The following is a 144179-nucleotide window of genomic DNA, read 5'->3' on the forward strand; positions in this document are numbered from 1 at the left end:
GTGGTTCTGTTGCCTAAAAGAGGCCACTAGTGTCACACTGGACACCTTAGGGTATCCTGATTACCCCTTAACTGCCTGGAAGACATGGGTCTCAGCTAAGATTTGTTTCATCCGCCAGTCCCACAGGGATGTCACAGCCATCTCAGGGTGTCTAAAATGGTGCTCTGCAGATTTGAATAATCTTTCAGTTGTGCATTGAGCACTAAATGTTTTGAGCACATGTATATTCCCTTTTCCTTGGACTGATTGCAGATGTCAAAGTAACGCAGAGGACCTAGTCTTTAAAAGCGATGCCAGTAGTATTTCATAAAATATATATGATCCGAAAAATAACATCCAAGTATCAGAGCACTTCTCTTTCCAAACCACATTTATACCAGCAGTTTTTCCACCAGATTCCATATGCAGCACTTAAGTCAGTGGGAAGGCTGTTGATCCAGCCTGCTCCAGCCCCAGCTCTGTGCCACAGCACTGACTCTGTCCACATGCAATGTTTGGCTACAGAGAGCTGGATATAGGCTTTGTATTTGAGTTCCTAACACCCCAGCCAGCTAACAGGGCTTGGGAGCTGCAGGGGAGGCTGACCTACATAGCTCACCTGGTCAATCATTGTGGAGGACTGCAAATTATTTCCTTACTATTACTGCCTGCCTTTTATAAACAGCTGATTATGATTTGTGAAAAATATCTCCCCCATACTTGTATTATGAGACATATATGACTATAATTCAGGTCGATGGCCAACTTGGCAGAGCACACACGTATTTTGACACTCTAAATGCAGACAGTCATTCCCTCAGAGTGAAGGATCCCTGTTCCTAAAACTCAAAGCTGAGGCAGGAAGAACATTACTCTGACTTGAGGAAAGGTTTGGAAAGCAGTGGTGGGAGGTCTGAGGTGAAGGGTGGCTTTTCAGAACCTGCTGGATCTCTGCTCCCTAAGCTGGTCTGCCTGTTGTGATGTCCAGTCACAGCACTGGGGATGGTGGGACATGACTCAGACAAAAATCCATGTTATGTCAAGGCAGAAAAGGAAACATAAGCAAGGTGGCGACCAGTTGGTTTAACACATCTCTGGAGGCACATATGAAGCATGGGAAGCATGCATCACAACATGAATTATTTCTTGCCTCTTTTCAGGTCCTGCCTCCTTCAAACTATTTTTCTTGCTTCCCTCTCTGTAGAGTTTACTTGTTTCTTCTGCCCATGCATTCCCTTTTTTCTCCCCCCTTTGGCCAAGAGACAATGGAAGTACAAGGGAGCGTGAAGAGTTGCCATAAGGTCTAGTTTTCTGAGAGCTGAGGAGAATGGCAGAGAAGAGGGAGGGAATAAAGCTGCTCAGAAGGTAAGAGATTCCCTCCTCCTTGTTCTCCTTTAGCTGTGGAGCCTGAACAAGCTGTCAGCAACCACCTCTCCCTAATTGCGGATGGCAGCACTATTTCATCTCCCCCTTTCTTGGCCCGAGGTGTGTGTTGATATGTCAGAGTTGGCAGGCTGCAGCTGCTTTTTGGGCTTTGTGCTAACACACCCTTCATGCCCCCACAAATATCACAGCAGATGAGGACTCATTCTTGGGCATCTACAAAACCTCCAAGATGCAGAGACTCTCCTTGGGCTGAGGGGTGGGCGCTTATTGATTTTTTTTTGCTGGCCCAACACAGGTACATAACCATGTATACACATGTGTACACACACATATACACATTAGATATTACATATACACAAATGTGTATGTGCTATATAGGTTATATGCTCATCTTCAGTTATAGATCACTTAGCCTGAAGCTGGTTTTCATTAGCTTATGATAGTTGTTTGATCACTGGATGAGAAGAAATCAGGTTATAAGCTCAGCTACTGGATATTTAGCAGTGAACAGTATTCTCAGTGAACAGTATTCTCCCTGAACAATATTCTCACTCCAGATTGCTGTGTTTCATCAATAGTGAGGGCAGGCTACAAAAATAAGTCTCTCAGGAGCCTTGCACCTCAAGATAACCTGTTAATAGCCAGACCAGGGTTCGGTTTCAGACTCTAGTCCAAGCAAGCATACTAGATCTTTGCAGGACTAACTCTGGGAACTGAGTCACTGACCACTGAAATAATTCATCAAGACGGGAATCCTTGCTTATGAAGATGCTGAAGTTGGCTGAAAAAAACATTTACTTTGAAATTATAAACTGGTCAAGTTTCTTCAATCTTCTGCACCTTGAAAATAGTTGTATTAAGTAAGCACAACACTTACATTCACATACTGCAAATATTTAGGTAGGGTTACTTATGCCAGTTCCTCACTGATGCCCAAAGCAGGAGAACACTGGTGGCATTTTACAAAAGTGGAAATTGAAGCACAGATGGGTTGAGCGATTAGGCCATTAATATATTGTGTAATCCTGGACTGAGCAGGAAACTAGGGATAGTGTTCAGCCTTCAGAATATCAGTAGAGAATGAAAATGTTTACTGGTTTGATGTGGCACTGCTGTTCTAAAAGAATAGGTTATATTTTACATGGAACACATACTGGATTAGGAACTCTTCTCAAGGATGTTACACTGATTTCACCCCACGCAAAAAGACCCCATCACATTTCAAGGCTATCAGAACTGAAATACTCCCTTAGGCTTATTCGTAAGGGCCAGCCAAGAACATTTTTGTGCACAGTAACATTATAGAGAGATCATTAAAGATATCATAAAGAAAGAAAGAAGTAAAATTATTTTAGCCCTACTGTTTTTCGTGCTTTTTTCTGAACAATATTATTTGCATAATAATGAGAATGCTTCCTTACTTTGTTTCATCACTGTTATAACATTGTTTAAAATTAGTATAATAAATTAATGTTTAATATAAATACAAATGTAAATGATAAACCTATTTTCCCCCTTGACTCCTTTGATTCAACTAAGCAGGCATGCAAAACAAGATTGACAAGACAGTTAAACAGAGTCCTTAAGGTTTTTATGACGATCTGTTGATCATCAAGTGAGTGACCAGTGCCTAAAATGCATTTCCTACTCTAAATTGGAGGTCTTGACGTTTGCCTTTGTGGTAGTGGCTTTTTAAAAAAGATGATCTAATGCCACATTGGTGGGAAGTGGCCCTGGTGATCCATGGTGGTTGGTGGAGACAAAGTTAACTAAGCTGCTCACTGTTGTTACAGATGGCACAAGTCTTCATCCTTTTGACAGACATAAACCTAATCAGCTTCTCCTAACGACAGATTTAAACTCATATAACATATTGCTTTGTCCAGCTGGGTCTACACTATTTATATTCATGTTACCATTCTCCACTAATATAAACAATATCCTGTTTCAGAAGTTCACTCTTCGTTTACAAGTGTGTATTTCCATTGGCATTTCTTCATCGTTAGTGAATGTGTTAATCACAGGATTTACAGTACTTTAATTCAATCTCAATTTTGATTCGGGGAAGGTGCCCTGGAGACCAAGCTCACAAAATAATTGTTGTTATACATAGTTAGGCACTACATTTACATTTTTTAAACAGGCATTCTAACACTGAATAAAAATTTGGGGAAAAAACCTTCAGGAATCATCTGCAAATGACCGCAATATTGGCTTCCTGAGTCTGCAAAGAGCCTGATTTTAAAGATCTGAATTTCCCCTTCCCTCTCAGTAAGATTTTAACATCAAAATGTAATTATATTTTTTGCACATTGGCTATAGTTAATTTGGTTTTGGGCATTAAAACAGAGAGGATTTGACAGATGGGCAGATGAAATTTGATTTTGCAGTTGGTTTCTATTTATCTACTGTCATTGAGCTGCTCTTTTCATCCCTAAGACAATAGCAAAAGGTACTAAAGTAAATGGAAATAAGCAACATTGTCCGAGTTCTCCTCCAGCTGCACTGATGATGTCTATAACCTTAGCATGCAGTGCTATTGTTGCAATCCAGTGACTGGATTCATATTTGGATGTGGACTCAAAAGCAAAAATGGTAACTCACTCGGGTGCAAAATCCCAGTACCTTAAATGATGGCAGAAGACAAGGGCAAAGGGAAAAGTAGCATTCGAGCTTTTCAGCTTGACAGATTTTTTTTTTTGAGATTTCATCCTTCAGATGGAAATATTACATGTTTATGCAAGCCTTATGACTGTCTCTTTTGGATACTAAAGATCCAAGTGCCTCTTTGTACTTGCTGGCAAAGTCCTTGACTTGCTGGCAAAACCCCACTTTTCCTGTTAGAGCAGGAGATAATGTCAAAAAGAATGCCTAGGCTGATGCTATATGCAAGTTCACAGACAGTACTTCTGTCTCCCAGTTACATCAATTGTTTTTAAATCACAAAGCACTTTGAGATATTAGTAAATGGAAAAATATGAAACTTCCACTTTTAAGATGAAACCAAGACAGAATGTAGGGAACTAAATATCAGACACTAGTACCCATAAAGTGGATACTAACCATATTTCAAGTCAATGGAATGAGCACAAAAGAAGGCCTACTAGTGTTTGTCCAGTTTAAAGTTCATGTATGAGTGGAGTATATATAGTTCCACCTGCTGTAATTGAAGGGCTAAAGTGAATCAACATCGGTATCTTCTCGTATCCAGACAATCCTTTTTCTGTTGTATGAGCAAACTCTTAAGGGTTACTTAGCAAAGTCCTTTTCCATACAGAAAGGAATAATATTCTTCTCTGAAAAGTGTGATAGCTTATAGGTTGAGTCAAACCTCTTTAGACTTCAGATGTAAGAACAGAACTTACCTTAGAAAGATACAGTGAGACTGGAGGGTGCATTAGTGCAAGACACTTAAGTACAATTTCCAAAACTCTTGAAATCTTTATACCAACAGAAATGGTTTAATAGTGCCATGGTTTGAATATTGGTTTTGGGCAGGCAAGTCTTCCTGCAGGGACTAAATATTGCATGTATGACAATTAAGAAGTGTTAAGGCTCGTTTATTAGAATGCAAGATTATTTCCATGCTCAATGCTTCTGACACACACCACCTTTTGTCATGAACAATACAACGAGTTAAGATTCTACCAGAGAAACTGAAAAAACACAACTTTATGTAGACCATGAACTTAAACCTCCCTTGCATCATGCAGAGGTTTTCATATGGGTTCAATAAAACTGTGCAATGCTCCAAATTTGTGGGTAAAATCAGCTATTTCTCATAAAAAAAGTGGTTAAGTATAATTTTCAGTTTACAGTTGGAAGTGGCATGGAAACTGTGAGTAACAGTGTAACAAGTAGGCATGCAACTTACTCCAACAGTTAATAAGTATTGCAGTTTCAACTATATCAATATGCTGTGTGTATAATACACAGACATACAGAAATATGAAAACAAAGACTTTAATCAAAAGCTTTTTCGCAAGGATGAAAAATAGGTCAACAGCTCACATTATACTAGGCTAATAGTAACAAAAGTGAAAGACAGCTATGTATAATACATCACACATCCCTCTGAAGTGTTGCAGAATTCACAGTCTACACCATGCTAAAGACAAAATGGAGCAGTTAAAATCTAGCCACCTAAGGTCCAAACCTGCAGATTAAGCTGTGCTGTAAAAATTAGGATTTTAATACTCATTAACTGCATTTTTGTACTGTTTTCCCCTTCCCCTACTGCAGCAATCTTTGTGCTTCTGGCTTCAACTTGGAGTTGCTCACGATGTCGGTGTACGTTAACATCAAAACTTGGTTTTGCTCCAGAGGATCTTGACACATCATCTCTGCCTCTTTTGGAAGGTGAGTGAAAACTGACATTGAACCTTAAGTGCGCAGAAGTGGTGCTGTTCAGCTGACACTTCACAGAATCATAGAAAGTAGGGCTAGGGGACATACTCTTCCTCTATTTCAGTGTATATCTCCCCAAAATAGCTATATTTTTTACAGGTTTGCTGGAGGAAGCACATTCTGGGAATAGGAGAAAATGTTCTGAAATAGTGTTTCCCAAAGAACACCTTTGAAAATACATGTCATTTGGTCTAATTTGACCAATTCTTTAGTCAGATCTATGCTGTGCAAACAGCTATAAGCGTTAGTCCTCTAATAAAGTTTCCCATTTTCTTTCACTGTCTCTAGGGAGATGACCTCATGATCCTGATTTCTTACTCACAATCATACTCATCCTGTTTCCTTCTAAAATATCTGTTGCAAATATGGCAACCATTCATATACCAAAAAATTAACATTATATCTATCACATTATGTTTTGATAGCAGGAAAGTGTTCATGCCACACACCCAGTCAGCTTGCCATGAATCAACAAATCTTTTCTGATTACTTGTATTCAGAAAAGCACACTTGATCTAGGTAACAAAATAAATCGTTCTTACCTTTCATCTATGTCCTATTACAGCACTACAAAATTCCCCACAGCACACTACTGTTTACAGTTGAAGCAAACCAACATACCCTAATCCATTAGCAAGGACTTAGAGCTGGGTTCGACCAAGAATGAAGAGTGCTACCTGTGTCATATGCTTGCTGCAAAACCAGAGAAGTAAATGAGTCTGTCAAGTCCTAACTAGCATTTTATGACAAACTTAATTTGGCAAGAATATGCGGTTCAGTATTTTGTCAAACTTGCTGAGGCTTGTATATTCTGTATATGTATCTTGGCCAACAGATACATTTTCAGAGTATCCTGCATTCAAGAGCTTCTAATGAAAACATACAAAAGTTAAATCAAACTTGGTTTCACCATGCGATTTTTAGAAGCCAGTACTTTAAAAGGATTATGTCAAGAAAAATAAAAGCGATAATCTGCAATGGCTTTACTCTTATACTGGCTGTCAGCAGTGCAACTCTTCAAACCATGAGTTGTTGCAACCGAATGTGGAATCAACTGAATTTAAGTTATTCATTTAGCTTTAAGCTTAGAACATAGACATAGGGTAAAATTTTACTCTTTTCAGACTTGTTATGGACTTAACAGGCTTCTGTAAGCGCTGTTCCACTGGCATCAGAAAACACAAAAGCCAATCTTCCGCAGCCTGAGTAGCGGCTCCCACCTCCCTCAGAAGGAAGGCCCATCTTTCCAGAAAGAGAGGTCAGTAGTCAATATGAAAGCTTAGACTTCCCTCACTGAAAGAAGCAGCGTGGCACTGATTAAGAGCTGCCAAGTGTTATTATAGATCAATGATTGTCTAATACTGCCATTAAAGATGATAGATACAAAAGAATTTTAAAGAAAGCTTCAAGTGATAAGAAGGGAATATCCTTAATATTCTTCAAAAATACCTTCCTCCCACCCAGCTGAACGAAAGTCGCCAGCGAAGACAGGAACCCTACCACAGCCTGCAGATTTCACAGCCTGAACCTTCACAGAGATGTCACCCCCTCAGCGGCTCTCTGCTGCCTACCCTGGAAGCTCTCCAAACTGTTGCTACTATTTCTATACTGCTTGGTTTGTATCAAGCCCTACAAAATAACTACTGAGCAATTTACAATGTAAATTATTTTTTGTGTAAGGGGGAAATGGTCTGTAGGCACACCTGTGAGTATGAAGTGTAAGGGGGGAACTGGGGGCATTGATTTTGTTCCTTTTTGCAGGAGGCTGTTTGACTGGCTTCAAACAGGTTTCCTTTCTAACCAGCCCCACAAACCAGTACCCTTGTGACAATCCAAGCACATCCAGTCACTGACAACTTGCTTTACTGACAAAATAACCAAGCTATAACATAATTTATATCAGCCTAGATTAGCTTTTTGGCTAGACTAGGTTGCTTTCCACGGCTTGCCCTGGGATTGTCAAAATGCTTCATGAAAAATACTAACTAGATAACTCTGGAGCATGTGCAGAGTGATTACTGACCTCCTTAAGCCAGAGTATCCAAACCTGTCATTGTCACAGATCACTGTTTTAAAGATGGAAGAATGCATGGACGGAGATGGTAGGTTACTGAAAACTAAGCCAACAAGGATTAAATCTTCCGTCCATAGGCCCATCTGACTTTTCTGGCCAACTACCAGCCCTTCTACTTTTCTCATTTCCAAAATCCCTTTGAAATAAGATTTATGGATATATGTATTAGCATCTACTTAATCAATTGCTGAAGCCATAATTAACAAGTTCTGACATGAGGGGATGGAGACCTTTTTTTTTCCTTAACTCTTACATGTATAGTAGGGTTCTAACCCACCTTCTGGGCTGTGTAAAAGGAAAAGATCTAGTCCTAGATAATTAGCAGCTTGGTCCCGAACAGCTGAATCATGAGGAACAAAAAAAAAAAAATCAAGCTATAAGCACTCTATTTTTTGGATAAGATTCAATTTTGTAGGAAATACCAACTTTATAATGCAAACAGGAGCATTTCTGCCATTGTCATCCCCTGTCTGTCAATACAATAGTTTCTGCCTGAAGATAAACCTATCTCTATAAAGACAAATTACTTGAAAAATAGTTTCCAAAACATACCAAAACATTGTGACAATATAAAAGTCTTTCATTAAAAAAAATCCAGAAATAATAGAAGTGGCCATGGTCTTACATGCTGACAACATATTTCAATATAACATCATCAACATTCAAAATAATGACATAATCAAATTCTTGTTAATCTCAAACTGGTGAAGTATTACTTTAATCTGATTAGTTCTCCTAGTGGTTAAAGCTAGAATTGGCTTCAACTGTCTGAAGATCTATAAAAGGTTTGGGTCATCAGAGGCAATATTCTACCTACAGATGCTCAGTGTTGTGTTCTACAACCTGGAGCAAACATCATGCATGAAAGGACAAAACATCATAGTCAATTCTCACTCAAGAACATGGTCAAACATCACATAGTCAATCTTTCTATCGACTAGCCAGCTAATTTTATCTCTGAAATTCTGCGTGAGAAACACACCCTTGCTGTTACATGGCAACTTTAAATCAACAAGCGATCCTTTCTGAAGCGAGTCCTTAGAACTATTTCTCACAAAAAGAACAACAGTGGAAGAGAGCCATATTTTAAAACTCCAGTATTTGCAAATAGCTGTTACAGTCTGTAATGTTGTAACGTGTTTTTAAACCAGCTCTTTTAGGACATGCACACCTAATGATCAGTCTCTTGGTCTTAGAAAGGTACTGACTAAATAGACATGATCCTGTAGACTACTTTATAGGTTATGTGGATTGTAAAACAAGTTATACAAGAGATCATGAAACTAGAGAACCTCAAAGGAGCCATTGTTTTTTTTTTCTGGTAAGGAAATAAGTTTTTTACTTCTAAGACTGTCCCTTTGCCTTTTTGTAGCGTCTAAAATATAATGAGTAAACTGTTTTGAGTCTAGACACTTCTAAATTTAAAGAACTAATTAAAAATTACTTACCCAATTTTCCTCTAGACTAAAAATGAAAGTGCACCACTCTGTCCCTGATTTTTATAACCTTCTGCACTCCTTCACTCCTAGCTGGTGTATGGATCCCCTTTCTCGCTGGATCACATGAAAGTGTTCTATTAATGTGAATTGGCTTATGTTTGAGAACACTATGCTGGATAGCTATGAAGTGTAAGGAATCTGACCCAGGGAGCTGCAGGGCTGTGACACATCAATTCTTCACAGGAATTCTCAGTTGCTGGATGAGAATAACACGAGCTAGGTCCTGTACGCTGCGTGCAGGCTGCTGTCATTGTTGTTGTTAGTATATCGTTCGCTTAAGGCAGTGAGACAAGTTCCATGATACATCCATGTAACTGGAATTTTACCCTCTGGCTTTTCACTCCAGGACTGTAACTACTAAATAACAAGCTGTCTCTGTCACCTGACTCACTCAGTAAGCTAAATTCAGGAAAAGGAATCAGTTTGGCACATGACAAATGTGTATATAACAACAGCGTGGCTAAAAGACATAGCTGCCTTAAGAAAACCATTGCAAGCCAGCACTGCTCTGTGTATTTCACAAGGAATGCTTTGCTGGAGCGCAGAATAAACATTCAAAGCCTGGGAATGCCAGCAGATTACCTGGCAGGAGGGAGAGAAGGAAAAAGAAGTCTCCTGCCTCCACTCCATTCTTCATCCCATTGCCTGTGTTCAGTCTCCTCTTACCCACACGGCCAGAAGAGAGGGAAAACAGCTCATCTCTTCTCACGATGGGCAAGATGGAACTTTCAGCCCACTCGTTTGAATGTAGTGGTTGAAGTTAGAGCATTAGATTTGTGAGCCTTTTGGGAAAAAAGCCATGCCACTACAGTATAGAGTTGTCTTAACTGTAAACCCCCAAAGCACGTGTCACTGGAATAGGAAACCCACACCAATCATAGAAATGACTTAAGTAGAGCATGTTTTCAGTTACAGGGTGCTTTGGGAATATTCTCCCTTGGAATAAAAATTATTTCAGAGAGGAAAAAATTATCTCTTTCATAACAGGTTGCGAGTTACAGGCCTTTAAACACATGTAGTAAAAATACATTCACATCAGCACAAGATAGGAAGAAATGATTGCTGTGACAGGATTAAACCTCAGAGAAGTGCTTAAGTCAGTTGTTTGCATGGCATTGGCAACATCTAATAGATGATAAATTCTAGAGATTGCTGTAAAGAAAAGTGAATCGCTATGATTTTCTGGGAATACAGAAATTATCAGCATATTAAAACTTCAGTGTCCCAAAAATGGTCATTCATTTGTGCAAAATAGGGCACTACTCTACAGAGCACTAATTGGCTTTTTCTTTTGCAAGAGTCTGACATTGTTCTGCATTTGCTTTCAATTCCTTCGTTCCTCCATTAGAAAGATGGACCACCAAGGCAGCAGCAGTCTGGCTATTCTGTGCTCCGAGGAATATTTGGTATATGTATATATTTCCTGCTCCTTCTTGCAAGGATTTTTTATTTTCCTAAACTAAGTTGCTGTTTGATCATAAGGAAAAAGTGGAAGGTTTTGAGCATTTTAGTCTCTGCCAGCACAATTTCCACACATTGTCATAGCAACCTTGTGTCAATCTTTCACTTAATGAAACCTTCCAAGTCATTAAAAAAGAGTTCCTGGTGCCAATGAGGGTTTGATCCTGCCAGGGTTTTTTCCCCTGACATCCCACCAGACTGGGCCCCAGCATTTTTTTTTTCTTCCAGAGTTCTATTAATAATTGTTCTTTCATATTCCTCTGAAAATACCATCTTAGACCGGCACACTGTATGCTGTGATTTGATGGGCTGTAACCTAATCCACTCTGCTGAAAGAATATCTGGTGCCAGATTTTTACCTCCCACAGGATTATCTGTAGATATCGAAATAAGAGCTTCTGCAAGAATCAAGTCTATGAATTTACACTTCTGCATTGCTAAAACAATTTTTTGGTGTTAGCTATGCTCACTAGAAGAGATTCTCCTCACCTGTGTTTTCTTGCAGAGCTAGCAGCTGAATGGCAAGTATCTCAGAGGTTTTGTTTCTCATGTTTTCAATTAGCCTAGGCCCCATTTCAGATTACCAGGATTATCTTTGTTGGGAACAGCCATCACTGGGCAACAGGTCCTGTGTTGCCATGTTCGCAGACAATTAGTTTTTTGCTTTATCTCTTCATCCTGAACAATAGCGTTTATTTTGATGTATTCAAGGGAAATGCAAAACGTTTGTTTTAAAATCACAAGCAACACTCCTGGGAAGCAGCTAAATTGTCTCATTTAAAAGCATGTCTTTTTTTCCATCAAGGCCTAGAAACACTTGCTAGCAAGTCAGGGATCTTCACATCAGGAGATCACACTTCCAGAGCTGGACAAATGATTAGATATGATACTAAATCAAACGGTGGTAGATGCACAGTTTATTGGCCCTAGAGGAGAACATCTGCTTGCTGGGCAGCTCCTGAGCTATCAGAGATGCACAGTGACCACCACTGGAAATTGACTTCTCAGCACCTTAAAAAACCCAACCCATTGTTGCTCTGTATTTGATGAAAATGGAGACTGACTATTGCTTGCTGAAATACAGTATCCATATGAGCTGCTGCATATCATGATATATTCAGAGTACACAGAATTAAGAATTAGAGTTCAGTTGGACACCCTCTGCTAAACGCCAGAAGTTCTATGTGCATTTCTGCACTCTGAGAGGAGGCAAAAGAGGGAAAAGCAAAGTCTGCCCACAGAGAATCACTGCTAAATATCTTATTTTAGACCATACCTGGGGCTGAACTGTAATAGTTATTCTATCACCCAATGACCCCTCCCCAGGTGAGAGGGGGATCAGGAAAAGGTCACAGCAAGGACAGATGTAATGAAACAGCAAAACAAAGTTATACTCAGCCTACAATGTCTGGTGCTCATAGTCCTCCAGAGGCACCCTCCCAGGACTCCAGCAGAAACTCCCCCTCCTCAGCAAACCTTCCCCCTTTATAACACCCATGACATTATGGGATGGGCTACCCCAGCAGCTCACTCAGGTCAGCTGCCCTGGCTGACTGGAACTGCTAACGGCCTGCCAGCATGGCTGGGCTGGGATTCTGTCCCAGCCAAACCGGGACTCTAGTAAATTTGAAATATTTATTTTCCGATTCCTCTGTGTGAGTCTTCTCATTTCAATAAGAATAAGTTTTTTCATATATGTATGTATGAGAACTGAATGAGTATCAGATAAAAAAATAGTCTTGGTGAGTTAAAAACAATCTGAAAATCTCACAATCAATGGAACATAGACCATTTTCTTAAGTCACTGTTTTCACTGTTGACAATAACAATTGGCATATATACACAATAACAGTCAGGGAAGTAGAGATCTGATCATCTGCACGAGGAGAACTCTCAAAATAAAAATGCGGGGGAATGTCTAGCAATATTGTAAGCTGTTTAGTAGATTTTAAGCATAGTCAGATGATAATAAAAATTGTAACTCACATATACTCACATTTTTAAGCCTATATTTGCGTCCTGACATCTGGACTCACTGGGAGGAGATAGTCCACATACATTAAGGGCATATATAGTAGTTTCTTAATAATATCCCTCTATATTTCCCTTTTTTTCTGAAGCCACGTGTTGTGAGTCAGTTTACAGAAGGCAACGGCATTAACTGGAAGGTGAGGTCTGGGACACGAAAGGTGATATTGCCTGTGTTGTAAATTAATTTTCAGATAAATAATGTAATTCTTAAACAGAGTTAGTGGCACAGGAGGCAGAATCTGCTGGTTACGTGATGATGCTTCTGGCTCCTAGCTGTTAAACTATGTTTGAAAACTGGCTTACTGTACAGACTGCTCAGGTTTTCCTCAGAATAATTGTCAGTGGGATGCCTTATCACTGTGAATGAGAGAGGAACACTGCTGAGTTCTCTGTGAATAATGCACGATATGCCCTTGCTATAGCTGGGCCTGGTAAGAGTTCCTCACAACCCGTCCTACGGCCTGAAACACTGGGTTTAGCCCTCATTCTTACACTCTTCTGTGCCTTTCACTGTGTGTATTGGGAACCTGCTGCCCACAATACTGCTACAGCACAGGTCAAAAATCATTCACTTGATAAGATAGTTTATGGACAACTGGTACAGCAAGAGCTGGAAATACAGGACCCAGTTACTGCACAATTTAGGCACTTCTTCCCACTGAAATCAACAGGAGTCACGACCCTAAACGTCTTTGTAGATCTAAGGCAGGCCTGCAGAAACACACGTGCCTACCTACAGGCAGGGTAATCCGTGCTGGCACAACGGCTCTGTGTCACCCTCCAGTCCTGAGGCTGCACACCGAGGGCTGTGCTGGCCGACACTTCCACCCCTGCAATCCCGTCCTCCTGCTAAAAGGTGAACTTGTTACACCTTTGCCCTCCGTGCTCCCGGATTCAGTTTCTCCAGATGACCCACGATGACGTGATACTTGGTTATGCCAGTCCGAAACTGCCAGCCTGTTCTCTGCCACAAGAAGATGGAGTAGGAATTAGGAGTCCTGGTAGCATCCACCTTCTGTCTCACACATAGCTTGTGCTGTGACAGACCAGCGTGTGCTGTGACAGACCAGTCCACGTGACGAGCAGCGGGAGGCTTTCCCTCTCATTCCTACCACTCCCAAGTGACATGTGTCGCTTCAGTGAAAGAGAGTTTTGTCGTAAAACTGAAAACCGAATTCAGATTAAACTGAAAACTGAATTCAGAATAAACTTCACTAATCTATGTGGAGTGGTCTTATTTCATATATAAACATAAGCTACTGTAGGAATGTGACAGTGACTGCTGAAATAATTTTATAGTGCATATATAATATCCCCGTTAAAGGCGAATTTATATACTGCATAGTATCTGTTGTACTATTGTGTTTAATACCCAGTTAATTTCGGTTGTCTCTCTGAAAGCAGTTTTTGCTTGTATGTTGTTGTGTATTTAGGACAAAGAGCAGTCTGTGGGATATTTTGTACCCAGTGGGTGAAAGGCCCTGCTTGTCTAAGCCCCGAGAAAGGTCATACACAGATTTCAAGAAAGCAAGCTTCATCTTCAGGAACGCAAGACTGGTGTTTGCATGGGACTGGACACGACAGGATTTCCTCAGCAAGGTATTGAACGTTTCACCTCATACTGAACCTTTTAGTGCTTTGCCTCCCACCCAGCTCGGCCTTTTGCATTTCGTACTGTATTACAAAGTCTTTGGAACAGGGAATATTTCTGACTGCGTGTTTGTGTACTGCGTTGTACAAGGGGCCCAGTCTTGTTTGGATCCTCTCTTGAGATTTTCTGCGTTAGGGTCCAAAAGCATGTTACTCACAATGAATTTGCAATGCAAATCTGACAGTGCTCTACTAGCCACACCAAGTATAAGAATAGAAAATTGTTCAAGAGTCCAAACTTTAATTCAATAATTCGGTAGTGAAAAATGAAGTATTTTAAACCTATGTTTTGAAAGATAGCTACGCACAGTGGCAGTCTGTGTTCCAGCAGAAGTACCGGTTTGGGGAAGGCAAGGTAGACCCATGACTGTATACTGAACCAGTCTGATCTATGAAGATGTTTTAGAACAACCTGCTAAAAATACTCTGCTAAAACACCACAATAATTACAGCAACACGATAGTATTAATCACATAATGAAGTACTAAGTGTTATGTATTCATAATTTGCAGGATTAATTTGAACTTGAAAATTAAGCAGAGAAAGCTGCAGAGAAAGCTGCAAATAAATGCCGAGATTCCTTGCAATGAAGAGGTATGATTTGTAAAAAGTCATTAGGAAAGTTCCTAGAAATCAGCGTTGAACGCACTATGTTGTTATTCTAATCATGTATAATAATAAAACCCTTATATTGATAATTTGGAATGCTATTTAGTGACATCTGCTGCCTTTGAAACAATGTATTTTGTTAAAATCATCCTTCAGGATAGCTTCGTTGGAGTTAATGGATTCACACAAGGAATTCGTTCCGACGGGCAGTATCCCTGCATGGGTCAGAGCTCGTGCAAGCTTCGTATTAATTGTACCAACCTGCGGTAAGTCGTGAATTTAGATTTTGCCTCAAGTTTCACAAGTATATTAAGCTCTCAGGAGAACCCAACGTGCCCCTGGGTTAATGCTCAACTGAGGTATGAACGTGTAAGAAAATCCGGAGTTGACTGACATGCACTATGAAGAAAAGAAGGTTGAGTTTCTGGACTTCAGGGGAAAGGAAATCCTTGCTATTGAATGTGTTCTTGTAAAAACTCTGGGATTCATCAATGCAAGTAGCAATATGTTTCGGTTGTTAATGATCTGCCCTCTTAATAAAATGCCTTTTATTTTCTGTTAAAATTACAGAATACTTCATCCTAATGCCTTTTCTGTAATACAAAGTGTATTTCATCCTGTATCAATAAGATGAACGATTCCCAAATCTGAAAATCTCCTGTGATACTGTGTTCATTACACCTAGAATGCCTTCTTTTTCTAACTTGGTATATGAATATACATTCACAGTGAAAGAAGAGTCAGTTGAAAGACGCAGACTTGCAACTGTGAATCCTGTGTGAGAGAACTTGCTCTAAAACCAATATAAAATCAGACTTAAATTATCTGAATAACAAAGCTACTTCTTTTTGTCTCTCCAGCTGCTTCATCAAATTATTTCCAGCCTACTGAACACCTCAAGAAGTCACTGTGAAGTGGTGAAGGTTCTGAACTCTCGCCTCCTGTTTCACAGTTTACTGGAATTGTAAAAACTCGTAGGCAATCCTGCCCCCATGCTCGAACACTACGTCGTGCACTGAAGCAGAGAGCACGTGCATTACCATAACGTGATGAACTCTGCGATTAAGGGGAGTAGCCAGGAAAGCAGGAATTAAGCCTTGAGCATACATGGCTGGTTTAAATTTCTTACAGATTACAGCAAGCTGATATTATTACCCATTCTTTACATTCTCGTTTCGTCAGAACCTTGCGCAAACTCTATACTCGCAACTGAAACCAGATCGATCGGTGACTTTTATCTGATTGGTGTAACAACGTTATCATTGATATTAATGAAGTGTAAAATGTGATTGAAGCAACCGGGAAGCTTATAAAAGTCCGTTGTATAGTCCCAGTCTTACTTTGGTAAAACAGTAACTAGCCATGATTTAAGGTTAGATTTGGGAACTAGGTACTAGACAATGTGGCTTTGTTGATAAATAGGATATTCTGTCAGAAAGGGTGACGGGTTGTGATTTGGTCAGCAAACCACAAAGAACTGCTTGGGAGTGTCAAGATTAGAGAAGGAGGCGAAAGGTAATTCTGGCAAGGGGAGATCGCAACCACCGACTCATTGACCACCTACCCAAATGACACCAACTACTCAAAAAGGACAGTAGAAGAAGAGGACCGAGACTGTGCACTAATTTGCAGCAGAAGCGAGGAAGAAGAACCAATCACCAAAGGGAATAATTATGAATATGTATGAGTTAAGTGTATAATTATAGAAAACTCTGAGGCCGGGTGTGCCAGACACCCATTAATGAGCATCAGCGAAACAAAATACCTCGACTCTGTGCGTATATTGACGTTTTGCACATGGGGTATCGGACCTCGCTTGTGGGACAACACTGACATAAACTAAAAGCCTACTGCAAGGGACTCAGAAAGCGGGATCATCAGGATGTCAGTGAAATAATCATCCATCACGCTTCCTAAACTACTATTTTTACAACAGTTCTACTACTTATGACGAACTAGGAGGAAATAAGGGTGACGAGGGACATTACTCAGCCCGCTGCTCCAAATTAGAACCCAGACCCACCTGGATTACACCAAACTCAACGTTAATGATAGTGGCACTGGGGAAGGAACAGATAGAGAGGAGAAAATACATATTAAAGAATTCTTTTTAGTCTGTAATTTGAAATGCTCATCATTAAATGACAATTTGAATATTGCTGATTTTCCAGACTTGTAATGCTTTATAACTTAAAAACACTGAAGATGCCAGGAAGAAATGTAAATTAATAATACATATTCTTCCATTTAACTTTGTTGGGGATGGGTTTTTTTGTGTAAACAATGCCACCAGTCATCATCAACTAATTTAGGAATCTATTCCACTTCAAAGTACACATTTGTTACTTTATTTGCCAGATCACAGATCCCTGCTTAGTGATTAATCTACATATATTATGTGGAAATACATGTATTAGAGAAGCGTATCATCCCTTTGCCTCAAATTTTCACCCCTGCTGCTCCTCAGCCGTTAGAGGAGCTTAGAAGTAGATGACAGGTTTGCTACCAGCAGGTTCACCATTACACTTCCACTCCTAAAAGTGAAACTCGGAGGATTTTTCTGCTTTAAAAGCCGAAGAAAGCAGCAAACTCGCTCAATCCGAGAGGCAAACAACCACACCTGGGGCGTGCGGGAGCGGAGCGCCCGGGATTTATCCGAAACAACTGAGGGGGAGTTTATTTAGGAAGGAGCCGAGTGCAACCGCCTGCAAAGGTCGGCCCCGGCCGGGCGGTGGCTCGGCTCGGCTCCTCCCGGCTCGGCTCGGCTCCTCCCGCCCTCAGGGAGCCGAGCCGAAGCAGGAGCCGCCGCTTGCCCATCTCCCGCCTCGGCTCGGCTCGGCTCCTGCCGCCCTCAGGGAGCAGAGCCGAAGCAGGAGCCGCCGCTTGCCCATCTCCCGCCTCGGCTCGGCTCGGCTCCTGCCGCCCTCAGGGAGCAGAGCCGAAGCAGGAGCCGCCGCTTGCCCATCTCCCGCCCCGGCTCGGCTCGGCTCCTCCGGCCCTCAGGGAGCGGAGCCGAAGCAGGAGCTGCCGCTTGCCCATCTCCCGCCTCGGCTCGGCTCCTCCGGCCCTCAGGGAGCGGAGCCGAAGCAGGAGCCGCCGCTTGCCCACCTCCCGCCCCAGCAGCGGCCTCCCGCGGCGGCGATAAGCGTTCCGTCCGCCGCGGGATATGGCGGCCTTGCCCCCGCCCCTCCGCTCCGCCCCGCCCGCGGGTTTGGCCCTCTCGGGCCGCCGTCGCGGCCGGTAGCGACCTCTCGGAGGCGTTTGGCGCCTTCGGCGGCGCCGGGCTGCCCGGGCCGGCGGCCTCCCGTGCCTCTTTCCGCGGCGGGCCCTGAAAGCCCGGGGCGCCGACCAGCGATGTCGGAAGCGGGCGGAAGCGGCGATTCCTTCTTCTCGCGGAGCTCGGGCGCGGAGCGCGGCGGCCTCTCGCTGCTGTCCGCCTCGGGCAATGGCTTCGGGGAGGAGGGAGAGGAGGCCGAGGTGGTGGGCGAGCAGTCGCAGCGGCCGGAGAGCCCCGGGAACGAGAGCAGCAGGAGGATGATCCGGAACCAGTACCGGGAGCTCATCTGCAACGTGCAGCGTAAGCCCGGGGTGCGGCTCCCGCCGGGGCGGCCCAGCCCGCGGTGTGAGGGGACGGGACGGGGCGGCTGCCGGCCTGGGCCCGGCCCCGGCGTTCCGCCGGCGGGGATGGCTCTTTGTCCCGGGGGCTGCGGGTGGGTGCCGGGGCAGTCGTTTGGGTGCCAGCCTGGTGGTCTGTCCTTGTTTAAGGAGCTCTTAGAGCTTTCAGGGGAAACGCGAGTTTCTTGGCCTGCTGAAATTTTGGGCCTGTAGTTTGGTCAAAATTGGTCCCCCTGGAAGCAATTTGCGTGCCCCCGGATAGCAAGGCTGTGAGGGATTTACCCGCACGTTGATGCATGTGACCGCATTGATGCGGGGGAACGATCAGCTTTAGACCTGGAGGTGCAGAGAAAGCCTTTAATTTTGCATTCATGGTGTTTGAGCTTTAATTTGAAACTGCAGGTACCAGTATCTGTCTGGACCAGAAAGTTATTCTGGGGCTTTCCAGAAAGTGCTGTGGCATTTTTAGCATCTCTCCGGAGGAGTGTGTCAGTACTTCTCCCATGTACGTTTGGAGCATGCTGCTTTTCTCATGAAGGCAGAACAGTGGTTGTTGGAGTAAGCACTGCCAAATTCTGCATCCTTGCTGAATCTGTAGGGTTGTTTCACAGGAGAATACAGCACAGCTTCTGGATGCTCCAGTCTGTGTTTGTGCAGAAAAACAAAACAACTGTGGTATGTCAGCACATTGAGTGGGGTGTACATGCTTAAAAGCAGTGCTGTGAGTAGCTGCTCAGGATTGAACATCGGAAAGCTTTATTAAATCCTGTGTGTACTGTTACGTGTGAGTGACTGTGTTTGACATGGTGATCTTCACCATGCTTTTTTGAGGGGTTTTTTTTGATCATGGAAATCCTTAATAACTTATGGTACGGAAAGCTATGGTGTCTGGTAGCTGCTTTGACACGTATAGATATTTTACTGGAACCAAGAGGAATCTGGGATCTGCTAACATAAATTCAACCATATTACTCTTATTCCATTGAAGTAAGTGGAAAATTACTGTTTCAGACTGAGCTAATGCATAAGCATTAATAAAACTGGAGCCTACATAATCTTTCAATTAATATACTATAACTGTATTCTGTTATTTTGGGTGTATGATGGGCTATGAACAGCCGGTTTTGATTAAGGTGCAAGTACGTAGGTCTCAATGCTTGTATGTTTAAGTAATTGAGGATTTCATTTGTGTGTCTTCCCCCCAGAAAATCGTGAGGATATGCTGAGTTCCAGGAGCAACAGACTGACAGAAGCTTTGGAAGAAGCCAATGAACTGTTCAGTGGAGGTAAAACAATTTCTGTGGTCCTTACTAGAGGTGTTTGCTTGACAGTTGGCCAGGTGTGAGGCGGTAACGCCTTATACACAAAAAAGGGCAAGAGAATGAAGTTGAGGTCCTGATTTAATAATCAGAATTATTAAAGTGTTACTTGAAATACACATGTTTAGTTGAAAAGGTGTAATGGGTTTACATGGCAAAGTTTTAGTAGTGGGGGGGCTGCAGGGGCAGCTTCTGTGAGAAGCTGCTAGAACCTTCCCCCATGTCCGATGGAGCCAAGGCCAGTCAGCTCCAGGACGGACCTGCCGCTGGCCAAGGCCGAGCCCATCAGCAACAGTGGTGGCGCCTCTGGGATAACGGATTTAAGGAAGGGGGAAAAGTTATTGCGCAGGAGCAATTGCAGCCAGCGAGAGGAGTGAGAATATGTGAGAGAACCGGCTCTGCAGGCACCAAGGTCAGGGAAGAAGGAGAGGGAGGAGGTGCTCCAGATGCTGGAGGACCCCACGCCAGAGCAGGTGGATGCCCGAAGGAGGCTGTGACCCCCTGGGAAGCCCTCACTGGAGCAGGCTTCTGGCAGGACCTGTGGCCCTGTGGAGACAGAGGAGCCCACGCTGGAGCAGGTTTGCTGGCAGGAGTTGGGACCCTGTGGGGGACCCACCCTGGAGCAGTCTGTTCCTGTGGGACTGCACCCCGTGGAAGGGACCCACGCTGGACCAGTCTGAAGGACTGCAGCCCGTGGGAAGGACTCATGTTGAAGTTCATGGAGAACTGTCTCCTGTGGGAGGGACCCCACACTGGAGCGGGGGAAGAATGTGAGGAGTCCTCCCCCTGAGGAGGAAGGAGCAGCAGAAACAACAGCGTGATGGACTGACCACAGCCCCCATTCCCTGTCCCCATGTGCCGCTCGGGGGGAGGAGATGGAGAAATTGGGAGTGAAGCTGAGCCTGGGAAGAAGGGAGGCGTGGGGGGGATGGTGTTTTAAGATTTGGTTTTATTCCTCATTACCCTTCTCTGATTTGATTGGTGGTAAATTGAGGTAATTTCCCCAAGTAGAGTCTGCTTCGCCCATGACAGTAATTGCTGACTGATCTCTCCCTGTCCTATCTCAACCCACGAGCCTGTCGTATTTTCTCTCCCCTGTCTGGCTGAGGAGGGGAGTGATAGAGTGGCTGGGGTGGGCGCCTCGTGTCCAGCCAGGGTCAACTTACCATGAGAGAAATTGTTTGGATCAGTTGATATGAGAAGATAAATACCATTACTTTGGTGTTTGTTTCTGTTTAGAAATACTCCTTGCTTTACCTTGACTCTGTAGGACAATATATGTGAGCAGTCCATACAAAAGATATCATTGCAGAGGGGTTCATTTCACTTGGAGAGATGGAAAACATGTCAGTGAAATGTGCATTTTATTCTGTAAGATAGTATGTTATTTTTCCATGCTTGCCTTTGTCAGGGTCATCCTCTCCTTTTCTTTCTCTCCCTCTTTTTTTTTTTTAATGCAAATATTATTATAAGGATTATGTAAGTAAGTGTGTTAGAGGTCATTGCAATAAAATGACTTACAAAGCTTTACACGCAGGGTAGTCTGTGTGCTAAATTTTATAGTATATTTTTGACAATTTCATACTATTAACATAAAATCTGTTCTGTAACAGTTTCCTGTGCGCGAGAGGCTGTGCTGGATGCCCAACTTCTTGTCTTAGTGTCGAATCTAGGAAAGGAGAAGGCCAATGAGTTGCACTCTGACATGACAGCGTTTGATTCAGTAGTGTTTGCAGAAGACTTGGTGAGTTCCAGGCTCTGAATTTGCCAACAATTTTGCTAGAGGTTTGCTCTGTTTGTTACAGAATCGTAAAATAAAAGCCTCAGATTGTGAGGCAGTACGTGACAGTTCTGATGGAATTTAACACTCTTCCTATGGATTTCTTGGATTAACTCTCTGGTTAGTGTTCTTCACTGTTTTAAAGTATGTGTTAAGCATTTCCAGAATGCGTACGGGAAAATCTGACTTAAAACAGAGATATCCCCCCCATTGTTGCATTGCTGCTGTTTTATCACAGTTCAGTCAGTTCGTGCTCTTAAGGTCTTGTGCATTTTTTTTTATACCCACCGTTCTGTAGTTTTCCAGTAGCCAAGTCATTTGTTTATCCTGTCTGCTGCTGTGTATGTTTTTGGGTGGAGTTCTCGAAGCCCTGTGGCACTGACATGAAGTGGGACTTTGGGTCCCTTGCTTGCTTTCAGACTTGACGTGTTTGTCCCTTTGTACTGTGACTGGGTGGAAGAGTCAGTTCAGGATAGCTTTGAAGCAGCCTGTTTTTTCTTTTTTTTCCTTTTTTCCTCCCTGAAAATTTCCTCTTATGTTACTGCAGATTAATGAGGAGGCCAAGTCTTTGGTCAAGTCTAGAACTCTGCATATAAAAAACCATCAAGTTCCATTGCTTTATTGAAGTTTTTCCTGGGGAAGTCTGGATTGGTGGATGCAGGGTTGGGCCAAATAAGTTGTTTTAGGGTATTTGAGGAGCTAAGCTTCCTGGAAGGGTGTGGTGGTCAGAAACTCTGAGACATCTTAGCTTTATAGTGCAATTTAAATAATACTTTGCTACCTCGCACATCGTTGAAATTCTATTGGAATATAGGCAGTTCTATTTACTTGTAGCTCTCTTTGTCATTGCTTGCTGAACACAAAACATCTGTATGTGAGTGTTTTTCTGTTCTCACATTATCATCAGGAAAGTCAAGGCTCTTGTGCAGTGATATTAAATATTAATCTAGCTGGACAAACACCATAATACAGTGTTTCACCGTTAACATAGCTACTGATCTTCCTCTGAGTGGACTTTCATTGCAGCTTTTTTCTTTTTTTTCTTTAGTTAACCTTCATGGGTATAAATCGCATAGAGGTAGAAGAAAATGACAGTGATTCTGAGGACGTTTCAGGTGGCTATTTACCTGGTGATGCCTGGCATAAACTGGGAGAAGAAGCAGGAAAGTACTTCAGAAGAGCACCTTCTTTTCACTATATGTAAGTTTGTTTAAGGAAATAGTATATACTGCAGCACAAGCTAATGGCCTTAACTGATTCTTATCTTTAATGCCCTGGGCTTGACAGAGTTTAATCTTGGGTCACAGAGTGTCAACGAGAACTTCTGTGTGATTTCTTGGGCTACAGTGACCTCCTTGTCTCCAAAATTTTTCCCAATATTTCTGTCTTTGATTTTGATTTGCCTTGGCTACAAAATACCATCACTTGTATCTAGTAGAGATAGCAAAGTATTCTTGATTTACCCGTTTCAGACCAAAACCTGTAGAAGTGATTCGCTTTCCTTTAAGAGCTGACTCTTCCCTCATCTTCCTCCCCCTCTACAAGCTGCAGCCAGAATCATGAATAGGGGAAGGATTTTTTTCTATTTTTTTTTGTGTCTCAGGCAGTTATGGAAGGTCAGCCTGCCAGGGTCTGTATCTTTTACCTGATGATTGTCTTATCGTGCAGACACCAACAGTACTTCCTGTACGTCTGTGTTAATGGGTTGTCTTTCAGGATCGTGCTTTCTGGCTCTGCCTTCAGAAGAAACCTCCTGATTTGGCGAGTGGCCGTATGTAGAAACAGCGTCATCCCTCCTTAGAATCATCAAATAGTTTGTGTTGGAAGGGACTTTTAAAGGTCATCTAGTCCAAGCCCCCTGCAGTGAGCAGGGACATCTTGAACTAAATCTGGTTGCTCCTTATGCCTAGGCATTTAGTAGGAGCTTTTTTAGCTGCTGTCAAATGACTCTTGGTCACCTGGCTTGTAGCCGGCGCTCCAATCTAAATCTCTCTAGTCAGCCTACAATGGCAGGATCTTGTCCACTTGAGTTATCAACAGTAGAGCTGATAGAATGTTTTTCAGCTGTCTGTACTTTTGCACTTCTTCCTCCTCCCAGTAAGTATCGCTGTAATTGTTAGGAAGTTGCTGAATCATTTGATCATACAGTGTAGATATGGTGTATATATAATAGGCAGGATATTTAATGTTGGGTAGCTCATTGAGGTATTTCAAACTTCTGTTTACGCTTCCGAGCTGTAAGCTCTAAAAGGTAAGTGTATTTTCCAGTCACTTTTGTGATCTAAGGACGAAACTGGCTGCAGGAAAGGCTTTTCTCATGAGTTGCGTTTTGACATCTTAAGTAACAATGGGCTTCTTTTGATGGAGGATGTGTGAATGTTCTCCAAGTCTTAATTTTCAATCGTAAAGTGTAGTTTTCAGTTTAGGAAAAGAGCTGCTTATTTCTGACTCCATCTATTATCTGAGGCCTGAGGGTTGGTGTATTTTCATAGTCAGTTGGTGACTTGTGAATTTGAGCAGTTGCAACTTGCCTAAGTTAGGGAAAAATACGTGCTGCAGAATTTTTGGGTCCCTGCTGAACTAACTTGAGTTGAGTCTTAATTCACACTCTCTCCTTTAGATGTCTAACTTGGTGGAGATTCAAGGCAACCAAAGTTAGGAGCCTAAGTTCCTTATCTAGTCAATGGAGAGAGGTAAGCACTTGAGGAAAGTGCCTAAATCTAGCACGTATAGTACACTCACGTTGTTTAACGAGAAACTTTGGGTCTCTTCTTAGTGTACTGAATGTTCTATTGATGGACTGTATTTTAAAAATGTGTGGCTCTTTTTTAAAAAGCTGATTGCAAACCTGAACTCACAGAAGCTAAACAACAGGTGAAAGAGATGAATATTGCATGGAGAGAGTTTTCAGGCAGAAAAGTTTGTAATAAATTCAGATTGAGATATTGGAGGGTATGAACCATATACTCTTGTTTCATTTCTTAACTAGTTTTAAGAAACGTGGATTTAAAGTTTTCAGTTAAAAAACCAACAGTCGGAATAACTGCATCAAATTTTACACGTCTGATAATTCTGGTATGAGGCTGCTGACATGTATCAGGAGCAACTTTTGGGGATGATTGTTTGCAGAAATCTCTACATGTGACGAGGCTTTGTTTTTAGATATCAGCTGTTACTTTGTACTTTTAACAGGAGATCAGCTACTCAGTACGTAGATTTCTTAGTGTACAGTGCAAAGCGTATATCCGCATGAGTGTTCTTTTTCTTGCGGTTAGGTTGGGGTCTTTCAAGTCTGATCCTCCTGTACCAAGGCAACGGATTGAAAGGCAGAAGAAGGCGGCAGGAGGAGAAGAAAAACGAGCGATGCCTGCTCAGGTTTGTGAAGTGTTATCTTTAATAACGATTTGTTATGGCGTAGTTGTTACAACATCTGAACCTTTCTGTTCATGTTGGTTTGGGTTTTGTAGTTATGAACTGTGGGATACTAAAGGATTCAGACTTCGTTATTAGGCTTCTTGACTTGCTTTGTGTGGACTGCAGTATTTCACTGAGTGAAAGGAAATAGGATTTACAGGCTGATTTCAAGCTCAGAAATAGGATTGAGAGTGTGATTTTTCAAGTTCAAATTGGCTTATTTGCACTGATGCTCGTTGCTTTGAAAGGAAACAAACTTCTTTACATTAGTGTGTTTTCAACTTCTATTTTTAAAGTGTCTTAACGGTGTGTGGCATTCACACAGAAATGTGGTTAACAACAGCAAATTAATTAGCTCACTTAACCACTATTTTCCCTGCTTCGTTTCCCTATTCTTTCTGTTTTATTCTGGCAGAAAGGCGAAAGTCTGAGAACACTTAAGAGGCTTACATTTGAAACTTTGGAAAAAAAAGCATGTTGTTATGAGGAGCCTCTGGCTGATAGTGCCAGTACATAGTCAAAATGTTGAGTATCTCATTTTAAATACAGCCTACTTCGTGATAATCCACATAGCGATAGAAATTATTCTGATACGGTTTGTACTGGGAGGAAGAGGACCTGGAGAGTTTGAGAGCTGCTTCCAGAAGTGAGTGACTGCTCATTGTGGTTTGCTTAGGTCACCACCGATGATCAGTCAGCAGAAGCATTAATCTGCCTTGGATACGTAGTTGGTGTGAAAGTTTCTGTAACTGGCTTTATTGCACGGTGCTCAGAGGGGAAGTGTTGGCAAACAGGGTACTGAAGACTGTGCTTAAGTGCATTTGGTTCTCTGCTGATTGCAGTAACTGAAGGGTGGTTTGGAGTGCCCTGCTTTACAGATAACGAACACATCTGTAAAATCACAATAATCGTGGCCTTTGACCGTGCCAGACTTCATGCCATGACGTTTCTTACATGTGAACTTAGGTGCCTTTTCTGAAAAAAAAAAAGTTAAAGATCTTAATGAACTGCCCTCTTATGCTTGTAACTAAATTTCTTCAGTGAACTCACAGACTATAAGCACCAGTGGGAGTAACCCAATTCCACAGAACTGTTGGAAAGTAAGCACGGACCTGCAAATAGGCGTTAGTTTAATTTTGATTCCTAAAGCACTGCGTAAGCTGTCTCATGTTCGTGTGTGGCTGGAACTGTGCGTGCGTGGCACAGGGACAAAAATTGTATCTTTTATGTTATGTGTTCAAAAAAGGCCTTTTTCATATTCTTGTCTTACAACAGTGGTTATTTGAGGTGAAACTATGTTTTTTTTTTTTTCCAGTTAAAAAAAATGGAGGAGTCTCATCAGGAAGCTACAGAAAAAGAAGTAGAGAGGATCTTGGGATTATTGCAAACTCATTTTAAAAATGATCGTAAGTATGACTCAATGAAGCTTTTAAAGCTTTAATTTGGGGAAATGAATACCCTTCGTCCGCAGTTAAGAATGGTTAAACTGTAGAAACGGAATTAGGTGGAAGTTGCAAGTAGAAGTCTTTGTTGAAGGATATATACTGTGTGTTTTTATGAATGGTTGTGGTTTGGTTGCAAAGTAAACTGAAATCCACCCGCTTGTTAGAGCGTGAGGTTTTTAGAAGGCAGAGAGTGGCTGCCTACCTATATGCGTGTGGCAAAAGGTGGAAGAAAGTAAGATGATCTGGAAACGTTGTTTCTTTCTGCAGGCAGCTGGGAACTCAGCCTTGTAACTAAACCGACATAAACGTTTGGTTAGCTTTTACCAGGAGTGCTGACCTTCAGTGTGTGGGGACATGTGTTAGCTCTGTGCTTACCACCTGCTCGGTCTGGTTTTTTCTAACAAACCCATTTCTGCATCTCCAGCTGATACACCCATTTCCTTCTTTGATCTTGTGATTGATCCGAACTCTTTTGCACGCACTGTGGAAAACATCTTTCATGTGTCCTTCATTATAAGGGTAAGGCGTGATGTCCTCTTGAAATCTTATTTTAGGTATTGGAATTGTCTAGAAGGATGCATTTGTTGTTTTTGTGGCTTCAGTATTGACAAATTAGGATTTAAATATTAGGAATCCTCATTTGTTTTCTACAAACGGCCTATGATATTTTGGTAACTGAATAAAAAAGAAAACAGAGTGGATGGACTAATTTTTTTTATTAGTTTTTTCTACTACAGTCAATTTACCAACAAAACAGCAGCGAAATATTTGCTGTTAATACTCGCTTCTCTGCCTCACAGTTTAGATCACAGTAGCCATAGTGCATGGAAGAGTTCTTGAGGTTGTAGGAAAATGTGTCAGTGCAGTGTTTTATGTTCTCTTGATTTGCACTTCAAACTGTACGTAGTTTCTCTAATAAAATGAATTTGGGAAAAGAAAACACAAATATATTTTGACTAAATTCAGGTTTATAGTGAATAGTGATGTGATTATGAAGGCTTAACTCAAGTATATTTAATGAATAATAATGATTTTTAATAAAAAAGAAAATTATAATCCAGCAGTTACCAACTGTCCAGTATCAGCTTCAGTCTTTATGACTAAGTGCTGGATTTAAATATTTTTTTCTTACTTGGTATGCCAATTAAGATTCTTTATCAATATATGTGCCTGTTTATGGTTATGTAATGTATGAATTAAAAATATTAAATCCTAGTGCATTATCCTAATCAGCTCTAATTTCTGACACTTTAAATCCTACTGTCTTTTAGGATGGTTTTGCACAAATAAAGCTGGATGACGATAAATTGCCGATAATAGGTAAAATTGAGCTTTAAAAGAGTATAATTGTTTTCTGTTACAACACGGAAAAGTAGCTATCTGTCTTACATGTTCACCAAGTTTTAGGTCTATTTTTAGCTGCAAGAGTAGAGATTCGGTGATATGTGGTGAATGTAGTTGAAGGCATGAAGAGATTTATGAGAGGAACTGAAAGGACTGAGTCTCTTTAAATAGCAAAATATGGAAAAAGGCCATTATGCCGATCTATACAAATAAATTTTATTAATAGAGGTAAAAGGTTATTACCTTTCAAGTGATATTTTCGCTAATAAGCCATTCGACATTGCTGAGAAAAGCTGGTTTTGGGTGCAAGAAGTCTCCTTTGCCTGTCTGAGTTGGAAACCGCTTCAAAACAGTCAAAAAGGAAATGCTGTCCTATGTATGAGGTCTTTGGCTTTCATTCCCACAGGATATCGATGGGATTAAGACGTAGTTGGGGTTTCAGAAAGGATTAAACACTTAGGTCCTTCTAGGACTCTGAGAAATGTTAGTTTCTAAATTTTTAGGAGGTAAGAGTGCAGAAATTTCTTAAGATGTGTATGGTACAGGCTTAGAGACGAGCTTAGCGGAGCTGGTGTAATCGATTTGCTTTTTGTGAAACTTTTGAGTTCTGGAGGAACAAGTGTAAAGACTATGAAAATAACTGTGTTTTGAACAGAGCCTTCAAAAGACAACGAGAGAAAGGAGAATGACAATAGTGCTGGAGCACGGAACCAGGTTGTCATGTCTCTGAACCACCAAGAATGGAAGGTACAATAGGAGCACTTGATCCTTTTGATTCCTCGTTTTTTCTGAAGCGTAAGAATGTATCCGGGAGCTGTGCTGTGACGTACTCCCATGAGGACAGGTGTTCCTGTATACATTATCACTACATTTAATTGTATGGATTCCAGAATAATTACAAATCTGATAAATACTTTTAACCACAAGAAAACTGAGAATTGGGATAGCAGTTTCATCTTTGAAGTCCGGTCAGTTTAAGTGCTTTTAAGCTGTGCAGGGACTTGCCATTACTACTTTATACGAGGACTGCGTAAATACAGAGTCTGTTTCTTCCCTCCTGTACGCTACTTGCTTCTAGAGGGGAAGTTCTCCATACAGTTTCCCCACTGTTTGATGTTTGTAATTAATCTTAGACAAAAAGTAGTTTTTAGCACATACAACTGTTATCCTTTGTCCCTCGTGTAGAATGTACAGAAGAAACACATCAGTAATTTGAAATAGTGCTTTAGTGTGAGAGACTTGGTTACTTACCTGGTGGTACTGCAATTAGGTTGGAATAGTTCACCTCTTGTAACTCTCATTCTCTTGTCTTCTCTAACCAGGACATTGTAGAAACATATGAAATAACAGAACCCATGATTAGCCCTCCTTATGAAATAAATGAAGATGAAATGAAGTCAGCTTAATTATTCAAGTAAGTTCTTTTAACAAACCAAACTAAGTAAGGATAACAGTGCGTGAGTTCCTTATGCATGTGGAAGAACTGCAGGGAAACTGCCAGTGCCATAATTGTAGAAAATCTGGAAGCGTGGTGACTGTATAATGTCTGGAACACTTCTATATCCTTGATGTCTTCATGGAACAAAGTGCCATCGAGTCTTCTACACAGTAATTAAATGGAAAAAAACAAACCAAACCAAACCCCTTTATTTTTACATTTGATGGTCAAGTCAGTTCAGTGATGTATTGAGTTAATTTTGGTGACTTTATACTCGTAGTTGGAGTGCAATGCTCTAAAGAATCACAGCTTAGTTTTTGTACTGTTTTGTTTTCTTTTTTAACCTACTGACAGCTGCTGTTGTTAATAGAGTAGTCTGAAGGAGTTAGGGAAGCAGGAAGGGGAGACAGCCTGGTTCCCTCTAAAATCCTTTAAATGATAGGATTGAATTCTTTTATTGTCAGAATTGTTTGGTAAGTTCCACATCTTAATGCATATTGTCTTATTGTCTTCTCTTTTTTCTTTCCCCCTAGGTGCCTTAAGGGAAGTATTTTAGAATGTTACCTTCAGAAAAGATTTTATATGTATATATTGTAAAATTAAATTTATTTTTATTGGAACATCTCAGCACTTTATACAAGTGGTCTTGTTTATACCTGTCACAGGGTTATTACCATATACTTCTATTTGTTATGGCTTTGTTTACTAATTTATATGAAGTTTACTGACACTTAGAAGCTTTTGTAAAAAGGAAATGCTATCCCCCTTGTTTCATCCCTTGTCTCTCCCCAGTAGCAGCCTGCGAGTGGAATTTACATGGTTAACCATCTCTGCTGTGATAACCTTGTTACCTAGATGGTCTGGGTGCTGCAGGAGAAATCGATACTGTCTTTCTGTCCTTACTTTTCTGGAAATCAAGGTTTGAGCTTGGAAATTTGGTTTGGAATTTACGGCTAAAAATTCCTCCTTCCTTTTCTTCTTCTGTTTGGTCTTGTAACGGAGGCAGGACAGCTCTATCAGGCCATGACTTTTTCTTCAAAATAATAAAGCGTGGCTCCATCTCCAGAAAATGCTCCAAATGCTCCGCTGCCTCCAAAGTTTTTAGGGTTTCCTCCCTCCTTTCACCATGAGGCAGGGTTTGTGATCAAGCAGCTGAGCAGTAGGTACCAAGCGCTGCGGTCAGAGCGCGTTTCTGCGGGGTGATTCAATGTGGCCGGGCCGTGAGGGCAGGCAAAAACGTAGTTTGATCTTCTTTGGTCATTATAACAGAACTGAGAACTCCGTGTATCCAGCAAAGGCGGGGGGGAGGCCTGGCCGGCGCACAGTCCGCACCTCCGAGGGCGGCAGCCTCCACCCCGCTTCGCCCGGGCGGGGCGCTGCGGGGCCGGGAGGCTGCGGCGAGCGGGGCCGCCGGGCGCCATGCCTGCCGCCGTGGTGGAGTACAAGGGCTGGAAGGAAGGTTACCGCTGCGGCTACTGCGCCTCGGAGCGGGGGAAGGTCTCCGCCGGTAAGCGGTGGGACGGGCCCGGGGCTTGCCCGGGCTGCTTTGGCGGGAGCCGGCGGCGGGGAAGCGCGGCCGCCCTCACTAAAGATGGAGTGAGGGGAAGCCGCCGCAGCTGCCCGCGGTAAAGATGGATGGCGGGGCTGCCGCTTCCTGTGGGCGCTGCCCGTGCTTTGCCCGTAGCAAAGATGGCGGCGGCGGCTGTTTCCGGGCGTCCCGGGGTGCCGTGTGGGGAGGCGGGCAGGGTGCTGTCCTGAGCCGGGCGGCGGGGCAGGGCGAGTGGGTCACCGGGGGGAGATGGCGGCCGCCGGCAGCTCTCCGAGCATTGTCGAGTATTTCGGCGGAGAGGACGGCTACCGCTGCGGCTACTGCAAGAACGAGACCGGCAACCTCTCCCACGGTGCGGCCCGGGGGCAGGGCGGGCTGTGAGGGGAGCCGTGAGCGGGCCGGGCCGCGCCGGTGCTGCTGGAGAAGGAGGCGGCCAGGGGCTGAGGGAGGCCTGAAAAGGCGGCGGTTTGGCAGCAGCCCCCGCCCTCCCGGAGCCGCAGCTGCCCTTCCCCCGGGGAATGCCCGGAGCCCCTTACCTTTTTTTTTTGGGGGGGGGGGGGGGGGGGGGGGGGGGTGTTGGCCCGAGCAGCGCGGGCTTCCCGGGGCAGCCTGCGGAGCGAGGCGGGGTCGCTGTGGGGCCACCGAGAAACCTCCTCGCCTCACGGTCTGGTCTTGTAGGGAGCGCTGCTGCCCACAAGGGCAAACCGTCAAAAATAACGGGAAAGCTTCATAAAGCACGAAATGTTTTAATTATGACTCTGGTAATGCGCGCGCCGAGGCGCGGAGGGCGTAGCGGGGATCTCGCCCTCGGTGCTGTCTGGGGTGCAGCCGCCCCGCCTGACCCCCCGGTGACCCTCGGGGTTAATCCGTCGGTAAGAGCCCGTCTGCCCGGGCGGCCCCGGTGGCTCTAAAGCCGCGGTGGCCAAGCGTCGCTCAGCCCCGCTGGGGGGGGGGGGGGGGGGCAGGGGCCTGTGCGGTGTCCCCGTGAGGAGGGGACGGTCCCCAGCGCTGCTCGGCGCGGTTGCCCTCCGAGGGGTCCCTTGGGGGAACGGTCGGTGTCAGCTCCAGCGCCCCTCGGAAGAGTTCTGCTGGCCCGGTGTTTCCGGCTGGTTTTAACAAAATTAAGGAGCGGTTTTATGTTCGTTTTGTTGGTGTTATCACTGGGAAAGGTGGCAGGTGGAGAGGGAAACTTTTTAGTTGTACAGCCAGGGCGATACAGTTAATTGCATCCCAAGATTTATGTTGGTTTTGGGGTTGTTTTTTTACGCTTAATGTAGGTGTTGAAATCAGTAATCGATGAGATTTATGAGTATGCCAAATCCTTGAAAGACATCTGTTTGGAAGTTGCCATTAGCTACTTTGATTTACAGTAATATTTCTGTGGAACTTGTTGTATTTTAAAGCAGAACTGCGGGCAGCCAAGTGTGTTACTGTGTTGTTTTTTTCAGGTATGTGGGCCCATTCAATGACAGTTCAAGATTACCAGGATCTCATAGACAGAGGATGGCGGAGGTAAATTTGAAAAGAAAATATGAAGCTGTGTCGTCAGTTTAGATACAATTTAGAATCCAGATTTAAAATTTGTGTCTGTGAAAACAGTGAAGTAGTTTCCATAAGTAATGGAAATAGAACTATTTGTCCAATACTCTGCGACTTCTTGTTATGTGACACTGTTGAACAGGAAAATATTGTTTTAAAAGGATAGTGTTTTAGTATAGCAGCAAAAAGCTGAAGAACTTGCTTCTTGACTTTTGTTACTCATCGTATAATATTTTATTGTTTTAACAAAAAAGGTTGGTTTTCCACTTACTTTGTAGCGTAAGCAACAAAAAATCAATGCGTGTTTATTATTATTTTTAGAAGTGGCAAATATGTCTACAAACCTATCATGAACCAAACGTGCTGTCCTCAATACACAATAAGGTAAGAAGCTCAAAGTATACTACTGTGATTTGACCTCTTCGAATATGTTCAACCGTTTGGGTTTACCGCTTTAAATACAGAAGACTTGCAAAGTTTATCTACTTTTAACGATACTTTGAATGCTAAATACGTGTGGGTTTGCGCATGGGCGCACCAGTGGCTCTGTGGTGTTTTCCTGCGAGCAGTCTGCTGCCTGTGTAGCCTTCCCTTTTGCTTCTGGGTTGTGATCCGGAGCGAGAGCCCGAGGATTGCGCTCTTGCTCCCCGATTGCAGGTGACCCACACATCTGTATCCCACAAACACTGCTTTAATAGCCCAAATAAGAGAAGCTGCCACTTGAATAGGTATGAATGATTCTCATTCTAATGCTTTTCTGGCATTTGTAGTTACTATCAATGCTGTATCTGTGAGATATAAGTGAAAAATTCCAGTGCATTAGCCTCCTAGGAAAGCTTTTTTTATGCAATGCTTGAGGTCACATTGGCACATTTTAATTATTGTAGCAATACACGTACAAAATGTGCCATAAAGAATGATATTATGCAATACCAGGCAACATAATTTTATTAACTCGAAGCTGTTGATAAAGTGTTTGACCACTTAATGTAAGGAAACTTAAGAAATAGTTAGAAAATACATATGCAGTGTATTTTTGTAAACTGGCTCCTTAACATTTTTTTCCTGAAATAATCTTGCACAAAAGAAATGGTCATATTTTTTTCTTTTTTAAGGTGCCAGGCTTTGCGTTTCCAGACCTCCAAATCTCACAAGAAAGTTCTGAAGAAAATGTTGAAATTTATTTCCAAAGGAGACGTTTCAAAAGTAGCGAGTGAAGGTAAGAAATTCTTAGTATTTGAAAACCAATACTGGTGTTTGAAAGGAGGCTCGAGTACTGCTTGAGTCGCTAATACCCTTTGATTTCTGTGTGCAGACCCCTTTGTAAAGCTCTGGGTAGGTTGTGTCTTTACAGCCTGTTTTGAATCGAGCTCTGTGTAGCCCAGAGACCGAGTTCTGCAGCTGACTCGCTCTGCTGAAGAATACGTTTCCTTACTTTTTTCATCTCTGGGCACGTGCTTACTTTCTAGCTCTGTGCTGTAGAAAGTCAGACCCTGTTTTATGCCTTCTGGCATAAAAATGATCATCTGGAGAGGACGAAGCAGAACAGCGGGTGGCAGAGGAAAGGAGGAGCAAGCAGGGAAAGGAGGGCTTTCCCTTCGGGTGATGGAGCAGTCACCCCCCATTCATCCAACGCCAAAGCCACTTGTTCTCAGTTGTGGTGGAACTTGTGTTCCTTCTGAATCGCTATAATTTGCCGTGTGTGTGTTAGCTGGGTTTTCTGGAACTTGTTTTGTTGTTGTTCGTTTGAAGTTATGGCGTGAGATTAGTTGACTGCCCCGTTTTAGTGGAGAAAGTAAAACTGTTCTCATAAATGAATTGGTGCTGGTAATACGGGGTCACAAAGGAAGCTTTCTCTTCAGTCTGTTGCAAACAGTCACTTTATCTGTTGGAAAACAGTTGTAAAATTGGAAATGAGTTCATGTTAATTGTGCAAAGTGTGAGCTGTGGCTACAGAGAGAGAAATTCACTCCTGCAATTTTTAATGATTTCCAGAAGAGCCTATGGATTCCCATATAGAGGATGTGGTTGCCTGCGATTTCGCATACAGAAGTGAATCTCATGTCAGTCAGTCCGAGCTGACTCCCTTGACTGTGGATCACACAGGGGGGGTGGAGAATGAAGAGAAGGACGCAGGAGAAGCGAAAGGAGAGGTGAACGTGCAGCAGATGGAATCGGGTTCTCTTCAGATATGTGCAGATAAAGACACACCCGCCCCTGGAGAACCATCACGTTCGGCTAAAATTGCTCATGCACCACCTAAACCAGGTAGTCAAATTTCTGGTGGTAAAGGGAATATGCTGTCATGATTTCACATGTGTTCAAAGTCCTTTTTGTCTTGCCTAGCAGATCAATAATTGTTTCTTTTTGTTCCCTGTACTCTTCCCAGTTTGTGGAATTATAGTGTATAAATTGAGAGGTGCTGCGTCTTACTTGTTTTCTTAGTTTTTCCTGAAAGTTGCATTGATTTTTTTCCAATTTTTTTTTTTTTTGGTTTAGTTATTGAGAATATGTATCTACAGCGGATAGATTTCAGTGAGCCGATAGGTCAAGGTGATTGAAACTCATCAGGCATTGGAACCAGTTTCCAGTTTGGGATACTTTTCTGTGCAGAATAGGATGTACATCCAGCTTTTCCCTTCTTCTATAGGATGTGGTGACGCAGGCTTTAGGTGCCTTGAGGTGTGGTTCGTAGAATCGTAGACTATCTCATGTTGAAAGGAACCCTTAAGGATCACCGAGTCCATCAACAACCTGAGTTGGACACCCTGGTTGTGCAAGACGGAGAGCTGGATACAGCTCTGGCTGGAGCTGCGGGAGCCTGGTTACTGAGTTAGGTTAAGGCTCAACCTTGTCTCTTGTGCAGCAGTGGGAAACCGGTTTAAGACCCAAGAAAAACACCCTGGGTATTGTTTTTACATTTCTTCGTTTGTGCAGGTCATCTTGTTGCAAGACAAATGGAGGTGTTTACACCCTGTGAATGCACCCCTGTGAATAACTTGTTTAAGACTGTATTTCTTACGCTTTCATAGACTGTTTGCCATGGATCTAACTGGCCTTGGAAATATGTTCAGTGTATTGTTGTGTTGTTATTTTGTAGGCTTAAAGAAGATTGTGTGAATTTCTGCTGATTTAAAAAACCAAAAGTACAGATTCTTCCCGTCCTCTGTAAAGGATGACATTTTCTAGTTGAGCTTTTTCATCTGTTAGGGAGCTTTCCTTGGTTTAGATTTTGGCTGACTTTAGAAAAGCAGTGTCACTAGAGGATGCGAAATTATGTAGTGATTTCTCCTTCTTGTCTTGCTGTGAACTTAATATCACGTTTCTGTAAGGAAGTGCAGCAAGTATGTACAAGGAGTAGGGTAATCTCCCTCATTTTATTTCTGATGCGTTTATACAATTCTACAGCTCTCATCTGCCAAAAACTGAAGTTAAATGCTTATTCACTTCTACAGGTTTGTGTGAAAGTACATGGAATATTGGTGGCATTTGAAATACAATAATATTAATAATTTTTAGTATAATACAAATTCTAATACTATGGTCACTTGTTTCAATATGGAAGTTTCCCCTCAGTCAAGCTTTTGTATTGTAATTATAAAGATTTCTGAAATGCTGCCTTAGGGCTGAATTCAAACATGAAATCTTTACCCTAAAAAAGGAGAATCTCAGTGTCAGTCACCTGACTGTGATCTTTTTCACGTGATGGCTGCTATGTGGTACCCCTTGCAGCAGTGTGAAGCTTTTCACGTAGCTTGTTGTGACCAGGAAGACCGCAGCTGGTGGGTGATCCTCTGCGTGGTGTGATCATCCCTGTGGCACGTGCAGAGGTGTCCTTGAGGGTCCCCAGGGAAACTGCTGCTACCAGGACATGCCCACAGGGTGCTGCAGGTTGCCTCTCCTGCGGCTTCACTTGTGTCCTGGCTGCGTTCTGGTGGGACACGGGCTGTTTCTGGAAGGAAGATGGTAAGGGGTTGGATGGGTTATTGCCAGAATAATTAATTTGACCAACAGCCTGCACTGGAAAAGGCGGCAGAATTGCTGACGGGCTCTTTGTGGCCCAGATGAGGCAGCCTTGTCTCACAGATCACGTTTCCAGCCTCTCCAATGGCCTGTTCAGAAAAATAAAGGATATTTTCTGAATTGCAGTTAGCCAATACGTGGCGAATAATGTTAGTTAAAATCCTTGTGGATGCTTTAAAGTTTCTGCATGTGTTGGGACGTCATACTATAGGGTGGCTGATTTAAAGTAAAGTAACGTTTTTTCCTTAATGAACACTCATTCCAATTGGATCAGGTTTTCACCAGCTTAACAAGCAATTTTGCATCAAAACAAAAAGGAAAGTTTTCAGAGATGCTTGATCAGAAAACCAGTAGTGCTGCATAGAAGCAGTACTGTTACACGTTGCTGGAAAACTATTCCAGAATTTTTAAGACCGTATTTTGACTTTATAAAATGCAGTCAGAACTTTTAGGGCCTTTATATAGTTCATACAACTTTAATTTGTTCTGCACATTTTCAAAACCTTCTTGTTTTTAAAAGAATTGATGACAAACTTTGGGTTATGTAAACTTCATTTTGGAAACAAACTACGTGGATATCGACAGCAGATGGCAGTCTTGGGTAAATTATGAGTGTAAAGCTGCCGTGGTTTTGAAAAAGGTGAGGTATGCTCAGTTGTGTTAAGAAAACATTGGATAAAACTTGAAACACTGGAAATGCAGATAAAGAAACCCTGAAACATTGCTTGTACTGTTTCAGAAAAGGGGGTTTTACTTTTATAGAGGAGAAACATGCATTAGTGTGCTTCTTTCTTTCTGGAAGCTTTAAATGAAATGTAAAAGTGAATCATAAATGCATCAGAAAGCTTATTTAATTTGTCCTTAATTTTTTTTTTTAAGGGTAGGTGGTGTTACAGGTCAAATTCAGTTTAAAATTTTCCAGATAGAAAGATGTTTAGTTTTCATCCTGGAAAATGTAGACTTACTCTGTAATAAGGTTGTTTAATTGCATTTTTATTCCTTTATAAACAAAACAGTTCATTGTCCTATAGGAATAATGGGCTGTTTCTGCACAGTTTCAGATAGAAAAGGTTTGCTTATGTCTGCATGCACATTCATTGTTTTAAGAAGTTTTTCTTGCTAACTTACAGCTTATAGAAGATATGAGACACGAAACAGATCCCGATGCAGATGAAGTACTCATTCTTCACATGTATCACGGGTAGTTTAAATAAACTCTTCCTCTGACTTGTTTGCCCATGGACAGGTCACACGGTATCTGTGATTTCCTCATGATACTTGTCCTTTTCTGCTAAATAGTTTTAGCTGTATGGATGAAACAAACACTCAAAAACCGTAGCTGAGACCTAAGAACACTCAGTCATAAAATCTACCAGGACAGTTGTACTAGGAGTGAAGAGTGCCGAAGTGGTATTAGCTCCTTTCCGAAGTCCCCGAGGTGAGACTGGGACTCTTCTGGGTGAGCCACGAAGAGCTCACTGCTAACTTGCCTCAGGAGTGCACCTACAAACGCTGTAAATTCTCTATGATACGCACATTAAAAAGAATAGTTTACAGCCTTACTGATGCTTAAAAGTTTATCCCAATATAAAGTATTTTGCTGATTTCTATGATGTGTCCATTGGTAAAGAAAGATGCAGGCATCAACTCTGAGGGCTGCAGTTCTTTGCAGGTGAAGTGACTCTAAACACATCAGTGAGCTTTTAAACTATCAGTGTTCTCACCGTTTCCAGGAGGGTATCGCTGTTCTCGTTGTCCGTGGGAAGTTTTGAAGCAGGTAGAGGACAAGATAGATGTCAGTTTTGGCTAAGAAGTAAGAAGAAGGAAGAGGAAAGAAAGCTCTAACTACATTTTCGTAGGAGTTCTGGAAAAAAACAATTTCCATGTAATTTCCAGGCCTTCAAGAGAGTAAAGTGGAATAAGCCATAGTTAAGTCTGGGTTTGGTTTCTTCGTTACTTCTTGTAAATTTTAACTGAGTTGGGAACGTGTCTTTAATGCTTCCTCACCCTTCAGGGTACTTTCCCATTTGAACAGGTAAGTCTTGCAAAAGTTGCCAGTGTGTCTTTTGCAAATACATGGATTTCAGGAGGAAGCTAATGGCATAAAAGACTTTTTCAGCAGTTTGTCATAATGTTTGTTACAGTTTTGGTTCTGTGCAAGATATGTGACTGTATTTCCTTATGTGGGAGTAGTTTTTTCCACTCTTCCTCGCTTTTCAAAATTTTTAATGTTACTGCTCTCTTTTGGCCTCCAACTCATTTACCACTGCCCTAAAAAGTAATAAAAAAAATAATGCAGAATTAGAGTTACTTTGAATTACATTAGCTGGCTGCTGATGCAATTTCGAATGGAACTTTCCCTCTGTATAGAGCTTGCAACAGCAGCTGCTAAGCTGAGACAGGTATTCCTTGCAAACTGGTTATTTCTTCCGCCACTGTTTCCAGCACAGCTTCTGGAGTGGGCTGTGGTGCTCACTTACTTGGGTGCACTACGTGGAATAGCCAACAGCGACGTACAAATTTTAGGTGGAACTAAGAATGTTAGGGAAGTGTTTCTTGGCTTTGTAGTTTTTACAAAGTTGAATTCATGGATTTACAATCACTATCTAATAAAATCATATTGTCTAGGGAAATTGCTACTTGTAAGTAGGTTATTTGTTTGGTAACCATCCTTTCAGTGTGTTTAATGGGTAGCGTAGGGACTAGCCTTCTTTCTTTCTTTATTTTTTTTTTTAATTGAAGAAAATTCTGTGTAAATTTTTCTAGTACTGGCATTCTCATAGCTTGACTTTTTATCTTACCTTAGTGTCCCAAGTATAAAATTAATCTGGCCTCTCAGTTCTGGAATTTGGACTACTTGAATTTGTATTTGTGCCTGTCTCTGGATTTGTGTTGCTTTAAAACTGAGTTCTTGTAGTGCCACGTATGTTTTTCGTGCTGATCCGTTTGTTCTCTAGGTTTGACTCCTCTTTTAAGTAAATAACATTTCATAAATAGAATGTTATAAATAGTTGATCTGTTAAAGGTAGAAGTAAATCGATGAAAGTGAAAGCAATTTTTATCTGAAACTGTGCAGAAACAGCCCATTATTCCTATAGGACAATGAACTGTTTTGTTTATAAAGAAGTAAATCGATGAAAGAAATTACTAAAACCAGACAATGTGAATATGATTTTAAGCAAAGATTGAGGCTTGCGTGGCCCTTTCTTTTATGTGGTGTTAGCAGCGTTGGCACTAACGGCACTGGAATTGGCAGCATTTCTATATCCTGCAGAAGGATTCCAGGTGACAAAGACTAAATCCTTCTGTGTGGGGGGGTCTTCTACAGGAGTCTGCGGTGTAGCCACCTGCGTTTTTAATGTGGTAGAACAATTCCGTGTGAATTTGGCTGCGATGTTTTGTGGCTGTATTTTTTTCCTTTCAGTATTTCAAGCTGATCCTGTAGCTGTTTGGATGTAGTACGTGCCACACATTAAACAGGAGCTTTTCTGAGAGGGGGATGTGGCAAGATAATGTAAGGACAGACTTAGCAAGAGAGGTCTTTTCATTTTAGTTTTTAAATATATCCTTGGCTCTGGGGTGGAATCGTGGTCAAGGTGTTTCCATATTGAAGTGCTGCTTTAAACAGCTGTAGAGGAAGAATCGTCGCAGCTTAGCTTGGCACGGGGCATGGTGCCGTGCCAATGTGATGTGAATGACCATGTCGTGTTCAGACCACAGTCTGCAATTAATGGTGATTTTTATCTGCTGCTTTTCGGTGATCATGTAAGAACCGCTTGCGTGTTGCAAAATGCGGTGTTCAGTTCTCTGCTTGTGCCCTTGTAGGGAAAGGGGCTGATCTGAGCAAGCCACCGTGTCGAAAAGCAAAGGACATACGGAAAGAAAGAAAGCTGCAGAAACTCCTTCAGAACCAGATGTGCGCACTTGAAGGCTCTCAGCTTCAAGCGGATCAAGTTTTACTCTTGCAAAACTCTAAGTCTAAAACAAACCAACCGAAAACCATTGAAGACTTCGTTTTTGTCTCTTTACCTGATGATGCGCAACACAAATTAGAGGTAACGTCTTGTGCACTGTTGTTGGAGGCAAAAAGGAGTTTTTGAAATGTTTAGGTGTTTAGTCGCTGTGACTTTATGGAATGGTTATAGTTTAAGTCTTGAAAAACATGTGGTACTGCACGGCATCTGTCTGGTGCGGCTGAGCTCCGTGTAACCACAAGAGGGTACTCTTGCACTGGCGCTCAGCCGTAGCAGAGACCGGTACAGTTCCCAAAATAACTTGCAAATTGATTTCAGACAGTGTGACTTGAAAATGAAAGACTTTGCATTAATTGTGTTGAACGATGAGAGAGATTCAGTATTTAGTTCTGCAGTTATAAATACTTAAACTATCTATGCTAATGAGTCTTGACAAGAAAGCAGTAACTGTTGATAAAATTAAACAGATGAGGAGATAGCTGCTCTTTATAAACGTCCTTGGTGTGTGTTGATGTCTTTGGAAGCTGTAAAACTGGTGGTAGAAAATACTGCTTAATATACTAGTTGCCATTAAATCTATTAGTAATATAGAGACAGTCAGCTGGAAGGCTTTTGGACTTTCTAACATTTGTTAACCATAAACCCATTTTTTTTTCTTTTTAATTTTTCTGGAAGCTGGAAAACTATTTGAAAGTGTTTGCCTGTAGTTGCTGATTATCAATGATGATGGTATTGGAAATTAAAATTTTAATATTCTTTTGGTAATTATTCAAAGAGCTATTAATGATGATTTAAAAGATTCCCCCTGAACAACTGACAAGAAGCCATGAAATCGATCCCACTCACTAACTGCTCCAGATTTTCTGATGAGCTATATAACAGGAGCGTGATGGCTTTGTCTGAACATCTTCATTTGGAAGATGCAGGGAGAATTAAAAGGAGGATAGTTCCAGCAGTGTTTTCCCATATTTTCTTTTTGCTCTTTACTATGGCTGTCAAGTCTGGGTTTTTTTTTTTGATGAGAATAAAACCATGCTGAAAATTACATGGGTTTTTTTTGAAATGAACCTGTCGTTAAATGTGCTTGAAAAGAAATGCACTGTTGCTTATGTGACATCATTCTTCTGGTTAGGAAGCAATAATTTTTACTAAGAACAATTTTTAATTTATAGATTTATTTTTTTAAAAAATTACTTTTGTGTATGTGTAAGGATATTGGTGGGGAAGACGGCTAACTTCCTATTTAATTAACCCCTAATTGAATATGGAAACATTGTTTCCTCTTCCTCTTTCAATTTGAAAAATATCTAGAAATCCCCTTGGGATTGTTGCAATAAAAACGTAGTTTTTGGATGAAGAACACAGATAAGAGGCTTCCAAATGCACGGGTCCTTCAGGTATTTTTCAGCATAGTGTGAAACCACAAGAGAAGGTTTTTAAAAGCACAGAAAATCTCTTTAAAATGTTGATCTGCATATCATATTTTGGTATTATTTCCTAAAAACTGTTTGTGTGGTTCTCTTGTAGGCATTTTAGTAATCTTAATTTGTAGTTTGGCGACCTTGTATGTTATTCAGTATAAATGTAAAAGCCTTCAATAACCTAAACCGAGCTGAAGAATTATCTAATATTAATTACATTGTTAGGGCCCTTGTGCAGGAAGTCAACATTTCTTTCTGTTGTGGTGTTTGTGTATGTGTAAATATACGGTTATTGCATGATACTGTAGTAATAAATGTGTTTAACTTCTTCTGAAGGTGAGGGTGGTGAGATCATCTCCACCAAGTTCACAGTTCAAAGCCACATTTCAGGAGTCTTACCAGGTCTATAAACGTTACCAGATGGTTATTCACAAGGACCCACCTGATAAACCAACAATAAATCAGGTCAGAAGGCCAAATGAATTGCATGCAAAGCTCAGCTTCCCCTCGATTTCATGTGTCTTGGTTGTAGGAGAAACAAAGGTGGATTTTATATCCATTGTATATTCAGGAGCACGTAAAATACTGTTTCAAATAAAATCAACGTCCTGAAAGTGCAAACTCTTTTGGCAGCTCTGTGAGTGCCACAAATATTTGGTCTTCGTTGCAGACAGGAAAGTTAGGGAAGTTACACCGGTATGCTGTTGGGTAAGAGATGGAGAGGATGAGGCTTTTGGAGATAGATGTTGTAGGCCTTATGAATACAAATCTCCTAAGAACTCAAACCATCTGGACGCTTACCCTGATAACTGGTCTCATTGGCTTTGGCTTGAATGCTTCTGTAAGGAGGAACTAGCATGATCAGGGCCAACATGAAATTTATCACCCATACAAATTGTTGGTTTAAGGTTCACAGAAGTTGTATAAACCTTTTCAGTTTCCATTTAAGCCCTTCAAGACCTAATCTGTGCACTCCATCTAAATTACACATTGTCACTGCTTCTTGTTATGACCAGGTGGTGTGTAATAGTTAACTGTCAGACATATTCCCTCTCTCACACTATGAATAAAAAAATTAGGAGTTTGGAGGAAAAAGTAGATGTAGGAAGAACATGCAATTGCTAAACCGGGGCAATGAGTGATGTGCCATCAAAAATAATGCAGTCCAATGAAAACAAAATTTGTGGTTGATCTGTTAAATAACTCTGTCAAAAACTAGGTTGTTTAAACTGGTGCTTTGGAGCGTTGGAGTGTTGCACACAAGTTTTTATTTTTTAATGGAAGGATCAACAGTCAGTTTGAGCTCAGTGTTGGTTGTCAGGCTTTCCCCTGCAGGAGGATTTTTCTTGTTACGAAGTTTAAAGTAGAAAACTGACTTCAGAGGCTTTGAAGTGGATAGGAGGAGATCTTTCACTAGCCTTACCTTCAGAAGCATATTACCTGGTTATATGCACTCAAAATAGTATGCTTGTATTTTCCTTGCTCTGAAGGTGAGGTTAGTACCTGTCTCCTTTGAGGACCCCCAGTTCAAATCATCCTTCAACCAGTCAGCCACTTTATTTGCCAAGTATCAGATGGCTATACACAAGGATACACCTTCTGACTGTGGCGAAAATGAGGTACAGTTCACTGCATGCACCTTTATGAGAACTTTTTTTTTTTTAATGTTAAATTATGGGAAATGGTGTCTCTTAGAGTGATTCTAAATATTAAAATATTGGACTTTCCATTTGGGAGGGAAAGCATTGTGGTTTTTAGCAAGCTTCTGTTGCAGGCTTCAGCCCAGGGGAACCTGAGCTGAAGAGGGAGGGGTTATGCACCTTCATAATTAAAAAAACAATGAGTTAAGTAGAGCTGCTGTTTGTTCATGATCTGTAAAGAGGTCTGGGACTGAGATTTCCACTGGAAATGGGATGATGATATGGAAGTGCTTTTTTTAGTGGCAAAAGCATCTTCTGCTTTAAAGCTGTTTGGTACCTTTTCCGCATTTCTTCTTTATTTTTTGTGATCTTGCTTAATTTAACAGGTGAAGGTTTAAAAAAAAATCTTGGGTTTATTCACATTTCGTTGCAAAGCATATGGCTCAACTAGAACTCACCTTTGCCCTAGAAAGTGTGCAAAACTATTCCCACTGGCTGGTTGTCTGAGATTCAGTGAGAGTACAGAGCATATGAATAAAGCCTGCTTTTAACATGGTGTTTACAGGATCCTGATCCTAATCTAATACATTTAAAGGGAAAAAAAAAAAGTACTTGTGGTGTTCTAAACAAGCAGCAATTCTCCATTTCTCTGGCAGGTGGCACAACACTTTCATTAGCAGAATTAATAAAGCTGTGCCTCAGGTCTGTCATTTCTGTCTGCTGCGAATGTACGACTTCGGTATTGATCAGCTATCCAGGCAGACTTTGCTGCTCTTGAGAGCAGTGCTTGCAGAAGTGATACCTAGCAAGCTCTGGCTGCTTTCCAGGTAGAATAATGAAACCACGTAATAATTTTTTGGCTTCAGTTCAAAAGAGTGCAAGGAGAGCGTTTTTGTGAGATCTCTGTGATGCTACTGTGGAAAGCCATAAAATTTATTTCACTTTGTTTTGTGAAATAATAGGACTCATAACAATAAGTAGTAGTCTCTGCCATTTTTATAATTACTGACGTAAATTGGGTTAATTATAATAATGTAAAAATTGGGAACATGCCAAGGAAGATTGAGCTATTTACTAGATTTGTACCAGGCATTACCTGGTGTGATTAGGGACTTGGTTTGTCTGCTGTGGTGAAGGTACTTCAACCCTAATGCTTAGATATAGCATATATGCCACCATGCTTCTGCTCTGAAAGTCTTGTTGCTGCAGAGAGGGTTCCAACAACTTCATATTCTTATTTATTCTTTGTTTAGAATTATGGATTTAGTTTTTTTTAAATACAGTCATGAAGAATCAAGGGCAAAATCACGATGGCTGCTTGTGGTTCAGTTCTGAATAGCAGTTACCTCTCAGTTCCTCTCATCTCTGGGTTGGAGTGTGTGGTTGGGTTTAATCGCCCCTGGAACTTTTTTAGTCTAGGGGAAGAGGGTTATAAAGATGTGTTAAAGGTAGTTCAGGTGTCGACCACCTTGAGGTGTAGTGTCTGTCGTGAGAGTTGCTGTTGAATAGGAAGGAGATGGATTTCTGTTTATTGCTAGTGGATTTGTAGCCTCTTTTTCCTTGCCATAGGTATTTCCCTACTTTATCTTCTCTCTCTGGCGTCATGTTTGTGCAGGCTTAGTATAATATTCCCGGGGAGACATAAGCCCTTCTGTGAGGCTTCTAGTAAATGTAAAACTTGTGTCTGATGCTGATGGGTTTTAATTTAGGTCTTTCTTTAGCACTAGTAAATCACGTTGTGTGTTCACGTGACTATCTTGCTGAGAAGGTCTCCCTACTCGCAGTTGTGAGGCACTAAAGCTCTGGCAGTTCAATCGCAAGCATTTTGTATTTGATCCCTTCAGGAAGTAAACTGAAGAGTACTTTACACAAAATGTATTTTGATGTAGTTTAGTAAGTTTGGGTTTGTTTTTTTTTTTTTTTCTTTAACGCTGAATCTGTGTGGGAGGAGAACTATTTGAGTCGCTTTTAAGAACAGAAGATACCAAGTAGGGTAAAACTGATCCAAGTTATTGAAAGGAAGGGTGGAAAAATGCTATTTGAAAGACCTCAGACTTTTTCTTCTTCCTCTCTTTCAGACTCTTTAATATATCATACAGACATTATGGAGCCAAGCAGTTTTTTAAGTAATGCTAGAATGAAATTCTCTTCTGTACACAGGGCTTTTTATCAGGCTAGTAACAAGTCTGCTTTGGGCTTTAAACTGGCAAACATCCACGTTTTTGGGGGTTTTTTTTGCATCTAAAAATTAAATTTAGCTTTTAATCTGTGTAAAGTAGTATGTGTATGGTAGATGAACCTCCTTTTCAAGGACAGGGCTGCACACTTTTGTGTTTGGAAAGTTTCTGGTTTAGGAAAAGTATTTAATTTTATATTTGGCGGAATGCTTCATATTCAGAAACTTGCTTATATTTAAATTTGGAATCCAACAAAAATCGTTATGGGACGTATTAACAACTACTTTTTGGAATATATTGTTAGATGGTTGGCATTACAATATACTGTCTGCCTATATTGGCTGCTAGGCTAGTTTAATATTAACCTTATTACATTAAAAGGCAGTTTTAGGAATAGATTTAGAGTTTTGGTGGTTATTTGAAAATGACACTAATGTGTAAAGTTATAAAACAGTTCACAGTATTAACCAAAGGTATATGAACCACGAAGCAGAGTAGTGCTCAATGAGCATGAAAGGCGGCCCTCTTTTTGCACCTATGCAATGTCTGTACGTCTTTTCATCAAGATTTTATGTGAGAAAGGGGAATGGATAATTTCCAGGACTGAGAATCCGTTGAATACTTGGTACCAAAGATTTCTTTGAACTTCTGGGCACTCTGCTTGGTGCCACTTGGACACTTGTGATAGCCGATGTTTCAGCGCCCTTCAGGACAGTGAGTCTTTTGAATTTTGCTTTTTCCTCTTTACTTTCTCCTCTCTTTCTCCTGTATCTCTGAGGGAGGCTGCAGTAGCTAGACGCTAATGATAGTGTGTGTTCATTAAAAAGAATTTAATTTCAGATTTTGCTGGGGGGAGTCCTGCCATGTGATGCAGTACTGATTCCTGGCTGAGGCAATGACTTCTGTTTGTTCTAATGAAAAGCAAGGTAGAAATTTCATAGTGGAATGAACTTTTTCCAGGTCGGTGGTGGAACTTGCCTTCTCTATTGAAGCATCGTCACAATCTTCAGCGGTGCTGTCATTGCCGAGTAGAGGATTTGGTGAGGGAGAAGTATATTTTTTCTATCTGCCAGATAAATTAATATTCTAGGAACAGGTTTGAGTATCTCCTTGCTCCTGGAATTAAAACCAGTTTAGCTTGAAAGTGAAAACTTTTCACATCTGTTTTGATCTTGACATAAAAGCTACAACTAATTTCTGCATAGGCTTTTAAACTATTGATTATCTGCTTTTCTCTTAGTTCATCTGGGGTGAATTGAACTTCCCTTGGAAATCTTCTCAACCCTCTCAAAACCCTTTGGTCAGTTGCTACAGGATTTCAGCTTCAAAACTGACCGGCTTGTCTCCGTGCTTCGGAGTGCAGTCAAGTACTGGTGTTACGCAAAGTTGTTGGCACCTAAGAGTATTTACGTCAGCATGTTTTTATTGAGTTGTGTCCCGAGGAAAAACATAGCAAATGATTTTCTAATTAAAGGTTGCTTCATAATACTTGCTCTTAAATAGCGCTGTGGAAGAACCGATTTTTCAGTTTTTCTCTGTGGGAACACAAAATGTTATTAAGGTGCTATGTAAATGCGAGGTCATCTGCTGTTTTAGTAATATACGTGCTCTTTTCTTCAAAAGAGCTGTTGGAAAAAATCAGAAGAATTAGGGGGAACCTCAACAGATTATTAAGTGGTAAAGTATAAATCGCGTCTGAACGAGGTACGAAAATCGGTGTATCGCTGCCTAGTGGAGGAGTTTATCCAAGGCTACTCTTGAATTAGCCAAGTCCCTGAACTGCTCATTTTTGGAAGCTGTGAAAATGTGCGAGGGAAGAATCTGGTTTAGTGTTTGTCACATTCTATGCATTTCTTCTGGCTGCTTATGGGAGTACTGTATATGGACCTTTATCTCAGGTCCAAGATAGTAGTTGCCATGTACTGTTCCCAATATAATAGAGGTATTATTCACTAGCTTCCCACCCCAGCTCCCCAAAGTAGTGGAAGACTGTAATCATGTTTAATATGAGGATCTGTGTCTATAACATGCAAAATGCCACTAATGTAATCAGTCCCAAGGATTTATTCAACATTGCCTACAAGTTAGCTGTTTGGGGTTTTTTTTGCTGCTTGGGTGTTTGTATTTCCTTTGTGAAACAAGTCAAGCTGTAACGACAAAAATTGAAATCACAAAACCTTAGAAAGACTGAAAAAAGGAGATTTCTATGATGAACAGAGAGGAGGTACTGGTTGAGCATCCTTTCATTGAACAGGCATTGTGTCCCTGTATGATCAGTGAAAGATCAGTTGGAGCACAAATTACAGAGCTGATCAGCAGATCAAGAGTACCATAATTATGCAGCGAAATTGTGCGAATGGAGATTTGTCCATATTTTTTTCTTCACTTGTTATAAGAAATCCAATAAATCATAATACAGCTTTGTTGTAGTAATTCGTGCGCAGAGAAATAGATAAGTATGGGTTTGGGGTTTTTTTAGTAACTTTTAATAGCATTTGGTTATATTTCTGGGAGAAAATGTCTAGATTAATGTATGGAAGGATGATCTGAGAGTAAGACAGAAGAGTGAACTTCTAAAGTGTCTTGGTTAATCCCAAGTCGCAGAAATACTTTGATAATTGAATCAAGTGCTGGTGCTAGACAGTGCTAGTGGAGGCAGCTTTCTCTGCAGATATACTGCTGTCTGTTATTCTGGTTTTGCCTCAGAAACCAGACGAGACTATGAGAGTGACCAGGTAGTCTTTTATGCTTTAGCTTTGTAGAATTACAGCACAAAAATCTGAAAACAAGGTAGAAACAGAATAGGAAGAAACAAGATAGTAACTAGATTAGGGGCATAGGCTGGCTCTTCAGATGAGAACATTGGATTTAAGGAAGCTGGGTAATAGATCTGGCTTGTCTTCTGCTTCGCCGAGATCAATCCATACCTGCCAACGTTTTAACTCTTGCTCAACAGCAAAAATGCCCGTGTTTCTGGGTAAGAAATGCAGGGAGGGCTTTGCAGAATACGGATCATCTGGAAGATGCTATGATCCAGCTCTACCCCAGCTTCAGGATGATTAACAAAGTATGTGGAAATGTATATGTAAATGTTTCAGAACTTTTTGCCACCTACTTATCTTTTGTGTTTTATATGAAGTATCAGAATGTATTTCTTGGTATTTAAATGATAGATACAGATGTGGGGCTGTGTAGCTCTGCAGGGAAAGATTTTAAATTAAATGAATGCAGTGAAAACCTTTCTTCTTGGCCCTTTCATCCCAAGAAGGAATTTTTTTGATCCCAGCGATGTAGTCAATGGCTAATTTGGATAGAATAGGGGATATCTCTAGCGGTTGTTCTTAACGAACTACCACCTTGCCAGAGGCATTGCATTTCTGACCCAATGTTGTCTTTTTATGAAATGCTTCTTGAAGTCAGTTATAGAAGCTGTCAGCGTATTTTATAGACACACACATAAGTATCTAAAAGCTCTCAGCTAGTTTAGTTCTTTAGCTGTAATCAACTGTTGTGCTGAAAACATCACTGCCTGTCATTTCAAACTGAGTTTTACATATATTGTCATGTAAAAATTTGAAATTAAACATTTTTTTTCTTCCTGCTTCTTCTGTAGTGAACTTAATGATTGATCTGGATGGTCTAAAACACTGATACCATACACCTAGTCCATTAATGTGATTTTTAGGCTTTAAGTCCTTTTACAGTAGTCTTTGTCGTTAAGGAACACGGCTGAAGTGTAACTGAAACAAGCTATGTGGCAGCCACACAAGTTAGAAAATATTTCCATAAAAGATCATAAAAATTCTACAGTAGTTTCCAGAAAGAGCAAGAGTGAACAGTTTATTGCTGTTTAGACCTTCTGAAGCGTATTTAACTTTTCATGAGTGTTTTATAATGACAAACTTGTAGAAAAATAGTATGGGCCTCCATTCCCCCTGCAAAGCTAGCTGGACACTCTGCTTCGTGCTTAACTAAATATTTGTCTTGGAAGAAAAGAATTTCACAACACACAAAAGATAGACTGTTTGAAAAGGTGCAAAAAATTACTGAAATAGCTATAGTGTGGGGTTTTTTTTTTCTTTCCCAGGTTTTTTTAATTGCCTCCCAAAAATCCACTCGAACTAATATAGAAATCTGAGTGAGTATTCTGGGAAATGCCAAGGAGCAGGTTCTGATCAATTCGAAAGCTGATATCAGCAGCCAGTTGCAAACTTTTGGGTCCTTCTAACTTAGTTTCCTCTTTCTTTTCTTTTTTTTTTTTTTTTTTTTTTTTTAATTTTCTACTGAGAGAATGCTTAAAAAATCAATAGCCTTTGTGGTTATTTTAACCTGTAGCCTGCCCTGGCAGCTGTAGGCTCTTGTAACTCTCTTGAATCAGTCATTGTATCATTTCAGTTAACGGCAGCGCTAAATCTGTTGATCGGCTCTTTTGTGGTCAGTTGCTGCCACGGCAGAACTTCTCACTGCAATGAGCTTCAGTTTCAGATCCCTGATATTCCCAGTTTACAAGACTTACAACTAGTACTTCTGTATCAGCCTGATTCCTTCTGCTTACTTGTGTGGCCCTTGTGATTGTAATGCCATGGATTCATGGGTTTTGTTCTTGAAAAGCCTTCAAGAGCCAAAGAATTCAGGCATCCAGACAATTAAGTAACTTGTCCATAGTCATATCTTTTTCAGTTCAGATTCTTTTTTGCAGTTAACATTGTTTTTCCTGATTTTAACACTGTTTTCTGTGTAAATCCATATAAAATAAAATAAAAAACCCCTCTGCTGTAAGACTGACAAAATTCCATTCTTTTGAGTTAATTCTGAGCAGACAAAGCCACAGTGACTTTTGTTGCTCCATAAGGAAATTGAAATTGTAGTTCTGAAACGTACGTTCTGTTCCATCAGCAATTACTTCTGTTTTATTGGCCTGATTCTTGTCCTGAAAACTACATTTAAGACATGCATTTAAAGTTTAAATCCCTCTTTCCTTATGTACTATGTTTTGAAGGCTCTTTCTTCAACTTCGGGTCTGTGGATATCTCTGAAACTATTCTGTTAGCATTCCTTTATTGTTCTAAGTCACTGTTGAAAAGGCTAAACAGAGCCAGCCCCGGAATAAGTCTTTGATTCCTCTGCTAACTTAGCTCTAGTGTATTGCCTGCTTCAGGAATAGCAAGGATAGCTTGGCACTATCTTTCCTTGTAAACATGCTACTTTTTATCCCATTTTCCCGTTTTTTACAGTAAGTTACGGAATTTTGTTCATTTCCCAGCTTAATTTCAGTCTGTTTTCCTAGATAGTTGAGTGGGGGTTTTTTTGTGGGTTTTTTTTTTTTTTTAGTGGGGTCATTTGACAGCTCCTTCTAGGATTACTGAAAGTTTGACACTTTTTTTTACTGTTTGTTTTTTACTTTTTTCATGCCACAACTTTATGGTTAATACCAATTCTCGTCTGTTTTGGCTAGAGATTATTTCAATTAAAACATGGCAGCGCAATGCACAAAATAAATCCTGACACATTTCCTATGACAAAGTGTGCTTATGGCTATGGACTAAGTTCTTTACAAAGTAAACTCCCTTAGAAACGGTTTTTGTTGATGAACAAGGAAGAGTTAATATTTGAGACCAAAAACCTACCTTGAACCTGTAAGAACTGTCAATGTCTTGAAAGTAATAGAGCTCAAGAAGGGGACGTGGCTCCTGCACACTCATGAAGGGTTTGCGTGAAGCCAAGAGGAGCTGGGTCAAACAGGGAAAGAGTTTGACCTGGAAAGGAGCTTCTAGAGAAGAAAAACCCAATTTTAACTCTTTGTTTCCCTGCATATCTGAAATACATGAAGGTTGTCCTGCTTGAGAAGGAAATCTCTTTATAAAATGAATGTGTAAGGAAGATGCCAGGAGCCGTCAGGAAGGAATGCCATCCTTTTGCGGCTCATTTCTGGTAGTGAGTACGCTCAGTTTTGTTTGGCCACTTCGATTTCCCAAAGTGGGGAAGCATTCATTCTGTTGGCCTTGGAAACTGGGGAGGGAAGAGAGAATAAACTCGCTTGATGCACATGGAGGTTATACATTGGAACTGCAGGTTGCATGACTTGTCTACTGTATGGAAACTCATTGGGGTTTATTATGAGCCTGGCGCCTTTATGAAGAACATACCCAAAAATAAACAGCACCCTTGGTTTATTTAATCCTGTTCAGAGATTAGATTAAAAGAAAAAGAAAAGAGACCTAAATCCCATATCCATGCCTCACCTCTCCTTTACTCAAAGGAAAAGGGCAAATACTCAGGTTTTTTGCGACAGTGAATTGTGAATCTGAGCAAACTCTTACACGGTCAAAAGGAAGATTCTAAACGAATGCCTTTCTGTGATGTCTTCGCACCGAAGGTCTCAGATGGTTTTACAGTTACTGGTGATGATGGCTCAAGGCTGTGTTTTCCTGAGAAGGCTATGATGTCATTGTGTGCCACCAGTAACCCTCGCTTTCAGAAAGTTACTGAACTACCGGGTTGAACCCACTCGGTTTTAGCATCCAAAGCATCTGAATATCTTCCCCCACCTGTAAAAGGAAGCAGGTGTTAACGCTCTAGTTTTATTACAGCTTTTTAAAGCTGTGCACATGCTTTTGGTTGAGCAAGTAGCTCTGAGTTGAACCAAACCTTTTATTTTTCTGCCTTTTTCCCGCCTTTGATTTAATTCTCAGTGACGGGTTCCTCTCTTAGTACTATTAACTATGTTTGAACTTATTTCCCATTGTTCTGTTGGTTCTTCCTGGCAATCGTAATTAGTATGCACTGAAGTAAAAATGTTGGTGTTCACGTATATTATATAGTTTTTAAAAGACTAGAGTTTATGTAATCAGTTTGAAATTAAAATTAGAAAAGCATGACTTTCAGAAAGGAATTTTAACGGTGCTTGTGTGAGAAATTGAGTTGTTTTCATGCAACATCGGCTTTTGACTATACTTCTTTTGTGGTTTCTTGAATCATTTTTGGATTGTATTCGTAATAATCTTGCAGTATTAAATGAGTTTGTTAATTTAGAAACTGAATTGTACGTTTACTTCAGTTTAAATAAGTATGTAGACTAGATATATTCCTAGGTTATGATCAAGGTGCTGTGGATTTGGGGGTGGGAGGGGAGAGTAGGAGTTGAGAAGACGACAACAGAGGTCAGAGGATCTAAAATATTTCTTAAATTCTCCAGCTCTGTGTGTCAATTAAATTCCTCCTTAAAAAAATCCAACACACCCACAACAAAAAAACTGTTGGGGTTTTGGGTAACTGTTTCTTAATTGACTTCTAGAGAAGATCCACAGTCTTCTGAATTTTTCTGGGACATGATTAAGAAATTTGTCTAACCTGAGAACTTTAGCAAGTATCAAAAGTTGAAATAATAAGTAACAAGACTTGCAATGTTGTTTTGTGGTTTGTTTTTTTTTTCCCCTGTAAGACTGTGATACAAATTCAAGTGCAGTTAAGAATGTTTTTTCTAGCCAGCAGTATAGATAGTTGTAATGATATATGCTCCATAGCATGCAGCAGTTATAGTCAGGTACACTTAGAAGTCCCCCCTCACCCCCAAAGCCAAGGGATTGTATAGCAGAGCCTGTAGAATGGATAAAACTATTTGAAAAGTGTCTTTGGCTCAGTTTTCTCACCCATAGGATTTAACTTGCACTATAAAGCTAAAGTTACAGATTAAGAACTATTGGGGGTCTTCTGACATGAAAATTAATAACACATGGTTGATTTTTTCTGAAGCCTGCACTTTCTAAAGTCGCTGGCTGTAAGGACTGATGCACTCGCAGTGTAGGAATTTGTAACTGTTCCTTTTTTATGGGAACATAACTAATAATTCAAATTTTGAATTACTTTTTTTTTTCTCTTTAAGTATTATGTGGGGATTTTTCCCCTTGTTCTCTCTCCCTATCTATGAAATCAGTTAAAATTCTAGCGTTTAATGAAGATATTTCAGTCATTCATTTTTCCAAACTCTTGAGTAATTTAGAGTGGTAGTGTCTAGATCTGAAATGGTTAATTATAGGAAATGCACGGTCCCCTGTCTTCACCAGCACCTTCTAGAAATTCAGTGTTCTTCTGTGAAGTCTGTGTCTGGAGGTTTACTGTTCATCTGTAGATCAGCTACTGCTAAGTGTTTGAGGGGGAAAAGTCTGAAACACGACTTCTGCAAAGTCTTGGTTCTTTTAGCACCAAGAGAGGCAGTTTCTGAGAGACGCAGTCTTAGAGAAGGTTGAGGTTGTGTTTACTTTGAGCTACAAGGAGAATGGCCCAATTAATGTTTGCAGATGGATATATGTATCTACCAGAGGCTGTGGTTTTATTTCTAAAATCTGCTTTATAGCAACTTCTGAAGAAAAGAGAAAGTTTTAATTGCTTAGGCTGTATATGGAACTCCACCCTAAGTCAGCAATTTACAATATTGTCACTTTTTATTGTTCCCTTCCTCTCTTCTTCTTTCCTGGTAAAAATGGGATAACTGACAAGTAACCAACCCATTTTTTGTATTCCTCTTTAAATAGAATAATCTCCTTGAGTTGATCTCAGAAATTCATTGAATTCTGACAACAAAATCTTGACAACAATCAGGTTTTTGTAGGTGTCCAGGTATATTCTTTTTATCAAACTTTTAATTAAAAGATCCTCTTTACCATTACTTTGCAGTTTGGGAACTGCTGACTTATTAAATCATCCGGCTATTACAAGAGGAGGAGTTAAGCCATGTAACATGTAGTAGCTTTTTAACAAAGGAGTGTTTTAGAGTTAAATACATACCGGAGCTTTGTAACGTGTTTAGTGTGGAATCCATCAATAAAGAAGTACTTGCATCAAATAAGTAAATGACAGGAAATAAATAACTATTAGATTTTATTACTCTTAGAATCTTGAACAAGCACCAGGTCATTAAAACTTTGCCTTTGTGGTTGATTACCTGCAGCACATCAGTTTGTATTGAGTCAAGAATTGAGGTTTGACAATATTTGCACTTTCAGGAAGTTGATTTTTTTTTTTCTTTCTCCTTTTCTTCTTAGTTGTCTTTAGACTTCAGATGGGCTTGGTTATGATTTTGCATGTAAATAGATGTAATCGGTTTATGTTAAGAGATACGAGGGCCCTAACCCCCTTGCTTTCACCAAAAAGAATGGGTACCAATGGACTGGTAGGAAAAACTCACTCTTGCAGTCGCAGAGAAGGGTAACATGTAATTTAAAATAAAGGACCCCAGAAACAGACCTGTATTGTAAGGCGATAATTCTCTTAAATCATGTAAAAAAAAATAACCTTATATTTCATAGAAAGGGAGTACTTTGGATAGTTAATTATTATATGTATTAGTACTTCTAAACAAAGTAGAACATGGGGGTTTGTTTATGGAAATTTTATTTTAACTCTTCAAATGCGATGGTGTCTTTCAGATCCATGGTTTTGAAAGAGTATATTTGACCGTTAATATATCCTAAAGTGCTGCTAATATTTTTCTTCTTTTTTTACTTTGCATATTTGGACTGTCTTCTTGGGCACATATTTCTGATGAATCTACCTCCATGCAGTTCACACGATTCCTCTGTGATTCTCCTCTGGAGGTATGTATTTGTTCTAGATGGAAGTTTTGAAATGAATGTATTCCTTCCTCTCCACTCTGTAGACAGCAAACCGTTATGGTATAGGTGGTATAGATGGGTGTCACAGTATTTGTCTCACCACCGACTGGTGAGCACTGTGTTTTCAAAGGAGCCTGAGGACTCCTTGGCTGGGTAACAAGCTGGATAATAAGCTGCCGCTGAATTTCACGTCGCTGCATTAAGAGACAGTAGCAGAAAGTGCTGTGTCTTTTCTGTTCTTGATTTATTTCTGTGAAAGAAAAGAATGTGTTACTAAATAACTTGCTAAACTTGTATTTGACTACAATCTGAGTTAAAAGTTTGGGGGAAATGCTGCTGCTTCATTTCAAGTAAGCAAACTGCTACGGATTTCTCTCACTGTCTGTCTTGTTAGTCTTAAAGAGTTAAGTACCGCGTGACTGTAATGAAATTGTCAGGTTATAGTAATTACGCTGGTAATTTGATATGTCGCAGTTTGAATGGATCCATGTGTGGAGAGTTTGTTGCTTTTCTCCACTGAGTCCACTGGCCTTTACATTCCTGAAAGCTGAAGAGTAATAGAGCTCATTAGACTTTATAGGAAAAGGGCTTTTATCACCTCGTCAACTCAGGCAGCAGACTGCCATTATATTCTTAATTTTGTGTGGCTACGTAGATGTTGATGCACACTTCCCTGCCAGGTTTATACCAGTATTGTTTCTTACAGACACTTTTTATTGACGTTTTGAAGCTTGAATTGAATTTTGTGTGGCACCACTACAGATGTCTTCAATTAGATGAAGTTAAATAAAAGGGGTTGTATATCAGAGGCCAAGGGATTCTTGAAATTCTTTATTCTGAAACAGTTGCCACAAGCAAATCTAGTAGTCTGTAGTCTGTTTACTCTTTTGAACAAAAATAATTTCGAGTAATATTTAAAGCTTACATGATTTCCATTTGTAATTTTTTGAATTTTTAATATTGCTATTAGTTGTAAATAGAATGAAAATTCAAGCTCTTCCTGTCTTTTTTTTATGTCCTCGTTTTATTATTCTGCTTGGTTTCTGTTTTGGCTATGGGTTCTGGCACAAAAAGGAATAGTTGAAAGAAATGATTCAGTATGCAATAGCAGAAAACTAGGCAATTTTCTCGCAGTAAACAGGATAATATAGAGAGAACTGTTTGGGTGGGTTTTTATTCATCCTTTCCTCTTAGAAGCTACATTTAAACAGTGGCCACCTCACATATGCAAATAGTACCTTGTTCGGAGAGGGACGGTTATAATGGTTCAGTTCAGGAGAACGGCGTGCAGGAGTCTCAGCCGAAAACCAGCGTGGCCGGGTGCCCTGTTGTTGCTGAGGTGAGACTGTTTATGGCAGAAGGGCGCTGGGGAAATCTGGGCTGCTCGGGGTGATTCCTAGTTTTTGGTGCTCAGTGAGTTAGGGGGGTGTTCTGGGCCAGTGGTGGTACTGGGGTCACTAATCATCGTCTCTACCTTTGTCCTTCCCGAGTTGTTCCACGTCACCTCGGTACGGCGGTTGGAACGTGCCTCAGCACTCGCGTGCGCCGTGGCGTTACACAGCCGAAGGATGATTTTGTGTTGTTTTGTTTTCAAATCCTTCTCTAATTGCTCTTTAGTCTTTTTCCGTCTGGACTGATGCTAAGCATTAAATTGATGATTTCATAAAACTGCTCTCAAAAGCATCTTTTTGGGAGAATTGCTAATGTATACCCATTGTTTTGCGTGTGCATATAGCGGTATTTTTTCCCTCATGCATTTATGTTCCATGGATTTATGAACTCTTCATGTTTCTTCCACCACTTTAACCACTTGGTACTGTGAGGTCTTTCTGTAGTTGTTTTCACTCAGTTCTTGTTTAACCATCCTGAATACTTTTAAATCATCAACTCAGTTTGCTGCAATGTTGTTCAGTCCTCAGTGATTCACCTGCCTGTAGGGAGAACAGAATAGGTCCAGCACAATGGAGAGTGAGCTGCTTTCCGTTATGTAAATGATTTTTGTTCTCGCTTTGTTTCCTATTATCCATGCTGAGATGCTTTTGAATTCTACAGAACTGATAGATGTTCGTGAGTCTAAATCTTTGGTCTTTGAAAAGCACGTCAGCTTCTGCTCTGCATTATTTTCTTTATTGATATGTGTTAATTTTGGGGAGATCTAATAACGAATGATACCGTTACAGGTCTGTAATTCCCAGGTTCTTCTGTAGAATGTCCTATTTTAGTCACGGTTGATGCACTTCTTGGGACTAAATCAAAACTCATTTCATTTAGAGATCTTGGCAAATTGTGTGGGGTTTTTTTTTTATTATAGTGGTGTAGACGTCACCATGATGTCGATGTGGTGATACTCGAAGTCTCTTGCTGCTGAAGTCTCATGTACCTTCCCAACTTCACTAATCTTTTTAGCATTTTAAGCTTACTATCCCTGTTCTGATTAAACAGTTGACAGCATAGCTCAAATACTGTGTTTTTCCAGTATGGTACAGAAGTTAGCTCTGTAGACAGTGTCTTATGTTTTGATGCAGCGAGTTGATTGACTTTGTTTTGATACGGAATCACAGAATTGGTCAGGTGGGAAGCGACCTCTTGAGATCACCTAGTCCAATCCCCCTGCTCCAGCAGTCCAGGACCGTGGGTCTTGAATATCTCCAAGGATGGAGACCCCACAGGCTCTCTGGCCAGCCTGTCCCATTGTTTGACCACCTTCTCAGATAGAACCTGTTTCCTTCTGTTCAGATGGAATTTCATGTGTTTTTAATTTGCACGTATTGCCCCTTGTCCTGTCAGCGATAACTACTGGGAAGATTCTGGCTCCCTTATCTTCATTCCCTCTGTCTTGGTTTGAAAAGACAGGTGTCTGTGGAGGAAGGCAGGAGCCTCCCTTGAAATGGAAAGTGCAACCCCCTTCCCTCCAAATTATTATAATTTTGAAATTAACAGGCCTTCAGGCAAAGATATGGGGAATAGGAATAACAGTTCTTTACTAACATATATATATATAACACAAGGCAGGGAAAACCAAACAACCCACTGGTTTACACTGACAGAGTCAGAAATACAACCTGACACCCTGTTAGGGTGGCAGTAGCAGTCCGATAAGATGCTGGCTGCAGTCCTCCTGAAGCGATGGATGTAGTTCTGTGGAAGCAGCGATCAGGTAAAAGAGTCTGGTCTTCCTCCGAAGGTCCAGTGGTCGGCAGGTAGCTCTTGTCCTCTGGAACTCCAGTGGGGGGAAAAGCTCCTCTGGGAATCCAGTGGAAGAAGGCTGCTAGGGTGTTCAAAATCTCCGTTTTTATTTGGCATGGACTGCTTGGCTCCTTCCTCCCCCCCTCCCCGGGCGGAGCATCTCACAATGGGATGGGGAGTCGTGAGGCAGTTCCTTGATGGGCCATTAACAGGAGATAGCCCAGGAGCGAGTTACCGATGGGTCAGGCGATAAGGCCTTGTTGTGCCCAGTAACAGGAGATAGTCCAGAGGGGGGAGGCAGGGAGCACCGCCCCACCTGGTCTCAACAGCTCCTGAAGATGGTCATAGAATTTTTTATTTTTTTTTTTTTTCCTTTTGGCACATTTTACACTGTAACCCAGGACACCCTCCCATCAGGTATTTCTACATATTGATAAAACCTCCCCATGTTATCTGTTCTTGAGGCTGAAGAGTCCCAGCTTTCTCAGGCTCATCTGGTACAGCAGATGCTTGAGCCCCTTGACCATCTTTGTGGCCCTTACGGACTTGCCTCAGTAAGTGTGTATTTTTGTTGTACTGGGGAGCCCAGCACCGAACCCAGCACCGCCGATGCAGCCTCAGCCGTGCTGAGCAGAGAGGAAAGCTCACCTCCCTGGCCCTGCTGGCACCGCTCTGCCTGCTGCAGCCCTGGTTGCTGTTGGCCTTTTTTACGGCGAGGGTGCGTTCCTGGCTTTCTTTAATGGGAACATGCAGTGCTACCTGTGCTGACACAGCCTGTATTTGTAGGCTGCTTTCACAGCGACTCCACTAATCCCTAATGAAAGGAGGACGTAGTACTGGAAAGGAAATCTGTTGCTAACCAAGAGATAGAAATCTGCCATATGGTAGGTTGTGCGTGTGTGTGTGCCTTTGGGAAAGGAACTGCTGGAATTAATCACTTCACTTATTCGTCAAATAATTTTCCACTGGAGTGTAGAAGTCAAGGGTTTCCTGGCTTTATTTTTTTTCTTTGTGTAAGGGATAGCATGGATTTCATATCTTCCTCCTCCCTTCATCCACAGCAGAGGGTAAAATGGAAAAGTTCAAAATAGGAAATTTCATGAAACCTTCCAGAGAAAAACAATCCTGCAGTTAGTATGGTCAGGACCCAGTTTTGTGCCTTCTGCAGTTGCTCACTGGTCTGGCATGTGGGTTAACAGGTGCAATTTCCATAATAATAGTAATAATAATAAAGTAGTGAAACATTTCTTAAAAGTAAAGAGAAAGACCAATGTGCTTTGAAGAAAATTGAGCACTCTCACCGTCATTGAAGTTCAATTATAAGCTGTTATTACATTGAGGTGTACTAATTGGGGCAATGTGTAACATCAGTTGCTATTAAATATTTAAATTTTAATAATGCATTATAAAATATAAGCAATCAGATGTGTTCATGGAATCATTAGCTAGCAGAATATGAAGACAGGTGGAATTAACCTGTGATGGAATATATTGTATTTTTCTCTGAATTATAGTCTAAACATTGGAGAGAAAATGATGTTTTAATTTTTGTCCTGGATTTAGTCCTTATGTTTTCGATCGTTTCAGTATAATCAGATTATAATAATTAATTCAATTGAAGTTAAAGTATAAATTGTTAAATTTAAATAAATTGGTCCCTCTGGATTGATTCCGGGCTAAGGTATAGTTTCGGGTAGATAAGGTAAGCCCTTTCTTGTGGGGCTTGCTTACCTGATGTCACTGGTCTATTTTACATCACCTTTGACACACACGGTCCCGGGTGGGCATGCCAGTAGTGTGAAATGGTATAACCTGCTTCAGGAAAATGTTTCATATGCTAGACCTGTTTCATGTCAAAGTGCCTGGATGCTGCATGAGAAATCAAGTTAAAGGAGCCAAGTATTCACTGAGATATTGGAGAAAACGTAACACTGACAAGCGTTACAAAGGATTACATTATATGAAGACTTTTGAAGGAGGCAGAAAATGTTACTCTCTTAAAAAATGTTATTTGCTTAATGTAATGGAGATCCCTGGACATTTTGCCTGAAATCAGTGCTGTGCTTATTATGTTTGTTACAGAACACAGCCTCTTTTATGCTCGTGACGTTTCATTGTAATTGCGTTAGTGAGATAACTGTAGTTCATACTTTACTAGAAGTTCCTAACTGGTGCTGGTTTGCAGAGGTCTGGTGACCGAACCTGTGCGATGCCACTCGGAGGTTTGGGGTCACACACAGACACAGCGTTTGTTTAACCTCAGAGGACTTTGCTTTGAGCGAAAATCTTTTCCATGTTGGCTTAGACTATCTTTTTCAACGTTCATTAAATCCTGTATGATGAGTTTTTGACAAAGAAAGAAAATCTGTTTTAACTGAAACTTATTTAAGCAAGTCTGTGTTACATTACCAATTGCATTTCCCCTTGGCTTGCAGGAGATGATTCGGGTTTTTTCTGTCACTGGCTGCACCTTGGTAGCTGAGAACTTAACCTGTGCCGAGAAATCCTTAGAGAAAATCTCTTACTTGACTGTGTCCCAGCTTAAAAGTTTTACTACTGACCGTGTGATTTCATTTGGCTCTACTGGAAAGCTGAGGCTATTGTATGAAACTGTGACTGTTGAATAAGTAGGCTTTACCTGAATGAGAAGAAACCCAGTTTAATATGCTAGTATCCGAGTCTAGTATCCTTGTATACTGCAGATTGAGCTCTCAAATGTTTGATTGTTTCACTTTTACGGTATCTGTAGCTCCAGGTCTAGTTTTATGCTATGAAACTATATAAAAATGCAAATGTTTTAAGATATGGCCTTTGTTTTGGGACTTAGTGCTTGGGTAAGACAGTTGAAATGATTTTTATTCACGTGATTGATTTCTTTTGACACATCTGGTACCGATTAGAATAACTTCTACTGCCCATCGTCTCTTCAGTCTGCGCTACTGTATCAAAATACTTGATTAAACCCACCTTCTGTTGTTGTAATGCAAAACAGTTGGTAATAGTAGGCAATATTGTCAGATTTATTGAGTGAGAAGCAGCTTTCTGAAGATCTGGCAATGCAGTGAAAAACATGACTAGATGGATAATTAAGTTGAACACAGTGGAATTCAGGATTAAAGTAGACTTGACGTGGGAGAAAATGGCATGCCAAAGTTGGTTGTGTAATACAGTTTAAATTAGGAGATCATTTTCTTCTTTATTTGAAGCATCAGTTTCTGGCTCTAGGTGCTTTACCCTGTCTGGAGACATACTTCACTGCACATCCAAAACCGCAGCGCACAACAATAGCGAGTTCCTTAGTGTTTTTGCAGAAGATACTCTGATGCGGGCTGACAAAGCTGTTCCACAGATTTTGTTGCAACACAGAGTTTCAGGTTCTTAGATAAAAGGTGTTTTGTTGGTCATGAAGAGTAAACCTTATAAAGAGCAAAGCTCACAGAAAAAGTAAGTTGTTCAGTTCTTTTTATAAATGATCTTCTCAAGCGACTGTAGCGGCCACTCTAAGAAGCTGAGTTTCTGTGGCCAGAGTGCTTCCAGGACTTGAGGGCATGGCGGAGAGAAACTGTAGGGTCCTTGCTGTGAGAGGAGGTGTTGGAGGAACCAGGCAGTCACAGCTTTGGGAATTGCCAGCGTCGTGAGATGTCTGCATTTCACCTTTCTGCCTTTGGGCTTCGTCTCTTGTTGAAAAGCAAGTAGGTCAAATTAAAGAGCATCTGCAGAATTTATTTCCATATAATAGTGCATTAATAACTTGATGAATCACGTTGTTTTATCACATCAGTACTGTGAGTGCTAGATGGTAGAGGCTGTTTGCAGATTCGTGTTTGGGATGTGTGGTGTGTAGAGTTTACTGATCATGAGTACAGCAAAGGTCACAAATGATACAGTGGATGAATGTTGTTTTCCCTGCTTCTCAAATTCCTTTTTTTCCTTTTCCTAAACACAGAGAGCAGGAGCCATTTCTCACAGTGTTTACTTTTGTGTTAAAGCTCTTTCTAAAATTGTTTTTATACTGTAAGTCTACCTGTGAGACACTTACATGCCTCGTTTGTTTTTGCTTAGGCAGAGAACGCACCAAATGGACCAGAATGTGGCTATGGTTCTTTCCACCAGCAGTATTGGCTGGATGGGAAGATAATTGCTGTCGGTGTAATTGATATCCTGCCCTACTGCGTGTCCTCTGTCTATCTGTACTATGATCCAGACTATTCTTTCTTATCTTTGGGAGTCTACTCTGCATTACGGTAAGAGGACATTTTTGTTATCTGCTTAGATGTAATGGTAAGAATTGATACCTGTTATTAAACTTGAGCTTTTATTTCCAGTCTAAACATACACTGGTAATACTATCTCTAGCAAAGTATTTGTGGTTTGTTTTTTTTAGTGGTTTTTTTCTTTTCTAATTCTCTACAGTTGGTTGCAATCCAAATAAATTTTTAATTGTCATCCTTAAATAGGGTGTATCTTTCTAGTTAGCTAAATACTTGTAAAGATTAAAAAAACACTCAGAAATGAAATACCTAGTTTTTACTGCCCCTGAAAATAATTTAGTATCGCTTGGTTTCAGCAGGAAAAGCCCATTTTTTGTTTGAATAGAAATAATTTTTCCTTTGACCTTTTTCTTAGCCCAGTCACCAAATGAAATTAATCACTTTTATAGTTCTATGCACATTGAGCTCATAAATAAGAGTACCTAAAAACCTTTGTCTTCTGAATTAGTAGTCTCCTGCTGTACTTCCACTAAGTTTATTTTTCAGGTATGTTAATCTCATTATCTTTGCCTTTAGAAAGCCTGATGGAGAGAGTAATCCTATGAATTTTAAAGCCTTAAATTAACTATCAACCTAGTCTTGCAAAACAGTAGGAATAGTGAGTAATGCTTTTCACTGTGAGTAAGACTTGTGTGCTAAATTGGCAGTTACTGGTTTTCTGCCATAAGCAATTTTATGATTCCATTTTTATTGTAAGGAAAAAAACCCTAAATGAGTGGAAATATTTGTGCATCTCAATTTTTTTTTTTTCTTCACTTTTTTGCTTCTCTGTTTACATGAAGTAAGCTGGTTACAGACGTGGCGTTCCAGGGAGCTTCTCATGAAGCAGCTGGGTTTGAGCCTTGTGCCAGACATGTCCACTTTCAAGTTTCCCTGGGTCTGAGAAGCTCTAGCAAAAGTCTTTAGCTGTTGAGATTTGCACTACTCCCTTTCAGGTGCGAAAGAAGCACTAGAATTGGGAGATGCAGCTTTCTTCTTTCTCCAAGGCATCCTTCTCTATAGATGGAGCTTCTTAGCTGTTGTTTAGTGTCTTCAGTGTTTGTCTCGGAAGTCTAGTCACTAAATAACATAAGTTGTTTAGATTTTGGTTAGGATCTTTTGATTTCCTAAGAATATATATTTTTTTTAATTCTTCATTTGGTTGTATGTGGTAGATTTTGTGATTTCTGAATGATCCTTACACAAGTTGTTCAAATGACCCTTCAAATGTCAAAGGGTTTTTCCCACAGAAGTTCACTGTTAAGTTTCTGACATCAGTCTAACGGTTCATTGTTGCTGAAATGAAGTGCTGCAGTCACTCTGCTCCATCTCTGCGATATCCTGGGCTTCTAGCAACCATATTTTCAGCCAGTTTAATTTACTGAGCAGAAGACTGTTTGCTTTAGCAACCCGGTTAGTGAGCTGAGTTGGCTCAGCGAAGAACCCATTAACACCAGAGCTGGAGCATGAGTTGTGATGGAGCCACAATGTGCAGCTGAGGATGGCTAGGGAGCAAAGAGAGCAGGACCTCGTCCTACTCTGTGGTAAGCTCTTAGATTGGTGAAGTCCTAAAGTGCAGTTTCTCCAAGTATGTCACCTTTAATAAGAGCTGATAACATTGCCTTCGTGTTGGCTCTCCCCACCTTGTCTGGAGTGGTCCTTTACGAAGGAGAGACATAGAATGATAGAATTTAGGTCAGAAGGGACCTCTGGATGTCATCTGGTCCAGTTCCAGCACAAGTCAGGGCTAACTTCAAAGTTGTCGTGAGCATTAATGTCGCTGTTGCTGTGCTGTCTCCAGTGGTCGTCTATATCTAAAAGAGTTTGAATTGCCATTTTTCTGAGGCATTTGGTGGCACTGGCCATTTTATGAAATTAATCAGGATGAACAAATGTAGAAAAAGTTGTTGGAACTCCTGTGAGTTCCCTCTATTGGTGGTCTAGATTTTTTAGAAGTATTTTATTACATATACTAGATACTTGAAATTAGGCTGATTATTATTTCTTTCTGTGCAAAGTGAGCATATAACAAAATACTAAGTCCTCCTCAGAGTTGTGGTTTAGTATTTGTACATACCACATTACGTAATAATAGACTGATATAAACCATGCTTATGAATTCTTGAAATTATTTTAAAATTTTTACGTAATAAATTTAAAACTTTGTCGGCGCAACACGCGTGTGTGGCTCAACTAGTGAAAAAGCAGTTTATAAATTCTGCAGCATTTAAGGCAAAAAAAATGAGTTCCCAACAGTCTTAGAGGGAGCCAACCTTATTCTTCTTTCAAAAAGGGAAAAAAAACAACTTGAGAGTTAGGGAGGATTTAGGAAGTTGCAAAGGAATCTGATACCTTCAAAGCTGTTGCCAATTTTACTCTGAGGAGGTTAAACTGCATTGCAGTGCTGTCACTTCCACTTCATGCTGCTTTGAGAGTTTTTGCTGTTGAGTCGTAGAAAGCATGGGATTTGAAGATCATTTGAAATATGTAGACACGTAAGTAAAGAATAAGGGGTAAAGAAGATACTTGTGAAATGCCAGTTTTACCAAAGGAAAAAAAAGTCATCAGGAAATATTGAGTGATTCTGATTTTCGGGAAAATGTTAAACCTTCCGCCTACTACCTAAAATCATGAATAGTAGACAAGCACAGTATTCATAACCTCTGTGTAGTAGGAGGACAAATACTTGAACTTCTTTTGGAACTGGGTTAGGTAGCACTGAAATACTAAGCCTGAATTTTGTGTTGATGAAATGAATATTTGTCTTCCTCACTAGTTGACTACTCTTGCCAAGCGCCAACAGCCTTATAACTCTTCAGATACGTACCACAATGGAAAGCTTTACAAAAAAGGTAGTTGCAGGTCTGTAGTCCCTCTTCCATAGGGAAGATTTAGGCAGAAAGCCAGCAGGTAGATGTGTGTCATCAGCCGCACGGCGACACCTCATTGCTGCTCCCGCTGTCAAATAGCGGAGGATTTGCTTGTGTCACATCACAGCACACGCTCTTGAAAAGCAGAGAGAAGGATGTTTTAGCGTCCCCCCAATAAAGCTTTGCCTGGAATGGGGTTGGACGAGTAGGTGAATGAAAGGGAGAGCCAGAACTTGAGTTCAGGGTCCTTACCTACGGCGTATCACTGCAGTACGTGCAAAGACACTGGGCAGCAGCTCTAAGCAAGTCAGCTTTGGCGTCACGTACACCAATTCGCTTGCACAAGGCTTTGTTGCCCATGGTAAGACTTGGTCTGTTTGCTTCGCTTTCTGTTCACTTTGAGTCTTTGTGTTTTGTTAGATCAGTTAGTGTTGTCCAGTTGGAAAGAGTGTGTAAGAGATTTCGAAATGCAAAGATAAGGGTTTTTTTCCCTGTAGCGTTCCAGTGTTTTGGGTTGCAGAAAGGTGTTTGTTTAATTAGGTCCAGGATAATCTGCATGAAACCATAAGGTTGTTTAACTTCGTGCCATGCCTTAAAGATTATGTTTATGAAGTGTATGTTTGTACATTTTTGATAGTACATAAGTCTGTTGTATTTGCCTGGATTTTCAGATATGGAGAAACTTATTTCTAGTCATTCTCCTCTTTGAACAGATACATACATACATATATATATATATATATATACACATACACAGAGTTATAATGAACTCATGATGGTCTGAGCAAACTACATGCAACTGAAATGTTAGATTTTGAGTACATTTAAACTTCCTTATTACTAAGTTAACTGATAAAAAACCCCAGTATTTGTACACACTTCCTATATGCACATGCTCCTGTCTTCTTATCCCATCAACGTTGAAAGTGAGAAGCAAGATCCGTGTTGTATCAAATTTCTGGCAAAAGTGAACTGCAAAGTTACAAATGCTGTAAAAATTAGCGTTAGAGTGGAAACACTGGCTGAATCTTTGTAATAACACTGCTTCCCTTGTGCCAGTAAAATAAAAAGCAAACTTATTTTGGAATACATTTGGCACTTTGCTTTCAGAATGAATGAGAAAATCATACAGTCAAATATGGGATGGGTGAAAAATACCTTTTGTTGCATAAAGATGGATGGTTTTACATGTAAATTGCTAAAATGCAAATAATAGAACAAACAAGAGGGTTATCCGTGGAGCTTGTTTTTTAAAAATACTCTGATGTTTTCCTGAGCCACATTAGCCAGTTTGTGTACAAGTAGTTGTGCCAGATTTCTGTAGAATTCCAGTGTGCATGAATATTAACAAGAAACCTGTTAAACGGGGGCTCTTAGTCACTTTTATTTGAATTTCAAGTCAGTCAATTGGCAGGACAAAACACAAAAATGGAAATATTTTTAAGCCTAACACGGTGTTTTGCGTTTTAGTTATTTGTTTGTTTGGGTTTTAAGCATTAATTTTCAGTTTATTATCTTTGGGGTTTTTAAGCAGTAGTTGTGAGTTTATTATCTTCAGTTTTTATTTGATGGAAGTCTAGTGCTTTAAATAGGTCGGGAGCCAGGTAGCTGTAAAATATTTCAATATGAAGAGGTAAAATGAATGTAGGAATTGTATTCAAAAGTAATTAGTCTTTTCTTTCCTTTCACAGGGAAATTGCTTTTACTAGGCAACTTCATGAAAAAGCTCCTGATCTCTGTTTTTATTATATGGGTTTCTACATTCATTCGTGCCCCAAAATGAGATACAAGGTAAAGTGTATTTCTACTTATTTCCTTAGTGTACTATTAGTCAAAGCACTTGACAGTGTTCGTAGTAATATAATATTCTGTAATTGTCATTTTGGATTTTAATATAGATTTTATATGGTTAAATTTGAATATTGGATACTATTTAACTTGGCTTAGGATTTTTTTCTTTTCTTAAATTTAGCTGCATGTGGTATTTATTACAAGTTGGCTTAAAAGCAGTTCACATGGAGAGATTTTCAAGGCTGTCAGATAATAGTTTGTCATTTGGTTACCTGGCTATCTCATGTTTACAGTATATCTTCCAATAGACTAAAATTCTCCCTTTTTTAGGTTTGCATATTTGTGGGACTGTTGCTTGGTGGCTATAGACAGTGATAACATGCCTTCGTGGTCTTGGCTGTACTTGGGGTTTTTCTCTTTGTTTTTTTTTTTTAGCGATGGGGCACTTGCTCTGCCGATGAAACCAGTGAGCAGCTAGGTTAGCAGTGGTATTGAGCCAGGTAGCAGGTTTTTGAGGAAAGGGTCAGGAGAATCCACCGAACGTTTGGAATATCCAATCTGTCACCAAACCTCCTTTGTAATTCCTGTTTGCTTCAACTTTGTTTAGACCTGATTGCTTAAATGTGTCTCTTCTGTGTTTTTTAGATCTCATGGATGTGGTATCTTTTCTTTGCAAATGTGTCGTTGCTTTTTGAGTATTATGACACAATTTCAGAGTACTAAATGTTGACAAAAATTTGCTGAACTTCTACACATAACCAAATGTGTAATGTGGAAAGATACAAGGCTTATGAAATCTAGAGTAAGAGGTGCAGCATTTTTTGTGGTGGTGGTGGTTTGATTTTTTTTTTTTCTCAGTGTGCTAAAAATCTGCAGTGTTTTCCACTAGGTTTTAAGTAGCCAAAACATTGTGAGGCTCATCAAAGTGATGGTTGTGAAGGAAAAACCATTTCAGCTTTATTGTGGCCTACACTACAGGTGACCATGATTCAGACTTCTGAAAATAACAAATAACAAATCCCTCCCCTCCCTTTGCCAACTTGAGTTTATCATCTACATCTGCTGGCCAAACAAAGAGGATACTAAGTTTGAGGAAAGCAAAGGGGTGAGTTGAAAACACTCTGTCATCTAGATCATCTTAGAGGCTATTGCATCACCGGCTTGAACCATAGGTTCTGATTACTTGCTATACTGGAAATAATTATAATTAAATATTTAAAAGTTTAGGATGATTTGTTCATATTGAGACACTGCAATTTAACATCCTGTGTCTGTTCTACAACCTACATAGTTCAAGATTTATGAAAAGAATGCATTAGTTTACTAGGGCAGTTAAGAAAAGAAACAGATCTGACTGTAATCTGAAAGATACCGATGCTAAGAAACTTTGGGTTCAGCTGCTTGTCGTTTTAATAAAAATGGGAACTTTGTATACATGGATTAAAAAATCTTATACGTGAGTCACTGTATTGATGTAGCCAGTAAACTCCTAAAATATGAAGATTAAATGCTGTAAAACTGGGAGCCAACCTCAGTAACCACTACACATTTGTATTATTGATTATAATGTTGTATCTCTTCTGTTGGGCCTGTTACTTGAAAAATGATTGCATCAAGAATATGAGATTCTCACGCTGCTTCTAGTTTCCATTCTCAAATAATGGAAAATGAATAAATAGTAGAGGAAGCAGTATCATTTTTTCTTTTTCCTTTCACAAAAGCTCCTCCTCTTCCCTTCCATAGACTTAATGACTACCTGGTATGACTGTGATTTGGTAGAATATACATTTTAGTCTTCCAGAAACCTATACATGTCGATGTGCTTAGGTAATTGGGTGTGGCCCAGTGTGAGAATTACTGGGGCAGGTGGTGGGAAAGCCTATACATTTAGAACACACACAATAGCATGTAATGCTGTGTTGGAAGATAAATGAATTGCCAGGGTTTTAATTTTATTTTATATTTATTTTCTTGTGTATATTTGTTTTAGAAGAGGCCAAATGTAATGCAAGTGAAAATGAGGTTGACATTAATTCTGTAGTTCCACTCTACCCTCACTGGAATAGTACACCAGGAACACATTTTAAAACTAAGCTCTGAAACGCGTCTGGATAATGCTGCTACTCTTGCGAAGTGATTAGTAGTGGTGAAGTAGGGTGGATAAGTTACGACTTCGCGAATTAAGTAGTTTCGATAATGCCTGGTTGACTTAGAGGCATTACGTGTGGAAGACTTTGCTTTACTACAGTTTAATGGAGATGTCAGACGCTCCCTTCCCTCAGTGATATTAGCGTGGAAGAATGACAGGCTGTAGGTGACTGTTGTTAAACTGATGTCAGGTAAGCAAATTAAATGAAGGAAAGAAAAGGAAGGAGCTGAAAAATGAACCACTGGTTTTTATCCTTTAATTATCTTTGCAAATTATTTGCCCTAGGATGTTTAGCAATGGAGCTAGGCACAGCATCACTCCTTTGTACAAGCAGTGTCTTATGAAGAACAGACGCGTGCTATGCTTATCTGCAGTGAAGTCACAGGATTTTGGAAATCTTTGAAAATTTTCCTTCTAGTCAGAGACTGTGAGCAGTGGAAATGCCAAAGCTGACATTTGTGTTTGATTTTTTGATGGAAAAGCAGTAGTAGACTACTTCTAGCAAAGATGCCTGAGCTTGACCACCGGTTTGTACCAAGCAGCTGTCTCTGTCTTCCTGCTGATCAAAGAGGGATGGCTGGTGAATTGGGATGTGTAAGGAACAGTGACTTTATGATGCTGATTTAAGGAGTGTGTGACAGTGTTCCCCTTTGTATGGAGTAAAACTCAGTCTTCTGTACAAGACATGGTTGAAGTAATTGGGGATCTGTGCAATGGACTGTTGTACTCGTGTTATAATTCAGGACTGATGCGTTAATGCTGTGCAAGTGAGGACGTAGCTGGACAGTTTGGTTTTAAATACACAACTCCTGGATTGAAAGTATAGATATCCAACAGCAAGCGTTAAAGCCTTGTTCTGCGTGGGTACTTTCTTGGAATGCAAATTGTAGGCCTCTCTTCTGGACCCGAACTTCTTTGTGGATGCAAAGTACTAGTCAAACATTGTTTTTTAAAGCATTGGTAATAGGTGACCATATATACCAGTGACTGGGCCAGGTGTGGTAACAGCTCCTCCCCTCTGTGTCAGATCGTCTTGGCTATCTTGTGTGCTCTAAGGGGGTCCAAGGCAGAATATTTTGTTGAAGTATTTATTTTTTCATAAGGCTGCTAATACGCTTATTCTGCTTTTAGGCAGTTCTTACAAAACTGTATCTTCATCCTAGAAAGTTTCTTCGAGCGGTCACCTTCGATACGGCCAGAACATCACACCAGTTGCCGACAGTGCAGCTGTGCCGAGCAGCTGCTGAATACGTTTGGCCATCACTGAGCAGGTCAGGGCTGAATGGGCAGAGAATACGTTCTTGGGGGTCAGTATGTGACCTTTTCATCTGAAGAATTCTGTTTCCATGAATGGTACAATTTTGGGCATGAATAGTTTGTAATCCAATGGAAGACTGGAAGCCTGAATGGCCTGGATTAGGATCCCCAAAACAGGATTCTTGTGGCTCAGTAACAGGGTTGGAGAATTGTGGATTATCAGGCAGGAAGATAAATGGTTAGAGAGTATCATCCACCCCATGGATCAGATGGGATTATAGAAGTTATTTTTTAAAAATAAAGCTCCCTTCAGACTCGCTGTCCCCTTCCCTTTCCTTTTGTTCCCAAACAGCTTGCGTTTGATTGCAATGTGATTTTAAACCAGTAGAGTACTGGTGAAATTACTTAAGATGGGGGAAGGGAGTATGTTGCAATATTAGGCTATTTTTTAGTTCCCAGCTTCTCTTAGATTTGTTCCCGTGTATGGGTTAATATTTATGAACTGGTAAAATAAAATCTGCATTAAATTGAGACAAAAGGATTTCTGTAGTCCTATTAACTAGGTTAATATGGAAAAATCCTATGAAAAACCTTAAGCAATGGCTTTGTTCCATTCTTTCTGGGTAGGTTAGGGTAATACAAGAATAAAATGGCTTTCTGAAGAAATTCATGACCTTGTGGTAAAACTTTTCAGGCTCTGTTAGATGTGGTAGTTCTTATGTTGGAAAATAGTCTGGAAGATTTTCCAGGACTCATAAGATGCGAAGTCTTTTTCCTAATGCGTTTTGGAGTTAGTGATAAAATTTTAAGTATAAGAAAGTATTTTACTTTAGGGTGATGTTGGTCTCAGGCTTGCTTCTCACGTGTGTAAGTACTGTATCAGTACTTGTTAATGCTTTTCAGTTAAAGACATCTGTTTACCAACATATTGATAATTACAGAAATAAAAGAACCACCTTTAGTGAACAGCCACGTCAGAGAGGTGCATGAGTGGCTCTTCGGTTTTTCTCCTGTACCGATATTCTGTTTTATCCTGTATCTTTCGTAGTAAAAAATTTTACTCCGTGGCTCTATGTTACCAAGTTCACATTTTTCAGTCGCTACTGAGCTCTTTGAGACCCTTTCTGTTCCTTCCGTTACAGTTCTTTGCTACTGATTTTGAGTCTTGTGGTGGGTGGCACTGAATAGATTTTGGGTTTGTGCTTCTGGTTTAAATAGTACTTGCTGCTGTGCATTTGCCATTCAGACTGCTTTTGACCTTAAATCAAATTCTCTAAGTTCTCATGTTGGAAAGCATTTGTTGGTCACACTTTCTACGTGAGTTTCCTTAGTTCCGGGTTTATCTGAGGTTTTTTCAGTGTCAATATTTGCATGCAAATACTGCAATTGGAGCACATATTGTTACTTGTTGTGTTCAATGGTCCCCTTTCCCCAAAGCCGCTCAGCTAAGCTTGTAAATAACCATCAGTGCGCTTTGAAGTGCGTAACAGATTTAATGTCTTCTTGCTGTGTTATCTCTGTGTACCGTTTTAAGACTATTCTATGATCTGAAGAGGTGTTTTGACTGAAATCTTTATCCAGACTTGTATGCAGGCCAAAGTAAATGGAATTATTTCAAACAGTCTCCTTCGGTATCAAGGCATGGCCAGACTTCAGATAGATGGAATACTAGAAAGGGTTCTGAAATGTCAGAAAAGAAACAAAAGGCTGATTCAACTGTGATTAATCATTCTTAAACTAAGTACCTCGGACTGACTGTGGTTGTAAGCAGTGCCCCTGGAATTTTATGGCACTCAAGAGCCAGTTTCTTTGGCTGCTTTCAGGAATTTCAGTATCACTCCTCCTGCAGCAGTGAAATGCATCCAGTGGTAGCCTGGACTTCCACGTCCATGGGATCCACAAAGGGCTGGCTCATCCTTGCTTGTCCTGGCTCTTTCACCACTTCTGACTGTGGAATTTAGTTAACCTTTTCAATAAGCTTGGATTTGCTGTGTAAGCTGAAATGTGTGAGGGAAAGGGACTTAATATGACGTGACTTAACATGGTCCTGGATGATTTTGGGGGTATAAGCACACGCCATTACGGTTCTACGACTGAGCAGCAAACGGCTTTGCAAAATATGTCACTAGTTCCACACAAGAAGAGCTGGCATTTTTATGCCTCTGTGTGTGACTTTTTTATTCAGCATGTATTGAAGCTGTTACCAGCTGTCAGCTTGCTTTTCTCACTGATGTTACTATTTACCTTGGTAATGGGAAAAGATGATAAGCTGAGTGTGGTGTGGAGATCTGATGTTGCTCTGCTCAAGTCTGTTAGCCCTTGTACTAGTGGCTTTTCCAGGATTAATTTTATCGCTTTATAGGAAGAAATATGTATTCAAATTAGTACTTTTTGGATTTTTACAAACAGGTCATAAATAGTCAACTGATCTTCTGAAAAGTCAGTACTTGTGGAGTACTAAGTTGTTGTTTGCAGTACCATTTGGTAGTAAAGAACTGAAATATCTGGGTTAAAAAAAAAAATACTATCTACTCTAAGAAAGCAATAAAAGTTTTGGCAACACAGTGTTTTTGCTTTTTTGGCAAGACTGTTGAAAACAAACAGCAAAATAATAAACCAAGACAAAACCATACGATAATAATAATAAAGCCCTGAAAATTCTAAGTTACAGAAGTGGGGGAAAAATCCCTGTTTTTCTGTATGTCTTGTTAACATCACTTTTAACTGCCTCCCTTCTTCCTTCCTTTCATTTCTTCACCAGACTTCCCCAGATACTCCTCTACATTAGCATCAGCAGCTGAAATGGAGCGTTCATTTCTTCAGAGCTCTGAACCTGCCCCATGTGTTCCTTCTAATGGTTTGGGTTAGCGACAGAGAGAAGAAGCCTACTCTGAATTAAATTGGAGTTTTGGCATTAAAACCCAAAGGGATTTTGAGAAGTCTTTTCAAGTGGCTGGCCCAGACTTCCAAAAGTATTTTGGATGATTGACTTGGTGTACGTGTGTTAAGTGCTTCTGAAAATCAAGCTGCTTTAGTATTCCTTCAGCTTTTAACTAGCACAAAAAGTCCTTATCTCTCTACATATATTTTATCAAATGTGTTTTGACTAGAAGGCTGGCTGCCTGTGTTTTGGATCTGATAAGTCACATGCTGTATTCAGTGTCCCTTGCAGCTTGCTGCTTCCCCCTGCCTTTTTTTTTTCAGTTTTTTTCTTTTGTTCCTTTCTCCCAAAGAAGCTTTTTCCTTTCACCTCGCCTCACCTGGAAGACTCTTCCTAACTACTTAGAGCCCACACTGAGTAAATGGAACTAAATGTGTTGGAATAAGCAACTGGGAGAATGTGGAGCAGAATAAAAATACCATGGGTGAAAAATGGTTAGTTCCTTGTGTAGTTCCTTGTGTTAGTTCCTTCTAAATATTTAGAAGTATTTCTTATTTGCTTTGAACAACATCGTACAGAGTGTTTGAGGCTGCTTTCTAGGTTGCTTTTTAAGACATTTCTAGTCAGGTTGTGAAAATTTGTGTCAACTACATTATTAGGAGCATCAAAAAGCAGGAATAAGGAGATGTGCCTTTCTGGATAACAATAGCTGTTACGGAATGCTGACAGTGGATTTCCACTGAAAATATAATTATTAAAAGCAGAATCCCAGTTTCCATGTTGTTTTCATAGCAGATAAAGATAGTGAATGCAATTATTTCTTTATTTGTTTCCTAAGCTGCTCTTTTATACCATGTGTAATTGGTAAATTCTTATAGTTTTTCCTTGGTGCAAGTGTTGAAGCTGTGCTGAAGTTCACTCAGCATTTGCAGGATTAAAACCTCTTGGAATCTCACTTTTCTGCTAGAAACAAACACAGATCCCAGCCATGTCTTTTTTTCTTAACTGTATTTTTCCTTTTAAAATATTTGCAATCAGGACTTATTTGTCAGTTAGAGCTCCCTTGGGAAAAATGTGAACATGTCCCTGGGATTTTATTTCTCTAATTTTGGAAATGTGGATTTCTTTTCAGTTGTTTACTTGAAGTTTGAGATGATTTGAAGTGTAGCAGAACTGAAGTGCAATAATATGTATATTTATACCTGATTGTATTATTTGTAGACTTTTATGAGGGCAGAAAGAAATGTCTGTTGAATAGGTCACAGCTGACCTCTGAAGTGAGCAAGTCCCTTTCTCACTACTGTACTGCCCCCTGAGAATATAAACATGTGTCCGAAAGCAGGAATTTTGGGGGGTATGTTGTACAAGCTTTGGAAGAATTGTATCCAAAAGTAATTTTCAGGGTGAAGCTGTATTTGAGAGACATGGCCTTTCTGCAGTTTCAGCTATATACCCCTGACTTTTGAATGGATGGGTCTTTGATGACAAAACAAATTTCCTCAAATTGAGTAAACTTTTTTTTTTTGGTGTGCTTTACTTCTCTATACTGGAGAAATAAATATTATTAAATAGGAGTAGATACTCTTAAAACTATCCATTTGTTATCTTCTGTATGAGGCTTTTGGACCAGGTTACGTTATTTTCATGCAGTCTTTGAAAAACCGAACACATCACTCACCCAAAACCAACAGAATGAAAAAACCCCAGAAGAACCAGTTCCCATATAGGTTGTTTCAGAGCAATGTTCAAAGTCATACACTGTATCTTTTAAGTGATTCCAAATACGAGGTGATTTAAATATCAGGCTTGAATGTCGATGATTTACTGATTTTGGTGATGATAATTTTGATGCTACTAATGATTTTAATATCTGTCAGTAGAGATTCTTTGTTCTGCATGCAACAGGAATATGTTTGTGCATAAGGAGGTATATATTCAGGATTCACAGTTCAGATGTTCTGAAGAATCAACAGACGTGTGATAAAGTTGCTATTAACTACCTACATATGCACATCAGCAGGGATAACTTGTACACCTTTTACTTGTTGCAGGAAATTTAATTTGGGACAAATTCCCTGTAGTGTTTCTTTAATAAATGTAATTTTGTTAATTTGTGTGAGGCTTAAGTAAACTAAAATCTAACCTCATTTTCATAAAAGCACAAGAATAAGAGGTATGGTTTGTTGAATTGTTGGCCAGTTCTGTACTGGTGGATGTTTTCGGAGTTATTAGAGGTAACTTGCCCATCTCTGTCAAAAGGAGCTGCTAAAAAGATTTATTCAGGATCGCGTTAATAAACCTGAGGCAAACCATCTTCTGAATGATAGTAGCTGGTAGAAATTTATCATGTCTAATTCATGACTCTGCATAGTCATAAATTCACTGTTCATTGCTGACTTGTACTAAATCTTATTCGAAGGCTTATTTGGGGACTCCATAGCAACCATTAGCAATTAAAGTGAGAACTGCAAACTGTGAAAGATATATATATAGAGAGAGAAAAGAGATGTGGGTTTTGTTTGGTTGGGGTTCTTTTTTGGAGAGGAATGATACACTTCACAATTCACGTGTCTAATTTTTCTCCTTCATCTGCGGAATGAGGTCACAATTTCTGTTTCAGAATTTTCCAATTATAGTTCTATAAATCCATTAGTCCTTGCTAGTAAGGGTAAGGATGTATGGAATTGAGTGTATTTTTGACATTTCTAACAAGCAAATGAGTTAATAGAGTGCTGCTTTGTCAGCTTCACTTCATTTTTGTTGATTTAATCATTTTTGGATGGTCCTCAAACACTAGTTCACATTCTTTACTTCTGAATTTTGTCCCTCTACCTGTCCCTTTGTGAGTGTTCCCAAAAGTGGGTGAATTTGCATATGCAGAGATGGACATCTTACAATGCCATGATACAAAAGGTTAAAACATACTTATGGAGATGATGCTTTTCACTTTTGCTAACTTAGTCTCTGCTTGAAGTTGTTCATAGCCATGTCAGTTTTCGAGTGTTGGACAAAATATCAAAGTTCTTGTGTCTTGGAGAAAAAAATCAGCCTTTTAAATCTATCTCTGAAGTGTGAGTCATTGAGATACTGGTTAGGTTTATCTGTGCACCACAGTTAATTGAATCTGGCAACGCTCGGCATATTGGAGCTGTCATTTAAGTTCCAATCTGATTGCTCTTATTGTATTCTTTCTTATTTTTGCTGTATTGCTGATTATATTACCTCTAATTAGGCAATATTGTCAAGTGAAATTTATTTGGTCTGAAAGCCAGGAACTCCTGCTTTTCCTGGCTCTGCCATATTTCACCTTGTGGTCTTTACAGTAGGAGCTGGCTGACAAGTCAGTTAATCTACACGAGAGATGTTTTTTCTCCAATTTTCCAGGAAAGATTTAATGGTAGATACTTTAATGAGGTCTGGCTTTACTAAGACCTCATTAATTTTACAGAGGTATCGCAGTACACTTCTCTGAAGTGTTGCATTTAATCTAGATGACAATTCATTATTTGGAATGATTATTTTCTTTGTCTGAGTTTGCTTAGCTGCTGACCGTACTGAGCCTCCAAGTAAAAGGATATTAATGAGGTTCTATTATTTGTCCTCAATCCTGGTATTAAACACAATACTTTTAACAGTCTGGTCTGCAAAAAGTGCAACATCAGTATTTGAATGGGAGTGAGAGTCCCAGGTTTCTATAGAGGGGAATGAGTTGGAGCTGGGAGGGAAAAGTGAAACCACAGAGAAGTGGACTTGTCAGGGGCCATGGGGGATTATGTAGTCCATCCCCTTACTCCAACGCAGGTTCAACGATGTTTGTGTTAACTTTTAAGACCCGTTGGACATAGGTGTGCCAAGGGCCTCCCTTGACAAACTTCTACACGTCTCCGTGCGTTGGCGGTTATACACTTACATATTTTTGTGCTTTGTTAGTCTTCCTATTGAAATTCTTTGTCTGACCTGAACTTTTCTTCCTAAAGAATACTACATTTTGTGCTACCTACCATGCACATAAAAAGCCATGTAATTTCTTTTTCTTTTCTTTTTTCCCCAACACCCTTCTTTGGAACCTGATGGTTAAACCACGTCTCTCCTTGGGCTTCTCTAATTTTTGCTAAAACAAAAAAACCAAACCCCACCCACCAAAACCCCCCTCAGTTCCTTCTTTTCCCCAAGTCTCATTTTTAAGCTTCTTGTCATTCTTTGTGTAGTCTAGTGGGTTTTTATCAACTGATGCATTTGTGTCCTAGAGAATGATGTCTAAAATTAGGCCTTCTGTCTAAGGCCCTCAGATGGGGAGGTCAGCTTCTACCGTTTGTTTATATAACAAGAGTTACTGCCTTCGCTGTACTGAAGAAGGTAGTAGGCTCTGGAGGCAAGGAGAGAGGGTGGAAAGGAGAAAAAATGGGACTTGTGTGACTACAAAGTTTTCAGAATGGGCTAAATTGTGAGGTGGGCCGAGTTACTTTTAGTGTCAAGGTTTGTAACTAAGTGGCTATGAAAGCACACGCCTTGAATCTCTCTGCTGTTCCTTCTGGTTTAGCTAAGTCTGTGTTTAAAAGTTGCATTTTTCTTTCTTTCAGGTGAAAGAATGAGGTGACGAAACATAGAGGGTTTTATGGTTGTTCCTTACAGTGCCTATGGGAGGTGTTCTGGATGAGTTTTATCTTCCTTAGTATAGTAAATTATTATTTATAGTGCTATAGTAAATGCTGGAAGCGGCAGCTGAAGAAAGTAACAAATTAAGAATAAATAGAACCCAGAGCAAAGACGTGTTAGTTCTGGATTGCAGATGCTGTTAATTGATTGTGTTTTCACATCACCAGCATATCACTGGTAGGGGAGGAGCTTCCTTCGTGTGACCCTGAGGTAGCCGCCAACATTATTCAGATGCAAGTAATTTAAAAAGAGCTCTATACTCTCTTTAAGTGGTATTAGAGGCAGTGGTCGAAATCCCTGGAGCCTGCAGGCTCTTGGATGGTGCTGTGCTTTCACCAAGACTATCGTGAGGGCACTGGAGCTCTGAGAGATTCCACAGAGCGGGGCCCCAAGCCGAAAGGTCAATGGAGAACTGAAATATTTTTGTTACAGCTTCTTTAAAGCTTTTTCTTAATCTAATAAAATCAGTTCCCAAAGGCTTTCAAAGGTTGCCTTATTGGGGAGGCCTCGCGGGACCTGGGAGCATGGCGAAGTGTTGTCTTTTGAGTGAGAAATGAAAAAAAAAAAACCCACCCACAACCAAAAAGCCCTACAAAACCCCCTTACTGATTCCAGACACTACCCTGAGGTTTCTGTTTATCATGTGAGAGAGTTAACCACTGCCAAAAACTTTGTGTTTAGTTGTTTTCAACTGAATAACTGAACTGTTCTAAAAGGAATGACTGAAACTGTTAAGAGTAATTATTTGCTGTGTTAGATGTGTAGGATGACTTTGGGATTCTTTCTAGAAAGGTTTCAAGGGAGTAGATGATCTTTTTTTAAAATAATATAGTATTGTTTGTTTCCTTCCCCTTTCTTGTTCAGAATAAAAATGTTTTCACAAACAACACTGAGTTAGAATGACAAAAAAAGGGTATGAAAATGACCCCATTGTCAACTAATTGAAGAAGAATGGCTTCGTGGAGCAAAAGTACACAGGAACCAAATTCTCTGTTCATCCCAACACAAACCCTCTGTTGTTCTATGAATGGACAGAAGACAAGATGAGCTTTTTGTTCCACTGATCTGTTGATTTTTATTTATTTATTTAAGATATTAAGGGTAGTGTTCTGAAGGGTTACTTAGTGCTAATATGGTCAGTAAGGTTGATCCATGGTTTATTTAATGAATTTCTTTTTTTTTTTTAACATTTTTTCCATTTTAGTCTTTATCACTTGGCAGTGGTGGCTTGCTATTAACTGCTTTTAATTATCTTCCTTTCAGGAGGAAGGGGAGGAAGGTGGAGAGATGTTACAGTATATTGGAGAGGGGGGCTTGCTACTCTTTGCATCCTCCATTTATGTCATAGGGTGGCAGTGAAGGACACCGAGTAAAATGCTGTAGTGCCGGCAGAGGGTCAGAGAGCCCGTCCCCAGTTCTGCCCCTGCTTCTCAGTTTGGGCACTCCGAGAGTGCCGTGCAGGAAGATCAGGTGGGAAGGTCTCCATAGGGAGAAGCTTTGGGGCTGCTCCACTACAATTCCTGCTACGTTAGGTGTGGCACTGAGCACCTGTGCAGCCTAAATTGTTGCAGGGGATGGTATTTTATGTTTCTCATAAGTCCTTGTGTGCTTCTAATAGAGCTCAATTTGTAAGCCCCAACTGAAACTTTATTTTAGAAGATAAATGGGTTTCTTTCTCAGAACTGTATCTGTTTTGCTGTTTGCTGCTGCTGCTGGTTTAATGGATTTATGAGCACAAAATAATTGTCTATAATTGGGCGATGGTAAAGAAACTGTTAAATGTCGTCTTGATGGCATTGATGACTGAATTGTTAGTCCTCAAATGCACGTACTAACAGCCCCACCTTCTGATGAAGTTTTAGATGATAGTACATTTACCTCCTTGACTTGAGATGTGGGAAGAAGTTAGTGTGATGATCCAAGAAAAAAGATGCTAATATTCCTCAAGCCGATACCCGTTAAGTTGGAAAAGTTCGAACCACTGAAATCTCTTGTACGCTACAAGGTAAATCCTGTGTAAGATGTGCTTTCTTTAATGCTCTTGCCTCTGTGGTGGTTGCATGTCTTTAGAGCAACAACAAACAAGAATGACTGTGAACCTTCTCCCCGGAGTCTCTTAAAACTGCAGATACTGTTCCTTCCCTGAGATTTATGAACTCTTTCTGGGTTTACAGCCAAGTCTTTGGCTCCTGGCTGCGTTAGGTTGCTTGGACAGTGCAACACCAACAAAAAACTTCCTAAAGGGGCAGCTGGAGACCTTCTGCAGGGGGTGGTGGTGGTGTTGGAATGTGCCACGCTTCTGCCAAGCCTCATCAGCACAGCAGCCTCCCGGGGCCCGCTGCGAACTGCTGTGCGTTGAAACAGCTTTAGATGCCACCAGGGCTGAATAGGAGACAGAAAAGTTTAGAAACATTTTTGGCCGCTGTCCTTTAGATGTGTAGATCTGGATTAAACTATTGTGTCAGTATTTCTTGGCATATGATGGCAAGTGTTGAAGTATTTATCGTATTTTGCTCTCTGTTTGAGAAATGTGTTAAAAATGCACGGAAGCGCATGAAACTGCTTTTGTGCTTCAGGATATGCATGCACATGAATACAGTTCGGAGCTTTATTGACTTTTAAATGAAGCAAGGTGATTGCTTGGCCAATTTTTAATTATTTTAATGCTGAAAAGCGAGGATTATGAACTGTTAGAATGTCAACAAAGCACTTGATTTTTTTTGTAAGTGCAGTTCTAATTTTAGTGCTCCCCTAATCCTATATTTGGGTGCATATTTAAATATACCCTTGATTACCAGGTTCTGGTATGCTCAGGACTTAATGTAGTATATGATATAGTTACTCATTCCAGCCCATTTGCCTTCAAACTTGTTTTCTTCTGCAAAGGTGATTATAAAGAAAACAGTTTGCAAACATCTGGCTTTAAGAGAAAACTGAAGTGTTGATGTTTCAGCTCAAAGACTGCGGGGATACATCATGTGAAACAGTATGTTTTCCTAAACATGCAAGTAGACATTCATGTACCTTTTAAGGGTAATAATTTGGATGAAAGCATAATAGTGAGTCTGTTCTAACCAGCTACGAGAATAGTGTTGAACTTCAGCAGTTTTACAGAGCCACAACTGTGCACTTACAGTGTGCATTTACATTGCGAACAGATGCAAAATCTGCATGCGGAATTACTGCTACAGAACTTGCTAATATAATTTCATTTTGTTCCGCTTTGTGTAATAAAGATGGACTTAGTTGACAAGAATTCCAGTTCTATTTTGTTTATAATTAAGGAGACAGGATTCGTTAACATGAGGAGGAGTTTGAAAACAAGTCAATGTCAAAAAGAACACAATTATTTTTACTCTAGTATGTCCTCAGGCAATTATCATTCCCTGCAAAATAGCTTGACAAAAAAATCAATACATCTCTCTGTCTAACCATACTTTCTGTGTCTTATTCCTACATTTGTTTAATGATCCTGTATTTGCATTCTTTCCCCTCTTTCTTATATTTAGCATAGTCCCAGGGGGACTCCAATGCATTGAAGCTCAGAAACTCCGGGGCTCTCCCAGTTTAGCATTTCTTCTGGCCACTGACGTAGCTTCAGCCTGTGTTTCACTTCTGAGTGTTAAGGCTGAGAAGGTGAACAGGAGCTGGTACGTGCCATGGTGGCAGCTCAGATTCCGCTTTCTGCTGCCTTGGGGGTTTTTGGCTCTTACAGTGGCTGTTGGCGTGCGCTGTCGGGGAGGCGTGCTGCCTGGCTGCTTGCCTTTACACATTTCGTTTTGGAGACCACTCACCAGCTCTTCTGGGGTGACAAAACCTACACATTTTTTGCAGTACAGCTTTTTTGTCTCCTTTTGAGACTGTTGCAGTGAGATCAATGGTGGCTTGAGTTCAGGCCTGTGGTTTGTGAGCTCCACATGCTGAGATGGTCCCAGGGAGAAGTCGGATGGTCTCCTGCTGAGAACGGACTCCTCGGAGAGCACAGAGAGGCTTTGTTTACAAATTCCCCTCTCCCAGCAAACAAAGCTAGCTTGTTTAACAAACACTTCACAAACAAAATGGACCTAAAATTAGAATGCTTATTTCATGAATGAAAACTTACTATGAAAATAAACATTTTTAGGGACAATGGAAGAAACTTCTTTCAAAGTGCACTTCTTTTGGTGGTCCGGAATTTTTGTGCAGATACTCGTTGATCCTTTGTACAGATAGCTGTTGTTGCTTTACTTGCTGTAAAGATTTAAGTTTTAACACATGCTTGGAATACTGTGGCAAAGCGAGCCTTTTTATTTATTTGTTCATTTTTTAAATCTGCAGATGTAAGAGAGACAAGTAGGTTTAGATTTTTTTGGCAGGAGTTTTTTGCTCTGTCCTGATAATATAAATTGTAGATGCTTAAACACTGAGATTTTTCATTGCCCTTATACTCTCCTTCAGATTTTAGGCTGAATAACATCTTTTTGTGTGTGTTAACTTGCGTTTCACAATATTATCTAGTCAAGTTCCTACAGAAATGAAGTTTTTACTAAGCTTTCTTGTGCTGTTTTCTTCACTTTGTCCTACAACTTTACTCTTTTCTACTACCCTAAGATTACTGTTAGCACCTTTTTGTGTATATATACCCCTTTGTTGAAGTTGTTTCTTCAGTACTGGTTGTCTGTGTTTCAGTGTTGAATGACCAAAGGTAAATGATTTGGCTTTTACTAGGTTTGTTGTTGTTAGAACATGTCAAGTGTACCATATGTGGATAGAAAGCCTTAAAGTTAGAAATCTTGTACTGTTCCGAATTAGCGATTCAGAATATGATTTCTTGTTCTTAGATGTATGAACACAAATAGAAATAAAAAAAGCCGGAGTGGCAATTTTTAAAGTGACATTATTTTTCACCATAATTTAGTTGCATAAATGCTTTTGAAAATCCAACATGGTTTATCTTAATCTAAAGCCAACATCTCACAGCCGAGTTCTTAATTAGGAGTATATTTCAACTTGTGAATATCAGTGTGAAATCATCACAATTTGAAAAGCTGTCAATTAGTTTAGTATTTATTATGTCTTCAAATATTCCACAGACTGAGTCAAGAACAGGGCATGAAGGTGAAGTATGAAATTATTTGTTCAGTATAAGGCTACCATCCGCCCAGACTTTCCTGGGTAGGTTTGTTTTACAGAAAAATATTCTAAAACAGAAAAAGATTTTAAACCATGCTTACTTCATTTAAATTCTATCAGGTTAAGTCTGTGTTTGGGTATCTTTTTTTTTTTTTCTATTAAATAAACATGGTCTGTAGTGTTTTACTTTGATAACTAGGTAGTAGAAGCCTTTTTGACAGGGCATTAATTCAGTTTTCCTGTGGAGTATGTCTGTAAGCTGCTTAGATGAATGCTGTTCTTTTAGATATGACTCCAGTTAGTGTGGTATTAATGAATGTTTAAAGCTATTTGATATCGATGTGACAGTTTTGTGTATGTAAGTGTAGAGCGTGAGTATGATATATTAGGTTGTACATATTTTTCCTGTGATTATTTCACATAAATGTTAAATATAAGAAACTTTAGTACTTAATTGCATGCATTTAATGAACTTAAAAAATATGGTCAGTTTATGACAGCTCTTCAAGAGAAAGATATGGGATCCACATGATCGAAACACTCCTTTTTTTTTTTTTTTTTTCATTTCTTTTGCTTCTCCCAGCTGCCAAAATAAAGTCCTTTTGAGATAGACCTAAGTCAACATAGTTGGTGTCTCTCTAATGAAGCATTCCTCTTGAGGCCCCTCCTTGGGTTTTATCTTCTTGTTGTAGTTTTCTTTTAATCTCTCCTTCCAAGTTTAATGCTAGGGTCTCCTTAAGAATTTCTGCTGCAGATTTAAAGTAAACAAGTTGGATTTCAGTAATTATACCATTTTTTTTCCCCAAGACCTTTGTTTTTTGAAGTAAAAAGGCAACTTATAGTACATTTTTTCCTGTAATATACTTGATATTTTTTTAAGTTGTTGAAAAATTGTTGGCTAAAATTCAGCAGAGCTAATATTCATCAAATGTACGAGCTTAACTCTTCTTTCTTACTGTTTTCTGCTCAAGCTTTCTCAAACTGTGCTGCTTTTTAGGATTTTTGAGTAGCTTCTCTGTGGGCAAGATGCATACTAGCTTCCAGCTTCAGAAGTGTATCTATCTGGTACCATATTTAATCACCTTGTTGCCAACTGGATTTTTAGTGGCAATTTCCAGTAAATGTTAACTGGTTTTATGTATTTTATTTAAAAATAACAAAATCATGGTTTTCCCTGTAAAATTTTTGAACATAGAGCTGTTTAAAATTCGTAGGGAGTCTCTGTCTCTAATTGTGCACAAATACACCTTGAATTAGAAACGTTCTTTGGAATTTCAGTCTTTTGTCAATGTCACCATTCTGCCAGTTTAGTATCACTGATACTAAATATTAGTAAATGAGAGAGATAAAATGGCAATATTTGAAGCTGTGCAATGTTTTAATGTTCTTGGTGGCAGTCTCTGGAATTCCAGCCAGGAATGTATAGTAGAGTTTTCCTGTAAATACCATCCCATGTCAGCATTTCTTATTTTTGTATTTCAAACACCAGTTTATGTAGCAACACTGAAAGCTAAACTTAGTTTCAGTAGTTTATTTTAGGAAAATCCATTGTGTGCAGCACAGATTAACAGATATAAACAAAAAAAAGAAATAATAATAAAAAAAGGAACCTTGGGAAATACAAAAAAGGCAAGATAGATACAGCAGTAGTTTGATGATGTAAAAGTACTTAGAAAACATGCTTAAAAAGCGACCCTAATTTTATGTAAGCTTCTTTTGCATAGCTACATACTTGTAATATTTCTCTTTGCTTCTCAGTTTCAGGAGTTGTCTTCATACTTGTCTGTCATTTGGGTATTATTATTTCAGCTTTGGGTAAACAGTCAGCCAACTTAGGGCAGTTCAGAATCCATAAACGTGCTGTTTCTGTCGTCAAAAGTCTGGAACCAGGGTACAATAGGTGTTGCAGGGTAAATAATGCACGTTATTGGTCTTGAAGGGGCCATTCTGTAATGCTTTGTACCGTTGTCTCTACAGTGTGAAACACCACGTACACGGCAAATTCAGCCCTGTAGCGTTCACTGTTTAGATTAAGCTTACTGAAATCTAAGAACAGCAAGTGTAAAACTTGTGTTTAGGTATCTATCCATCCATCTTTCTTACTTGGAAAAAAACGAGTGAGAACAGATACGGGGTGGGAATAGGCGGAGATATTTGATGGCTGGTGGCCAAGCTCAGAAATGTTACTGTACGCTGGACACCTGTTGGCTTGAGTAAATCTCAAAACGCAAAGAATATGAACACAGAAAAACTGAGAACTACGCCCCTGCAAAAGTTGTCTTTAAGTTATCTTTTTATAAGTATTCATTTAAATATGTGTTTGTCTATCTAGTCATCAAGGAGATATTTAACTATAGTTTTTGATGTGATTTCTGAACATACAGATTTTTTCCTCTTCTGTGCAAGCCTAATCACTGGCTTTATTCCAAATATAGTGGCTTTAATATGGTGACTTCAGATAGAGTGGCTTTAGTTGCTTAAAACGAGGAATGGAAAACTCTAACTTGCTGCTCTTCATAAATGAAAAAGAACAAACTCTTGGCAAGAAGTCTTGGAGGGGAAAGAGAGAGCAACACTTGAAAATGGTGGACAGTATGCCCAGAGCTGTGCGTTATCTTTAGCTCCGGACAGTTGCATCCCAAGCCGATAAAACAGAGACGATAAACACCGGCCGTGCAGACGTCACTGCTGCAGCAGCTCTCCACGACAGTGAAGCGAAAGTCTCTTGAGCATACTAATTACTGTTAACTTTTACACTTGAAACCAGAATTATCTCACTGACTAATCCGGTGGTGTTAGAGAGGGTTATGGATGTACCTTATCTCAAGCAGCACTTGGTTGGCTTCTTGGATCTTGCTGGTGGCGCGCTTGTATGTTAATGTGCAGCAGTTCGTAGCTTGGATCTTGTGACGTAAACATCCACAGCCTCCCTTAGCTTGTTATACTCAGTGAGTGGAGGGAAAGAGAATATTGACATGTAAAAGGAGGAAGAAGGGGTGGACAGAATTAGAGAGGAAAAGGGAAAGGAAAAAAACCCCCCACCTATCCCAGTTTTTCACCTTTTTTCGTCAATGGAAAGCAATTTTTTCTCTAGCAGTCCATGAGCCTTTTCAGGCACCTGTTGGCCATTTTCCAGTATCAAAAGCAAGCCAGAAAGCGTTAGATCCATCGGATTATTTTTATGAAAGAGGACAAGGTGAAAGCAGCTCTTTAGAGTGTACACTGAGTTATCAAGATAGCAGGATCCAAACAATTCGGGAGATTCCTAGGAATAGCATGTGTTGGGAAAACAAATGATGATACTTTCTGAAAGTTTGGGGGGCGGGGGGAAGTGTTTCTTTGTAAGTGCTTCTGTGCAGACCATAGGCAAATAAAGTGCTGAGGTTTACCTCAAATCTGAGTGAAACGTAAGGTAAATTTAATTCCATTTTTGTGGTGGATTAAGAGCATGTAGACGGTTAATGGCCAAATAACGGCATTGTAGTTGTGGGATATTGAGCATGAATCTTGGCTGTCTTCCTTTTTTTCTTTTGCCCTTTATCTTTATCTGTTTTACACTTACCCGAGTTAAGTTATTTACCTGGGGGACACCATGAAAACCTTCTGAAACACTGCAAACTTCTGATGTTTAGTGAAGAACAGCTAAATATGAATATGTAGTCAGTACTTGTAGGAAACGATTGTTTCCTGCTAGTTGTAAGCCATGCAGGAAACAAGTGGCGTATCTATTTTCTCCTTGGAAACAGTTTGTCATCAGTTATTTCTGTTAATACTTTACATTGAATTGGGAATTAAACCGAAAAGAGGTGAAAGTTGACAAATTGTACCATTGCTATTGTCAGTCAGTTTAAGGATTGTTGGGGGACATTTAAAATAAAAATAGCAAAAAGGTAGTGTCATAACAAATTAACTGACCTGAATAAGTGTTGGTATACTTCTGTTCGAAATACAGCTTCAAATGATGTTTACATTTCGCTTATGGGAAACCAAACAGTATAGGAGGAGGTTGGGTATTTGCTCTGAGTTTCTGTGTTTGAGAAGTGTTGAGAAGCACGTTACAGCTCCTTGTGAAATTCCCGTTACGCAGGTTTTGTGCCTGTAACGAAAAGAATGAGAATCAGCACAGCTTTTTGAAGAGGAAGGACTAGCACGTTGTACGCTTCCCTAAAGCAGTTTGAGTTCTATGAGCTACAAAGTGAATTTTGGTTATTATCCATAACATCTTTGAAGGATTACAGTGCATTATTCTTTAATAAAACAGAAAGGTGGCTAAGCTCACAAGAATGCAGCTCTGGGGTCCTAAAAATGATGATAGCGTAATTAATTCAGTTTGCAGTTTGGATAAAATCAGTTTGTTTGATACTGGCACTTGAGTATCAGACAGTCTGCAACTGTGGACCTCACGGTTAAATCCAACTTGTTCTTACTTTTTCATTGTCTTACCCACAAAGTATACATTGGCTGATTTAACTCCTCTTTGGTATATGCTTTCTTGTATGCTGAATACTTTTTGATGATAAATCTGAAGTCTCCAGCCATCTCTCATTGATAAAGCTCTTTGCTTTATTCTGTAACTGTTTAGCTTGGGGATTTTTGTTTGTTTAAAAAAGCTTTAATAATAAAAAAAATGTGATTATGAGGGAGTGAATTTGTGTAGGTTGTTTTGGGGTGGGGTTTTCTGGTTGGTTTTCTTGAGTCTTTCAGGCCTTCCACAGCTGGATCCCGTGTCAGCGAGTGGTTAGAAGCACAAACGGATTCAGATGTCGAGCTCTTTGTCCCCGCCGGCGCTGGCTCACCCCGCGGGCGCGGCGTGCCACGGTCCGGCCTCCGTCTGTGCGAGCCCAGCAGTTCGAGTTACTTGCCAAGGACTCTCCTGGGGATCGATAAAGTCTATTTCTGTTTATGTAACGAAATCAGGGAGCAAGGGTCTGCTGTAGTACTTTGCTGATGGGATTCCAGCAGGGTTGTCTTTCAGTGAAAAGGCGGAATTTAATAAACCTGTAGTCTGGCGCGCTCTGTCTTGGGCGGTGCTGCCTCGCTGTAGTGGATTGCTGTTGATAATTTGAGGTTACTTTATTTACATAGTCCTGAGAGCTTCTTTTTAAGCAGCTGGCTGGAAATGGAGATGAAGGCAGTCTTAATTCACTTTTAATAAAAGATCAATGGGTTTATTGGGAAAAAATAGAATACAGATGTAAAGTGTACCTGATAAAAGAATTAAATGTGTATTTAACCTTCCCATTTTATTTTTTCAGTGCTACTGGTGCTTGACCCTCTTTGTTTTTGAGACTATTCTCTTTCTTGGTAGTTTTACATTTTAAATTTTACTTAGACTACAAAAACAAACTCTGCTGGTGTTTTTCATCTCAAATGCTTACCAAATCCCTCAGATTTTACAAAATATTTAGAAAGTAATCTCCAGACTAAAGTCTCATTAAAACCTTTGCCCTTCCTGTGGAACAGAAGTTCAGAGAAGTTCTGGTTGGTTCTGATTTGGAAACTGTAAAACAAAAAAATATCATGGTGTGAAGTATTAATTTAGACTTGGCAGCCTAGCTGTAAAATTTATTTCCAGAAGCTTCCAATTAAAATGCAGCATGTCTAATAGAATACGGGAAAGCACCTTAAAGGCGCTTTCTTTTATATTATATAGCAGGTAAAATGCCCCAAACAATAGTGAAAATAAAACGTCTTGGAGGCATTTTTGTATAAAACAATCACAATTACATTGCAGTGAGTTGACTTGGTAGAAGAAACCATGTAGTCAGGAATTGCTTAGCTTTACTAATTTTCAGTATTGCTTTTTAGTCAAGCCATTTGATAGCTTAGTCAGATATTCATAAAGAGGCAACGTTTTTCTTTTGGTTTTCTTTCTATCTTTATTATACCTTGTGCTCTCCTGCTCCTTCAACAATGCGGTTGGGATATTTTTCCGTCTGTGGCCTTTTCTCCTTGTTTCAAAAGAGAGAAGTCAAAGTCAGAAACGGGACAGCCTGACTAGGACGGTTAAAGGTCTGGAACACCTTATGTAAGGGGATGCAGTAAAGAATTTAGGTCTCTTCAGACTGATGGAGGCACCATGTTTCTCTGTAAAATCATGAGTGGCATAGTGATGAGCCAACGATTGTTCGCTGCATTTCTATCACAGAGATGGGAATGGTCATCCAACAGAACTACTGTTTGCAGATTGAAGTAAATCAAAGCAGTTGTTTAGGATTATTGAATGGCAAAATGCATTATTACTGAAGTGACCTGCTTGTGGAAGGATCTGTATTGCAAACTGTTGGAGGTCGAGAGCATTGGCAGAGTAACGCTGTGTGCTTACACTGTTCTTTCAGTTTTCCCTGAGTATTTTCTATCTCGGCTCTCAGAGATGGGATATTTCACTATGCCATGGACATCTGGTACAACCTGCCGTGGCTGTTACAGCAGCTCAAAACGTGTTGATATTCTGTCTCAAGAAGCGTGTTTCTGGATGTCCATGAAAATTTTAAACAGCATCAAAAAATAATGAAATTCTAGGCAGATGTAATTATTTCGAAAGACATTTCAAAATAGCACGTTTTACATCCTGTTGGATATTTCTTGACAAAATGTGGATGCACAGACAGAAATATGTGCAGTTGCTGTATATTGACAGAGTGCATTTCATCAGCAGGTGGTATTGGGTTTAAGAAGCTGAAACATAAGACAAGTGCTTAGGGATGGTCTGTAAGATGATCCTTTTTGTTGAAAGTCTTGTAGTTAAGTATTCCCAAGATGATCTGGACAGTATAAACAGTGCTACTGTTCAAGAGCTTTTATATTATGAGATAAAAGAAAGCAGAATGTTTTCAGTTGTGGAATTTTGCCATAGAGAGAATTACTTCTGAAATGTACGCTAATTTAGTCTGAAGCCAAAGAGAAATGATTTTCAAAAACAGTTTTGCAAATCTGATTAAGTTCTTCTGATAAATAGCTCTGCAGCAGTTCCCTTCAGGAGATCCCCTTTCTATTTGGATTTATTTTGGGTGTATACTGCAAATCAGCAATATTAAGAATAAGAAGGAATATCTATAGTATGCTTAGAGGCAATTTTTTTAGATGATGTAATCATTTTAGAGTGAACAATGAAATTCAAACATTTTTCTTGAAGTACGTGTGCTCCTGTGGATGAAGCAGATCTGGCTGGGTTCTCAGGTTTTGATTTTTTCACAGTCCAGGAATAAGGGGAGGGGGGGGGGGGGGGAAGTGAAGTGGATCCATAGTTATTTATTTTCACATTGAGGTTTTAAACATCTTAAAGGAAGAAAGTAAATTGAGAGTAAGTGCTTGGGGGGTGGGGGGAAAGGTAAAAGCCCATAGAAATTACTGCGTTTGATTCAACAAGTTCTGTGGATTCCCTTTTTAATACTATCAATAGAGGCACAGTGCCAGTGCTGTTCATTGGGAAACTGGCCTCTGTATGTCCCTGTGTTCCCACTTCCTCCACGGAATGAGTCATGGGATGTGGGTTTAACCAGTCGTGTAAATAAAATGCCTTTACGGGAGAAATATCTTCCTTCCTTGGAAATACTTTTAGAAAGGGAGGATATTGAAGAGCATCAACGGCTTATGTAATTTTTACCTCTAATTACGGTGTGCGTCACTGGTCAGTGATGTGTCATCGCCTCAGCCTCACATCTTCAGGGAAGTTTATTAACAAGGTTCTAAATTTTGGGGGAAGAAAACATCTAAAGGAAGTCACCTCAGAACTGTTTTTTCCTTTTCCCTCCTAAGTAGGGTATTCCTGTGAGGAAAGGCTGAGAGACCTGGAGAAGAGGAGACTGAGAGGGGACCTTATCAATGCTTATAAATATCTAAAGGGCGGGTGTCAAGAGGATGAGGCCAGGCTCTTCTCAGTGGTGCCCAGTGACAGGACAAGGGGCAACGGGCACAAACTGGAGCACAAGAAGTTCTGCCTCAACATGAGGAAAAACTTTACCCTGAGGGTGACAGAGCACTGGAACAGGCTGCCCAGGGGGGTTGTGGAGTCTCCTTCCCTGGAGATATTCAAAACCCACCTGGACACAATCCTGTGTGACCTGCTCCGGGTGACCCTGCTTTAGCAAGGGAGTTGGACTAGATGATCTCCAGAGGTCCCTTCCAATCCTGACCAGTCTGTGATTCTGTGATGCCCAACATAAATGCTGAATCTACAGAAATGGGTTGGATAATCCATTTTTCCCATTATCGTTTTGCTCAGTGCTGAAGAAGTCTTTTTTGTTACAACCCAACTTGTCATGCTGCAACGTAGTTAATTTTACACATCCCATTTTATGACAGAATATGGCATTACCAAAGTAATTGGGAAATTTAGAATAGGGCTGCATAATGATACATTTTTCAAGTGTGAGATTGACGGCTGATATATTTCAAGATATAGGGGCAGTGTCTTGTAGGAAAGCTGTAAGTGGCTGAGCAACCTTCACTTACAGCCACAAGTATACCCATACTACTAGGAAAGACTAAATTGCCACCTTGTATTTTATGTGCTTAAGCAACAGCGCTGAAGGATGGTTACTTGGCTATTTCTGCCTTCTTGGCCAGTTGAGAAAATGTCTTTACATCAGCAAGTAACTGTGTTCAGTGGGTTTTGTTTGTTTGTTTGTTGGGTGGTTTTTTTTTGTTAAATCTGACTTTTTCCCCAAGTCCTTAAATTGTTTCATCTGAGTAATGGTGACTAAAAGTGTTCTTTAAGCATTACCTTCACATACCTTTCAAGTATTTCTGTTTAGATGGCATAGCATTTCAAAGTGGTTTATTTAATAATGTCATTTCCATTTTCTGGCTTTAGAGGATTTTCCAAGGCCTTGAGGTTTAAGCTTCTGCATGGAATTGGAGGAATACTGTTTTTATTTAATATAAAAATTTGCATTTAATTAAAAAAAAAAACCAAACCCAAACCCAACACACAGTAGTTGGAAGTCAATCCTGAATGTTTTTCAAATGAGAAAATGGGAGGCATACAGACTAATTTCGGAAAGATATATCAGGTATTTAACAAGGTTCAGCATGAAGCTTGGTTGGGTTTTGGGTTTGTTTTTTTTTCCTCATGTGGACAGTTATGACTTTGTTTTTATCAGAGATAATTTTTTTTATTTCTTACTCAACATTTTACAGCTGGTAGGAAATACATAATAAAAAAATAATTTTACTGTAAATACTGTGAAAAATTGAACAGTAAGAGAATAAAAAGAATTGGGAATCTCTATCAACATTCAAAAAATGGTTCTTCTGATTCTCCAGAATTGGATGTTGGTCTAAAAGAACAGCAGAGCTTGTGAATGTGATTTTTAAACAATATGTCTTTATCAACAGACTGTAGTCACAGGAATCATCTGTCTCTTCCCAAACATTGGTCAGCTTCGTTCAAGGACACTTTGCCTTTTTTCTTAGTGGATGTTGGAAAAAAAATCCACTTCATATCAAGATGATCATCTTCAGTACCTATTTAGAGTAGTTGATATGAAGAACTCTTAATGGCATCAACTGCAGTGTGACTTCCAATGCCCAGTCTTTTCACTGTTGCCTCAAGACCTGTATAATTGAGATCCTTAAACTTTCTCATTCTGTTTACTGTGTGGCTGTTTTTCAAGCTGATACATGTAATGAATTTTCAGTTTAAGAATTAATTTGATATTGCCTCCATATGGCTCTGAACGTCGAGAGGGTATGGATCAAATGAATAATGGCTCAAAGATAGATTTTTAACTTAAGTTAAAGGCCAATGAATAATCTTGTTTTAAATCAAATGAAGATCTGATTCGAGGAGGTTGTTAGTGCTGAGGTGGTGATTTTCTGTGTAGCTGAAGGGAAAATAATTATGGCTGCTTAGTTTCTGGGAATGTCTGCAAAGAGTATCTTTTTAATAAATCAACAAAAAGTGGTAGAATTTCACTAATCGTTATCTGTAAGCTATTCCAGGAAAATCTCCATGACTTAGAAAGAAAATGTTACTATTGAAGTAGCAATGAACAAAATACTTCATCACTAATGCAATAAAAATAGCATCCTGCTTACTATTAAGTGGGTTTTTCTATTAGATTTTTTTCCTTTGGTCTCCTTTATTTGCTAGAATTACCAGCACTTGAGACGAGCTGCTTTTGGAGGTGCTGAGTTTTTTAGTGTCAGCACCAGCTCAGCAGAACTCTAGAGGATAACTTAAATACAGAGTTTCTGTAAGAAAGCCAAAACTTTTCTAGTTCGTCTTGGATATCATAAAAATGTGTTAGTTAATTTTACTTTTTCTTCAAGTGCCAAGGTTAAGTTTGTATTCTTGAGGTGGTGCTGAAATTACTAAAGGAGTGATTTCAGTGAAGCTGTTTCTGACTCATTTGGTGTAGATTAGATTAAAACTATTTCTTGTTCATAGGAAAATCTGGAACGTTGTAGCTGGAGTGTTCTTGTGCAACTGACTACTCACTTTTTCTTTTTTCTTTTTTTTTTTTTTCCTCTTTCTCTTTTCTGTTTTCTAGGGTCAGTACAGACCCTCTGACCTGTTGTGTCCAGAGACCTACGTCTGGACGCCTATTGAGCAATGTCTGCCCCTGCTTGAGCACTCGAAATACTGTCGATTCAACCAGGACGTAAAAGCAAGTAAGTTTGCAAGTAATGATAGGTCTATAAATTGTTTGTCTGGTTTTATAATGTATTGGTGTCATCTGCTGCTGAAGCATTATGGAGGTCTTATCTGTAAAGGATAGAAAGTGTAAAATTCACAAGCAAGCATTAGCAAATAGAGAGTTTTAGCATAAAATAAGTAATTAGGATTTTAAGTACATTCTCTTTTACAGACTGTATGTAGTTCAAAATTAACACCTGTTGCTGCCTTTCAGTTAATTATATTTTTTGTTCTGTGCATGATCAAAACCAAGTAATTGTTCCTCCCTTACATTCCAGTTGGATGAATGCATAAAGAAAGGAAATTAGAATCGTACAGTTAAGTGAAAGGGTGGGAGAAGCTTAAAGGCATCAAGTGCTTTTGTTAAGAAACAAACTGGCAGATTTACTTTAACAATTTGTCAGTGAATTTGAAGAATACAAGCAACAGCAGAAACACCCTTAAACATCTTGAAGTAGACTGGACGTAGATTTTTACATGCTGTAAAATAGATACTTAGTGATGTGCCAGCATAGAATGGTTGAAAATACTACTGACCAGAACATAATACAGTAATGGTAATGGAAACCAATACAATCAAATGGGAAAAAAAAAAAAATGTGTACTTGCTTTGGCTGTTGACTCTGTGAGTGGGTTCTGGACCCCAGGGGAGCTGTGTTAGAGACAATTTGGTGTGGTGCTTGGGTGGAAAGCAGAAAACTGATTAACTTCTTTCACAAATTACAAATTGCTGAATGTCCTCATCTTGAAATTTTCGCTTTCCCCACTGAATAACAGTTGAGGAAGATTGTGGTATTATCCAAAGTTGTCAGTGATTAAGCTCAAGGGTATGTAAAACCATGGTCTGTTTCTAGCCATCAAAATACAGATTTGCCTGGCTCTGAATTTGAGTAGTCTTCAACAATTGCTACTTTTCGCCGCTGTGGTTTAATACAATTCTCTTTCACTAGCTGGTTAAATGTTAACTGTTGGAAGGGCAGGATGTAGATAAATGAAAGGAATTTGAAGAGAGATGACCACTTAAGCAGGATTGTAAACTTCTGGAAAAGCTGCTTGAATTCCTTGCTTTTCCCTCATCCTGTGCATGTTTACCATTTATGCCATGTCTTGGTTGCAAGCGCTAAGCTAATAATTATAATTACTACCAAAATGAGGTTCAAATGCATTTCTAGATATAGATATCAATTTAAAAGTTCTAGTGGCAGAATCACCTGTGCAAATAGAGAATGTTCTTTAGGGATTGTGCAGGATGCAGTGGGAAATACGCTGGGGAGCGTGCTTGGATGCTCTTTGAAAAAAGTATTTATCACCATGGGAAAAGCTCAATGTGTAAGAGATTTAAATGGGTGGCACATCATGTCTTGATCAACTGGAATAATCGTTAGATCGGTGAGAGGAAATTGGAAAAAAAATGACAAAGGTAGGAGGGAGAAGGAAAATGGTTTTGGAGGCCGGTGGTGTTCAGGGTACGCTTGTTATTCAGAAAGAAAAAGGTGTATTAATGTAAGTGCAAAAATGACAACTAAACTTCTGCCTTTGAAGGTGTTAACCCCGTACAAGCAAAGGGGCATCATCTTCTCAATTCTGTGAAATTCCTGTGGCATACCACGCATTTGGAAACTGCAGGGTATAAAACTTTGCATCGTTATCAGCACAGAATACCTCACTCCAGACACTACTGGAACTGTGACTTACGTCCTGTGGTTTAAGGAAATTAAAACATAGCTACGCGTTGAAATGCACTGGACCTGCTGTGAGCTTATAGTCATTTGAGGTTTAATAGTTGCTGGCTCTAAGGAAGCTATTTCTCCACAGTAAAATCAGTTTCTTTCTTTACTCTCTACGATAGTCAGTAATATGAGTTTAATGAAGTTACTGTGAATTTAAAAAAGAGGAATAGGAACGATCATGTGCTTCGTTCCTCTTGAATCGGCTTTCTGTAATGCTGCCCATAATGATGTGGGTGAAGTAGGTCATGATTTATCAGGAGTGGGACATCCAATGTAGAAACCCAGGGCAATAACCAGATCCAGTAAACAAGTGGGAGAAACAGTGCGACTTGCATTGCTGCCTGGGGCAGTAAGAGCCACTGGAAGTAGTCATCTTCTAATATTGCCTGTAACATCAGAAAACTTCTGAAACGTTACCTCACGCTAGTTTGTTCAACATGTTTGGCAATGTTTGAACTTCTTTTCCCTCCCTTTAAAAAAAAACCTAATAAGTTACCAGTTGCAGGTTATGAAAATCATTGTAGAACGGCAACAAAGGCTACTTTAGGAGAGGGTGCTGTGTGCTCTGACCTTCCGAGTCCCTGCAACGTAAGGATTTCTGAGTATTCATACACATTACATTGCAGAGATCCTTCCTATAATCAGTTTTATTTTTTCTTTTCTGAAAAAAAAGATGCTCACAAAAGGTAGCAAAATTTTTCCAAAGTATCAGAAAATATTAATTGATATTTGCAGAGGATTTTTGCCTGTTTTGCATTGTGTGGTTGTCCTCAGCCTTGAGCATTTTCAGATGGTTTTGAAGTGTATTGTTTTCCATCCTTTCCTCCTGTGTCGTCTAATACTTTTGTTAACAGTTGGAGAATGAAGAAGAGAGGACAGACAAACTAAACAAAATTCTTAACTCTTTATACCACAGAGATAAGAATAAAAAAAATGCCTGACAGTTAATAACTTTAAAAAGCAGTCTGAGGAACTGTAATAACCTTTTATTGTTTAGGATGGCAAATCACGGGCGCCTGATGGTTGAAACAGGTCCAACTCTTTGCTACTTCTGGCCAGTGTAATGACATTCAACCTTACTTAACCTCAAAATACTCGTCATACAGAGACAATGATGAGGTCTTGTGCCAGCAAGCGCTCAGATTTGATACTTGAATAAAGTGCTAGTAGGCCCTTTATGTGCAGTTCCATCAGTTACTTCAGGAAAAAAATATTCCATAGCAGTGCTCAGACAGCATTCATGGATGAAAGGTCATGTTTGTCAAGTATTTTTGCTTTTATAAATTACCATTTTTGCCTAAATTACTTATTCTTCCAACCAGATTTTTTCATTTTTGTTGTCTGTTCAATTTGAAAAAGTCAAGATGACCTGGCATCATCTTGTAAATGAGAGAGGTTTATCAGGATTCTGATGTGTTTATTACTAACCAGTGGCCAGTCGTTTACTTCCAAATAAATAAGCAGTTTAGTGAGGTAGGGCGGTAGCAGAGGCTTTGGATGCTGATGCAGTCAGAAAATTGAGGTAGTGCTGAACGTCATTTAACAGGCCATTAGCCGTGAGTACAGACAGACTTACGCTACAGAAGAAGAGTTAATTAAAAGATTGCTCTGCAGATAAGTGCTTGTCAGTGACTTTGACAACATGTCAAAACTGATGAGCAAAATTCAGTCACATGATAGCATCTGCTGCAATATTCCTGGGCATGGTCTGTCTGTCGTACTAGTTAACTTCCTCCTCTCAGAGCTGGTCTTCAGGGTTTATTTGGTTGGTACTTTCACCAACAGCTCTGCCCATGGAACAAATGCAGTATGAAAAGAATTATAAATAATTTACTTGGTATCCTGGCAATACTTTTATCCTTCCACTTTCTGAGACTAGCCCAATGACATGTCTTTTTTTTTTTTTTTTCTCCTAACATCTGTTGAGATTTTTCAGTTTGTTTGCTTCTGAGAGAAGCCTGTGAAAAATGTCTTCATGAAGTAAAATCTTTATGAAGACCTACCTTTGGGGTAGTAATCAAATTCGTGTCAAACTTCAAATCTTTCTTCTCATCAGCACTGGACTGTCAACACCTTTAAGAAGCAACTTCAGATAAGGGCAGAAACAACCCCAATATAGAAGTGGTGGCTTCAAAGCCTTCATAGTTGTATGGCCTCCTGACTCTGTCATGTCACGTGGGGTGTGCATTGTGCCAACCAGGGTGAGCAGGGTGCTGTTACCCAAGTGAAAAAGCTAGGCTTGATCCAAACTGCTAGGCATGGCCCACAGCAGTTTCAGTGGTGGAAGCTGCTTCCCATCTTCCTGTGTCCGCTGCTTTGAGCAGAAGCTTTGAGTAGTACAGATCAAAAAGGACTTTAATGCCTTTTTTTTTTTTTCCTTCCCCTCTTAACTGATTTGTTTGCTGAAGTTGATAAATTGGCTAAGGCAATGCACATCTGCTCAACTTCCTGTATATCTAATAATAGAGCGAAATCAAAATGGAATCAAATGGAATACATTAATTAAAATGAAAGTACTTTCTTCGGTGTTGAAAAATACACATAACAAAGGCATACACAGACTCCTCTGTGTTGGCTTTGTGTGTTCTTGGAGACAAGACACTCTTTTCTCCAGAAAGTAGAGCCTAACACAAACCATGATGGATGCAAAAAGATGGTATAAAGAAACAGAGAAGCATTTCTGGTCTGTCTGGTCAATTATAGTAATAGACTAAATTATAGTCTATTAATAGACTAAACAGTAATAGACTAAACTGTATGATTTTTTTTGTAAACATCACAATGAAGGAGAGCTTCGAAGAGGGATGTAAGGAAGGACATTAGTTGTCTTTTAGAGTGTATGGAGGAATCTTTCGCAGCGTGGGAAGTGTAGGAGAAATGAAGACTATGGGGAGACACAAAGAAGTGTCCTTCAAAAACAGATAAACTGATCTGGGTCATCACATCCCATAGTCAGAGGTAGAACTTGCATTACTGCCTGTAGGTGTGAGGAATGAGGACGGGGGTGACTGGAAAGCTTTAGAAATGTGGTCTGGTGTGATCCGGGTACGGGTAGCTGGTAGAGACATGCATAGAAAGACGGGGAGGTGAATTTTGCAGGAGTTCATACAGGTAGATTTTTTTTCTTCAGAAATACATCCTCCTCACATATTACAGAACTAACTCCGGTTTCTTTGCTACATACAAAATAGGAATTCTCAGCTTTGCAGCGTTGTGGTAGCTAGAGTGGTAAAAGACAAGCAACATTCCCGGTATTTAATAATTTGAGTCCTCTTATTAGTGACTTAATCATGCATTTCAGTGCTTCTTGCAAGAAACTGGGGGTTATTAGTTACTAGTAAACAAAACTTAGGATTCTTACCCAGGAATCTGCAGGCTTGGACAGTTACACAAAACTGTATTTACTTTAAAAATATATTTATGTGCGTAGTGCTTTCACTAGAAAAATAATGTTACAACTATTTCAATAATCTCGAATTCTAGTGCTCTTTTTTCAAAAAATTTAATTTTATGTACAATTTAGATACTATTCTTTGCAACTAAAAAGGTGTGTTTCAAACATGTTTTACGCTTATTGTGTATATGAACGCAAGTATTTTTTCTTTTTTTCCCCATCAAGTACAGAGGTTGTTTAATTTTATTTTTGTTTTACTTATTATTTAAAAAGTGTGGTGTATTAGCACGATACTGGTCTTATTCCTCCTTCCTTTCTTAAAAGAAAAGCCATGATCACGTGTCCGTGTCCATAAAGTGAACTGCAGTTGCCATTTGGTCACGTCTGACAGTTTAGATCCCTGGCGAAGCGATGTACACGTGTGGTGGTGCAGCTCTGAATCTGGTCAGATGGGTTAATGCAAAAGACAGTAGACGTTAATGTTTATAAGTGTGCTCCAGATGAATGTTTATGAGGATAAAGGCACTGAGGTTCTTGAGACAATCAGAATGTAGTCACAAAACTATCACAGATGGAAAACATTAAACAAATTGTTTAGAACTGTGCAACCATCTGATTAGGGAGAAATTGCTGGTCTGCTCCAAAACAACTGCTGTTTAGAGGGTTTTTTTAAAGATGCAGTGTTGTGTATTTTGGAGAGTTAGGAAACAGTTTAAATAAATTCTGATAGATCATGAACTGAATTCTTCTAAAGAACTAACATTCCCCTATCTTATCAGAGCTATGGGTAATAAATTTGAATACTATAACCCAGGAAAAGACAGACATATAAATTATTTCTAGCAGCTCCTCTAGAAGAGACACATATTACAAGTTTATATCTGTTTCTAATTAAGTTTATAAACATTTAGAATAATCAGAATGCATATTTCTAAATCCCGTGTGATCCTTGAACATAGAAGATATTTAAACAATTAAGATAGTGCCAATACGGTGTAGCCAGGCAAATTTTTCCCTCACTTTTTAGTATGTTTGGGACTGGCATGGGGTTTTAGCCTCAAATGCAAAAATACGCCTAAATATTCCAGTGCCTCTCTTAATAAAAACCTAATGTTATTAACTTAATTTGTGGGTCCTAAACAACTGTCACTGCATAACTTGGCTTGTGGGTTAGAAATGACACTGAATCATCAGTTCTGCAGCGGAGTCTCCCAAAACAATCAATTGCAAAGACAAAAAGATCTTTAAAATGGGATTTGGAGTATGGTCATTCTGTGAACTCCATTTTGTGTTGTTCTAGCAAATCCCAAACTTTGCGAAATATTTGTGATTTAAAAGTTTGTATTTATTGATATTCTGACATACATGTTGTGCAGTAAACCAGTGCCCCTCAGAAGCACCGTCATCTGACTTCCAGTGTAGTTCATGACACATTTGGCTTGGACTGCAAAATTCCCAAAAATATGTTTTAATCCAAAATGACCGTCACAGAAGTTGTGTAACGAACAGATGTATTTTTTACATAATTTTTTGAGGACTTTGCTTGAAAAATGAAGCTATCCTGGCATACTTCTCCTCACGTTGAAGAGATGAATCTTAGATGGTTGTGTGCTCAAGGTGCTCCTTCACCATTCAAATGTTGTGACGCTTGATTCTCTTGCAGAATAATTATGCCTTTTTTTTTTTTTTTTTTTTTTTTTTTTTTTTTTTTTTTTTGTGGCTGGACCAGAAGTGAACTCATTCGTTGGTGAAGATTCAGGGGAATGCGGGGAAGGACAAGGACTGCCAACTCTTGTAGGAACCGTTTTCCATACTGAGAAGGTGTTAGAAACACAAGAACAGAAATTAAAATTGAATAATGTGGGATAAGTAGAGCGATCATGCAGATTTATTTCATGCCGAGGATAACTAGCATATGGGATTAGTTTCAAAATGTGATAAAAGTTAAAAGCTGTAATGAGGTGCAGATACAGAGCAGCTGTGGAAGGGACACCACAGGCATGGGCTGAGTCCCAGCACAGCCACACGCTACCAGCCACCGCAGCAACTTTCTTCCAGGGTCAGACCTTTTGTAACAGTCCTCGGTGCCTCAGAACATGTTTTCTCTCTGCTCTGGTGACATCATCCCGACTTTTCATATGGAACATAATTTGATTCCATGTCTTAATTAATTTAGCCAGTAAATTGATTGCTGTAATCTGATTTATTTCGCTGATAAGCTACTGCCAATTGCTTCAATTTTGCCTATTTCGTGGAAACGCTTGCGTTCGTAATTCTCAGCTTGACTCTTGTATTTGTTTTTTTTTCCTCCTTCTCATGTATCCGTCTTAATGAGGACTTGACTTTGCCCTTCTTCTTGAAAGATCCTCTTAGTGCTTTCTGCCGTTTTTACTTCTATACAGTTCAGATCTTTTAATAAATAGTATTTAACTCTTTTAATCTTTCAGATTTTTCCTTGTTTCCATTCCATTTTTTGGAGCTGTAACTCCCTAAAGCGTAGCCCTGTAACTTTTCTGTTTCGTACTGTCTTTTATTCCATTGGTTTCACTGTCATTGTAAGCTTATACTGCGTTTTGGTGTCAGCTTGAAGTGCCATTAAAACCAGTGATTAAAAGTTCCTGAAGTGTGGTTGAAAGTGGAACTGCCTCCTGGGAAGCCTCTTGTGAAAGTCTGAAGTCCTCGTTAGTACCCCTTCACTGTCAGCTGGCTTGGGGTCAGTCCAATGGGAAGATATTGCTCCAGAAAAAGAAAAAAAGCTGCCAACATTTTTTATTCTTGCATAAATGTGATGAAAATAAGTATATGGAAATGTATTTATAAAATAGAATTTAAAAAAAAATCCAGAATTGCTAAAAGTCCCTTTATTTTAGTTACTGTTTCTATCTCAGCCACACACACACACAAAGTTTAATTCCCTGGAAGCCAGGTTATACTGCAGAGGGTGACGGTGGCCTATTCAAGTTAAAATGTGTGTCGTCTTAACTTGTTTGTGCAATGCAAAGTGACTCTGAAATGTATAAAATGAGGCAATAACGCTATTCCTCCATAGTTAGCCCTCGTGAAATTAATTTGCCATGAAAAACAAAGTGAAAGACTTTGTCATGTCAGAAATGTCAGCTTTGCAATCAGTGGAAGTTGCAGAAATTCAGATACTGGGAAGGACAGTCACGACTTGCTCTCACACAGGCAGGAAGGTCAGTACGTCATCTTAGGCACTGTTCATGCTACAAAACTTTGACTTATCACTGCCACTTCGCAGTTAGAAAATTACTGGGTTTAGTGGGGTTGAGTGTTTGACTTCTTGGGTAAATCTTACTGAATTACAAGGTATTTTAGCTACTGGTTGAAATGAAAATACAGTTCATGTAGTGTTTCTGGTTTTTCTTATGCAAAATATATTCAGGAAATAGATGGAATTAGCTGTTCTGTTTGAGATGTCAGTGTAGTTATTAGTTTTAAAGTTCTGCTAGAGTTAGTAATGAGGTAAGCGTTTGTGTTAATCTAGGAAAAATATTTATTCATGGTTTTCATGAGAAATGAGTGAGATATTTCATTCATCCCGAATAGGAAGCATTTGTGTGGCAGTTGCTTTCCATCCCTCATCTGTTCTATTTAAGATGCAACCCTGATTTAGTATTCTCAACCTTTAATTCACAGCTTTAATGCCATGTTTAATGCGTCTCTTCCAGCAGTAACTGGGTCACTTTTGATGGTGTTCTTGAGATGACAGGTACCTTGCTAAACTCTCTGGAAAGACAGATGTGCAGTTTTAATTCCCTGGTAGCAAGTGAATTGAAGAGTTGCTTTCACGTGCTCTTTCCAAGCGCTCGTTGGATTTTGACCATGATTTTCCTTTCTGTCTCTGAAGAGGAATGAGCAGCCCAAAATACTGAGCATTCCTGTGTTGTTCTGAGTAGCTTGGGTACTTTCAGGAACAGAAAAACTTCTGCTAACAAAGGTTCTCAGAAGCACGGGGAAGGTGAATCTGATGCAGGATAAAGCTTGGTCAGGCTTGTCAGTGCTGACCCAGAGCAAATAAACCTTCCCAGAACCCAGTGTGATCAGAATTAGGCATTAGAAATGCCTGCAGAGTCCAGCAAAAATGTGTTGGGGCATGAATGAGCTTGTAAAATTTTGACTTGGCTAGTCTGGATCTGCAAAACTACCTTGTGCAATCTGCTGGTAGTTTAGGGAGATGGTCTGCAGGGCCATGGACGGAACTAGTGGCTCACAGTGTTCACGCACTTTGAAACCCAGCTGTACCTGCTGTAGTTCTGCTTCTGGTCCTTGTGTGCTTGGTGCATTTAAGTAAGTGAAATTTACTGGATGACCAAAAAGGGTATTTAAAACAAGGAAAAAGAAAAAAAAAATACAAAAAAAAAAAAAAAAAGAGGGAAAAAACCCAACCCAAAACAAAAACACAAACAAAAAACCTAAACCAAACCAAAAAAAAACCCCACAACACAGAACGCTCCTGGGTATGCAGTTAATATTCTTCATTGGCAGTTGATGTTCTCATTTCTTGTACCTGAAGACATCAAGAATAGTGTCAGAGATACAACTTCAAAAGAATTGACTAGTTCATTTTGTCTTCTGGAACAGCATCTAAAAGTGAAATAGTTCTCTTTGTCTATTCGCCATCTATTAAATTATATTCTGGGGTTTTTTGGTCTTTCTTAGAGTCTTGACTTTGGAGGCAGTGGATACTGTTTTCAGATGGGAAGTTGTTCATTCTCATTTAACTAAATTGTTCCCAGGTACTACTATTTTTTTTTTTTATATTGCATCCTTTAAAAACAAGTCCTTGGAGAAATATCAGTATCATTTCAATCTAGCCTGTTGATAGCCATGTCTCAGTCACCATATTTCAGGATAATAAATTAGAGGTAGGTTAGAATCATGGTATTATATGACAGCTCCTCATAAATAAAGCAGGAATTTTATTGTGTTACGTGTATCTCCTTCAAACATGTCCAAAACATCAGGCTGTACTTGGTTTTTAGTGTTAGGCAGGGTGGTCAGAGGATTGTATTTGCAGGTAAGCCGGGAGCCTTTGCAGGTTGCCGTGAATTACAGCTGAAAATGAGAACTGCTCTGAATTGCTGCATTCACAGGAAATGTTTTCCATTGGCCCCTATTCATGTTTGCTACTAGAATAATAAGAGTCAAAACACAATGAGTTATTGTTTCCGCGTGGCACGGCAGGGTTAGAGGATTTTGAATGCGTTTTGTCAAGTGATTGTCTGCTTGCTTCTCAAGATTGAATTGCAGATCATAAACCAGTTGTATGATTTCAGGCACAAAGCCCGGAAGTTTTGCTCGGAAGATGTCTTTAGGTTTTACCCTTGGTGCAACTTCTTGTCTTTACCCATTTTAAGGTTCCCTATAAGTTCTACTTGTAAAACTGTTGGTCTTCTGTCTTCATGTTTTGAGGATCATTGATGGCATTTTGATAAGGTGCATTTTTTTTCTCCTTAGAAACATTCTCTTTTTGAACAATGATTTCAAAAGTTCCTGTTTTTTTCTTCTTCATAGAGTAGCTGCAAAGAGTTGGCTGATTGAGAATGTCCTGAGCATTTGACTGTAGTTCCTTTGTGACTTATGCTTTCTGGTTTTAACTAAGAATTCTTTTCATTGAGTTTTGTTGTTGTTTATGCTTCAATTTAACTGTACTTTTGTTTTGGTTTGAGTTAGTATTTTCATACCCCAAGGCATACTGGTCTTTATTATTTCTTAATGTATGAGTCTAGTATGAAAGAAGCAATATGAGAAAAAACACATTTTAACTTACTGTTTTATGTAAATATTACTGTTAATGGATATTGCTTGTTGTGTCACTGTGCATTGTCTGTTTTGGCGTTGACTACTTCTGCTTTGCTGTGAAGGAAAAGAAATAATGCTTTAAATTGAGTAAGAAATGAGCTTAAATTCAAAGGTCAGATACATTAGACTTCTGACTGAGGTGGAAACATCTTCTATTTCCAGTAATTAGTATCTCCTGTATTTCAGTCATAAAATTTGAAAAGTTAATTTGTTTCTTCCTTTTTAAAATTTCTTTGTTTTAAAATCATTGATCATTAACTGTGACAAGGTCATGTAAACCAGATGTAGCTTTTCGTTAAAAAAAAAATTCGACAAGGCTGTAGTGTTTCTCAAATAAATTAACCTTGCTGTAGTGTAACCAGCAAGGGATGGGTGCTTCTTTTGATCATTTTTACACCTAGTTTGAAAGCTCAGGTATCATGAAACTTTTTCACTCCTTGTAAATTGAATTTTAAACAAGTTATTTTTTTCTGCGATTTGGAAATGGTGAACACTGTGTTAATCTTTAAAAACGATGCAAGTCCTAACTGCTTCGAAATTGAAAATTAAAAAGCAAGAACAATTTGAAACAAAACCAAAACCCAAGCGTACCCTTTGGGCTGTCAGTTTGAAAATACAGCAGTTCTCAAGTGTTAATCTTCGTACTTTTTTTTTTTCCCTATGAATTTAATGATTAGAAGTAAAAATAGTTTTTCTGAGATTCCATTTTTAAGCAAAATGGAAACTAATTTATTATGTGAGTTATTTGTGTGGAAGATTCCTTCAAAGGCTGCTTTCAAAGTGAATCACGGGTTTCAGTTAATGGCACAGCTTTAAATATTTTAAATTTTGAATTAGGGCTGGTTCTTTGCCTGTTTCCTTTCTTTCTTCCACTGTTTCATTCTGCTATGGAGGGGAAAAAAAAAAAAAATGTGCAGCATGGGTGCAGAAGCGTAACGTGGAGATGGCCAAATACTTTCTTAGTTCCAGAGGGTTTAAGTAACATTTAAGGAAACTGAACCTTATGACCAGAAACACCGTCATTTCAGTTTAGCATTTCTTTTTTGAATTAGGAAAACCAGACCTCAGTAAAGCTTCTTACTGATTCTGAATCCGTTCTGTACAGAAAACGTCAGAAATATTTTCCTGTGACTAATGTTGTTTTTTTTGAAAATTGGCAGTGGTCCCTTTTCCCATTTAAAAAATAAGAAAGTCAATGAATTTGTCACTTATTTTTAATTATTTCTTCACTTATTTTTCCCGTAAATGGAAGAATGTACTTTAGAAAAGTGTTAGCTTGGTTGCATCTCTAGATTATACCCCTGGCAAATTCAAAAATGTTGGTTTTGTGAGGAGTATATGAAAGGGGCTGAGGGAAGAGGTACCATTGACTGAGCACCCACCACGCGTGGCTGTAAAGGGCGGCACAGAACACAGCCGCTGCAGGCTGTCTTTCCACATCAGTATTGATCAAAACCAGCTTGACCCAAATCAGCCACCACCGAAAAGCTGGTTTAGTAACAGTTTGCTACAAAAACCTTTGAACCAATCACACTTCTTTTCGACACTATGTTGGCTCCAAGCCCCGTGCTGTTGCAGAGCCCGCTCGCCGCTCTGTGAGTCTCGGTTGTGCGGCTTTGCACGTGCTTACCCGGCTTTCTGACCAGATGTAGCTGTTTTTCACTTCAGCTTATATTAGGTAGTAATAATAAAGATTAATGCACTTGGAGAATAAAAATATTTGGATATCGGCTTCCCAAAATAATTTTATAAAAAGGCTAATCAATTCCTATTCTGTAAGAGAAAAATTTAGAACGTGGAACTTTGAATTGCTGCATAAAAGCAGACTGATCCCATTTTGCTATTAATGTGAATAAAAATGGTAAAATAATTCCTCCTTATTTGATGTTGGTATTTCAGCAGGAATGCGTATCAGCATTTGAAAATCAGGTTTTGTGTTTCGGGGGGTGAGCTTGCAGTTTTGGGGAGAAGTTGGTTTGGGTCGTGCCAAGAAACACTCCTGAGTTGTACAGGAGTACGTTGGCTTCCCGCTCTTCACGTTCCTCCTGGTCCCTTGAGGACAAAGGCATTGCTGGGGCTGATGGAGGAGGCTGCCTGTGAAGATCACTGCTGGTACTTTTAGCTGATGACTCAGTGTCGCTCCGCAGCGTTGCCTGTGCTTTTGAGGATGGTGCCAAGAAGTCAAACCAATACCTGCCTGACATCTGCCAAGACTAGTCTTTGCGTGGAGGGTCTTTAGGTCGCTTCTACTTTTTACTTTTTTTTTTTTTTTTTTACTTAGCAACATATCTGATAGGCTTTTGTTTTTTCAGAAAATAAATCCTCCATGGATGAATTGCGATTACTGGGGATACGGGGGTGAGAACAAAGAATTTTAACACCTCTTTGCAATTTCTTTATGGAATCATGGCGGCAGGGTTGAATTATGTATGAAATCTATATTCAAATTTCAGTAGATGAATGCTATATAAATAATTTGCTGGTTTAGGAGTATAGGGGAGAAGAGTGACAGTTAATTTATTCAGCAGGAATTCGGATGTATTTTTAGCTTGGAGACTTACAGGATGATATTTCTGCAAAGACAGACAGTTGGCATCCACAGCTGCTTAGTTTCCTAAAATGACAGGTACTCTCAATCTACAGAATTGATTTTTCTGAAGGTTAGGTTTTTATATATCTACCGTCCAAACTATATTGATAGATGCAACTGAGTTAAGGGATAAAACCTTGTGTGTTTTATACGTTGCGTGGCAGTGTCTCTGCTGTAGACTACAGTTAATCAACAACTCCCTGAGAAGATAATCTTCACAAAGGCAAAGTCCCAAGAATTCAACTGGACATTAGCAGTACGGTACCTCCTTCTAGTACTATTGCTTTTTAATAACGCTCAGTTAATAGAAGTGCTTCTACCAAATCCAGTCATTTCAAGTGGTAAAGATGAAGTGTTTCCAGAGGTGTCGGGAAAGAATGCACAGAAATAGATAAGTTGTACAAAACTGTAAAAACCAAACAAACAAAACAAACAAGCAAAAAACCAACCAAACAAACAAAAAAACCCCACAAAAAACCCAAACCACCACAACAACAATACAATAAAACCCCCCAAACCAAATCTATAAAAATACGTTTCAAGACCCAGTGATACTTGCTTAGATGAACAAAATGTGGACTTACAGGAGGATGGCTTCTACACTATTCTTAAGAAGGAACTTGCCACATGAGCTGCAGGGCACAGTCTTTGAGACCGTGGCACACCAGGACCGGTCTTAGTGGTACAGGGCTGGACTGGGGTGACGGCTGAAGAAGCAAGCCTTAGAAAATTAACTGGCTGTGAATTAGAACTTGATGAGGCATCCGACAATTCTGCACTTGGAAAAGAAACTTTGCCTTCAAACTCATTATTTTATCTTTTTGGGGGTTATATAAATTAACGCACCAACTACTTGTGAGGCGAAGCAGAGGTTAGTGGGAGATTCGGGAGGTATAAAATGAGAAAGTGTGAGGAGGAAAAACTAAGCTTTTTTTAGCTTTTTAATGGTGACAATACTGCATTCAGTAATTACAGTAAGGATTAAAGTTGCCCTAACTTACTGTTCCACTAGCTGATCAGTCGGGGTCTTTCCAGAAATGGAAGTCACTAACTGAAATTTTTTTAAGCATGGAAATAGTACTTACTGATAGAGACATTTTTCTTACATTCAACAAGTAATTTTACTTAATATAGCATATGATCTCCTTTTGAATTGGGATTATTGCTGTAATCTGGCAGCAGGCACTCAGAGAAGGCCTGTTAGAATTCAGTTGGCATCATCTTAAATGTAAAGCAAATTTTATCATGTGCCACTCATCAGGAACTGATATTTAATTTTTCTTCTGGGGAAGGTAATTTCTGTTTCAAACAATGCCAGAGCCCAATCTGCTTTTATTTTCAGTTAAATTCTCTTAAATCTTTCTGCTCAGGTTTAAATCATGAATAAAGGGAGTGCTTTCATGTGGTGCTACCTCCAGAGCAATAGCAATTGAAAGGTGCCTGAAATTTAACTTAACAGATTTGTTATTATGGTGACACAAGTTCCTATTCGCCTTGTCTAGAAGCTTAATTATGTACCTGAAATTATTTTACCGATACTTAACATTTCAGTAAAAAGTTTCTTTTTTAGATGGAGTTTAAATTATATATATTCAAGTACTTTTACAGAAGGTTATTTTTATCATTAAAGTTTTTATTTTGGGGGGAGCCAGTGGAAAAACGTTCACTAAAACAGGTAATCTTTGTAGTCGTTCAGACTATTATTTTTCTGCCTTTCAAACCTTATTTGAAGAATCTGGAATCGACCTTAATGTGTAGAACAAATATAAATACAGGCAGTCAAACGTAAATTTGTGAGGCCAAACATACCTGGCTTTAAACTTTTCCTGACGATAAACTCATTACCAAGTCTTTACAGATGCAGTTTATGCACAGAACTTACGGTCTGTGCTGAGCTTAAAACATGTCTGATTTTTCGCAAGATATTGGTATTTTCTCGATTGCTCTGGGCGAGCTTTCTCCTGCCCGAGGGCTGCGTTATAAACCGGTGCCGCAGTCCAAGAAAGGCCTGGTCTACAGCGGGGTTTGGCAAGCCTCGCCTCCCCCCACAAAACCCCTGGCTGCCATGCGTAACAGATTTGCTGGAACCCTGGGTCATCCCAACAGTTCCGTGTGGCTGCAGAGCTAGAGCGAGCGTGGGCCTGATCGCCGGGAGGCTGATGCACCCGCTGCGCTTGAGGTGGTGAGTAAAGGAGGAGTGAGGGCGTAAAGGCTGAGCAGCGAGAACAACGTTCGGCTGAGCCAGTAAGGCTGTAGCGAAACTGAAGGTACGGTAGCTTTAGTCACGGTCAGAAATTGAATCTGGGGCCAGGAACGCTACAAGCCAAAAGATGAACTCATCCAGAGTATCAGGCTTCAGCATTACTTGAAAGCAACGAGTATCAGACAGTGAGTAGTGAACAGCTTTGAAAGTGCTTTTGGCACGAGGCTGTGAAGGCTAGGCTTGGCGTAAATCCATTTCAGGACACAACCTTATATTCAGCCTAGAGGTGGAGTAAATAGAAACCTTCCAATTTAAGAAGTTAAAATAACTTTACACTTGTGTCACCTCCAGAAGCTAAACTTGCAAATTTTCCCTTGGTGAACTTTCAGAACGGAGGAGGGTGTAACAGAAGAGGCAGTAGGGCTGGTGGTGGAAACAACCTGTTGGGGTATCAGAAAAGTGTTGGCCACACATCAAAAACCTGACGGATTTCAAAGAGTGAGAGAAAGCCATAAAGTGTTTTTGGCTTGGTGTTTATCTAAAGCAATTGCCAACAATAATTAGTGGAGAATGCAATCTTAGCAAGTACTATTCAGATTTTCTTCCTTCAGACCACGTTTTCCTAGTTAAGTCTTGAGAAATACCTTGCGCTTTCATGTTAGGAATCAAAACATAGATAAAAGTAATGAAGTCATTCTAAACTTTGTAAAGCAGGCTTCGTTAAGTTTCACATACTAAATTCAGGCAATCAGCAGAAAAATGTTTATGAGCCATTTCTGTGGATGAATAGGGGCAGGTTCTTGAGAAAGTCTTGCAAAGAAAAGCATTTCATGACCTCCTTTGTCTTTATTAAAGCCTAAAGAAGGCCCGAAGGGGAGTATTAAGCTCTTCCGTAGTAAGGGCTACATTTGAATAGAGATTTGTCTTACAGATTTCTTCAGGTTCTTCCACACAAGTTGTTTAGCTTACTGGTGGCCAGTCTAGTGAGTGGGTATGTAGGGGAAAAAAAAAAAAAAAGATGACAGGACTTGGTGACCTATTTGCTTCCCAGAGCTGGTGTCATGTCCTCTGCTGTTTGTGAAACTTGCTGAGAAAGTTCTACCTGTGTTTATTTGCTTATCAATAAAACCTGGTTTTGCCCGGGAAGTGGCTATTTGAATTATCTGGTTTTCCACAGCAGTTGGTTTGATTTGGAGCCAACTGGTGATCGGCAGAAGGTTTTATTGTGAGTGTTGTAAGCGGGGAGCGGTATAGAGTGGATACCATGCAGAGCCTGTTCAGGGAGCCTTACATGTTCGAACCTAAAGGAAGCAAGTGCATGAACATATAAAATATTTTAATTTGGGGCAGATTGATGCGGTGCTTAGACCTAAGCAGTTATACTTACCTGTGCTGTCTCTACCATCAGAATAATGCCCCGATGCCAAAAAAAGATTGAGTCTTTGCATAGTTTATGTCCCCAAAAGCTGACGTTCTACTGAGCGTCTGTTCTCTGTTACTATTTGAATTTATATGGTTCTATTCGCAAACCTCGTATTTCAGATTCTGTGTTTGACTTTTACATTGGTGGCTTTTTAAACCTGAAGTTCAGAAAAGTCCAAGATTTCTTTTACCAGTATTTTGTAATAATTTTATTAATTATGGCTTCAGGTGCGTGGCATGTTCTCTCACTTTCTTTAAAGGGTTTCCTAGCACTGTACAGCCGATTTTTCTGACGCACAGCGCCTATATAACATTATTATTCAGCAGTAGTAGCATCAATTGCATGCATAAAAATCAGGAAGTTTTAACTTGTTCGACGATGCTCTTATGTGTGTGATTCTGGTTAAATGAAGTCACGAGGGGTCTGTAAATGAGGTAAATAAGATTCAACGTGTGTATCTTTGAAAGCTTGAGGAATTATGTCGTGCCCACCCAGATAGTGCTTGTGCTGCGAACTCTGTTGGTCTGCAGCACTCGGGGATCAGACCTGAAGTAAGGGCACGTGGTTAACTTCTTTCTACTCGAGAAACTCAGAAATCAGTATAAACGAGGAAAAAAAAGATGGGGGCTGGAGGGCCCGGGAGTTTCAGCTGGGAAGGTACTTTATTGCCTGATGCTGACCTAAGGCAATCGGCGTGGAGGCTTCTTGCTGGTTTTAAGACAATTCACAACTGGGAAAGGGAGTGCTCTGCGCTGGTGGATTTTGCAAGCGGTGTAGTAATTAAGTGCAATATGGCAATAACAGCAAGTCTTTTCTGGTTGGTTGTGTTTGAAAGTATTTCCCAGATAGAGTTTCACTTCCAGCGAGCATTAAATAAACGTGAATTTTAAAATACAGTAGTAGAGCTGTTTTCAGAAAGGCTATATATCACCATTAGAAATGTGTGATGCATTATTTATTTTTTCACACAGCATGAACAAACACCGTTGCTTTGCAAGGTAGATTTTGTTTTCAACCATGATTCAAGCAGCCTGCTCTGTAGATTAGCTCTGCTTTCATCTGCTGTTCATCTGCAGATTAGTTTTATTACTTCGTACGGTTTTCATTATGCATATTGAAGCTGGTTGCATAAATTAAGATCACGTGGCCAATATACATAACTAATTTTTGTGCTCTCTGATTCCCTTTGCAGTTGATGAAGGTCGTATTAAGGAGCTGGGCAGGGTGAGAGTACTGCACAAGAGAACCGTGATGCCTTACAGTGTGTATAAGAAGAGAAGGAAGGGGCCAAGCGACGAAGCCAGCGTTCAGCAATATGCAAGTTTGGTTGGACAGACCTGCTCAGAAAGAATGTTGTTGTTCAGAAGTTGAAGAGTCATTAAATGGCATTTTGATGGCGCTACATTTTATTGCACTGCCACTGGATGATCTGTACTATAGTTGTGTGTTGGTATGCCCGCTCCAATAGCAGTATGCAATACAGGTATATATCTAGGCTTATGTGAATACATGGTACGGTGTTTAAAGGCCAGCTCCAATAAAACTTACAATACAGCAAGGCTTTAGCAATATAAGTTTAGAAAAACGTGCTTGCAATATATTTTAATTAAGTAGTTCTAGACATTCTATGCATTTTGAATAATTTGGAGTATCTAAACAAAATGAAAACCAGATGTCTTTTTTTTTTGTGGAGACAAAGGTTGACTAAATCTAGATTAACAATAATTGCAATTAAATTAAATTAATGGCAAATGTTTTCAAATAGCACCTTGGCTATCTGTTGTTAAAAATTGGCATGAAATTTATGCTCGCATTTGTACGCTCCTAAACTCTTGCAAGAGAATTGAAAAGTGCTGTTACTTTCTAACGTGAAATCTGGCATGGTTTAACTTTATTTCAGTAGTATATTTAAACATAGGAAGAAATTATTTTTGCTGCACATTCTTAATTTGTTTAAAGCAGTAGGTTAGTGTCTGAGGTCCTGGTGAATGTAGTAGATTCTCAGTGGCAGGTGACGCAGTGCTTTGGAAAACTCTCCCCGTTAGAGAAGAAACGGAATAGTTGCACTATGAATATACCAAAGATATGCAGCCAAGTGGCACAGTGTGTTTTTGGTATAAGCCTTATCCTTTGTCTAAAAAGAGTGGATATTTTAATGCACGTCACTAGCGTGAGTTAGAGCTTGGAAGGTTTATCCTGTAGCTCTTCTGTGCACATTTCAGGACTATGTTTAAAAAAAAAAAAAAAAAAAAAAAGACAAGAGGTACCACTGCTGGGGTTTGTTGCAATTTTTTTCTGCAGAATTGCGTGGGAAGGCTTAAACGTCATGTTTCTGCGTTTTTACTGGGTGTTTTGTGGCTGGTGCAGCAGCTCGCAGGTTAACGTCCGTAAGAACGTTTTACTGAACACTTTGGTTGGAAACACAGGAAGTTGTGATCCCGTAAGTGATGAAAGCACTTTATTATCCGATACGTGAACGTTGTCATTAGTAGTCTGTGTCCCTAGCAAGTCATACAAGTTATAGGAATTTTGGGAAATAACACTGTTGTATAATTCAGTCATGTATTACAACTTCATAACAATACCAATGCATTTGTGTTTCTTATCTCCTTGCATGACGGGAGCTAGTACTTACCTTGAATCAACTTGAAATTTCCTCTTAACCTTTGAAGAAAGATTCTTTTTCAAGAATGTATGGTTAGGTGTTTTTCCCCAGAAAGGAACCGAATTCAATTTTACCCTCTGAGGGTTATATCTCCTATCATTCCTGGGCTTGATTTACTTTTAAACACTTGGCCAATATTGTTAATCACTGATTTTGTGTGGAACAGACAGAAGAATTTTGGCATTCAGGTGCATTGCAGATTTAATTTTTTTTTCCATATCTGTTTGATCGTTGTAATGTTACTGATATAGAATACAGCTTCAACAGTAATTTTATGTTTTATTAATTGGGATGTATTGTATTGATCTGCTCCCAGTCTGCAACAAAATCGATTGTGTCAGAATTCTATCTGGTACGTCTTTAGCTGTTGCCTGGTACCGAGAAGTTTCTGTATGCTGTACCATCTAGTTTGTCCGTGTCTTGTCTAAACCTGTTGCCACAGGAGAACCACTAAATACTACGTACGAACCTTATTAGAAAGAGTTCCTTTCTGTGGAGAAAATACTCTTGCCACTCAGTGAACTGTCAAATATTGTAACGTTTTCTGCCTGCACAGTGTGTTGAAAAGCGGTGATGCCCATATGGCTTAAAACCAAAATAAATGAGAAACCCTTTTTATATGATATAAAATCAGTTAATGGGCACAGAGGAATTCCAGTATGACTTGCAAAATCTTCAAGATTGTCAAAACCATTTAACGATGGCCTCGCTGTGCTCCTGGAGAAGTTGAAGTTTCTGTTAAATTGCAAGGGAGCAGACTTAGCGTCACCCCTGAGAGTTCTTGGAGAGCTCCATCTTTTTGTGCCCACTATTTGTTCCTGATATGCCTTCTAGATAGGTGTGAGACTTTTATCTGATGCTCTGTTTCTCTTGGGGAGCTTCTAAGGACTGCAGCTAAAGAAAAGTGAGATAAGTATAAGATTGAAAATTGAGTACGGCTCAAAGTTGTCCTTAGTGTGACCACTGAAGGTAAATGACCATTTCCTGTGAATTCTGAAATGGTGCTTTCGCTTTCTGACCTCCACTGGACCTGCAGCTCCACGGCATGCTGGGCTTCTGCCTCTTACTAATATAGATACATATACACATACATATTAAAAAAAAAAGTCAACATTAACTCAAACATTGAGTTCATCTGTTGTAGTATGCTGCGATCTGACTCGCTGCTTTGGTGTTATTTTAGAAGGAAATTGGTGCAGTGTTTTTCAGGACTGATACCTCTATCCCTGGTTTAGAAGAGGAATAGAGTCCAAGGATGAAGTTCTGTAAATTTTGCCATTGACTTCAGTGGAGCCGAAAATTCACCACTATCACAATTTTATTTAATAAGATGTTGTCATTGAGAATTATTGAATTTAGAGATATTTAATTTAGTACAAACTATTTTATAAGAGGTTTTTTTAGTGTAGTTTGTTTGTGAGAGTTAATCCCTAAAGTAAGGTTGCCTTGTTCTGTCGTCTGTTGATAAATGAGCATAAAATGGTGGTAAGAAAATGCAGAGCTGTGACCAGTGCTAAAAAATACCATTCTTTGTTTTAATTGGGGATAAATGGGGAGCTTACTTGTTACCAGCATCAAGACATTTCAGTAAATGCAAAAGAACCTGCATGTTGAGTTTGTAATTGCTTTTCAGCAGGCCTGTTTGACTTGTAAGTATAGAAAATAAAGTTATTTCTAGTCTCTGTGAATTATCGTAAGTAATAGCTCCGAGCGTGACCTCTGTATTCCTTTGTAGGAGTTCATTATTTTGGAGGTTGACTAAGTGTCCAGAGAACAGCAAAATCGGGGAAGTCAAAGATTAGCCGTGATTAGAAGGGACACCTATCAGTTCAAAACACGTGACCGTATTTTAGTAAATTTGAGTTCTAGCTAGAGAGGTTAATGAAGAGTTTATGCGTTGCAACAGAATTTAGAAATATTTTGTGAATAGAATAGAATAAAATACAATAAAGAGGCTTTTCACAAACGGAGACTAGCTAGGACTAGCTATTTTAGTTAGGCTATACCATTTCTCGTTGGCTGGAAAAAACCCCGCCGTTCTCTGAAGCAAGCAGCCAAGCAAGCAACGCTGACACCTGGGTTATGTGCACAAAGAAAACCAAGCACTGGTTCGTTTTCTTGCTGAACGAGGCAGAATTCCACCTAGTTCTGGATTCCTGAATGAGACTTTTGTCGAAGCCCAGTGCCACCCATGGCTCGAAATTTTGGTGTGCCCAGGCTTGTGGTGGCCCAGTGCACAAGGCTCTGTCCTACAACTCATACTGCTGGGAGCATTTATATTTTGTTTCACTGCTCCTTTGGAGTCTACAGCCATCGCTTTCTCTGAAGTTCCGATAACATCTTTGCCAGGTGATCTTTTTCAAGCTGCCAGCCTGATCAGCCATGTGTTTCTGAATTCCCTCTCATTCTGGTTGTCCTACATCAGACACGTATTATGTGCTCTCCTCATCAGCCCTTCCACCTCCACTGTCCTGCCTAAGCTTTAACGGTTCTTTTTGCTTGTTCTGTCCCAGTCTTGCTACAGGAAGAGTTTGCATTTGAAAGAGTGTAGAGAATATTTAGGGCAGAAACCACCAGCACCACGTTTCAGGGAAATCATCAGCATTTCCAGAAGCATTGTAGCCACATATCATACCCCATATATTTATGAAACAGCAACTTCAGGGCCTCTTGTGTGTGATCTCACAAACTGAGCATAAAAAAAGCCAGATTACGTTTCCACTTGCCAAATGATTGAAGTTAGTGGACGTGGTGGAGAGTTTCCAAGCCCTGACTCTGTGGCTGTTCTGAGGAGGCCGGGGTGGTGAGCTGTGGTCCTCGGTCAGGCTTGAGCATCAGCTGGGGAAGGTGCTGCCAAGGAAGGGTTGGCGATGACCCTGCGTGATGGAGAGAGGAACTGGAGGTGGCTGCTGGTCAGAGGAGCGTTCATGGGTAAGTAGCCATGTGATTTGCCTTTAGTTATGAGGCAGATATTGGCCTCACTGGGGAAATAAAAATACACTATGGACAACAAATTGTACAAATAACGCCATTTGTACATGGCGTTAACCACATACTTAACCATAGCTGCTGACAAATGAGTATACCAGCTACAGTGATTAGAAGAAGCTCATTTTATCAGTTTTTCTGAAAGCACAATGACTAAGTCGCCATGTATACAAGCACTTACTAAACAGAACATTTTGTGAATAGAACTGCTTAAGTACAAAGATAGTGGAGGGTGTTCAAATATGTTGTATAAGCAAAAAGACGTTTACAGGAACAGATGTACAATAGTAACTCATAGTATCCAGGTGCTAGCTGTGGTCAGTGGATTCCTAAATAAAATAGTATTCTATAAATTAATGCGCTATATGTGTCTTATAGCACATTTAAAGCTCATCTTGTGAGAGCTTTGTTTTCTAACAGTATTAAAATAAATAGGAATGCAAATAAATTAACATACAAGCCTGAGTATAGCGTATGTTAATGCTCTATATTAATACAAAACAGTCATAACTCTGAAAACAGTGGCTTTTCCTGATCGACTTAGAAATGTAACAGCTCGGAAGCTTTCTGGCTGTATCTCTTCATGGTAATGTTTTACTGTTTTGATGTTTATTCATTTCCTTATTATAACTATTCCCATCAGGTTTTTGTGCTTCCCATCAGTTATTTCCACTTCAGTTTTGACACATAATACATGTGTCTGCCAAAAGCCCTGCTGAGAGATTGCTATCAGGACAAAAGAAAGTGTTAGGAAGTCTGTTAAGTAGTGAGAAGAGAGCGGAGTCCACGGGGACAGTCAGTCTGCAACCTTTGTGCCGCAGAAAAAGCAGGGTTTGTTTACAATATAGTCTGCTGCAGGCTTTAAAATAAATGTGTCAGATTTCATTCGTTTCCCTTTGTCTGTGACATCTGATTGTCATTGTCCAGGAAAAATCAATAGAGCATTGTAGAATATTTTTTTTAAAAAAAAAAAAAACAAACCCAACCAAAAAAAAACCATTGAAGTCAGGGTACTGCATTTATGGCAAAAAAATCTCGAGTTAAGGAATGAAATTGTATGAATTCTGTTGCAATTCTCACTCGAGGTCTACGTAGGAGCAGAAGAGTGTTGGCTGGATGGGACTTTCAAAAACTGCTTGCTGCTTCTCCCCAGTCTTCTCTTCTCCAGGCTGGTGCAGAGCAAGAACACATCCACCACCCGTCGCAGGGCTGAGCCTCGCTGTTTGCATTGATCTCTAATGAATGCGGTTCAATAAGCTCCTTCGAGGCATTTTTTTTTTCTGCAGGGCATAGTGTCCTTGTTACTGGAAGTTTTTAATACCTGGTGTCTGATTTTCATGCTTTTGGTTGCAAGTGAACCTGTTTTGCTTTGCTCGACCTGAATGTGAAGAGCGATCACCGACATTCCTCTTTGCAGCAGCTCTAGATATTTTTGAAGACTGTGGCCATGTCACCCTGCTGGGTTTTGTTCCCTAAACTAAGTCATCCCAATTGCCTTTCCAAATAGTCATGTTTTTAAGATATTTTATTGAGCTTTCTTAAGTATTCCCCCACTGGCCCACTTTTTTAGTGTGGTGCCTTAGTGCCAGCTGCTCCAGCAATCAACATAATAATTATTTCAGAGGTTTCCATCAGCAAATAAATGTTGCTTTTTCAAAATGATAATTGCCACTATCCTAACTGATTCTTCTGTTTAAAGCAGGTCGTGTTTTCTGTTTATCTACCATACTACAGTAAAATACGGCGAAGAACCAACCCTTACTGTACCAGCAAACGTTTTTCTCTCCTTAAATGCTCCCAACCTGCAGCCACCAGAGGGCACGGTCCAGCTTGCCAGCTTGTTCCTCGTCTCTCTCACGTTACTTCTTGTCTGAGTATCCAAATTTTCTGAGTCTCTTTTATTAACACCTCAGTCTGAGTTTAATTTTTTTACTCTGCTCCTAATTGTGGTATACCAGGAAAGAAAATATTGTCAGGTGGGGTTGACAAAGTTCTGGGCTTCAGTAGTTGAATGAAACACAAATTTGTTGGAAATCAGGATTACAAGCTGTTTCAAGACAAGTAGTCTAGATTTTGTAACCTACATTTATTAGGTACATGACACTACTAGTCTGTTCCTGAAGTTAAGATCCATAGAACCCTTGAGGAGGGCCCAGCTGGCAGAGTTACCCATCTCGAACTGCTTTTGATGCTCTTCCTTTCCACGTTGTTCCTATCAACCTGTGCGCAGTAGCAGCATTAACAGCGCCTAATATCCTGCTTACTGCATGCATTTTGACAGCTGCTCTGTATTTCTCAATGGAATTGCAACAACCAAATCAGGGCATCTCGGGAAAAATGCTGCCTCCAGAGATGAACAAAACTGTGCTCACTTCTTCTGGTGCAAGAGCGGGGTGTATTGGGCTCGCTGACAATTGACTTAGCAGTTGCACTTTCAGTTACTAAGAGTTTGCCCGTTGCCTCACTAAGGCCCTCTCTTCTTGGTGAGATTTCTAGTGCATCGATTGTGAAAGCTACCAAAAAAAAAAATATAAATCACAAGTGCATTATTTTCCTGCTTTCTCCTTATCCCTCTCTTGCTTTTAACCTAAGTTATTTTGATATCAGGATTTCTCCCTCGCCTATGCAGGGAATAAAATGATGTTGAAATAAAGTTTTGTGAACTTAGAGGTCAGGAGACCGCAACGCGTTGCTGTATTGCCAAGGGCATCGCAAGGTATTTGTTTTGTGAGTAGGCTAGTCTCTATTGCTCCAGATGAAAAGTGGTGGAAGACAGATCAGTTGAAAAAAGAAGGTTCCCAATTTTAAATTATTTATTTTTTTTCATACAAATACATTATTGCAGTGCCCAGAAGCCTTGAAGAGGCTTTGGTGCAACAGCTGCTGCATATGTCCTCAGGTTGAGCTTATCCTTGTCCCTGAAATTCTTGCAGTCCGTAAAGTCCCATATCTCTTGTAAACACTCTTTTCTAAGCTGGCTTCAGTAAAGGGAGTGAATATCCACTTTCTGGGAACAAGGCAGAAGGCTTGGATGAACTGGGGTTCGGAGAAATGTCCTGCTGCAGTTATTGGGCCTCTTCTCAAGAGGCTCTGGTGCCTTAAGGCCCGCTCTGGCCATCACGGGAGAGGGGACTTCTCCCTTGCTGGACTTTCAAGTCAGCACCTCGGATTTCCTGGTTATTGTATAATATTGTTTTTGTGTGATGTTCTATAATATTCTTGTACATTGTATTTTTATACCCTCCTCGCTAAGTTGGCATCCTTGAGAGCTGGTATACTTTGTGAGAACTCTTACAGCTTATTCCCTCTGTCTCCTAAAACCACTCTTACGGAGAGGCATTGTCCCTCCTATGTGAAACGGGGCCGTTCCATGGCGCTATGGGACACCAGTATTTCTGTCACGTCCTTCTTTCAGTTGGAGGCTGTCAGCACATTTCAGCCAGGAATAAATTAGCACGTTCTTACCAAGTTGTAATAAGGGCATACGTGAGACGCTGCCTTCTCAGCGAAAATAAACATGGCAGCAGTCTGACAAAACCCTTTGGCGGTCGCAGTATTCCGTTGGGATGAGAAGGGATAAAAGGTAGCGAGCCCGGTGGGACCTGCAGCAAAGCTGCTGCAATGATGCTGCACCTTGACTAACGTGTAGTCTTCAGTTTCACACCGCCCCGCTTCAGCTTCTGCCATTGTGCAACTCCCCCTCTCGTTACTGACACCCTTCGCTCCAAATCAATACCCGCTTCACGTGCTGATCCTCTAAAACCTCCTGGGTTCATGGGCCTGTTTAACAAGATAGAGATATTCGAGGAATCTCAGTGTGGTGTAATGAAATTGGAGCTTATGTATCTTCTTTTGGTTTGTTTTTAATATAGTGAAACTCTATTTTTCTTTTATCGCCTTCTATTGTAAAATAATCGTTATTTACATAATGGGGAAAAAGCAGAACACTGAAATAGAAAAACGAGACTTGCTAAGATTAAAGAGGGACATTCCTGAAAAGGCAGATCTCTGCTAAGAGAAACCCACACAAGCCAAAGGAGTGAAGTTGTCAAAATATTCCTCCTGTTTACAAAGAGGAATACACTTTCTATGCCTGAAGATTTTGATGCTTTTTAACGGCTGATTTTCCGTTCACATTTCCTGTGGGTTTTTTTTGCTGTGTCCTCAGTTTTTCTTTTGCACATATGAGCATCCCTCCGTTCTTTACACTCTTTAGAAATCGAGACATTTATCCATAGCTAGTAATTCAGAAGCGTATTTAGTCGAGAGATGTGTGTTCTCCTTTATTACCTCACAGAGTGACCTCCTAGGCAAGAACGAACGCATTGACATTTACAGTTGATAATCTATTGATTCACGGTAGAAAACAAAAGCAATCAGCGGGAGGGCTGTAATTGTTTCATTAAGTCCTACGGACAGCACGTTGTACATTGATCCAAAACGCCTTGGAGCTACAGCTTCACAATGTCATGACTCTCCCCGTGGGCACCTTATTTTTCAATTTGCTGGTACTTGAAAGCGCTTTGATAGTCTCAGAGAATCCCATCGTTCCGAGTCACTCTTACTGAGGGTGACTCTGTCTGTGGCAGGTATTTCTGCTCTAAAATGGAGACAGCTGAGGGCAGATTGGTTTCCTACCCTCACATAGTTGTTGAGGTCTTTAGAAGTGACTCCACTTTTCTCAAAAGTAAGGTCAGGGAAATCAAATGTACTGGTATCTGGCCTTCAGCGAGCCTGAGCTCTCTTGAATGGCCTCCACGGAGTGTAATCGTTTTTTCTTACTCTACATTGAGCAGAAATTATATGGTGGTTTTAAAAGCCAGCAGTCTGTCCTCATTAGAAGTCCTGCAATCGCCAGTGATGTGTAGGAATAGTTGGATGTTTAATAAAATGTTTGATTCTGACATAACAAGAAAGAGGTTTCCCAGCTCCTGTTCCAAGCCAGCATCTGGGATCCTTCTCAAACCTCTCTATGCCATTGTTCACTAGTGTGTTTTATAGTAAGTAAAATCAGGATTACAATCTCCTGAAACTTCTGGTGGTACAAGCGCAACAAATAATTGTCTATTCATCTTGGTTTTACTGGAGATAAAAATCACCTGGATCAAGAAATAACCGTGTACTATAGCAAAGCACTTGTCCTTCTTAAAAGGTTGAAGCTATATGTGAATTCATAAGCTCAATGGTTTGTCTTCATTGTGCCGCCTCTGACTTCGGGAGATCAGTAGAATAACTGTGCATCTTGTGATTTCATCCCTTTTCTGAACGTTTTCACACGTGGCCTTGTCCCTTTTCCCTGCTGCACGCCTGCAGTAGTAACTTCGGTGTGTCCAGCCCGTAGAGATCTCACGCTTGTCATGCTTCTCAACACTTTTACCCACAGAAATTCATGTGGAAAGATGGTATCTGCAGTGTCTGAGATTTCTTAATGTTCTTGCTGAGTTAATCCTCCTATTTTTCAAGGATTGTACTAATAAGAAAGGCCATAAATTACCTGCAGTATTTCTGTTGTTGTTAATTTGAACCAAGAAAATGGAAGGCTTTTTATGTGCCTACTGTTTGCTTAGTTGCCTGCAGTTTTAAGTAAGGGTCTTCTGTTTTGGGCAATGAGGATTTTCACAGTAAATGTGGTCATATTTGATACAGAAAAGGCTTCCTGAAACCCTTCAGCAAAATGGCCAGAACAGTTACAGCTCTTCTCGTGATAATGTTATAAACCTTCACCAAACTTCTGATGATTCTGATGTTTATAGCTTGGAATATTTTGCACACATGTTCCAACTTTGTATTCACAACATTTGTTAAACCAACAAGTCTGTAGCAGACATGATAGCTACCATCAGGAAACTTGTTTGACAGTTTAAACAGACAGCATCTGTGTTTCCTACATTTCATAGTACACAAAAGGAACGAGGATTGCCCGTAGCTCAATTAATTCAAGATGTTGTCACATGATGGAACTGTGTTTTGGAGATGTTAAAAATATAAAAGGATTTTGCTCTTGTATTTGGCTGAGTTTCATCAACATCACCTCCTCAGTGGAATATTACTGAGAGCAGTTGGCTTGAGTTTGGGGAACTAAGATGAATCGATGTACGTCAGCGCTGTCCTCCTGTGCTTCCAGCTACGTCTCTGTCGAAAGCGAACTTAGGATTTTCAAATTTCAAAGCAATGTAAGAGACTTGACTTGGGTACCACTTAAGCATCTTTTAAAATAACACTGAAACCATCACCATTGTCAACAAAAAGGCAATCAAAAAAAAGAGAAGAGACCCCGGGTGCAGCGAAGGCAGAATGCTGGGATGTTAGCGCTGTGAAACCAGGGTAGAGGCCGGGAATCGCAAGTGAGTTCTCCAGTTGTGTGATGGGAGGCGTCCTATATTTGCATCCTTTATGTTGTGTAATGACAGTCGTTGCCTTAATGACAAGCCAAAACAGTCATTCTCTGCATTGGTGAAGTAGAAACCAGAACTAAACCGAATACCAAGCGCCGCACATGGAAATGCTGCCCAGCAGTAACTCCGGCCGCTATCAATTAGTGCCGCTCCATGGCTGAAGGACACTCGGTGGGAACAGTCGCGTTGCACGGCTTGGGCTCAGCAGACCACATAAACACACGCTTAAAGCTAAGCCCATGAGGAATGTTTTGATGAGGTGGACTCCACCAGAGCCAGGACACACCACAGTGTGGTCCAGCATTGTGATTTGCTATAGGGGACTTAAAACACGACAACATTTTGGTTATAATGAATAGGACCCAAATTTGGCACCTGCTTCAGGATTTTCCAGATTTATGTTGCTATAAAGAGCTAAGATAAAATAAAAAGTTGCTCTTCCATGACAAAACCCCTTCAACTTGTCTGAAAATGGGGCGGAGGGGAGAAGTGGGAACGTTTTCCCAGAAGCTGTAATCGCGGATCAAATTGCGATAGCAGTGTTGAGTGGTATCTGAGCCCATGATTTCATCTGCTGGCTTCAGCGAGGCTCTTTGCAGGGTAAGATCTTATTCAGTGTGTTATGTCTGAGCCTCTGACTCTTGCCTCTGGTAACATGACGTACTTTGTCTACGGAAGCAGCGTTTTATACAGCCCGTTGATCTGTGCCGTGGCGAGTGCCGGTACAATGGCTGGTGTCTCGGGTGAAATTGTCCACAAACACACCAGGTTTGTGTCAGTGTCTTTGTTGGATGTCGGCTCAGAAATCCTTCCCCACACAACTTTCTGGCTTTTTTAATAGAGGCCATGCAGCGAAAATCATGCACGCTTGTTTGAAAATTTATGGGCTGACCTGAGTATTATCTCTGGGGAGGACTCCTTGGGTCAGTCAAAGTGAATTAAAACCAAATGCGTCTGTTTTTTGTGTTTACTCTTTCCATAAACATAGCACATACGCAGTGTGCAGCTGCTATCCTGGAAGGGTTTTTTTCCCCCCTGGTATTTGGGGGATCTGTACTTTAAGAGCATATTCTATTGATAGCGCTGTAGAAAGAACAAGTGCCTGGGCCACTTCACAAATCATTTATCAAACTGTCTGGAAGAATTTCAAGTAAGGTAAGACAGCAATGAAGCTGGAGCTAAGACAGACCGTATACCGTGCATTTGAGTAAATAAAAAGTAACAAAAAGTCAATGCTTTTCCCCTCTGCTTCTATCAGCTCCAGAAGAAATGAGATAAAAAGGTACAGAACATTTCCTTGGGGGAAGATTACCATTTATTTTTATTGATGAGGGCCCTCAGGATGTGACCTCAAACACTCCTGACAGTTGCTTCCCCCTCCTTGAGTCACTCCTCGCTGCTGGTTTTTGCTTTGACGGAGTGGTTTGCAGTCCCCTTCTGCAGCGAAGGCTCCTCAGAGGCAGAGCTGCCGCGATGCTCCGTTGGGCTGCGGTGCGGCCGGCTGGGAATGTCGCTGACACACGGGGCAAAGGCTGCCAAGAGGAGTACGCCGAGCCACTCAATCCTTGGAAGGCACCATTCTTCCTTCTGTAAAACAAGAGATGATATTTAATCAGCCCCACCGGGAACTCTGACATCCTCAGACAAGGGATTGTAAGTGCAAAGAACTACTGTGAGCGCTGTGGGAGGGTGAAAGCCCACCAAGCTGTTGCCCTATCAAGAAAGTGACAGATAAGGTGAAGCTCAAGGGCAGATTACAAGAGAATTTTTACAAATGAAAAAAAGAGCTGAATGGAAATGTTTGGATAACAGGGAGCTGGACCAGCTGCCCTCCAAAGGTCCTCCCTTCCCACCTAAATTATTCTCCAGCTCTATGATTGAGTGAAAACTGAAATTAGATCCCCATGAGGACTGTGGGAGCAGGTGAGGAACGCAGGATTGTGTGACTAACCCAATCCAGAGTCAATGGGGAAGAAAGCAAGAGCTTGAATGGCTGAAGTGCTTGATGGGTTCATGCAAGGCTGGAAGACTCCTGTTGTTATGGCAAGTTAATGGCGTTTTTGAACTGAAAGTGGAGGAAGACTGTACTTCATCACACAGGTGAAATGTTCTCCAGTGAAGACAAACATAGGAATTTGCCCCAGCAACATAACCTTGACCAACCTAAATGCTCAATCTCTTGCGGCTTGTTCCCTGTTTGTTCCCTTCAGAGTGTAAACGGGGATGTCATGTCTTCTAGGTATTTTTTTTTCTATCATGAACCATGTCTCTGGATAGTGGGGTCTATAGAGGGTGGGAGCGATCGATGGAAAGAGCATTGAAGTTTTAAGGGAAAGACATCACGTAGTCCATCTACTGAGAAACCAGCCATAGCAGCTGTAAGACCCAGGTGGTGTGCGTGGCATTTCGGTTGGCAAAAAGCATAACTCCAGCTGTCGAGCGGCAGTCAGTCCCCACGCCAGGTATCTTGTAGCTCTGGGTATGCAGTTCGCTGGATCAGCTGATGAAGCCAGACTTAACCTTTGCCTGTGCTAGCGAGAATCCTCAAACTGGCTCTGACTTCGTGTTTGTCTTTCCTTGGTTTTTTTCCCCAACAGTTTCAGCAAGTGGCAATTAACCATGTCCTCCTCTCTCCTTTCAGGAGGATGGTTTCCTTTCAAAACCCCACCATTTTAGGGGTCTGGATGAGCTCTTTTTTTCCCTGCTCTCTTCTTGTCCCATCCCTGGCAGTGGACTGGAAGGGAACACGTGATGGGACCCATCAACCTGGGGGAAGGGCACATAATGAAACCCTTTCCTGGTTGAATAGGCTTGCAGAATGTCAACCAATTTCCCCAGCCAGCCAGGACCTTTCGGAGTAATTCTATATCCTTTTATTGCCGTTGCCATAGCGAAAGACACTAATTCACCTTTGTGTGAAACTTAATAAAAATCAGCCCATCATTCACTTCTCCGTAGACCATTAGAAATGCTTGTGCTGAATTTTAGAGGTGGGCTTTTCACAATCTATTAATCCACCCGCTAAAGAGTTGGTTATCTCATTCTCTTGCGCAGGATCTTTAGAGGGCACTGAGGAGTCTCTGCACTTGCTTTGACTACAGCTGTCCGGAGATAGGCAAAAAGGCACGCAGTTACTGGGGTTTAATGTAAATGCCAAAATTACCTTTGGACTGAGCGTTCTTTGCTCTTCAGAGGAGACCGGAGCTGCCTGGGAAACCCCTGCAAAGCACTAGTAATGCTAAATTGACCTGACACCGACCAGAAATAGGCTTTTATGGGCTAAATTAAAGGGGCTATTTTTCAGAGAGGGAGCCTCGCGTTTGGACTGTTAGGCTAGTTAACAGGGGGGCACACTGTGCAGAGCCAGATTGCAAGTGACAGTGTGCCGTGGGTGGGTCTACCTGGGCTGCATGTTATTGGAAGGCAAAATGCACTGATTTACCCTTTGAACTGCAAGAGCTGCTTTTGCTTTGAAGGTGTGCGGACACGACGGCAAGAGCCGCTGACTGCAAAGCCTTATTTCTTGGCATTCTCTAAAATTAGCCCAAAAAGGCAGGAAGAAGCAAAAAGGCAGAAACAAACCCGTACGAGCCCTGGGATGTGAAATCAGCGGGTTTTTTTGGTGCTTCCTTTTACAGCAAAAATTTATGCAGTAGTGTAGTTTTGCTTACTGGAGTGCCTGAACGGCCGTGCGATAAATGAACATTTCTCACGTTCAAGCTACCCCAGCGGCTCCATCGTCTACAGCCAGACTTGGATCCCTGCAAAAAGGCTCATCCTACCCCCCAAAAAAAACCCGGATCCAAACTGTGGCGGGGCATCCCCCTGGCACGGGGCGGCTGAGCTGCGGCCAGTCTCCGGACCGCGGCGGGGATCCCCGCATTGTGCTCCGGGCATAAATGCTCTCAATGGGATTAGCGTGGAGAAGGGGCGAAAGGCTGTGGGAAAACCTGCGTGTGTCATATTTCTCTCATCTGCTGTCGCAGCTGAATGTCGCCACTCGGCCGACAATAGGGTTAAAAAAGTTAAGAGCAACTGTTGTGGTAGCTCGATTTTGAATTATGTATTCATGAATCTGCATAATGGCCTTTCAGCTGCGGTATTGTTGTTTAAAGCACAATCTGGGAATTGTGAGAGGGGCTGGGGTGGGGTTGGGGGGGGGGGGCGGGGAAGAGGGATGGAGAAGCACAGAAAATGTGGAAAACTAAGACTTAATCAAAGGAGAGTGACAAACTGTATGAAATGAGATTTCCTTCCCTGCTTACACTGTGCCTATGAAACACGTTTTCACTTGGAAATGCTGACTTCTCTCCCAACCTAATAATGTTTGTATTTTCCCTCTTGGCTCTGCACTTCGAGCCCTAAGAGGGAACGGAGCAAAGCAGTAAATGCAAATATCTGCTCTGCTGATCCTCGCTCGCCTGGGTACTACTGGATTTTCCTGTCTCTTATGCAGGTAAGTTGAGCAAGGAGCTACCTGGTTTGCCTAATGCCAGGCTGCGGCAGTCAGGTGTCCAGGAGAGGAAGAGACATCTTTGGAAAGGGGTGAAGGTGGGGAGCTGCCAAGGGGGGCAGACTCATCGGGCAGTTTTAAGGAGAGCGCCAATATGCAGCCCCCGATGCAATCTCATTGATGTAATCACCTCTTACCCTGTGTTTGAGGACTCATCTCCCACAGCAATCGCTGTAGGCCCCAAGGAGGACGCGGGCTGTGATGGGTAGGAGTGGGCAGAGGCAGCGTCGGCCTCAGCCCTGCCCTCCCGCGGTCCCACAGCACCCAGGAGCCGGGCCAGGGCTCAGCCTGGGACACAGCACACCAGGAGCCCTCCCCCTCCTGCTGGCTTCATTGACACAACACAACACTGGGCTCCAAACCCATTTTCTTGTGAGCAAAAATGATTTTCTATTATTTATCCTATTTCCCCCCCACTCCCCCCAGATTATATAGGAAATATAATGGGGGAATATACTTTCTCCCCCCCCCAAAATCCATTCCAAAATGCAAAAGCCTCTAATCATGCTGTGGCAGACCCTCCTCAAAGCCTTCAAGACCCTTGTTCATTGTGCCGAACGTGCTCTTTGACTTGGAGAACACATCCCTTTTATTCCAGTGCGCTGGGAAGTTGAAGAATTTTCCTTCTGCTCCAAGCCGAGGTACAATTTGCACGAATGTGCCCAAATAAACTAGCTGATTTGGCACAGCTAGCATAAAATTCATTACTAAAACATACATTATAAAGTCCCAAATCATCTAGATGTGGCCTGCGTTGCTGCTTAACAGACGTGCACATTGTCAGTTGTGACAGCCTCTGGAATTTGGCCCAAAACTGCAAGGGCTTAAAGCACAGGGATTTTCCATAGCATCTATTTTTAGTAATTATATAGACTCTGCTTAGAGTAATACCTGGACTCCTCTAGACGTTCAATGTATTTATTCTCCCTGTGAGGTCGGAAGGAATGAACACAAGCCAGTTTAGCCATGTTGTAGCTCTTTTCTGCTGAATAGCTGGAAACTGGTGAAGTTTATGCCTGTTGTCTATAGGTGAGGCGCACCCATGATATGCAGCAAGTTTGAGGCCTTTTTAATGCATTAGGTGCAATTAAACATAGTTCCAGAAATGTTCGGTGTCCGCCTGCTATAGGTGGATTTTAGACAATCTGCTGTGTTTTTCTCACCCCTCAGAGTTTTCTTGACATTTTCGATGATGTAAAACATCACACTTCTGTAGATTTAAACATAATCCATTTTGTATAACGACACTGTTTTCATTTCCAGGAACTTATGAGCCAAGGAGGAGATGCACTTGCTTTAACTGAGTTGTAAAGTGTCTTTTTTTTTTATTCTCTACCCTCCCTGGAGCACCGGCTGCCTCTCCTCCGTGGAGCCACAGCAGACCCCGTGTCGTCTAACTTCTTCCTTCTGTGCCATCTGGGCTGAGTTTTTCTCTCCTGTCACTCATGTTATCTTTTGTTTTGCCTTGACTGGGTTTTTTTGAGTTAGTACCTGTCTCCTGTGACTCATGTTTTGCTGCCGTTTGGCTTGTTACCATATGCCATCGCCTTGAGTTACCAGTGGATGAACAGACTCCATCCAAACAAACAGGTTTTTCCTTGGGCTGGATTTTTTAAAGCTGCACAGACTCGTCCTCCTGTCAGCTGTGGTACCCTTTGCACATCTACTTTCTGCTTCCCGTACGCCTGACCAGCAGAAAAATCCTCTGGCTTCCCTCAGATCTGAGTGGTGTCTCTGCACCATGACGTCAGCTCTTTCAGCTACTGAGATTGCCGTAAAATTCCTTCAAATAAAATCTGGGCTTGTATGTACAGCTGCTCTCTCACCTTGCCTCTCATGGCACTTGATGAATTTTTGGCCAGTTCCAGAAAATGAATGGTTTTACTGTTTTATTCGCTCAGTGTGAAGCTCTGTTGGGTTGCTTGGAACCTCCCCCTGAGATATGCAGATGTTGGAAAGAGGTGGCCAGACCCTGGCTCCGCAAGGCCGTTCGTGTGGCACGCGGCTCCCCGCAGCCCTGCTGGGAACGGCTGTCCTAAGCACAACCACTGTTGTGTGGAGGAGTCTTCCTCCTCCACCGCCGCAGACTCGGAGATCTGTCTCCTGTTTTCTTTGGCTGCATCCTGCGTGTTTTCTTCATGATGCTCTGAACCGCTTGGGACCAGCCTGCTTTTCCTCAGTGCTTCCCCGCTCCTTTCCTTCCCCTCCCAGCACAAATCTGCGGTTGCATTTGCTCTGCCATGTAACTGCTAGTTAGTGCTGTTCACCTGGGACTGGATTGCTTCTCGTTCCAAGTGAATGAGCTGTTAGTCATCTGCAGGGCAGGCACGTAAAGGGTCTTCATGCCTGTTCAAGTCCTGCCGTTGTCGTTCTCCTCGGTAGGGTTTATCTGACTCTTCAGTGCTGCTTTTTCCGTGAAACGGCTCTCTCCTCAGCAGGACAATTCACCATTCGCCCGTCCTTCTGGGTTGTCCAGCTGCCACTGCAGTGTGGAGACATTTCTCTTAAGCCTAGAACAGTTTCTCTTAAAAATGTCTTCTGCTGAAGAAAGTTTATTCCTGCGTCCTACAAATGATCCCACCCCCATTTGGCAAGCTGGTTTGTCCTCCAAATTGAACACAGAGCCCCAGAGTGTTTTGCTCTGTGGTGCCAGTATGCTTCCCTTCTTTTTCTTCATGATTTTCCTGTGGGATACGTGTGAAAAGAGCGATATCTCTTTACAGCCTCTTTCTGTTTGAGATCACAGGACTCCCTGAACACTTTTATTAGGTGTTCTAGAGTTCATTATTCCTGGCAATGGCACATCATCCACTTCTTGCCTCTTTTCCCCCGTGAGAAAGAAAGAAACTTTACTTTCCTTTTCTCCTCTTTATTTCCCTCCTGGTAAGCTCTGAAGTCAGACTCAGTTCTTGCTTCCATTGCTTGCACAAGTGTTTTCACTCTGGAAACTCGAGTTGCTTGGCAGCCTGAGTCCACGTGGCTGAGTCCAAACTTGTTTTCTGTGCTAACCTCATGTGAGATTCCATAGTTAGAGCCTTTGCTATCCTCATATGTCTATTTGTCACTCCTCAGATGTCTGACAGATGTGTAGGAGAGAAGCCCACGTTCCTGGACTATACGCGCCGGCTCACGTGAGTCCTAGGGCTCCAACACAAAATCAAATTTCCCCGTGTCAGCAGAGATTTGGGAACCAGCCTCGTGTGTGCTCCTGACCTCTTGTAGAAGCGATGCAATTCATCTTAATGTGATCTGCAGGACAGAAAGTTGTGCTAATTCTCATTATTTCGCCTTTGCTCGGGGCTAAAAGCATGAACGGAGCGAGCCGTAATGCCCCAGCTGCCGGGCAGTAGCTTTCTGATCACGCACCACAGCCCCCTGAGCTGTCGTCCTTCAGAAGTCCTCCGAGATGTCCTACTGCAGGCAGCGCTGGCCACGAGGAGCAGTTGAGGAGGTTGGCTGCTGCAAGACCGCTGTTTGGCTTGTTACCGTATGCCGTCGCTGTAGCCACCTCGCTCCTGCCAGCTGGGTAGCTGTACCTGGAGGTGATTCACCTCCCTAAAGGGCAGGGACTACCCTTTACTAGAGGTTCGTGCAGCACCTTGTGGGTTGCAGGCTCAGTTGTAGCCCTCAGGTGATACTTTGAGTCAATAACTATAATACCTGTATTCAGGTAAACTGGCAAATTATGGCTTTAATGAATCCCTGCTCTTGATTCCCACTCAAGAGCAGTGGTTATGGTGGATTACGAGGCATCGTGATATTCAAAGGCCGGTTTGAATTATTCTCTCTTGTTTGCCTTTCTATGGGCAGACAACCTAATCCCCTGGAGATCCCAATCAGGATGAACAAAGAGTTCTAGGTTTTATGGAAAATGCTTGGCACACAGGGATTTACTGCTGTGAGATGATTAACATTCTTGAGGTAATTTTAAATTAAATGAAGGAAACCATAGCATCAAACTAGCATTTCCAAATAACTTCTGTAATGGAATATCATGTCTAGATGTCTGTGACACGTTTGATTTCTTTTAGGCTGGATTTCCAATTTGATTTAACCAGTGCATGAAACCTTACAACCAGAGGCCGGAGATGTGCTTTTTTGGAAAAGTATGGATACCTCCTTGGCAATAATTGAGAGGAAAAGTTTAGGCAGGTTGTAGGGCACAGGCCAATAAGCTTGTCACTTTGGATGTAGAAAGTGAGGTCATAATGAATTTTTTTCTGGTTTTAAACCGATTGATGGATAAAATGTTACGCAGAATAGCAGGCTGGTTGTGTAACCTGTATTTTCTGTTTATTGAATATTGACCCACTTCTGAATGATTTAAGGGAAGGAAGGAAGGAAATAAGAAATGAAGAGAATATGCCACCAAATACTTGGTTTGCAGTGCTTTTTCTAGCCACTGTTATCTCAGAAAATATGTTTTACGTGAATACCATGGTACAAAATTTTTGAATATTGCATTTCTGATACGCAAAAGCATATGAAAAAAGTAGTCAAGTTGCACTGATTTCACTTTATGTGGAATTGCTTTTGAAAGGCAGTCATAACAAACAGTTTACATTTCAATTGCTTCAGAAACTAGTACTTCACTGCCTTCAAAACTGAAAAACCTAGCCTGCATTAGAAAAGCAGCACTTCAAAGAAAATGGTCCTTTTCCCAAGAAGTTCTTAAAGAACTGTGATTTATTGTAGCAAAACACAACAAAGGATTTTATTCCAAAGCATAGGTTAGCTTAGGCTGAAAGGGACCTCTTAAGGTCACCTAGCCCAACCCCCCTGCAGCAGGCAGGGCCATCTTCAGCTACATCAGGTTGCTCAGAGCCCCGTCCAACCTGACCTTGAATGTTTCCAGGGATGGGGCTTCTACCACCTCTCTGGGCAGCCTGTGCCTGTGTCTCACCACTATCACTGTAAAAAATGTCTTCTTTATATCTAGCCTAAATCTGCCCTCTTTTAGTTTATAATCATTACTTCTTGTCCTATTGCAACAGGCCCTACTGAAAAGTTTGTCCCCATCTTTCTTATCAGCCCCCTTTGAGTACAGAAAGGCTGCAAATCATATGGAAGAAAATAGCAATAAAGTTGTCTTTCTGTAAAAATCCTTTTCCATGCAGTTAGAGACTTGCATTTGTTCATAGTCCTGGCTGTCCACAGGTAGCAACTACCTGTGGCTAAACTATAACTCACACTGTCACCCGATGACCCCTCACCAGCCAGGGAGGGGAACGGGGAAAAGGAGAGCAGACCTGTGAGTGGAAGTGAAACCAGACCCAATGAAACAGCAACTGATACCAACAGAGGTATATACAGTTATACTGAGCCAAATGACTACACGGCAGCCCCAGTCAGCAAGACAGCAGTCCTCAGGAGCAGGGAGAAGTCAGAGGAACCTTGGCAGGAACCCCACAGGAGCTCCCTTTCCTCAGCAAACCTTCCCCCTTTATAACACCCATGACATTACGGGATGGGCTACACCTGTAGCTCACTCAGGGCAGCTGCCCTGGCTGACTGGAACTGCTAACGGCCTGCCAGCATGGCTGGGCTGGGATCCTGTCCCAGCCAAACCGGGACACTGGGTCTGCTGTACAAGCAGTGAAAAGCAGGAGAGGCTGCATGTTTTAAAATGGCATGTTGAGAGTTAAAGTATAAACCCACTCGGATCTAGATAAGACTCTGGGGATCTTCAATACTGGAAAAAATGGGTTAGACAGGAAAAGTAAATACTTGCTCGCATGAGAGTGCTAATGCACATTTAAAAGCCCAAACTCTGAAATCCTTTCAGAATTGAACAAATACTTTTTTTTTTTTTTCCTCTTTTTTTTCCTGAGTAGATTGCCTCTTTCCATGTTAGCAGTTTTGCTTTGTGTTGACTTAAAGGCACCTCTTGTGTTTGGCACCCTTGACGCTCCCCTCCCTGCCACTCCAGCCAGAGACAGATCGCCCACAGGTTTCGGTAGACCCAGCATCAGCCCCTCAAGGACAAGCCCTCCGCAGCAGGAGCAGAAACTGCCGCAGCTGGGGGATTTCCTGGGCGTGCTCCCCACCTCCCACCTCATGGCTCTGCTCTCATTACCCTCCACAGCCATCGTGTCCCAAAGTCATCGCTTCGAACCAACCCTAGTGGCTTTCGTAACGGTTGTGGTGTTGTGAAGGTGATTCCCGGAGGTATTTCAGATGTAAATGACTGTCTTCTGTTCCTGCCTGACAGTTGACCACGCGTGTGCTTTTGTTGTAACGAGATGATAGTCACAGCCTGTTTTTCTGATGTGACCTGTAAATATTCAGATGCTTTTTTAACTCCAACCACTGAAGATGGAAGCAGCTTTTAAAAAAAACCCCAAACCCTAAGTCAGCTAGACACCATACAAATTGTTTGGTAAGAACTGTCTTTGTTAGAGAGGGAGAAGTGTTTTAGAAAGGATGGCTGCACCATCGTGCGTTTCATGGCATCCTACCACACGTGCGAATTCGATTCACTCTGTATACCTGGGTGCCTGGAATCATGTGTATCTGAACGTGAATCTGATCTTAGACTGAGGAACACGCATACTCACGCAGTCTTGATGGCTGAGGGCAGGATTTGCGAAAGCACGCAGCGGCTGGAAATTTATGGGATTTGCACTCCTAAAGCAGTCAGGCACTTGAAATTTTTCTCTTTTTTTTTCCCACTCTTTCTTTTTTTTTTTTTCTTTTTATTGAACTCAAATCAGAAAAGCCAAAATCAGGTCTCCTCACCAGTTGTATTTTCCCTTCCAAAGACTGTGCTTACCCTAAACCTGAATTTGGCCTCTTTGTGGGTAGCATAATACTGACTTTTGTACGTTTGACTTACTTCATAAGGCCCCATCTGTCCTGCGATGCTGTACGATACATGCTTGAGAAATAACTTAAAAGACCACGTTGTAGAAACTGGCTAGCAATCCTTTCCCCCAATTTCCTTGCTGTTTAATAAGGAAGTTGCCTCTGCATATTCCTTAAACTCTATTTTGTAACCCCCTGTGGCATTTGAGAAAACATCAGGATTTGCTAGTATTCCCCTAATCCTGCGTATTCGCTCTTTTGATGGGGGGATGAATCCCACGAGCTGTTTGCTTCCTTCTTGAAAACGTTTATAAGATCAGGTGCAAAAACGTGAATTTTAGAGTGAATGTGTTCTTTTAATCAATTGAACACATTGTTTCAGGGTTTATTATTAACTGTTAGAACTACTTTAAAAGTAAGCAAAAACCTGTCAAAAATGGTGAGTAATTTGCACAAAGGAGTAGGAGAGAGCTGCTGGGTGAATACTGGTTTAATCAGACCTGACTGCGATGTGGAATTGCCGCTCGTCCTAATTCCGGTTGGGACCTTTCATCTTGTACAGCCGTGTCTCGGAATCCCTACAGATACAGTATTTGCAAACTTAATCAGGAGCAACAGGTTTTTCTCATGACCTATTGTATAGTCTCCCTTCTGAATGGGCTGTTGTGCTGTTGCATCTGCAAGCGGCTCTGGCTGCAGCATAAAGAGCTCTGCCCTGCCCTTGTGCCCCCCTGTATTTCACACCGGTGCGTAGAAATGGCACTACACATCTCTGCTTTCAAGTGACACCGAATGGTTCATTTTCCTCTCTATTCATTGAGGATTTAATTGCCCTGCACATCAAAAGCAAAATATCCCCCAATTACCATCCTCCTCCCTAGCAAATAGCTAACTGCTTATCTCAGGAAATTTGCCAAGAGATCCAGGCACCCGGAGGGGAATGGAAGTGTCCAAACACAGGCCAGAGGAGCAGGGAATAAAGGATTTGGCACAGACAGGCAGGTGGTGAAGCCTTCCTCTTTTTTCTGTGCACCTCCATCTGTGAATGCCTGCAGAATGTTTCATCTCCAGCAGCAGCAAAGAGAGATACGCAACTGCCTTCTGACAACTTCCAGGGCTTATGCCCTTCTATCCCGAACAAAGATCCACAGTATTTCTTACGACTCTAACGGTGCCTTAGCAGTGGTTTTGCGAGGCGCTAGATGCCCTTGCCTTTAAACTACTTCTTCTCTCCACCTCCTGCAGCTTAAGCTATCTGCCGGTTATAAAGAATTATTTGGCGAAAAAATCAGGTCAGATCCAAGAACTAGGAATTTTGTGAAAAACCTTCAGGTTGCTATGGGGTTGTTGAGTACAATCTTACAGACAATTAAAACTGATTTTTTTTTCATCAAAAGGTGCTAATGAAGTTCCCACCAACCCTGGAAATTCAAACTCTGAAGATTTGAAGCGAATGCTTTTATGTTGTTTCTTCCTCTTCACCCCCTTTTCTGCCTGGATTTCTTTTGTACCTGTTTTACACACCTGCTAGAAACTGAAGCTCGGTTTTGTTTGTCACTAGTAGGGTTTTTCTAATACAAAACCGGGTGACTGCCTTTCTACTGTGTGGGAAGCTTGCTGGGTGTTTGTAAAGATTTTCCCTTCCAGCTTCGCTGCAATGTAGCCCTCGGCCAGAAATGTTGGCTTAAAAAGTTTGACATCTCCTACAGGAGTCAGGAAACTTTCTAGGCTGATTATAGAGATACGTCTTCAAAGGAAACTAGGAATTTAGAGAAGACTTCACTGGAGCTGCAAATCAAGGTAAAGAATGCCTTTGAATTGGTAAGCGATGAGAAAATTATTCAAACTCCCTAGAGGTTGCCTAGATAGGAGAGTCTGGGAAAAAACTGGCAGTGACTTGAGACCTTTCCAAAGAGACTTCCAGACGTGAAAACTGACTTCTGCTCACGCCCTGCATCCAAACCCTTTCCAGGATGCCGAGGAAATGCTTCTCCTGGCCAATGCCACTGACCCTCCGGGGAGCTGGCAAAGTGCAGGGGCAGCTGAGTAGATGTGAAAGTGGTAATTTACAGCTCCGCGTGGCTGGGGCTCCCTCCCGTTTCAGGTCAGCCCAAATAAGGCTCCATCTTGACCTCTGTCTCTTCTTCCTCTCACCCTCCCTCTCCATGCTACGACACTGCTGCTTGCACGGCAGCTTTTCTGAGCAGCGGTTCAGGAATTTCTTTTCCGTGTGTGTACAGAAGCCTGTGCACAAGGTGCAATTCCTGGCCCCGATCCTGAAAAAATTAATCATGTTCTTAAACACATGCGTAGTGTCCTTCAGGGAAACGGCGCTGTTTTCGTGCTGCAGGTGAAGTGCAGGCAGGAAGATATTTGGTATTGGGGATTCTGGTGACTTCCTCGTACACGTGTGTTAGTGTGGCAGTGTCAAGCATCTGTAAATTAAAAGGTTACACAGTGAAGAAAACGGAGAGGGACAGAAGCGTTTTCAAGTTTCTCCTGGGTGGAGGCAAGCATGAGGAGACCGTATTTTTGTTTAAGCAGCTGGAAAAAATGTCATTTGTCAGAGAATTATGATAGTCTCGTCTAGACAAGACTAGTGCCTGAGCTGGTTTCCAAATCCTGACAAATTAATGCGTGTTGCATCTTGGAAATATAATTCAGATTTTCACAGAGATTTCTGGTGCGTTAATATAGGTACGCACACCTATGCATTGGCATAGGCACACGCAGAGGGAAAATTCCATTTGGTTGACCTTGTGGATTTATCCCTGTGGTCTGTAAGGTGACTGTCCGGCGCTAGGACCACAAACACAGCCGGATGTTTGCAAAGGCCCAATTCAAGCTACTGGAAAGCCTTTTTTTTTTTTTTTTCCCTTGGCACTAGCTAAAAACCCCCTGTCATTCAGACCTGGATAGTGGACAAGCAGGTGGTAAGCAGAGACATCACCTCACTGGACTGTGTCAACAGGCAAGTGTAGCTGGAGCTCATCTCTGTAGGAGAAGTAGGATAATCAAAGTCAAATTGAAATAAGCTTTCTGGTTTTTTGAATATTTTTCCCTTGCTACTCTTGCATGTAAAACCCCCTTGCCCCTTCTTCTCCTTCTTCCTCCTGAGAAGGAGAGCGTGATGGACGGTGCCTTCTGCTGCAGGAGGTCGTACTTTGCTGGGACAGCACCCTAGCTGGCCAAATGCTCATACAAATACTTTATAATTTGAAATATCAGCAGTATTCAGTGTCTACACTAAGTAGTCTGCTCCCATTTGCTTCTGAGCATAAGACAACCGTCTGTTTATTGTCTCAGCAAAAAACTGCATGCTTTTATAGGTGTAATAAAACACAATTTCATTGTCTGCGAGGGGTTATGGCTCTTATTTTTAACCAAGACTGAGATGACTTGGAGGCATCAGCTCCACCATTCCCCGTTGCTGTCAGCTTCCTTCAAACTGTCGCGACCTGTTTCATTAAAAGCCGTTCCCCCCTCCACGCTCCCCGAGTGCGGTGTTTAACGGCAGACTTTCTCCGCTAGCGTTGGTTTTCATTATTGGTCTTCGCACTTCCAGCATCTGGGAGTAGCGTACGGAGCATATGTGCATAGAATTTATTTATACTTAGGGAAACTGTGCTGTAGGTTGTGCAACGTTAAATTCTCCTTTGGACGGCTGTTTCCTTGATGTGTTAGCACAGTGTTTTCAGAGCATTAGTGTTTCCTGCAGTAAAGACTTGATTCACTGTTGTGTCATACCGTGAATCCCCTCGATACCCCTGCAATGATATTTTTAGTTTCAGATGAGGGTTCTGATGCCGTGCAAGGCGCCGCAGTCAAAAAACTTCTGTTTTACTTTCCCTAAACACCTCTTTATATCTTTGTCTTTTGGATCTTGTCTGCTAGTGGAGATGGGGGTCAATACTCTTCAGAATAAAATTGGATGGCACAATTACTGTTCCGGCTCACTTAAAAGCTTGAACGTTTCCATATTAATGTCTGTCATTCCCTTCTTTTGAATGACAGTGCTTCTGACTGGGAGCTGCCAAGAACAGTTTGAACATTAAAGATGCATGAGTAAAAACACAGTATTTTTTTTAAGCCAGTCCATTTGTATGTCTTAGAAATATGTGTTCATATCACATCAAAACTGCCAGCAATGGCAGGGTTTTTCCTTTGCAGAAAGGCGGCCTTGTAAATAGTTGTATTCATTGAGTTAAAATTAGGTTTCTGTGGTGTTGACTTGCAGCCAGCTTTTCCCACAGGGCAATTTATTTTTTTTTTTTTTTTTAAAAAAAAGCCCCAAAATAGTAACATACATATGACATATTCTGTGAACTTGAGAGTCCATTTGGACTAAAGCTTTCTTTGTATTTCTTTCGTCCGTGGTGCCTTAAAGGAATAGTGTGGCAGTAAGCTAACTTCCCTTTCTAACGCAGGGAGCACGCATTTTTCTCCAATTTGAGTTTTTATAGGTGTATTCTATGAGATTATATTTAGAGAAAAGGAATAAAATTCTTCCTCGAACCGTTGATCTGGGAGAGTTTGCCCAGGACTCGGTCCACAAAGATACCCTTGGTTCTCCCACTGTGTTGCTTGGATTTAAAAAAAATTAAAAAATAAAAAATAAAGGATTCAGATGGATGTCAGTATATTTATTTATTTATTTTAAGATAAAATAGTAGAATTTATGAACGACCAGCCCCTATGTGCATCACCGAACAAGTAAATGAATTTGTATTGCACATTGCGGTTTCCTTATTTTGGTACACTCCGAAGGCAGGAGTCCTCTGTTTCCCCACAGAACTGCCCACCTGGGGAACAGCGAGTTTTCTTCCTGCCTTTTGGCCGGGGTCAGAAATAAATCTTGGATTTTCTCCCGGGCAGACATTGTTCATTTCACCTCGTTCTCCTGCTTTCTCCTGGCACAGCTCCACAACGCCGTGGAGCGTGGACTGCCAGCACACCACCAGAGTCCTCAGGAACAAGGACTCTCCGTTTGTCAGCGTGAAACTTCTTGTAGAAAAAGTTTCCCTGGTCCAACTAAATACAGGAAGGGAGATGTGGTGTCGTTGACTCTCGCAGGGCATTAGGATCCGCTTGCCGAGTCCTCTGCCCACCTCTGCTTTCGGTCTGCCAAATGATCTTTGGGGCAATTGGCAGGTGGATGATTATTTTGATTTCTCTTGTGAAAGGTCATGCGGATATTGACGGAAAAAGTGGCTTAGGGTTCAGGTATTATCATCGTACGGTTTATTTGTCCACCCTACTGGGTACTTCAAGGGGATGAAATGACAATACTTGTATCTTTGGGCAGTATCTGCTTTGTGCAAGGTTTCTTACCCTTCAAAGCTCGCTATCAGTCCCAGATGCTGTTGCTATACCTGCGAACCAATTAAAAGGAGCCTCCACATATGCACTTTACGTTATTTGATTTTGCAGGGAGAAAATTGTACAAAATGAGGTTAGATTTCAACTCTCATTTTTTTTGGTTTCCGCCAACATCCTTGTCTGATTCACTGCTACAGCTGAATGTCACAGGTTTCCCTGAGCAAAGTGCAGCCAAGGTGGAGTCTTAAAGATGATCGTAAATCAACCGAGATACAATAGCTCTCTTTCTGACACCTCCTGTAAGCCCCTTGTGAATTCCACTGGGTTAATTTTAAAACTACAGTTTAAAAAACAAAATCTGCATTTTAAGGGCAACCTTACCGAAGAGTTATTCACAAAGATCAGTCACCCAGAAAAAAAACATACATCAAAGGAAAAACTTTCAACAGGAGCTATGTTACTAGCAATTATGAAATGAATGTGTGATGTTTTGTTATCAAGGAAACTTCATAAACTTTATGATGGTATAGTAAGGCAGTATAACTAACTGCAGTGGCTACAACTCCTTTCAGTAGTAGTCTAGATCATGAGGTTATAGATGTATATTATTGTATCTATATAATATAATATAGATATGTGTATTACTGTTACTATACATGTCTGCTGGCCTCTGCTCACTCTTTGGCTCAGAAGAAGCACCTTCTGTTCCCTACCTCCTACCTTTTCATTTTTCATTAGCTTCCTATTAAAGGGAGTCAAAGAGGTATGAAAAACAGCATGTTTTGTTTCTTAGCATGCAAACCCCAGCTTATCTAAGAGTTTTATATTTATTTTGTAGACTACACTCAACCTTTGTTCATTTTTATTTGAGGTTTCAGTAGACCGAGAGCCTCTGAAGCCAAGTAGCCGTATCTGTCTCTACGAAGGAACACAGAATGGGCGTATGAAGGTGTCCAAAAGGAGTAGGATCAACACACTGAAATGAAGACGCACTGAGAGTCCCTTACAAAGCTACTGAGATCTGTGATTTTCTGTCCTGTCAGACTGTGCCTAGGTTTTGCAGGGTTTGTTCTGAAAAATGAACTTCTCTGCTTCTCATTGAATTCATTTAATGGCAGTGACTGAATGTGAATAAATGAATAAAGCATTCTCCACTCCTTTATTTTTAAAGCTTTGTCTATGGCGAAGTCTCTCTGCATCTTGAGTGGAGAAAATAAACCATTTCCCAACACCCCCCGCCCCTTTTCTTTTTTTTTTTTGGCAGTGTATGACAGCTAAACTAACATTTCTGCCTGCCAGCTTGTCTTGGAGTGTGAAATTGAATTGAGGGCAAGAAAGAATAGTATAGAGTCTGAAAAGCAAGCTTTTTAAAAAACATTTTAGGTGTGCAGAAAGACCTGTTTGTGTTTGTGTTACGTGAAACTTATAGGGAGGGCTTTGAAAGTTCCCTTTTGCTTGTTTGCATTGGTTTGTCCAGCAGTAAAGCTATTCAGCATCTGCCATCAGGCTCGTGTTTCTTCTGAAGGGGGGCTTGGGGAAGAAGATTCGAAGGGGCTGGGGGGCAAACTTGGATGTCATAGCCAGCTGGTCAACTTTTAATTGTTTTATTCATTTATTTATTGGAGAAAATCGAGTTTGATCGGCTTCTTGGGCCAGGCTTGGATTTTAACCTGGCTCAGTGGAAGCGGGGACTGGAGCCTGCGTGGCGGGTCGCCTCCTCTCTCCGGCTGAGCTGGAGTGCTGGCATTTCTAGCGGAGGCAGAAAAGCCTTTCCCTTCCGCACACAACCTTTTGCTTCTTCGGTGCCAGTAAAAATAAGAAAATGGCGTGGCTTAAATAGCAGACCTCCCTCAAAATAACTCTTGTGGTCATGAGCTGAGGGCAGAAATTGTTCCCTCTCCGTAGCATACGTGAGATAAATGATTTGGGTGATTATTTCTTTCCCGTGCCCCTTTTTTTGAAAAGAGGGTTCAGATTTTTGAGCGGTTTCCTTCAAGGAAGCGTATGAGAGCTATTAAACACATATTTCTCTTGGAAACATCACTGGAGCCTTCTTTTCCTTGCACTGGAGAAAAGAAATACATTGAAATATTTTCACTGAATGGAACTTCATTGTACTATTTTATTGGGTTGTTCTGCTCAGTCTTATCTATGATTTGTCATTTTTAGTTGAAGTGGTTCCTCTGGCAACAAATCATTTTTCCTACTCAGACAATCCTGCCTGGGAATTGCTCTAATTTACTCCATGACATACTTCAGTAGGTGGAGGAATAGGGAAAACAGGAATGCTGAAGTGCTTTTGCACACCCCCACTTACTGGCATCCTGAGATTAAAGTTGTTCTTTTTCTCACCACAAACCCCTGACCCCTCTGCTTTCTTGTAGCTCGGCATCCTCTAGATGGCCCTTAGGCACAGCTTACTGCGTGATATGTGCAGATAGCTTAATAATAGACTTTCCTGCTGTGAGGGTCTTATGGATTCTGTGAAATCCCAGAGGGATTCAGGGAAATCTGCATTATAATGCACTGTTTTGTACAGGTCTGTGCACTGAGCGGGTACACAAAAGGTAACGGAAACTAAATGTGTCAGGCATCATCTTTCTAATCCAATGTGGGGTCTGTTTAATCTCTTTCAAAAGATGTCTTAAGAACTCCCAGTGTCTTCATTGAGCGCTGGGCTTTCACCACGGCCCGTATGGGGGGCTGGGGCTGTTCCGTGGTGGGGCTCTGCTGGCCACTGCTCCACAGCACGGTGAGCTGCCCTAGACGGAGTTTTGCTTAATTAACACATAGAGGCACGTCTGCTGCTAACCCATCCTTGCCGCTTGCTTCAGCCTGGGCAGGAGGCTATGATCCTGGGTCTGGAGGAAGCGTCTGTAATCCTATAAACAGCTCGTTGAGGGGCAGGAGGAGGGAATTGGCAATTCATTCTCTTTCTGTCTCAACTAGGAGCAACAGAAAAGCCCTTAGACCTCGTACAGTCAGGGCAGAAAGCGTCAGACCATCCCAGCTACAGCGGTGCTAGCGCCGAATTCCAGCACCTCGATACACCTATGCTTTCCCAGGCACCAGCTCACTTTACAAAAATCTAAGGCTCCCGCAAAGTCCTCTGGCTCAGACCCCAAGCTCTAGACTCGAGATTCATTTTAGGCTTTTTCCCATGCAAATGTCAGTCTCCTAAGCCAGCTATGGCAAGCTGAATACCCTGGGAAAGTGGCATGGTGTTTGGAATTGAGGTGGGGGAAAGTGCGTTGAATAATAACATAGTCTTATGGCCCCAAAAGCTCTAGCAAGCCTGCCACTCCTGTTGGCTTCTGGAGGAATATCATGATTGTAGCGTAAGCCCCACTGCTTCATGGAGTTGTGTCATGTATTGATGGGTTGTGTTATATTGTGCTGTATTACATTGTGCTGTGTTATATTGTGCCCGGGGAGGAGAAAAGTCTGGGTTCCTGGAGGACTTAATGTGACGTTAACCAATAGTAAAGTAAAAGTAATATACCAGGAAGAAAATGGATGCGTTGAGCAAGCAAAAATAGATGAAAATGAAGAATCAGTACAGGCAGGCCGAGCTTTTTTCCAGTATTATCTTTGCCTGCTTGTGTAGTTTCACAATAGTAACTTTTGGCTAGTTTGGACAGCATAATGAGTGAGAGCAACGAGGAAGAATAAGGACCACAGGGGCAGATAATGAGAAAGATGAACAAATCAAGCCAGCTCTTTTTTTCTCAGTACTCAGAGATCATCTTTATTGTAAAATTCTGAGTGAGCCTAGGAAGAAAATCTGAATATTTAAAATGGTAAAAATCAGCAAAGGACGCGCGGGTCAGAGAAGAGTACACATCCTGCGGTAGTGAAGAGCTGGCTGTACTGGTTGTGACTCAGTTGAGCTACAGTATGTCTGTGTATAAAAAGCTATAGGCTTTGCAAAGACACAAAAGAAGGGGAGAGGTTGGAGAAAAATGTAGAATCCCTTTCTTTTAATTCACCTTCCCATGTTTGGCTTAGCTACAGTGTAAGTAATAACAAAAGAACAGTGTGTATTTATTAACTGAATGCTAAAACTTGTATATAAATGTCTATAGAAAGAAGAAAACCATAACGCTTGTGAAACCAGTCACGCTCTGTCTCCCCTTGTTGGCACTGGGACCTT

The 144179-nt window shown here is 40.6% G+C and overlaps 2 protein-coding genes across 4 annotated transcripts; both read left to right on the forward strand.

Annotated features, from left to right (window-relative positions):
- The first annotated feature begins 15490 nt into the window (after positions 1-15490).
- NSMCE4A (NSE4A component of SMC5/6 complex) lies at positions 15491-30078 on the forward strand. The gene is made up of 12 exons (XM_086466832.1): positions 15491-15593; positions 17669-18673; positions 19917-19997; positions 21644-21774; positions 22859-23010; positions 25086-25185; positions 26540-26630; positions 27094-27188; positions 27941-27989; positions 28669-28760; positions 29336-29427; positions 29985-30078. Exons 1-11 carry the CDS (start codon positions 15491-15493, stop codon positions 29417-29419), a joined length of 1983 nt encoding a protein of 660 aa, XP_086322958.1. The 3' UTR covers positions 29420-29427; positions 29985-30078.
- A 1171-nt stretch (positions 30079-31249) lies between these two features.
- Positions 31250-113571, forward strand: ATE1 (arginyltransferase 1). Of its 3 annotated transcripts, XM_086467247.1 has the most exons (13): positions 31250-31352; positions 32449-32512; positions 32861-32923; positions 33655-33758; positions 34535-34807; positions 40388-40617; positions 42294-42422; positions 43448-43576; positions 55335-55367; positions 62634-62815; positions 67383-67482; positions 94034-94154; positions 112535-113571. In XM_086467247.1, the coding sequence occupies exons 1-13, from the start codon at positions 31250-31252 to the stop codon at positions 112711-112713; spliced, it is 1710 nt and encodes a 569-aa protein (XP_086323373.1). In that variant the 3' UTR covers positions 112714-113571. The 3 variants fall into 3 exon arrangements, with proteins under 3 accessions (XP_086323373.1, XP_086323371.1, XP_086323372.1); XM_086467245.1 differs by lacking the exon at positions 43448-43576; XM_086467246.1 differs by lacking the exons at positions 42294-42422; positions 43448-43576.
- The last annotated feature ends 30608 nt before the right edge of the window (positions 113572-144179 follow it).

Source organism: Leptosomus discolor, chromosome 6, assembly GCF_034619465.1.
Source record: "Leptosomus discolor isolate bLepDis1 chromosome 6, bLepDis1.hap2, whole genome shotgun sequence".
Lineage (NCBI taxonomy): Eukaryota > Metazoa > Chordata > Aves > Leptosomiformes > Leptosomidae > Leptosomus > Leptosomus discolor.

Excerpts from the sequence above, each read along its gene's own strand:
- ATE1 (XM_086467247.1), top strand. The coding sequence starts at position 31,250 with ATGGCGGCCGCCGGCAGCTCTCCGAGCATTGTCGAGTATTTCGGCGGA. Across the intron at positions 32,513-32,860 it reads ATAGACAGAGGATGGCGGAG|AAGTGGCAAATATGTCTACA; the intron begins GTAAATTTGAAA and ends TATTATTTTTAG. Across the intron at positions 42,423-43,447 it reads ATAAACCAACAATAAATCAG|GTGAGGTTAGTACCTGTCTC; the intron begins GTCAGAAGGCCA and ends CTTGCTCTGAAG.
- NSMCE4A (XM_086466832.1), top strand. The coding sequence starts at position 15,491 with ATGCACTATGAAGAAAAGAAGGTTGAGTTTCTGGACTTCAGGGGAAAG. Across the intron at positions 21,775-22,858 it reads TAGTGTTTGCAGAAGACTTG|TTAACCTTCATGGGTATAAA; the intron begins GTGAGTTCCAGG and ends TTTTTTCTTTAG. Across the intron at positions 28,761-29,335 it reads TGAACCACCAAGAATGGAAG|GACATTGTAGAAACATATGA; the intron begins GTACAATAGGAG and ends TTCTCTAACCAG.